This window comes from Cibotium barometz, chromosome 2, assembly GCF_041138505.1.
Source record: "Cibotium barometz isolate CiBa-2024 chromosome 2, ASM4113850v1, whole genome shotgun sequence".
NCBI classification, from domain to species: domain Eukaryota; kingdom Viridiplantae; phylum Streptophyta; class Polypodiopsida; order Cyatheales; family Cibotiaceae; genus Cibotium; species Cibotium barometz.
Genome location: NC_141047.1, coordinates 36,272,525 through 36,416,703, shown reverse-complemented (window position 1 = coordinate 36,416,703; position 144,179 = coordinate 36,272,525). Strand labels below are relative to the sequence as shown.

Below are 144,179 nucleotides of genomic sequence, written 5' to 3'. Positions count from 1 at the left end.
AATCCAGATTGGTATTCCACTTTTCCACTTGAAGGTCTAGAATTCAACATGATGATTGGAAATGGTGCTAGATGTAATATCTAAGGTAGAATAACATCATGAGACTTCTTCCAAACTTGAGTAGGAATATCTTGTAATAGCCAATCATTGACCACACAACATGCATGTTCATCTTGATGGAAGAGGGTTTTCTTTCTTTAATAGGGATGGAAAGGTGATTAAGCGATCTTGGTGCAATAAGCTCTATGATTGATTTTGTTTGTTTTTTTAAGCACATATTGATGTAGGGAGTAGTAGACTATGGCATGAAATATTTGGTCACTTGAGTTTAACAATTCTTAGAAAGATGCATTAAAATGATTTTTTGGTCACTTGAGTTTAACTTGATGATTACAATAGGAAAATATGGCTATAACTCCTCAAGGATAAGTCTCGTGCTTTTGGGAAGCTCAAAACATGGTTGGAAGGATCAAAAAGCCAAATATAATATCAATGGCTTCAATAATAAATGGCAAGGATGAGTTCACCTCCCAAGGATTTTGATATGTACTTCTAAGGACATGGAATTAAGTATATTGTAATCCCAAGAAAAACAAAGTTATGGAGTTAAAGAGCATACTAATTTGCAAGATGGTTTATAAGTCAGTCATCATAACTTAGAGGTGTTCTAGTTACAAAAGCCTCTAGGATGACTAAGTGCAAATCACTCATCATAACTCTAATGAAAGTAGATCATAAGTTATTAAAAGGAGGAGAGTATATCTCTTGTAGATGAGATTGTGTACAAGTAGTAAGTGGAAAATCTCTTATATATCTTGAACACTTGACCAAATATTAGTTTCTTAATGAATCTATTGAGGATATCACTTGTAGATGAGACCGTGTGTACAGGCAGTAAGTGGGTAGTCTCATGAACACTTGGCCAAATATTAGTTTCTCAATGAGTCTATTGAGTATGTTCTTCAATAAGCCTTAAGAGAACCATTGGAAGGTAGGGACTATGAGCAGAAATAGCCAGAGCTTAGATTAATGTTCATCATCTATTGAGATTTCGGATGCTTATCAAATAAAGGGGAATACCCATAAAATAAGGGATGATTATAAAATAAAGGGGAATACCCATAAAATAAGGGATGATCATAAATTGACGGATGACAATAGGAGTCTTGCACATTATAGGTGGTGGTGAACCATTAAAAACATGTAATGAATTGGGATCAAGAGCTATTTTACACTTTAGCAACACACACCCCACATCACAAAATCAAGTAATTGGTAATCCATTGTTCGAATGCTTTTAACGATTCTAACATTGACATAGAGACTTGTGAGAATTCAATATGGTGTGAATTTGATGCTACATGAAGCTTTTAATGAGCCTCAAGGTTTTCATTCCTTTCCCTACTACTAATAATTAGGGGCATCCAAGCCAGTGCTTTGGACATGGGAGCACAAAAGCATACGTGCTTAAATACATTAAAGGAACATTGGGGTAAATCATTACTTATACTTTGGATAAGACCCTTGGGAACAGGTAATAAGATTTGGATTAGACTAGTAAATCATTACTTATACTTTGGACAAGACCCTTGGGATGGGTAATAAAACTTGGATAGGTCAGTAATTTATACGCCAAAAGCACTCAATGAGAAGTTATTGCTTTACACTTGGTTTCAGAGTTATGTGTAGCGCTAGTGGTTGCCTAAAAAGTGATCAATATAGGAGGGTGTGAAGTAAATGTTCATCGAAGATATGGATTTTTAAAGAGAACATATATAGATTATTTATAGGAATGTAGAAAGATCCTTAGAGAAGAGGACAGAGGAATCGGCAAAGGGATCCAAAAAGGGTGGAGGGTTGCAACCTTTGGCTACTTATTCTTTCCTAAAGAAGCCCTTCCCAAAAGAAAAACAGTGGTTGTGTCTTGGATTAGTATGAAGTGGCCCAATGGTGGTACTCTCAGCAGTGGAAGCTAGGTGTAAAGTTACATGTTTTTCATCTTGCAAGGCAATATGTCAGATGGATTTTAGAGGGTATGGAATCACCACATAAAAACCAAAACAATGTGGCATTGTGATGGGCTATTTAAGTAGTAGTGGCTATTCTAAATGACACACTCACTCACACTCATTGGACATATGTATATTATTTTTCAATTTTGACATCTTGTTTTCCATCAATTACAATAATTAGTACACGTATACTATAATCCTTGCATTTCTTAGAAATTTAGTTTAAACTAGCTTATACTTGTTATTTTAAGAGGTAGGCTAATTCATTAAAATCTTGGACTAAAAAATTAATGTTTAAAGATTAATTAAATAATGAAGTAAATAATAGTGGTTCCAAACATCATTGCATATATTTATATATATGCACTCTTATATGTATACACTTTGTGTGTGTGTGTGTGTGTGTGTGTGTGTGTGTGTGTGTGTGTGAGAGAGAGAGAGAGAGAGAGAGAGAGAGAGAGAGAGAGAGAGAGAGAGAGAAGGAGGGAGGGATCAAATTTAACATCCACATGAGGCCAAAATATCACCTACAAGATTGGTACAATGTAGAGACTGTGAAAGGCCTCATCATACATCGCAAAAGAAAATAAAATGACAAGCGTACATGGCCTACAAACTCATCTAGGGTGAGTACACAATGAAGAATTTGGGGGATAAATGTCAATTGCCTTAGCTTCTTTAACTATTTTATAAGGGTATGTCCTTATCAAAGAACTACCCATTTGCCTAACTTGTGTGCTACTTTTACCTTCTTTAATTCAACCTCTCTTTATCAAAATTGCATTGGAGAGATTGATTTTAATGCCCACATAAGGTCAAAATACGATATACATGATTTGTACAAAGTAGAGACCATGGAAGGCCTCATCGTACTTCACCAAAGAAAATAAAAGATAAGCCTATGGAGCATATGGGCTCATCGAGGAGGCTAAGTACATACAAATAAATTAGGGAATGTAACAATTCGGCTTCTTAACCTCTCTAATGTCATTGAACTTCTTAAAGTACCACTCATTTCCTTACCTTATTTAGTTAAGCTCCTCTTTGTTTCAATTGTGTTGAAGTTGCTCTGATCTTCGGGTGGTACCCTTTTTGTTTCTAGATCACCTCAGGATTGTTATCCTTCATTATTGTTTTGTGTGTGTGTGTGTGTGTGTGTGTGTGTTTGTGTGTGTGTGTGTGTGTGTGTGTGTGAGAGAGAGAGAGAGAGAGAGAGAGAGAGTCTCTTTGGCTTCCTAGATCACCTCAGGATTATTGTCCTTTGTTATTGTTTTCGTGTGTGTGTGTGTGTGTGTGTGTGTGTGTATGTGTGTGTGTGTGTGTGTGTGTGTGTGTGTGTGTGTGTGTGAGAGAGAGAGAGAGAGAGAGAGAGAGAGAGAGAGAGTCTCTTTGGCCTTCTAGGTCACCTAAGGATTATTGTCCTTTGTTATTGTTATTGTGTGTGCATTTGTGTGTGTGTGTGTGTGTGTGAGAGAGAGAGAGAGAGAGAGAGAGAGAGAGAGTCTGTCCTTTGGCCTTCTAGGTCACCTAAGGATTATTGTCCTTTGTTGTTGTTATTGTGTGTGCATTTGTGTGTGTGTGTGTGTGTGTGTGTGTGTGTGTGTGTGTGTGAGAGAGAGAGAGAGAGAGAGAGAGAGAGAGAGAGAGTCTCTTTGGCTTTCTAGATCACCTTAGGATTATTGTCCTTTGTTATTGTTTTTGTGTGTGCGTGTGTGTGTGAGAGAGTCTCTTTGGCTTTCTAGATCACCTTAGGATTATTGTCCTTTGTTATTGTTTTTGTGTGTGCGTGTTTGTGTGAGAGAGTCTCTTTGGCTTTCTGGGGGTGTCATGCTATCATGGGATTTTGGGCCAGAATAGGGGAATGGGTGGCCAGATGCTTGGGAGTTCAGGGGTTATGAGGGGACGGGGTCTTGGGAAGGGGGGTGGAATCAGAAGAGGTTACTAACTGTTTGTTTAGTATTATTATATATGGTTGTTTATGAGAGATTTGGATATCTAGGAATAGCTTGGTATTTCAAAGAGGTGGGGAGACTGGTTTGAATGTCATTGAAACAATGTATAAATGTGTTCGTTTGTGCAGATCTGTTAACAAGCTGAATGATGCTAACATACTTCAAGTAATACAATCTCTCCACAATGGAATCAGATGATCTGCAATACAACAGACCATGGTACATACTAGGAACTCCTAACATAAGATTGCTTGCAAGTTGGCCTAACTGAAGATGTGAAGATCAAGCTACCCAAGTTTGGACCTAAGACCAAAAGGTCGTATCTCAAGGAAAAACATACAGTTTATACATTTGTGGCATTTGTGGAAAATCCCTTAGGCTCTAGACCTATGGTCAAGGTTTGGACACGCAAACATGTCTTGGAAAGGCTCCCACCTAAAGGTTTCACCACTGAGCGCATGATGATAGCTTATCTACCATGTATCCTGGAATCAATCTTCCTTTGTTTGGGAGGATGAAAGATGGGATATGCTTTGCAAATTACTGAATTGCAGTAAATATGACTTGGAGTAGGCTTGAGATACAAGTACTTTTGGTGGAAGCATTGTAAGATAACTCTGTGCTGTAAATGTGTTTGATATTATAAATATTTTTCCAAAAAAAAGGAGTCTTCCTTGGCTTTGGTTAAGGCTACTAAGGATTTTGGCTTTGGTAAGGCTACTAAGGATATTTTTGTCCTTTGTTGTTATTATTATTATTATTTAAAAGTTTGGCATTAGAGAGAAACTCACACACACAAGGAGCAGAGCAGGCTTGGACCCCCCTTATCCCACATATCAAGGGCAAGGCATCAATCGGGGTAGCTAGCAGGGTTCGAACCCACAACTTGGGTTTTGACAACGAAACACTTTAGCAACTGAGCTACACCCTGATGATGTTGCCCTTTGTTAGTGTGTGTGTGTGTGTGTGTGTGTGTGTGAGAGAGAGAGAGAGAGAGAGAGAGAGAGAGAGAGAGAGAGAGAGAATCGTTGGCTTTGGTTAAGGCTACTAACTTCTAAGGATATTTTAAGAGAAGACAAAGGGAGCATGACAAATCCTCTTAAAATACATGGACCGTTATGATGATGCGAAGTTGAGAGAATCATGGGGAAAGGACCCGACGTTACTGGATAGAATCTAAAAGTTACTTTTGCTCAAATAATACATATCATGGAATAGATGTGCCTTGATTTCGATAATGAAGGGAGGGAGGGAGGGAGTCGTTGAAGCAAGATTGGTGCCAGGGAACGACATGGTTGTCAAACCGGTTTCTACTGCGACGTTACGTTCGGATTCGAAACAAGCTGGTTGCTTTCGCGTGACGGACGGACGGGACGGGACGGACCACGGTCGTCGGCAGGCGGGGGGGAACGTGAACTTCAAAGTAGAAACCCGTGAGTCTGCGTTTTGCAGGTGCCGTGCCTCGCCGGTCGCCGCAGGAGGACCACCTCATGTGTACATCCAGGATGCGAGCTGTCTTTGATGGCCGCCCGTCCGTCACTGTCCCTCTTGCGCCTTTGCCAGCCTTGTTCAAACGAAGGGCACTCGTCCGGACAAGCATCGTGTACCCTACCACATGACGCTCCCATTGAAAATTTGACAATGTTTCTCACTCGGCACTCAGGCTTTTTGAAATGCTTGGGCTTGTTCCCACGCTACACCACGTAGTTTACAATTGTCCTTGGCTCTTGTAAGAAAATATCTATTGAGAGATAATAAATAATAATGGCGTCATCACACTAAAACATCATCATTGGAATTGTTTTGCCCCCATCCCGTGCTTGAGAAAAACATATTTTCCAACCAATCTGAATAAGGACAACTCTTAAATCTACCGGGTTTTTGTTTCGAAATCTCTACAATATGTCGGTTTTATAACTAAAATATATGAAAAAATATTCCTTAAAATAAGGACTACTTAAGATCTCAGCTGGTTTTTCTTAATTCTCGCCAGTACAAATACACTAGAATACCGTTTTTTCCGAGTCTCACCTCTCTCTCTCCCTCTCTCTCTCCCTCTCTCTCTCTTTCATTATGTTGATTTGTAGGAAAGCCTTAATTACATTTTCAATCTTGTCACCCTGCTTTCCCATTTGTGTTGTTCAATTAGGAAAAAATTATAGTTCATTAGAGTCACTCAATGTTGTAATTGAGCCATGATTTAGTTAAAACTAGTTCATCTTTCCCATTTTGGGATCTTGGACATTTTTTTAAAGAAAGCTCGAATTTTAATTAACCGTTTGTTAAGGTTTAATTCACACCTTAGACATTTTGGGAGAATTTTCATCTTGGATTTTTTCAAGAAAGCTCAATTTTTAATTCACACCTTAGTTTGTTAAGGTTTAATTCCAAAGTCCTCTTCACATCTAGCCTTATTAAAGTAGGTGGGTCATGTGTAGAACATGTTTGGGGGTTTTCCACATTGGTTAGCATTAAGAGTGATTCATATGCAAATATACTATTTTTACTCTTTTATACATCATTTTTAAAATGAAAATTTTACACCCTTAGGGTCAACTATGGATAGTAAGGCGAATCTAATTGACAAGTTCAATGGCCAAGGTTTCTATACTTGTAAGATAAACGCGAGGATGTGTGTCACTCTAATTAACATGACCTTGCCTCATCCTAAGTTTTGTAAGGTGATGTGTCATTACTTTTGTAATACGATGCTAGATCATGTAAAGTGACCTTACTATGTGCCTAAGGTGAAATGGGAATATATAAGCAATGACAGTAACCTTTTGTATACAAGCAATTTTGACATTAAGAAATAAAACAACTCATTTCCCTTGCAATACACAATTCATGTGTGAGCGACCAAATGTGAACACTAGCCTCTTGTATATAAGCCATGGACTATTTTTAGTTATGGCTGACCAAATGTGAACACTACCTCTTGTATATAAGCAATGGCACTAGCCTCTTGTATACAAATAATTTTGACATTAAGGAATAAAACAAGTCATTTCCCTTGCAATACAATTCATGTGTGAGCTTTCTTACTCCCTTACATGCATTATGTTGATCCATGCTCTTACTTGATAGATGTTTACATGGTTGGGTGTAATTTGGTCTTTTGTATTACTTGACTTTCCTCTCTTTCGGGCATCTTGCTTCTCTTTGGTATCCCAAATATCTCAAAGTTGTTGCTGTATATACATAGTGCTTTCATGTTTTGGATTGTGCCATTCTTTTAAGAATGGAGGCACATCTGCCAATAGATCTCTCCGCATGGCACTTACAAATTCATTTACACATTATTACATCCATTCAGTTTACAAATATAAGAGTACAACCAAGTAGTAAGCACGCTTTATGGAATGTTATGCACCTGAACACAGCACGCTTTGGTAGCCTTCACGAGATGACAGCAGGGTTTGAAGATACCACACCTTGTTTCTTTAGGGATTCCACCATTTCCTCGAACAGCTTCTCAAAATACATTCTCTTAAGATCGGTGAGGCCATCAAGGAATGTATCTAGAAAAATTACCTTGTACTTTTTTGATATTTCTACAAGGACCGTTACACCCTGCGCTCCAATCTCATGCCATATGACTTCTCTTCAAAGCCAATCCCTGAATAAACTTGCATTTGCCTGCCATTGAAATTGTTATTTAAAAAAAATAAAGTACTTTGTAAATATCAAGAAGATAGGAAAAGTAATTATTACATACTTTTAAGGATTTGTGAATCCTTCAGCCTGCGGCAAATTGCCATTAATCAAAATACCCAAAATCTGTGCTTTGTGGGGTCATTTGACAATGAGCTAGCTACCAAGCTGTATAGCCTATCCTCTATCACAAACAATCTGGTTTCTCGTCTCCCAATTAACTTACACTAGTCATTTGCAACACAACACCATAATTAAACTGCAACATTAAAACCATAAAATGTTGTTGCCTACAAAATAGACAAAGGAAATAGTGTGGGATTTCTTACTCAAAGAAATCTTCCCCTTGTCCAGGGTTTGCAATCACGGTCAACCACCTTGTACCATGCCTCTATTTTTTTCCATCTTTATAAAATGATGTTCTCCATCTCTCTTCAAACTCTTGTGCAGACAAACTATCTACTAGGGGGTCAATATCTCGGGTGGCTGCTGCGAGGTACTCATCCTATTATTCACAAAAAATTGCAACATTAGTGGATGATATAGAGAGTCATCCTATTGTTAGAATTGTACAGGGTTGTTATTATATTACTAAAGTTGATGATTTTGATGGACTACTATATCCTCACTCTGGAGGATTGAAAGTTTTTGCAATCAAACGACAAGATGATGGTGTAGAACATCTTATACCTATCTAGTTAGCTAGACCCACGGAGAGGAACCATGTTATAGCTTTGATAAAGATATAACAATAGAATACCTTGTTATTCCAATAATAGGAGAGTCAAGCAACACTACAAAACAAGCACCCCAAAAGAAGTTATTATTGAACTTACAATAGGAGATTCTCCCACAAGTACACACTTTAGAAGAGTGTGGTCAAATACTTATTGTCTGAGGAATTTCATACTGGTGTACTTCGATTATTAGCAACCACACATATTGAGAAAGTAGAAGAGATTCCTCAAATCTATAATGGTAATGTGGCTTTTGAGTTGCCAAATGTACGTGATCCTTCAGCCTCTCCAATGCAAGGAATGGAGCAAGCACATGATGGCCATTGTTGGGTGAAACCTGCAGAGAGTCATGTGAAGTTTCCTAGGGTTGTACGAAAGAGTTCTTGTGGAGGCTTATTTGAGTGCACTTATGCCTTGTGTGGAAGTAAAACTATGAACGGCACACCGAATACAGCATCATGGATTGGTAAGCTTATTGTCTTGGCTTAATTTTAGTAAACTTTGATTTATAAGAGTATTTATTAGAACTTTGTAAATTTTTACATAATAGGAAAGCTCACACAGAAACTTCCCTCTTTGGGCTTAACAACGGATGGATATGGATCACTAGCTTGTTTCTACTGCAAGAACAAACCTGTATATAAAAGAATGTGTAGTGCTACAGTGTATTATCGTATGCATGTTGATCCACATATGTCGATATTGATGATACATCAAGGGGAACATTTGCATGAGGTACAAAGGGGCACATCAAGGCAGGCATTGCAAATGATAAGAGAACTTGTACAAGAGGCAGTTTCAGAGGTTTCTACAAGTGTTCCAAGGAAGGTACAAATGGATATCACCAAACAAATCGTATTGGATGCTGTTGTCCAAAAGCATATGAAGAATGAATCAAATATTAGCAACATGGAGTTGTCATTATTATTGGAACACATGCATCCCCTGATTCAATGTCAAAGGTAATGTTCTTTCCATATTGATTTTAATTGTTTAATAATTTTTATCAATGAACGTTTACATAGTTTGTTAATTGGTCCAATTCTCTTGTAGATTCAGGAGGATGGTGTGTGCTTCTAGGATCAACAGTTCAGTGTAAGGAGCAGAGTCAAGTATCCTAGAATTAAAGAGACAATGTGCTTTTGAGTTCTTCCATCATAGTCATTTTTCTGCACAATCTTTGGATGAGTCAGACTGGTGTTATGTGTTTAGAATATTTACCACACAAGGCCTACATCGGGTTTCGATTAGATCTGGTGAACCGTATGCACCAAACAGGAGACAGAGATTTGAGGAAGGCTTGGGTTTGTGTTGATCATGTCAGGCATGTGCAAGGATGGACAATAATGGTTGCACATGTATATGATCCAAGGTAGAGTTTGGTCTTATTAGGTTCTTAAAAAAATTTGATCTTGTTTTTAGTACTTTTCCAATTGTCGTATGATGGCATGGAGCCTATAAGAGCTCATTGACAATTGTAACTTGTGAAATGGAAGAGGAGGACATAGTGGCACAAGTGCTGTTCTGGGAGATTCTTAACAATGTTGTGGTCCAAAAAATCTTCTCCAAGCCAGATTTTTTTGGCTTCATGGGCTGATGAGGCTGGAGCCAATTGGAGGGCAGTTAGGACTGTCTATAATAATGGACTAGAGAATATATTGGAAGGTCATAAGCCTCGTGTCCTTTTCATTATGGGAACAAAGCTTGAACATTCATATAGTACAGTATGTAGTTAGGAATTCTATAATAATGGACTAGAGAATATATTGGAAGGTCATAAGCCTCGTGTCCTTTTCATTATGGGAACAAAGCTTGAACATTCATATAGTACAGTATGTAGTTAGGAATTCTCAGGAAGAGCACAAGCGACTATGTCGTTAGTGGCGTTGTGCATTGAGTGAGGAAGAGACACTTTTAAAATACAGACACATTAGATCATGGTGGATGAACGGTAAAGTCGCTGATGCAAACTTACCAGCCATGGATTGTTGGCTTAGTTGGTGGCATACTAGATATCCCCATTGGAGGAAACATCTTGTAGAGGTAAGTATTGTTTTCTTGGTTCTCGAAAAGAATAGCTTGTATTTTAATCTAAATTGTCAACTTAACTATTTGGTTATAGAATGCGATTGGATGATGCATATGCCAACCACTAATCTAGCAGAAACGAAGCATGCAAGTTGGTTAGCAGGAGAGGGTTTCAAGGGAACCATATTTTTATATGATGCAGCTATTTCAGACCTCGCTAATGCCCTCTTGCAATCCACAAGGAAGCATGCATTCATGCAAGGCAAATATCATGGAGCAGGCCCTACAGTAACAAAGTTGATGGAGAAGGCCAAAACATCAAAAGCTCCAAGTCCGTCAAGCACTAGCAGATTGGTGGGGGAAGCAGTGAGTGGCACACCAATGTAGGTGCAACCAAATTTTTTTGGTGATTACTATTAGCCGGTATTATCGAAAACCCATAGTTATAAATCTTGAGTAAGATAACTCATCACATCGTCCAGAGTATGTCACAAAAAACCAACCATGTAAGAAACAAGGTAGGAGATTAAGCTTTCCACCCACTACTTCTTTAACTATAGGTGGTCAAAAAAATGCAAAGAGGGAGAGACAACTGAAGCAGAGCTACAAGAAATTATGGAGAGTGACATACACAATTCAATGTGGACTATACGTCGAACATCTCTACACAGCAAGGTAACTTGCCAAGGATGGTTAGGTCGCCAAGATGGCAAGTGCAAAAAGAGCATCAAGAATTGCGGGCAAGATGTTCCAGCTCCTTCTTTCTATGGTATGAGAGAATGGTCTGGGGGGAAAAGGCATCAATTCATGTGGTTTTGTAAACAATAGCGTGGATCATACTTGGAGAGTATGTAGCACCATCTCTTAATCACCTGCTAGACCCCCGGCGGTTGTTTGGCCAGTGGAACAAGGTACAAACCTACTTGTGGATGAGATTCAATAATTGGAGGGTGGTGGGTTTGTGTTGCAAAAGGAACAATGTCAGGAAGAAAATGATGTAGGCCAATGGTCAACAAGGTATAGGAGTGGCATATCAGATATGGCAGCCAAGCGAATAGATTCGAAAATTTCAAGTACAGCTAGCGGTCTTTGAGCATTTGGTCATTAAAGTTGGGCAAATGGAAGTTTTTGTAATTGAGATTGAGGAATCACTAGTGCGCAATGAAAAATACCAGGTGACTATGGGAAAGAATCCATCATGCACTTGTCCCGATTTTTAAATCAGGGTAGGTGCTGGACGACCATATTGTGCATGCAAGCACTTTTACTTTGTATATTTGCGTATCTTTGGGTTAGATGCAAACCATAACATGTTTGTACATTAACCCACTTTTAAAAAGGAGGACCTAGTGAGAATCTTCAAAAGCAGGAGAACAATGTGAAAAGGACCTAGTACTGTTGATGACATTGTACTATAGTTTTGAAAAGATTCTTCATATTGCAATAATAAAATGTCCGACTATTTACTTTTCGTTTTTTTAAATGTTTTAGTAGGACAATTAATATGGTTATATATCAATGCCTTGAATATGTTCATTCCATTCATCTACTTTTTTTAAAAAAAACAAGTGGATAGATATGCATCTACTTTTCTAAATTTAGGAAAAATCCATGCATGTACTTTTCTAAATTTAGGGAAAAGCAAAGCATCTACTTTTCTAAATTTAATGGGTAACCATGCAAAGTAGCTTTTTGCTTTTTACTTTGTTTATCTATAAATTTGACCCCTGCCTCTTACTCTAATCCTCACTTCCAAATCTTATTGCCTCCCTCGCCCTCTCACTGTATTTCTCTCCCTCTCTATTGTTCTCTTCCTTACAACCCTCACGACCATTAAAACTACCTTTGTTCATCTCTAATGCCTTTTTCTAATAGCCCTAGCTATACTCTGAAAGGAAACCCTTGAAGGATTGTTAATCCAATTCTAGGATTAACAAGAGCTACCGCCATTATCTTACATCAAGGAGTCATGGTAGATACACCAAAGGGTTATACATTCAATATATAAAGCAATAGTGTCCAAAGTTACAACTTGGACGGGCGCCCGTAATGGTATGACGGAGTATTTATGGCAATTCTTCCACTTCAAGAGCATGTGGTAGCAAGTAAGGATGAAGTCCTAAATGATGTACTTCATGAATATATTATGAGAGTAGTCATTGTAATAACATTAGGCCCCTTATGAGCCTAAAGTGCTCGATCGGCCATAGTTTAAGTGAGTGTGAACACTTATGGCCATGTATATAAGTGAATTTCTCTCATAATACAACATACTCTCCCATTGTGCAATTGAGTCTTGCTCTTGCTAATCCTCTTGCTAATCTCTCTCCCTAATGCATGCTAGTGAGTGTGTGTGAGTGAAGTGAGGTGAGAGGAGGGACAAGTACCCCTAGTGCAACGCGACGGTGTGACGATGCTCGCGGGAGACACGGTGGAATTGCTTCTCAAGGAGTTGTAGAGCTTGGAGACCTCAAGGGTTACGAGCTCGGCCATTGGAAAGATCCTCACGCGACAGTTGCGGTTCACCAGGTAATCTCTTTTTGGATGTGTTTCAAGGAGGGTAAGGGTGAGCTACAACATTTTTGGCACCACTGTCGGGGAGCCATCCCTTGGCTTTTTCCATCGTTTTGCCTCTAATCTACACATAACCCATTGCCCATTATCTTGATTAATGGTTTCCCATGAAAAAGATGTGGATTTGATGGTGATTTGTGTGAGATTTGGTATAGAATAGCTCTCTTTTTTGTTTTTGAAAAGAATACTTTTTGCTTAATTTTTAGATTAATTTATTATTTTTGTTGTTGTTTTGGTGGTTTTTCATGTTCTTAGGGCTTGCACATAGTTTGTATTAGGCTTAGTTTGCATCCATTGCATCAAATAATGCAATAGAATGCAGTTTTTAGTGAATGTTAGCTATCTTTAGTTTAAACATAGATCTAAGATCATTAATTCTAGTTTAATTGTGTTTTTTGTTGAAATTGTTTGGATTAGAGTGTTAGCAAGCATTAGGAGTACCTTAATCTTTCAAAAAAATTCTTAAAACCATTAAAAAACCCTTGAATTTGACTAAATTCTCTTAATGGACTGATTTTTGTCATTAAGGGTGATTAATCTTGTTCAAGAGGCTAAAAATTTAGAAAATGTGTTAATTGGGGTCTAAATTGATAATATGAGTAGTTGAAATTGGGATTTTTGAGTGTTTTGAGAGCATCTAGATGTATCAAAACACCTAATCACATCAATTTTTTGATTAATTGGAGAAATTTGACTCTCTGCTTAATTTTGCCTTAAAGAAGAGACTATAATTAAGAGTCTAATTAATCTCCTAATTTAGATTAATTTACACAATTGTTGATGCAAAAGATTAGTTTTTCCTTGCTCTATCCAATGATGTGCTCAATTGCATGAATTAATTAAGGATTAATGGTTAATTAGAGTTCTTGATTAGTGTAAAAGAGGAAAAGATTAATCTTGGAGTAATCTTTAATCACTTTTTTTTACATAACTCTAAGACTAATGAGTAGATGCTCATGAGTTGTCAATTTGTCTATTTTGGGAGTCATTTATGAAGGGTGTAAGGTGTGTCATAAAAGGTTGACTTTTTTGATTCCCACTTACCTTTTTGGAAAAATGCCCATACTCTTTTCATTTTAAATTGAAAAATATTTCTCCCCAAAAAGGAAAATTCGTATTTCCCACTAGACTCCAAGAAAAAAAAAAGACGTGAAAAGGTCCGGCGTGAAAGTGCAGGACATGAACGGCTGGCACACGTGAACGGCTTGGACATGAACGGCTTGGACGTGAACGGTGTTCTCATAGCTGGGATCCCAAGCTCCTCATCAAGGCTCATATCTGAGCCACTAGACTCTCCATCAACATGAGAATGCCCTGCAGAAATGTCAGGCATACCAAGGGGCTCAACCACTTTCTCTTTTCCTTTACGTGATGTACTAATCACATTTGCAGCGCTGGTATTATGACGCAGCCTGCCACTCCATGGTCTATCAATAGACCCACTAGATGAGGACTCTCCTGGTCCACTCAAAGATTGTGATTGCTGACTTGCATTCTGTGCAACCACACTTCCACTCACATCAGCCCCAACAGCTTCTTTTTCAGCAGCATACCAGCTGCTCATCTCATCAAAGACAACATCCCTGCTTACCCTCAACTCACGTGTAGCAGGATTATAACACCTGTATCCCTTTTGCTCAAGGGAATATCCAATAAACACACATTTTTCAGCTTTCGGATCTAGCTTAGTTCTCAGCTCATCTGGCACATGCACATATGCAATGCATCCAAAAACTTTCAGATGAGACAAATCTGGTTTTCTGCCAGTAAACCTCTCCTCTGGAGTTACATCATGTATGGCTGCAGTTGGAGTCCTGTTCATGATGTATACTGCTGTAGAAACAGCCTCAGCCCAATAGCAATGCGGCATATTCTTCTCTTCCATTAATGCTCGCGCAATCTCAGCAATGTGCCTGTTTTTCCGCTCAGCAACTCCATTTTGCTGCGGAGTGTATCTGCATGTGAACTGTCTCCGAATACCATTCTTCTTCAAAAATTCAGAGAACTCATTGGAGAAGTACTCTCCCCCTCCATCTGACCTTAGGCACTTTACATATTTCCCTATTTGCTTTTCAACCAAAACTCTGAAATTCTGAAAGTGAGTGAACACCTCACTCTTCTCTTTCATGAAATATACCCACACTTTCCTTGTGTGGTCATCAATGAAAGTCACATAATACCTGCAGCCTCCCATAGATATGGTCTTCGTAGGACCCCATACATCTGAATGCACAAGATCTAGTGCATTTCTGCTAACATATCTGTTACGTGGAAACACATGCTTTGTTTGCTTCCCAAATTGGCATGCTTCACATATTTTCTGCATACCTTCCACTTTAAATTTTGGCAGCCCTGTCACAAATACTTTTGTCTGCATAGACTTCAATCTCTGCACATTTACATGTCCAATTCTTTTATGCCATATGTCTGTGTCTACAACAACTCCTGAACCATTTGCAAACATCGCAGCACTCATCTCAGGCATGTCTACATCCAACGTAAACATTCTGCCCACTCTGTTGCCTTTTGCAACCAACCTGTACTTGTCTTTAAAATCTTCAACATAACATCCATCAGGGTTAAACCGAACCTGCAAACCCTACTCAATCATCTGGCCAACTGAAACCAGATTCTTTGTTATGTTCGGTACATGAAGTACATACTGCAAGGTACTTCACTTTGCCATCCTGCATAGACAATGGCACATCTCCAACGTGGGCAATTGGATGAGCAGTGTCATCCCCTGTTTCCACAAAACCTGGTCTTTCCGGGTTTTTCATCTCCTTGAACCACTCCCCATGACTCGTCATGTGGTTCGAAGCGCCTGAATCCACATACCATACATTATCTTTTTGTGTTGCATCAACATTTTCAGACATGGCATTCACGACATGCTGCATAACAAACAACCTCTCATTATCCTCATTATTTCTGCTTGAGGATGCATAGTTGTTTTGCTGCACTTTCCCATTTTGCATGTCAGCCTGCTTTTTATAACATTCTGCCTGCACATGTCCAGGCTTACCACAATAATAGCATTCACGTGCATCATTATATTGCCTTTGCCAATTTCCACGGCCTCTTTGATTCCCCCTGCCTCTGAATTTGCCTCTTCCACCTGCGTGTTGCTGTTGTTGTTGATTCTGGGACTGTTGTTGTTGCTGCTGCTGCTGGCCATAATTCTGATTACCTGTTCGGCCACCTCCTTGACCGCGTCCACGGCCTCCTCTACCTCGTCCTCTTCCTGAACTCGTGTAGAAGGCCTGTTGCTCCGAACTGTTTTTGCTTTGTGAAGACTGTTGGTCTTCACCCAAGTTCTTCTCTTCGATAATCAGCATAGACACCAAATCTGTAAAGTTGGGAATGTTTTCCCGAGTCTGAATAGACGTCTTAAATGCCTTGTATTGTGGCCCGAGACCACGTAGACAGACTTCCATCTTGTCATCATCATCTACTGACACACCAATAGATGCAAGGGATTCCACAATGCCCTTTATCTTCAGCGCATAGTCATTCACAGACATGCTCTTTTTCTCCACAGTATGAAGTTCATTCTTCAACTGTATCTTACGTGCCTTGGTATTTGTTTCATAAAGCTTTACCAAGGTGTCCCATGCCTCCTTGGGGGACTTGGCATCCTGAATGTGCCCAATCATGGTGTCCTGTATACTAATGGAAAGCCAATACATTACTTTCCTGGCTCCTTGGTTCCAGTCTTTAAACTCTTTCACATCTGCAGCAGTCGGATTTATATCCGGTATCTCCGGTGCCTCTTCATGCTCACCTTCTATGTAGTCCCAATAGCCTTTTCCCATCAGGAAATTCGTTAACCTGAACCTCCAAGCATGGAAGTTATTCTTATCCAGCTTCTCAGCCACAATCTGTGTTATGCCATCATTAGACATCTTGCCAAACACACAATTTTACCAGAAACTGCACTCTGGTTTTTCCTGCACAAATGCTGTATTTTCTGCACAGCGGTACTGTAGTACTCTCAAATGTCACAACCAGTGACTTCAATGTGCATACATACACCCAATGGCAAATGTAGACCTCTTTGCAGCACCCACAGTGTCTGCACAGTCAATCTGTCTTCCTGCAGTTCTTAAAACAGAGTTCTGCAGAGAATCGATGACTTACCCGCAGTGCTCGAAATCGCCTGCTTTCTGAAAAACGGAGGTCCAGACGCGCCCGAAACGCGTTTTCGGCCCGAAAATATCAGTCCGTAGTCCGTAGGACTGTATAGTTGCCCTATAGCTTCACTCTCGCGAAGAAAGCTCCTCAATCGGAGATCGTTTGCCGGTGCCTCCCGTAGAGCTCCCGACAAGGGTGTAGTCACCAACACAATAGGGAAGAGTAGTTGAAGCTCTTACCCTCGTACCGCTTCCTGTGGTTCTCTTGCTTGCAGCTCAGCCCTTAGCATGAACCAGGCTCTGATACCATGAAAAGATGCAAGGGGGGGGAGAGCTTGAGCTCTTGCAAGCACACACACACACACTCACAAAACCCTAATAGAGAACACACAAGGTGAGAGGCTGAAAATCTTCTTCTTCTCTACTCAACACTCAACACCATATACAAGAATAAGAGTACACACAATATGAAAGGTACTCAACCAAATACATACACGGGTTCTCTATAGTGTGAACCTGACTAAATGAGCTGGCGCTATAACTATGCCAGTCTCTAGAGTGGCTGTCACACAGCGTGTCATCCCACTGGCCGCATATCTCCCATGATCTCACCAACCATGCCAGTGGTGTAAGTGTGGGGCCTATCCCCCAGGCGGGTCATCAGTGGCCACCGCCTCACTAGACGAGCTCGATATCTCAACAAACGGTTGGGCACGTGAACGGTTGGGGCGTGAACAGCTTGGGGCGTGAACGGCTTGGGACGTGAATGGCTTGGGCGTGAAAGTGCAAGACGACGTGAACGGCTGGGGCATGAATGGCTTGGACGTGAACGGCTGGGACGTAAACGGCTTGGCACGTGAACGGTTGGGGCATGAATGGCTTAGCACGTGAACGGCTGGGACGTGAATGGCTGGGACGTGAACGGCTTGAGACGTGAACAGCTTGGGTATGAAAGTGCAGGACGACGTGAACGGCTTGGACATGAGCGGCTGGGGCATGAAAGTGAACAGCTTGGGCATGAAAGTGCAGGACGTGAACGGCTTGGACATGAGCGGCTGGGGCATGAATGACTTGGCACGTGAACGGCTGGGATGTAAATGGCTTGGACGTGAAAGTGCAGGACGACGTAAACGGCTTGGACATGAACGGCTGGGACGTGAACAGCTGGAATGTGAACGGCTTGGTACATGAACGGCTTGGCACGTGAATGGTTGGGACGTGAACGGCTTGGGACGTTGAACGGCTTGAACGTGGAACGGCTTGGCACGTGAACGACTTGGGACGTTGAACGGCTTGGACGTGAATGGCTAGGACGTGAACGGCTTGGCACGTGAAAAGGTTTAAAAAACGAATTTAATATTTCGTTTACAAAAAAAAAAACTTTGGACAGCACTCTTGTTTGGAGGCTCGTATCTCCTAAACCTTATATCCGATGATCGAAAAGTAGACATCGAGCTCTTCAACTTTGGACAGGTCACCCAAAGTCAATCGACAATTTTAGTCTCCGACCAACAGCCTCAGAAATCGACCTAAACATCGAGGCAAAAAACAACCCAAAAACCACGAAAAATCACAAAAACAATGCGAAAACGACAACGAGTCATATTCATGCTACTTTTTGAGGGCCTAAATGATAAAATCACGGATGACTCAGGGAAACAAAGTTGTAGTACTCCAAAATTACTACAACTCCCTCATACAGAGTTTTTCAAAATTCCTTTTGGAACATCCTAAAAAACATGCTCTGCGAAAGGGAAAAATTTCTTGGGAAGATTTTTCATCTTGAGACAGTGATGGAAAATAGGTTTTAGGACCTCCTCTTCCATTTGGGAAGTTCCTAGCATACGCTTTTTCTAGAAAAATATCTCAGGTCATTCACGTGCGTATAGCGCTTAAGCTAATTAGGGCAAATGGACACCCGTTTGATCCAACGAAGAGTGCGCCAAGCCTCTTGAGGCTGTAATAGGTTGTGGGAAAGTATAAAAAGCCAAAAAAAAAACTGTGTTTGCTCATTAAGGAGCATTTAGACACTCTGACATGGCCACAATACAGGGATTTCCAGGGGTCACACAAGGACTAAACCCAATGGCTGACATCTTCGAGCCATTGAGATCCATGCCACAAATTCACCTCCCAATGCCATTGGCCATGGCTATAACAAGCGTATCATTGGGTTTTACACCCCTTGTGACTTCGATCCCACCGCGCTTTGGTCCCTTGCCTAACATCCCACAAGTCCTATAAGTACCAACCCTTTCCTGGATGCCCACACCTTGGACATACTAATTAGTCTAGGAAGGGGGGTGGTCCAAGGACTCACTGAGTCTCTTCCAACAAGAGCACTCACATACGGCCTCAATGATTCATAAAAAAATACGGCCGTAAAAATTTTTAAAATTATGGACAAATATGACGGAACAACAAAACATGTTCAATTCATTCAAATGTTTGAACAGAGATGTGAAGCCTTTGGAAATCCCAACTGCCCCACTAAGGTACATGCGTTGAACTTATGCTTAGAGAGAAAAGCTAGTCGATGGTTCATCACATTGATGTGGCGATCAAGACCAACTTCAAAACCTTGAAATCCGCCTTTATACATGGCTTTTCCAGTCAAGGTGATCGATGGAGTGCAGTAACAGAACTCTATTTAATTGAGTGGTAACCCAATGAATCCATTAGAGATTTTATCCTTTGGACTCCCGTTGTGAGTCATGGGAAAAATTAAATGATGTTCAATTGAGGAGATGTTTCATGATGGGCTTGAAGAATATTAGCTTACGCAACTTGATCATTGTATCCAATTCGGAAACATTCGATCAATGTTGCAAAGAAGCAATACGTTTAGATGACAACAGAAGATGATCATACTATGAGATGTTTCTTATCTAAACCAAGTGAAGCAATTGCAAAAGAAAGATCGATCTCGGAATTGACATTCCCAGAATTTTATGCAGCTTTGCTTAAAACCTTACAGCAGCCAACATCTCTAGGAGAGGATGAAAACCTTCAAAACTAGACATCCTTAATGCCTATAAAAGTGACAAGTGAAATGCCTTGAGTTGAATGTAATCACACAACCATCCCAATCCTCATTGTGCATACAAGGTACTTGTTTTTCTATACTACATATATTGTAAAATCTTTGACCATGATTATTAAAAGTGTCCTGCTTCATCCACAATGGACTCAAAACCTCCATCTCCCGTGCACCAAATAGAAACAATCCAAAGGGTAGAAACTGCTCAGGAGAGGTAGTTAATCGAACAAGGTGGCAAACTGCACAGTTTGGAATACTTCCATGCCCATAGTCACTGAACCTTGTGGACCAATGTGTGAACGATGTGGCATTGATTACATGTTCCAAGATTGCCCAAAACGAGTTGCTTCAATGCAGCTTGTCTCACAAAATACAACTCTTAATATCTTAAGTGTACAAAACGGGCAATTGTCCACCATGCCATTGAATGTGCTTACATGTTTACAAGCCAAGGCACGACAAACAGTCAAAAGGAAAGCAAAATACAATACCTCAACATGGGTAGAAGACCATGTTTTAAAACATAACCTAAAAGAGAAAACAAAACCTTCTAAACCAAAGAAAGACAAGGGACAACAAACTGTCGAAACCAAGGTCGAATTAGAAGACAGGAAAACGGAGTCTGTAAAGGACATAAACCCAAAAAGGGACATAAACATGAAAGAGCCAAAACCTATACATGATGCAGAAGCATCTACATCAAAAGACACAACACAAACCACAACACCCATATGTGCGACACAGAATACAAAAACCCAAAAGAAAATTTGATCTCGTTCGCATGGGTAAACATAATGAAAAAATGATAAACCAAAGCAAGTCAGAGAATGAAACATGTTCTAGTATATCACTAAGTGAGGATGACACAAGTTCTAGTACATTACTAAGTGAGGATGACACAAGTTCTAGTACATCACTAAGTGAGGATGACACAAGTTCTTCGTTCACTACTCCACATAGAGCAATTAAGAAACTAGAACCCACCCAACCACTAAGTGAGGATGACACAAGTTCTTCATTCACTACACCACATAGAGCAATTAAGAAACTAGAAGTTTAGAATCCACCCAATCACCCCAAATGGATAATAATGATCACATGACGTATGCAAAACGTAAAAAGCAAGCTCAGCAAAGCATGCTTAGCTTGGTTGAATATCTTACAGGGTCACTGGTTGTGATTGAGCCTCATAATGCCAAACCTAAAACAATAACCAAATACAAAGCCTAGAGGAGTACCGCTTTCCCTTTCAAGAGGAAGACATACTCTCTACTGATGTCATTTGAAATAGATTGTATGAACTATAAGCTTGAGAAAGCATGTGAGGAATTTGATAATTCCCTTACAAGATTAAAACAGTCTCTCAAAACCTCATTCAGAAGGAATGCTCTTTGTAAAGCCAGCATCACATTAGCACTTGCACCTTTCATGGCTCATCTCCTGAGTTATACTAGGACATAATGAACTCCATAAAACAGGACTGTGAGGATTCACAAGGTACTCTTGAAAAAGCTGAGACCCAAATAGAGGATGAAAGTGAATGGGAATATGAAATAGAAACAGGATCTGAAACCGAGTCAATAACTAAAACATCCATGGTTCCTTTGGAAGATTCTATCATGGTATGGTTGGATTGCCCTACAGGCAATGATGCTTAGCGCAAACGCGCATTGATTAACCCTCGAGCAAGTCATAACATCATGACAATAGACACTTGGGTGTCATTGGGACAACCTAAACTTTCCCCCTACAAGCAATAGTCTTGCAAAGGAACCAATGAGAACAAAACATTGACGTTCCAGGTTACTGTAGATATCATCTTTGGTGAACCTTGGATAAATGAATCGTTGTATTCACTAGATGAATCCATGCAAACAATCACCTTGCACACTCCTGCACGCACAGGCAATGTACAATTGCTTTACGAGAGGAAGAAACCTTCAGGAGCTGGAACTTCCAATATATCTTACTAAAAAGATCCCTAGGATTTTGGTGGGATTGGAAATTTCAACTAAAATCACCACAGCTCAAGCACAGCTTTATCCAACACGAGAACACAATCTCATGACCCTCGAGCTATGGGATTTGCTAGGTCAACCAACACTCACGGCACATCTTGAAAGGATTAACTTTACACAAGACTTGAACATGCCATGTATGGGGTACTTTGAACATACAATGTATATTGAAACTAACCCCCTTACTTGCAAGTTTTTTGTGGTTGAGTATTTATTGTTGGAAGCAGATTTAATCTTGGGCATAAATGGATTGTTGCTGCCCAAGCACCACTGTGCTTTGCTAACGATAGAGTCATCATGATGATCAGCGATAAAAAGTTGACAATACCATACTGCCAAGAAGAGAATCCAACTTTAATGGATATCTACGATGCTGAACGCAAAAGGATACAAGTCTCTTCCACAAAAGCCCCTCTACACAATGACTTACTACCATCTGTGCCAACACGACTGACTTGGATAAAGAATCTAATCCTTCAATCCCATCCTCACCTACGAAGTTTGATGCCAATACCTCACAATCGACATCTATTCCTGAAGAAATTCCCACAGCCACAAACCATCTATCTCTAATAGGAAACTCAAAGAAAAGGCCCCGGATCCTATGCATCTTCATCAACAAACCCCATCAAAGGAGACAACCACATGCTCAAAGGCCTCGTCATCTCGACAACCACTCAACAAGAGACTCTAACCTCATCATCATCAACAATGCCCATGAGTCTCAAACCTGTAGCCTCAGTGCCAACCAAAGTCAAGGAGGCCCCAAACCTTCCACATCACCCCAAACCTTCCCATCACCCCAAAAGAAAACTCCACCACCACAACCACAATCAAGATATCTTAATAGTATCAAAATGTGGGTGGAGAAGCAACTACTTGTAGCTCAAGGTTACTACGGAAGGTGCCAATCAAATTTGGGAGCCTCGAGAGTCAAAACCTCTTCCTCAACGAAGCACTCAAAAGCCAAGGAAGAAGAAGAGTACTCCACAACTCCGTCCACAAAAGCCTATGCGAGTTCCTCAAAGAACTCCACCAATGCAACAAGTGTGGGTACCAAAAACACTGCTGCTGCACAAGCACAAGGGTACTACCAAAGAAATACCAAATCTTGGGTCCCCAAGTGCATCACAAAGTCCCCTAAGCTTGCATAAAGAAGAAAGCCTCAACACCAAGCACATCGACAACCAAATTACAGTGTTCATCAAAGATGGGTGCCTGTGCATGTACTTCAACAACAAGGATACTATGATGGTAATTCCATCATATGGTTGCTAAAATCGAACAATGTGAAGAAAACCTCACCATCGACTTCAACCCCAACAACTTCACCTATAGTTTGATAAGAATGGAGGCCCAAGAAACAGCAAGAAAATCACTCAATCACTCTCGTGCATTCAGCACCAATGCTTGTCTATTTAAGCAAACAATCAGCAGTCTTCCCTACTGCCTCGACATCATTTCAGCAAAACAAATTCAAGAAGAAATACAAAGACTTAGCAGCACATCAATAACAGAATAACAATGATCTTGTCACCCCTCTGGAAGTGAGAAATGAGCTCACAAGAAGCTATTGCTTGCAAATCATGACCTAGATGACCCATACAATAAAATAAAATAACCCTCAAGGTCAAAACCTACAAATTCATGGAATTATAATTTACGGAATTCCATCTCACGGCTTAAGAACCTTCACTTTCACGATTTAAGCCCATCACGGATAAAGCCATATCACGCAATAGCCACTATATATTTGTTAAGCTTATTGCTTACTATTATTTGGGCTAACTTAATGTAGCAGGCTACTCCATGAGTACATATCCATACTCATGCACTTGAGAACATTTGCACCAAATCCTCACCATCGACTACATCTCTGGATGGGGGGGGCATGGTGGGCGAAAGCCTAGTCAATGGTACAACCCATCGCCTGGAATTTTCCTTCAAATTACAAACCTCTCCAAATGACACCACAATATTCACAACTCAATGATTTTCAATCCCTACTAGTGAAGATCTCTATATTAGCCTCGCAAGCCAAAGTAATTCTTTCAATCCTCACCTCAACAAGTGGCTACTTTAACACAGAGCAATTCAATAAGAGTCTATATGACTCAATTCTTGTACTTCATGAAAATCTACTTCTAAGAGCACTTAAATATACATAAAAGCATCAAAAGTACATGGGCAGAAGAAGACAGGATCAGGTCCTAATCGTGCCACACAAAGGTACATCATCACAAGCCAATTACTTCAAAGGATGAATGTCGTTCAATGAATCAAATGAGGAACTGAGAATCACCATCTCGTTCTGATGATTAAGTCTATGTTCCTCCGGATCCTTCTCTCTTCTCTCCCATTATTAACATCTCTTAGTGTCTCCACTAACAAAAATCACATGTAACCTTGTTGATGATTGCCAAAAACAAATTGAGCCCCAAAAAAAAGACAAAGGGGGACTCACACAAACGTAAAAATGCAATCATTCGCAAAAAACCCCATCTCCCACCCCGTTAAAAATTCCCAATAAACCACTAATCTCTTCATTCATTAACTAGCTTTTCTTATTTCCTCCGGAGAAACAAAGACCATTGAACGTCATTCAACATCAAAGCCATCGACAAAGCTTGTTCATTCTCCCCACATAAAGGTCTTCAATGCAATCATGCGGATGCGATCATCATCAGGAAGGGGAGAATGTTAATCCAATTCTAGGATTAACAAGAGCTACCACCATTATCTTACATCAAGGAGTCATGGTAGATACACCAAAGGGTCATACATTCAAGATATAAAGCAATAGTGTCCAAAGATACAACTTGGATGGGTGCTCATAATGGTATGACGGATGGCGATTCCTGCTTCAAGAGCATGTGGTAGCAAGTTAGGATGAAGTCCTAAATGATGTGCTTCATGGATATATTATGAGAGTAGTCATTGTAATACCATTAGGCCTCTTATGAGCCTAAAGTGCCCGGCCGGCATAGTTTAAGTGAGTGTGAACACTTATGGCCATGTATATAAGTGAATTTCTCTCATAATACAACATACACTCCCATTATGCAATTGAGTGTGCAATTGAGTCTTGCTCTTACTAATCCTCTTGCTAATCTCTCTCCCTAATGCATGCTAGTGAGTGTGTGTGAGTGAAGTGAGGTGAGAGGAGGGACAAGTACCCGTAGTGCAACGCGGCGGTGTGACAACGCTCTCGCGAACACGGTGGAATTGCTTCTCAAGGAGTTATAGAGCTTGGAGACCTCAAGGGTTATGTGCTCGGCCATTGGAAAGATCTTCCACGACAATTGCGGTTCACCAGGTAATCTCTTTTTGGATGTATTTCAAGGAGGGTTAGGGTGAGCTGCAAAGATTTATTCAACAAAACGGGCGGAGACGCAACGGAAGATCTCAAAATCACAGAGCAAAGGCCTTGCAATCTTTGGACAAAGATGCTAGCACAGATGAGCCTATTGATTCTGTTTGTGTGGAACATGAAGATTGGAAACGCCATTAGTACTTGGCAAAGTTTTGGATATATTGCTGAAGAGACACAAGAGCCCTTACGAGAGGAGTTAAAGAATAAAGTAGCTAAAAAAAGTGTATAGGTGTAGGATCCATAGTAGGTAGTTATAGTATGTTTTCAATTTTAAACAATGTTAGATTGTAGTAGCCCATGTAATAACCTTTTTTTTGGAATAAAGTGGTTTCAACTATAGATCACCATGTCTTTTGTATTAATTGTGGGTTTGTTATTGTTATGATTAATTATATCAAATTCTTGGTTTATTGTTTTGAATAGTAACGTCAAATTCTTGGTTTATTGTTTTGAATAGTAACGTCATTTTCTTATCTCTCTCACTCCCTCTTCCTCTCAGATAATTAGGCCATGATCTTAATCATAATTGAAAAATTATTGACCTTAATAAATTCACATTCTTCATTGCTTCTTACACAAGGCACAGCAGATAGCCTATATGTATAAATCTTGAAATTATTCACCTTGTTAATTGTACTCACATGTAAAGATATGTCGTCACATGTAAAGGCTTTAAATGCTATGAAATTACCTACAAAGAGCATGGAGTACCATGCAATCACATGCACATATAATAACATCCAGATGTAATAACACCCACATGTAATAACATCTGGATGAAGAGATTATGTATAGGGAGGGTGGGACAAGAAGCGAGAGGGAGGGAGGGTGAGAGAAGGAGAGAGAGGGAGGATGGGAGAGTGAAAGGGTGGGAAGAGGGTGGGAAGAGAAGAGAAGAGAGGGGGTAGTGTGGGCTGGGCGGTGGTGGGACAAGGAGAGAGAGGGAAGAGAAGAGAGGGGGTAGTGTGGGCTGGGCAGTGGGAAGAGAAGAGAGGGGGTAGTGTGGGCTGGGCGATGGTGGGACAAGGAGAGAGAGGGAAGAGGGTGGGAGAAGGAGAGAAGGAAGGCTGGGAAAGCGAAAGGGAGGGAGAGAGAGGAGAGAGAGGGAGGGTGGGAGAAGGAGAGAGAGAGAGGGGGTGGGAGAGAGAAAGGAAGGGAGAGAGGAGAGAGAGGGAGGGTGGGAGAGATGAGAGAGGGGGAGGGTGGGAGAGAGAAAGGGAGAGAGAGAGAGGAGAGGGAGGGTGGGTGGGAGAGTGAAAGGGAGGGAAGAGAGAGGGGGAGGGAAGAGGGTGGGAGAAGGAGAGGTAGTGTGGGCTGGGCGGTGGTGGGACAAGGAGAGAGAGAGGGAAGAGGGTGGGAGAAGGAGACAAGGGAGGGTAGGAGAGCGAAAGGGAGGGAGAGACAGGAGAGAGAGGGAGGGTGGGAGAAGGAGAGAGAGGGAGGGTGGGAGAGAGAAAGGAAGGGAGAGAAGAGAGATAGGGAGGGTGGGAGAGATGAGAGGGAGGGAGCGTGGGAGAAGGAGAGAGAGGGAGGGTGGGAGAGAGAGAAAGGGAGAGAGGGAAAGGAGAGGGAGGGTGCGTGGGAGAGTGAAAGGGAGGGAAGAGAGAGGGGGAGGAAAGAGGGTGGGAGAAGGAGAGGCAGTGTAGGCTAGGCCGTGGTGGGACAAGGAGAGAGAGAGAGAGAGGGAAGAGGGTGGGAGAAGGAGACAAGGGAGGGAGAGACAGGAGAGGGAGGAAGGGAGAGACAGGAGAGGGAGGGAGGTTAGGAGAAGGAGAGAGAGGGAGGGTGGGAGAGAGAAAGGAAGGGAGAGAGGAGAGAGAGGGAGGGTGGGAGAGATGAGAGAGAGAGAGGGAGGGTGGGAGAAGGAGAGAGAGGAAGGGTGGGAGAAGGAGAGAGAGGAAGGGTGGGAGAGAGAAAGGGAGAGAGGGAGAGGAGAGAGAGGGAGTGAGAGAAGGAGAGAGAGAGAGAGGGTGGAAGAGTGAAAGGGAGGAAAGAGAGAGGGGGAGAGAAGAGGGGGGAGAAGCACATACAGGGTAGTATGGGTTGGGCGGTGGTGGCACAAGGAGAGAGAGACCCTATATGTATGGGTTGGGCAGTGGTGGGACAAGGAGAGAGAGAGAGAGAGAGAGGGAAGAGGGTGGAGAGGAGAGAGATGGAGGCTAGGCTGGTGGGCTGGGCTAGGCTAGGTGGTGGTGGGCGGAGATGGTGGTGGCAATAGTTAGAGGAGAGAGATAGTTCAAGTAGAGAGAGAAGATAGCCAAGAAAAGCTCCCTCCACCAAGCTCTCTCAAAAATCACACTCACCAAAACCTCCCCTCAACCCAAAGGTGCCTCTATATGTCGAGTTGATGAAGATGAAGCTCTATCTGCCTAATCCCTAAGAGCCTTTGTGAAGATGTATGTATAATTCTCTATCATCGAGCAATAGAACATCTCAGCCTCCCTAAACATGATGATCTCGCATATAAAGTGACAATGAATCTCAATGTGTTTCATGCATCGAGCAGTAGAACATCTCGGCCTCCCTAAACATGATGAGCTCGCATATAAAGTGACAATGAATCTCAATGTGTTTCATGCGAGCATGAAACACAAGATTCCAAGTAATGGCCATGTAACTTTGGTTATCGCATTGCAACGTTGCACCACTCCCATATCCTATAGAGTCGTCCTCAAGCACCACTCCCATATCCTATAGAGTCGTCCTCAAGCACAATGCCTTACATGATGCGAAGCATGTAGCATTGTACTTAGTTTCTATCGATAAGAGTGCAATAGTTCGTTATTTCTTACTGGTCCAAGAAATTTATCCTGAACCAAGAGAAAAATAATATGCTAATTTTACTAAGTGCCTAGTGTCCGAATCACCTGCCCCAATATGAGTCCAAAAGCTATTGAGGGTCTTGCCTATAACACAGTAGGTGATACCGTACTCTTAAGTATCTTGGATGTATTATAGCACTTGCATACCTTATTTCTAATGATCATCCTCCTAAGGCTTGTTGGAGTCAAAACACCTACACTAGTTTCATGTATAAGGTCTTATCCACAATCTCTAAGGTGTCTTTGATAGATAGCTTCAAATCAACCTCCATTGGAGTACCAACTCCCTTGCATTTTTGGTGATGCCAAATGCCTTGAGTATCTCACACTTGCAATTTTTGTTGAGAGAAGAAAATATTATTTGGCTTCTTCCAGACCTCAATGTTAGTATACACTCAATGCCTGCCTCTTAGCATGTACCTCACATGTATGTTTGGTGCACATTTGTAAAAGGCCCCCATTATGAGGAGAAGCCATTAGTGCACGTGTCTTTGGTGGGAACCCTAGCTTATACACCGATGGGGTTGTTTGGTAGTTACGATATGGTCAGGGATTCAAGTAGGGGTTCGCGGAGGACGAGAGCCCTTGGCCCAACAGTCTGGGCAATGGGGCAGGTTTTGGCCACATTGAGGGCAGTGACCATGTCTATACCACGTAACCTTCCCATGTTGTATACATATCTACCACACCATTTATAGCATTATATATGGACATAGTTATCACAAGCTAAGGTATCCAATGCTTATGAGTATATCCACACCCTCTACACTTAGTATATCCTCTATCCAGAGTCTGTCTAGATTGTCATCTACAGGTGGACAACATCATCACAAGCTAAGGTATCTAATACATATGAGTATCCACACTCTCTACACTTAGTACATCCTCCATCTAGAGTCTATCTAGATGGCCATTTACGCTATACTTAAAAGCGCACGAGTGGACCTATTCTATAATTTTAAATTCTCTCCATTATCTATCTATTGCATTGTTTATTGCACTTTGTTTTGTTATCTATTTTTTTGTTGTACTATATTCTTATACTCAATCCCCGAATAATAATGCATGAGCTAAAGTTTTATCATCTCAAACTCTACACTAAGCATCTACTGTGTTTGTTGTGAGATCTGTTTTTGGTGATCCCCTATTAAGATAAGGTGATCCTCTATCAAAATGATGTCATCTACATAGAGAACAATGACCATATTCTTTTCCTACTCACAAAAGCCATATAAATTTCCATTTGAATGGTTGCGTAAGAGACCAATACTCATAAAGTAAGCATCAATCATCTGGTACCATGTTCGTGGGGCGTGTTTCACATATAAACTTTGTTTTCAAAATTGGGAACCACGAACCCAGGTGGCTATTCCACATATTCCTCCTCCTTGAGGTTTGCATTGAGGAAAGTAGATTTATATCCATTTAGAGAACATGTCATCCCCCTCGCACTGTCAATGTAAGAATGGTGAAGATTGTGGTTAACCTGGCTATTACAGAAGCAAAAGTTTCTTGTAACTTATGCAAAACAATTGGAGACCATTCATGCCTTGTACTTTTCCAAAGTACCACAGTGCAGATTTGTTTTTTGCTTTGTAAACCCACTTAATGCCAATTACCTTGCATCTTGGGGGACAATCTACAAGTTCTCAAGTGTGGCTTTTCAAGAGGGAGTCATATTTTGCTTGCATGGTTGTCGCTATCCACTTCGAATCCTCTTATGCTTCAACAAAGGTGATAGGTGATTTAATCTTAAGTACCCCCACGAGAGAAAAATTGATAAGATTATTTGAAGCCCTATTGTGTTCCTCTGACCTTTTGGATCTATGAACATCTTGAGGCACATCCTTGATAGCTAGAGGTTATATTCCATCAAAAGAAATTACATGTACCACGTAGATAATGGTTTATCTTTTTTAGCACATCATGCCCTTGTTCTTCATCTTTGAAATCCATGTCCATAGGAAATGGTATAGGTTGCCCTCCATTAGAATTCTAGAAAGCCTATTTTACATGTGATTTCCTTGTTTTATGTGATGAAGAAAAAGGAAGCTCCTCTTCCATCAGGCATGGTTATTCCTAGAACACCACATCACGACTCACTATGATCTTATTGTTTCGATATTCTTGTTTCATCATGAAGAAAAAAGAAGCTCCTCCTCCATGTGACATAGTTGTTCTTGGAATACCACATCACATCTCACTATGATCTTCTTTGTTTGGGGGTCATAGAGCTGATATCCCTTTAACTCCATGCTACACCCCAATTGCACCCTAAGAAGATGCATTTTTGGCTTGTGGAATCCAATTTGGTCCTCTGAGCATCTAGAACATGTACATAACATTCACACCCAAAATTTACAAAAGTTTATAGTTGATGGTTTCTTACCTGAGGAGGCCTATAATAGAGTCATCCCTTTGATGACCTTTGTTGTAGTCCTACTAAGAATGCACAAATTATGTTAACTGTATCAATTTAAAATAATTTAGCTAGATTCTTAAGATTAAGTATACTCCTTGCTGCCTTAATAATAGCATAATGCTTGCACTTTACAACACCATTTTACTATGGAGTGTGAGTGATGGTAGTGAGCTACTGCTCTATGCCTCTTCCCTTATAGAAACCCAAGAATTCATTAGACATGAATTCTCCTCCTTGGTCTATCCTAAACTGCTTCAAATTTGTATCCAGTTTCAACCAATGCAACACATTCTTTAAAGCTTTCTTAAAGCCAAAGACTTTTCCTTAAGAAATACACCAAAATCCTCCTACTATAATCATCTATCAACGAGGAAAAATAGAAAGAACCTATAACAAGTGTAATTGTACTCATCTTTCCACAAAGATTAGCATGTAAGAAGTGAAGAGGAGCCTTAGCCCATAAACTAGCCTCTTATTGAAAGAGTTTCTAGTGATGCTTATTACCCATCATGCAAGCTTTACATACATCCGTACTATTACAAATTGGTGGCAAATACTCAACTAGCTTATCTTTTGGCATCTTTGAAAGAGTCTTCATAATACGAAGATGCCCATATCTCTCATGCCAAAGTTTGATGCTACCTAAATCAGCCCGAATTGCAAATTTTGAAAGTTCATACAAGTTGTTCCTTTGAATTCCCTTGTAATGACCTTATCATCTCCACCAAGAATAACTGAACCTTTTATTGTGCACTTTGCATTGTTGCCCACTGTCGTCATGATGTCATCTCCCACAGGATTTTGGGATGAATACCAATCCTTATGACTCGTTATGTGCCTAGAATCCCCACTATCGATGATCCAAGAATCATCATGTGCTACAAACATTAGCTATCTCATTGCACACTTATTCAATAGCAACAAACAGCTATATATCGTCAACATGACTAGATTTTTACTTTATCTTTAGAGTGCCATTCTTAACATATGTTTGCTTTTTCTTGCAGGGGAATGTTGGGAATTGGGCTACTCAACCATGGCTACTCCTCATAATGGGGGCCATAAAAACATGAGCTAGTTGATGCCTAGATAATATAATATGAGAGTAGAGCATTGATATCCCACATGGCCATGGAAGTATTTGACCATGCCATAAAGATCTAACTAATGGTGGAAGTTGGGACCTTCATTTAGGACAAAGACCGAATGCTCGTTTTGGTTCTTGGGAAGCTCCTCAAAGATTGGGATGATGAACTAGACGAATTAACATTTAGCCACTATAGTAGGGTCCCATCGGTGACCTTGGTGTAGTAGAGGTTATTAAAATTCTTTATTTGAAGCCGCATGTCTCTCTCTAATTGAGATGGAGTTGGGACCTTCATTTAGAACAAAGACCGAATGCTCGTTTTGGTTCTTGGGAAGCTCCTCAAAGATGAGGATGATGAGCTAGACGAATTAACATTTAGCCACTATAGTAGGGTCCCATCGGTGACCTTGGTGTAGTAGAGGTCATTAAAATTCTTTATTTTAAGCCGCATGTCTCTCTCCAATTGAGATGGAGTTTCATTCTCCTTAGTCGCCATCATCACATGTGGTGTACTCTGATAGCAAATATGGTATCTGAGCAGCAAGGATAACCACGACATAGGGTTGGGTCCTAGTCATCGTGTTGTTGTTGGCAAACATAGAGTTAAGAAAAATCTATAGGTCAACATCCCTCGTTCAACTATACCTATAGAAAAGTAAACCACTTGAGCTTCGCCTCCCACCACCAAAACTACCATCTTCGCCGCGTCAAAACTGTTTTCCCCGTAGGATCACTATTGCATGGAATCATTAAGGCTTAAAGCCTGACGTACTACATGTGTGAAATAATTAAATCGTAAAGCCTTTCTTTTTAAGCCTATCATCAGATCAACTCAAATTCTTTATGTCTTGTTACACATGATGCAACCCACCTACATTTTCACCATCAGCAGCCTTATTTTCATGGCTCTCGTACCCCCATTGGCCTGTTTCCATCTTGACGTCAGTTCTAACTTGCTTTCACTACCCTTGCCTATTCTTCCACATTGGCTACCTCATTATCAACTCAAATTCTTCATGTCTCGTTACACATGATGCACCCCACCCACATTTTCACCAGCCTTATATTAGTGTTGTACTACTTACAGATTCAAAAAAATAAGGATTTTCAGATTTGGGGCTTTTTCAAATTAAGGTGATAATCCTATAAATTAAACACTCCAACATTAAATTAATTTGGGGCTTTTAATAAAATTGAACCATTAACATCAAATTGAAGCCTCTATGAACCCTAAAAATTGGGGGCTTTTATGTTCTACAAAAATAGAATCTACATTGAGTTATGTAATATGATCTCTCTAGAGCATTATTACATTGTGTGTGTGTGTGTGTGTGTGTGTGTGTGTGTGTCGCTTCTCTCTCTATCTCTAGTTGAGATAGAGTTCCATTCTCCTTAGTCATCATCATCACCTGTGGTGCACTCTGATAGAGTGAATAGAGTCCTCTAGCAGTGGATCCAATGTTAGGCAGGATGAGGACAGATGCAAGGAATGTAGATGCACTATCTCGTGGTACTTAAGGTGTTAGTAAAAATGCATCATGTAAAGGGAAAGAAATTTTAGATCAATCTTTTATGCCTGATATATCTAGCAGGTCACTCTTATATGGATGGTGACTCTAGTGACTTTGAGCAGAGCCTTGATGAGAAACTTGGTATTCCTTAGTTGGTTACTCCTGGTGCATAGAGAACTAAGGCTATTTTAAGGACACCTGTCAATGATCTAAGTGCATGCAGGTCTATTTGGGTTAGATACCCTATTGATAGGTTGAGATATGATGGATATATAGCCCAACACTATGCTTACATGGTTAAAGTAATAGAAGAGATATAGCCCACTTGTTTTGAGTGGGCACTTGGAAATAAAAAATGGGAAGATGTCATAGATAAGGAGATGGCAGCATTGGATACAAATGTGACATGGGAATCCGTACCTTTGTCTAAGGATAAGAAGGCAATTGAATGTAAGTGGGTGTATAAAATCAAGCGTAACTCAAATGGAATTTATGAATAGGTATAAGGCAAGACTGGTTGCCAAGGCTCATGCAACGCAAACATATGACATTGAATATGAGGAGACATTTAGTCCAATTTTGTGATAACTGAAAGTTTTCTAGAAATTAGTGAACTAAGCTACTAACAACCTAAGCCCCAACCAAGCCCCAAACCCAACACCTCCCTAGGCATCAATCTCTTAGGCACCCAAGACTCTCAAACCATGAGCAAAGAAAGACATCTTCAACTCATGGTGATAGCTCTCCCCAGCAAGAGACCCTAGTAGGTGATCACTAGGTGGCTTAGATCAAAATAAGCTAAAAACCTTTTTCTGAAAAGAAAACTAAGTCCTATCCAAGGAAGCTCCTCTCTCTTCACCACTTACAAAGCCCATATAATATCACATGAAAAAACTGGTCAAGTCAAAAACTAATTCAGACACTTGCAAAGAGAAATTCAAAAATTCAAGAAAGATATGATATTCATATATGATCCAATTCACAATCTTGAGACTACAGACTCATGAAAAAAAAACTCAAAAGGAAGCTCTGAAATCTCCTTAATTGTTACACAGTCACATGTATCATTTGTTCTGAGCATACCAAAAGCTTAGTAGCTTTCTCCAGGGCCATTGATAGATATTCCATATTAACCACTTCATGGATTAGCTTCAAATCAGAGATAAAAAATCTTTTAAAAAAAGAAACAAAGAGAAGACATCTTGCGCCAGGTGTACAAGTTTCTTTCCTCTACCTATAAGTACATGCTTCCTTATCTCCTAGAATTTGCTATCCACACATGGGTTGTACTTACACATGTCAGGTGTGACTCTCATGTTGCCAAAATGATCTCAACTTGTGTTCCTCCTCTTCTATGACTTATTTTGAGTTGTTCCTCCTCAAAAGACTCTCAAAAGGGTAAGAAAGTGGCACTTCCTAATATCTCTCCCTCTTGCTAAATCTACCTCCATGATTCTAGAAACCTGTCTACATGGTATCTAGTTTGGCCTCTGATGTGGATTCTTGCTTGGATAACTCATATCCTATGTGTACAACATATGCAACTCAGCCCTATATTTCACGCTCACTTGCAAATCAGTAAAACATCTGATTTTTTTTAAATACATGGCTGGCCATCTTTTCCCCACCTAAACTGATCAAAATCTTGTGTGTAGTTCAGTTTGATAATGTTGATGAAGATCCACACTCTACATTTAGCTGAAATCTGAACATGTCACTAAGAAAACTTAATTTGAGCTGTTGATGACCAAAATGGAATCCAAACCTTATGAAACTTTGTAGGGTGTTTTCATTGATGTCTAATGTCCATCTGATAGATTAGATTCATGTTTAGATGCAAACGTGAAAACTATCATGTTTTTTAAATGTGAATTATGCACAGTCCTTTGACATTAGCAAACCTAATTCATTTTTTGTTCTGACCTTATAAGGTGTTAGTACTGATGTTTTCAAACTCCATTTGAAACCCTCAAATCAGATCAAATTTGCCGTTGTTTATTGTATGGCCTAAGTTGAAAACTAATCATCTGTATGTCCAAATGAAGACCAAATGGAATGATCTTTCGTACAAGTGTTTCCAAACCTTTAGAGAAGAGCCCTATAAGATCAGATTTGAATTTTGTTTAAGATATTGGTATAAAATCCTTGATTTCTGAATTGTACGTGAACTATACTTGTATTGTTCCTATTTTGATCTTCTAAACTCTTCCTAACCTCCTTTTTACTCTGCTTTGTTTACATACTCAGTATGGCTTGGATATGTTGTCCAACTATGTGTTATGAGAATGACTGGAAACACTAAAAGGTAAGACTAGGAAAGATTATTTATATGTAAAAGGTTGCATATAAATAAGGTTCAGGGGATTTCAAATAGGAAATACGTAAGGCATTAAAGTTAAAGTAAGGGAAGTAGATGGTGCACAATGGCAGCCTAAGGGTGGAAGGTCATGCACCACTTAGGCCTATATAACCATGAGTTTAGGGACTATTTGGGATATCGTTAGGTAGAGAATCATAGTACTAGTCTTATAAGTTCTCAAGCTTATAATGCAAGGAGCATTACATTGGTATTAGAGTAGATAGTTTTTCTTAAAATAAAGAAAGCATTGATTTTTTTTTTCCTTGGGTAGAGCCAGCAAAAGCATTCAGGGGTGCTTAAATCTAGAAGAGAAAATATTTGGAGCAAAAGCATTCAACGGTGGAAGAGAAAATATTTGGTGTTTTTTGGCTTTTTTTTTTTTTTAAAAAGGAGCAAAAGCACGTGTGTTATGGTTAAGCGCTCGATTAGTGCTTGCATGCCATAGATTTTACTGCGGGCGTTTCCAAAAAACCTCTCGAGGTTGGAACCAGATTGATTTAAGTGGTCCTTGCACGAATAACCAGGTGTCGGTGACTTCTACGTACATATGTACCGACATGAGTGGTGGGTGTATTACACGGGCCATTGTGTTTTCTTGATGAAGATCGCATCAATGTGATGGGGTAAAGCAACAGAGCCATGCACCATCATAATACACCACTGTGCAGCACAAAGCCTTGCCACTATATTAGCATGAACTAGCAGCACATCGCCACCCATGACATACGCGGCATAGACGAGCACACAACCACCACGAGGAGAGGCAAAACTAAGATCTCTCTCTCTCTCTCTCGTTCACTTGCTTTTGTTGGAATGAGGAAATCGGTGCTATTATGATTGCTTGCTTTCAGAAGATGCTTGGCATCAGTTAAAGCACAATGACTAGCTATGCTTATTAGTAACCTATGATCTCCCTATGATGGTCTCGTACATTTAAGTGTACAGTAGATAGTTAAATCCATATCAATGGTTAATACAGGTTTAAGCTGATGTTGTTATCTCGCTTAGCCTCTTCATCAACGCTCTTCACTTTACCCACTCTCACGCTCTCTAGCTTACTATAGCTGCGATTTACCCACTCTCACGCTCTCCTTCTTAATGATTTCTTCTTGAATTCTTTTTCCTCACCCTTCATGCTATATGCTTGATGGGCACGAGGAGAATCTTTTTACATCATCATCGAGAGCATGGAGTAAAGGTTTGTGCTCAATTTTGTTTGCAATTGTGTATGGGGATATAAAATGAATTTGTTCATATGACTTGTGCCATCTGAATATTTATAAGTTTTGTACATCACCAAGAACCATTACGTGTAGAAGGTCTTGTACGTATTTTACATGCATGACGTATGTGTTTGAGTATGTTGGGCTTGGGATGTATAGGTCTAGTGTGTTTCACACTCGATTATTTGAGCTTCTTGCTCTAGTTACTCTGGTATTGGCCTCGTGTGGACATTTGAGTTTTTGCAACAAGTGAGCATCTACATAAGCATGCACGTATGGGTCATGCATGAGATTGAAGTTTAATATTATGTGCTTTTAGCATGTGATTAGAAGTATAGATATGTTAGCATACAAGAGAAAAAATACAAGTAAGCAAGATTTAATGGCATACAAGCAAGCAAGAGTAGAGAAGCTCATAAGTATTCTATTACAAGGGAATGATTGTGTATTGCTTATTGTAAAAAATGACTAATATATGAGTGCCTAGTTTTTACACTAGGCTATACAAACTTAAAAATGGTCTAACCTTTACTAGTCTTAAGCAAGTATGTACTTGAAGTCTTTGTTTACCATTAACCATAGTCCAGTTTATATGTTCCAATGCTATATTATAAAAGGTAAGTGCATGTTCAAGCAAGTAAGATGGAAAAACGCCTTACGACAGTAGGTTAGGCGAGTTAAATCATATTAACCTATGGAGTGGTTTTAACACTTTGCTCAACAAATTATAGGCGTAAGTTTGGGTATCCACGTAAGGTCTCATCCATGATCTCCTAGTACATGAGTTATTCTCAACTTTGAAAGTTCTTGTTTTCTATTTCTCTCTTATTGATGTGCTTTGTTCTCATACATGCATAGCACTTTCATGAAAACAAAAGGGGTTTTTTTAATTTGAGGGACTGACATGCCACATATACATGCAAAAGGGGATTAATCCAAATTTCTAATGCTCATGTAAGAAATAAATAACTTTAGCCTAAAATTGATCATCATGATGATGAATTATCATCGTCATGATAAATCATCATAGCCATCACAATGATAATATCTAACACCCTCACCCTTTGGCGTCTCCTCCTCAATCATCTCACCATTATCACCTTTAGTGGGTTGTCAAACCTCACCCTTTGAAAGATCCTATTTAAATCACCCTTGACCTCCTACATATGCACACAATGATTATAGTGAGTATTTCTTATCTCCTTAAAGGTATGCTTGATAAGAAGTAGAAGCAAGAGTCCATAGCCCATTAAACCATAATCACAAATCAACCATGGGTCCAAATGCATAGTTACAAAGGTTCCACACTTTGCTCAACAAATCACAGTTGTAAGTTTGGGTTCTATGTAAGGTTTCATCCATGCACGAAGAAAGTGTGGGTATAATTCATGAAGGAGAAGAGTGAAGTTTTTACTCATTTTCATAATTTTAGAATGATGGCTGTAAAATAAACAGGAAAGCATGTGAAGTGCCTAAGGTCAAATGGAGGGGGAGAATACTTCTCCAATGAGTTCTCTGAATTCTTGCGAAAGAATGGCATTCAGAGACACTTTACATATACAAATACACTCCATAGAAAAATAGAGTTGCTCAGCGAAAAAATAGGCACATTACAGAGATAGCACGAGCATTGATGGAAGAGAAGAATATGCTGCATAGCTATTGGGCTAAGGCTGTGTCTACAACAATTTATATCACATGAACAGGACTCCTACTGCAGCCATACATGATATAACGCCAAAGGAGAAGTTTACTGGCAAAAAACCTTATTTGTCTCACTTGAAAGTTTTTGGTTGTATTGCATGTGCATGTGCCAGATGAGTTTCATACTAAGTTGGATCCAAAGGTAGAAAAATGTGTGTTTATTGGTTATTCCCTTAAGCAAAAGGGATATAAATTTTATAATCCTGCTACACGTGAATTGAGGGTAAGCAGAGATGTTATATTTGATGAGATGAGTAGCTGGTATGCTACTGAAAAAGATGTTGGGACTGATGTAAGTGGAAACATGGTTGCATAGAATGCAAGTCAATAATCACAGTCATTGAGTGGACCAAGAGAGTCCTCATCCAGTGGTTTTGTTGATAGAACATGGAGTGGCAAGCTGCGTCATAATACCAGTCCTAGAAATGTAGTTGGTACATCACATAAAGGCAAAGAGAAAGTGGTTGAGCCCCTTGGTATGCCTGATATTTCTGCAGGGCATTCTCTTGTTGATGGAGAGTCTAGTGGCTCAAAGATGAGCCTTGATGAGGAGCTTGGGATTCCAGCAATGAGGACACATGGTGTGAAGAAGGCTATGGAAGCCATGAATGCAAAGTTACGAAGATGTGGAAGAGTCAAAAACCCTGTGCAGAGGTTGACTTATGATGGTTATGTGTCACATCACTATGCTTATATGGCAAAAGTTGTGCAGGTTGTAGAACCCACATGTTTTGATGAGGCTATTAGAAATGTGTGTTGGAAGAAAGCTATGGATGAGGAGATGGATGCATTGTATAAAAATGAGACTTAGGATTTGGTGCCATTGCCTGAAGGCAGGAAAGCTATTGGTTGTAAGTGGGTGTTAAGGTGAAACATAACAGTGATGGTAGCATAAGCAAGTATAAGGCTAGATTGGTAGCCAAAGGATATGGGCAGACACATGGGATTGATTATGGAGGACATTTGCCCCGGTTGCAAAGATGACAACTGTGAGAGCTGTGATCGCGGTGGCTGTAGCTAAAGGCTGGTTTTTACATCAGATGGATGTAAAAAATGCATTCTTGCATGGTGACTTGCAAGAAGAAGTGTAGCCACCTAGTTTTGAGGATACAGGTCACCTAGAGTATGTATGTAAGCTTCGTAAGGCTTTGTATGGGGGGTTGAAGCAAGCTCCACAAGCATGGCATGACAAGATTGCTGAATATCTTGTCACTATTGGTTTTTATATAGCAGATACAGATCACTCTTTATATGTGTGCAAGAGTGTGATAAGGGTATTGTGATCACCATTTATGTAGATGATCTTATTGTTGGGGGTGACAACTTGGATGAGATTGAGCATGTGAAGAGTCTTCTCAAAAGGAAGTTTGAGATGAAGGATTTGGGAGATCTGCGCTACTTTTTGGGAATTGAGGTCATTCACACACCTCATGGTATTTGGCTATCACAGAGACAGTATGTATTGGACATGTTGTCCAAGTATGGGATGGCTGATTGTAAGTTAATCTCGGTGCCATTAGATCAAAATGATAAGCTTAGTGAGTGGATGCAGGTTGTGTTGGAGGATCCCACTATGTACATGAAGATTGTGGGGAGTTTGATCTATGTCACGATCAGCAGGCCAGATTTGAGTTACACTGTTGGCTTGGAGATCCAGTTTATGCAAGTTCCGTGCAAACCACATCTTGATAGTGTGTGATGCACACTTCGGTATTTGAGGGCCACTGTCGATTATGTATGGTTTTATGCAGCAAGTGTACCATTGGAGCTATATGGCTACATAGATGCAGATTGGGCAGGTAGCATCTTAGACAGAAGATCTACCAGTGGATTTATGTTTTCATTAGGGAGTGGTGATGTGACATTAGGGAGTGCTGCTGTGACATAGAGCAGTAAAAAGCAGCCCACAGTTGCCTTGTTGAGTACAGAGGCAAGATACAGAGGAGCTGAGGTGGCAGCCTGTGGGGTAGCTTGGTTACACTTGCTGATTTGGAGTTGCATATGGAGAGAAAGGTTGTCATATATTGTGACAATCTTAGCAATATACAGTTGGCCAGAAATCCAGCTTTTCATGCGCGGACTAAACACATTGAGGTACATTACCACTTCATCATGGAGAGAGTCTTGGCAGGTGACATTGATTTAGCCTACGTCAGCACACAGGATCAGGTTGTTGACATCTTCATGAAGGCCTTTGGAGCTCAGAAGCTCCGTAAATTTTGAGATATACTTGGAGTTCATGAGCTGGAGTTGAGCTTAAGGGGAAGTGTTGAGATGTCAAGCTCAACATAAGTTGACACTCACGAGGCGCCTGCATGACCGTTCGACATTTACATCACTGGTGGGTTTGGTAGCTGGCACCGACATATCTTCACCAGAGCTCCACCAGAGATTCTACAGCTGGACTACACTGACTAGCCCACTTAGTGTGTTCACATTATGGACTGCTTGTATATACTCTATTATGTGTGTTAGTCACTTTATCTTCTTTGTAGACCGCTTTTGTTGTGTGAATAAGAAAAGAAGAATTTTCAGCCTCTCACCTTGTATGTTCCCTTCTAGGGTTTATGTGAGTGTGTGTGTGCTTGCAAGATCTCAAACTCTCTTCTCCCCTGCATCTTTTCACTTTCTACCCACTACTCTTCTTGCCTCATCAACATACCTCTATCTTGAGGTTTTCTAATCATTGTCATAGCCTCCTTGAGCTCCAAATTGAGCTTACAAACCTGCATGCTTCTCCTTTGCATGACCTTTCCTTCAAGGGTGCTTCTCAAAGGTTTCTCACAAGAAATGCTAGGTCCTAAATATGGTGAAACCTTCCGAATAATCCACCCAAACTTGCTCACCTTCAACGAGCAAAATCCACAAGCTACGTCCTTGGAGGATCTCAAACATGGGCTGCAGATCAGCCCACAAGCACTTGCCTCTATTTGGATAAGTATACACCTTCACCTTCACTCTCTTTGTCCATACACAAAGAGCCAATAAGGAATGAATCCACATCCCTTCATAGCAACAACCCTTCTAATTTGAGCATTCCCTCATGCTCAATCCAAAACATTTAATTGAAAATACTTCACAAAGCACCTTTTTAGGATTCCTTTTCTTCAAGGGTGCTTCTCAAAGGTTTCTCACAAGAAATGCTAGGTCCTAAATATGATGAAACCTTCAAATATTCCACCCAAACTTGCTCACCTTCAACGAGCAAAATCCACAAGCTACGTCCTTGAGGATCTCCAACATGGGCTGCAGATCAGCCCACAAGCACTTGCCTCTATTTGGATAAGTGTGCACCTTCACTCTCTTTGTCCATACACAAAGAGCCAATAAGGAATGAATCCACATCCCTTCATAGCAACAACCCTTCTAATTTGAGCATTCCCTCATGCTCAATCCAAAACATTTAATTGAAAATACTTCACAAAGCACCTTTTTAGGATTCCATGATTGTAGCAGCTTCAATTGTGTAGACGGTGACTTCATTTACATCTCTAATGATGCAAAAACTCCACTTGAACTTGATAATGGCAGTTTCTCAGTTGTTGATGAAGACTCCATAGGTCTTCATACTGCTGAAATCTCCATTTTTAGCTTTGTAGGCAACTTTATGGTCTCTCCAATCACCAAAAGCATAATCTCTCTCCAAGTGCAATAGTAATGATAATGAGTGTGCTTAAATTTTCTCATAAGAAAATGTTGAAAATATAACATATGCTTAATCTAATGAACTCTCATAAAAACTACTATACATCGATATCCACCATAATCAAGAGCCCATCCTAGTTCTGATACCATGTTAAAATTCCTAATATGGGACTGATCATGGTGTTGTTGTGCAACATAGATTAAGCATAAACTATGGTGGGTTGAACCATACCAAGAAAGCCATTGCGAGAGAGAGAGAGAGAGAGAGAGAGAGAGAGAGAGAGAGTAACACACTCAACAGTACTATATTGCATATGTTGTGTCCATACAAAGAAAGGTTTCGTCTCCTTTACACATCATCATGCCATGTGGCAATCTCTATCCCACATCTTCTTGTGTGGCTCTCATAAATCACATCCCACATAATATCTCATCTCACCCATAAGGTGTGTTTCCACATAAACATAAACTCACATATCAAAACCCATTTTGCAATTTTTCATTGCACATTTCAACAAAAAATACCAATGCCAAAATATGAAACCATAATAGGTGTTCACATGTCTTCCAAAATATCCTATAGTGGTCCACCACATGTTCCACCCATGATTAACACATAATCTTCCACTCAATCATCACCTATATCCAAAATAATATCAGTTAATACCACATAGCTGACTAAACACATTAATCTTGACCATGCATACTAGCGCACATAGCTAATTAAACACATCAATCTTGGTAGTATCATATGAGAGCACACAGCTGATTGGAGAGTCGTGGTTTCCATAGAAGTAAAACTCACCTAACTCTTGTCATATACTCCCCAAGGAGCTAGCAATGAGTCCGGCTCAATGAGTCCGGCTAGGCCATGAAAGCATCCTATGAGGGAGAGTTTATGAATGATTAAGAGGTGGAAAGGGGTGTGGGACTCCAATATCCCTCTCAAACCTCTCACTCAAGTGGTCAATGGAAGAAGCAAAGCTATGGAGTAAACACATTAATCCTGGTAGATATCATACCATTACACAGCACATATGATTAAATGCATTAATCCTAGTAGATGATATAAATAAAAGGCGCATCCAAAATAAAAAATCCCAAAATGAAATAATGGGCATCCTCATAGAGGTTATAACTAACTAGTGCCTTGGCTACAACAACATGTGAAGCAACATGTGAAGAATCATTTGAGGCTAAGACTCTAGTGTAAGTTGTGTTTTTTTGTACTTCCATAATATCATTTTCCATAACTTATTCATGGAGCACAAGGAGGCAAGGGCAAACGGAAGCTGCTCAATTTTGAAGCTTTGCACTTAGGCTGGGCTTCACCCCCACATACTAGCCAAAGAGAGGCCACATGGCTTGCAAAGAGGCACCTATAGTGCTATAGAGCCTATAAGAATCAAGCTAGGATGGCTCACGATTCTGATAAGAACGTTGATTTCGAATCCAACTCAAATTTAGACTCCAAAGCAAAGTCCCGAAAGAAGGGCAAGAAAACGGTCCATAATGTGTCATTTTTCATAATTTATTAATGGAGTACAAGAAGGAGGCAAGGGAAACTGTCAAATAAAAGAGTAAGCTGTGCACTTGGGCTTTCCCTTCACTAGGGCTTCACCTCCACATACTTGCCAAAGAGAGGCCACGTGGCTTGAGAGGCACCTATAGCACAAGAGAGAGACTACAATAGAAGAATCACATGCCCAGATGGCTCACAATTTTGATAAGCACGTTGATTCAGATTTAGACTCCAAACCAAAGTCTCGGAAGAAGAAGGGCAGGAAAACGGTCATTTTCCATAACTTATTTAACGAAGTACAAAAGCAGGCAAGAAAAACTCTCAATAGAAGAGGAAGCTGCCCAATTTTGAAGTTGTGCACCTCCACATACTAGCCAAAGAGAGGCCACGCAGCTTGCAAAGAGGCACCTATAGTGCTAGAGAGCCAAAGACAGTAGAAAATCAGGCCGAGATGGCTCACAAATTCTCTAACCACCACAACACCTTAGCCAAGGAGGCAGCTCAGGCCACCACGTGCAAGAGCTCTACCCACACACCGTAGCCAAGAACATCCATGTAAGAAGGGCCTACAGCTAACCCCTTGGGTGCAGTGCACTGGCGCTTGCACCCATCGTAGCCAAGCACGGCATGGCATTGCAAGAAGGTGTGCCTCTCTCTCTCTCTCATATCATGGGGAGGACTGCAACAAAGAAAAGAAAGCGGTGAGAATTTGGAGTTGAGGGGGAATGGATGACCAGGGTTTTCCAAATATTCCTTCTCCTCTTCCTACTGTGACCCTGCAATACTTCTCTGAGGGGAGTAGTCCCCTCAGAGAAGTTAGGGCTTCCCTCAGAGAAGTAACCAAATATTCCTTCTCCTCTTCCTATTGTAGCCCTGCATTTTTCCTTTGGTGCTCAAGTAATACTTCTCTCAGGGGAGTAGTCCCCCCCCCAGGCTCTCCCCTCATGGGCGGACAGCTTCTTTGAGGGGCAGCCTAGAGCCGTTAACAATGACCCCCCGCCCCCGCCTCTGCCCCCGCCTCTCATTAATCACCATGGTTTCTCGACTACTGCTCCCTGACCATACACCACCTGCAGAGACGCCCACCCCCTAACTGAACCAGGCTAGCAAGTGGTAGGCATGCCGCCTCGCTTCAACATGCAGCTCTAGGTGGAACCTCCTCTTTGCCCCTGCCCTCACTCAAGGCCATTTCTCAGCCCCATTTCCCGTGCATGACCGTGTAAGTGGGCCACTCCTCGCTCAACCCTCTTTTCCACCTGTAGCAAAGACCAGAACCCTACTTCCTCAATGCCATGCAAGAGGCCTTCGATAGCCAAACCAGAGGCTTTTTCCCTAGTCTCCTCATATACAATAGGCCACGATTGAAGCCCATTGACAAGGAAGCAAGTACCCCTATTGGAGGAGGCAAAAGTAGTCATGAAATCATTGTTATGGCTCAGTCCCCTAATCCTCCTTGAAACACATCCAACAAGAGATTACCTGGTGAACCACAACTATTCCTGAGGATCTTTCCAATAGCCGAGCTCGTAATAACCCTTGAGGTCTCTAAGCTCTACAACTCCTTGAGAAGCAATTTTGCCGCGTCTCTCCCGCGAGTGTTGTCACACCACCGCGTTGCACTACGTGTACTCGTCCCTCCTCTCACCTCACTTCACTCACACACACTCAATAGCATGCATTCAAAAGAGAGATTAGCAAGAGCAAGACTCTATTGCACAATGGGAGAGTATCCTTGTATTATGAGAGATATTCACTTATATACATAGCCATAAGTGTTCACACTCACTTAAACTGTGACCGACCGGGAACTTTAGGCTCATAAGAAGCCTAATGCTATTTACAATGACTACTCTCATAATATATCCAACTTGGAACTTCATCCTAGCTTGTTACCACACGCTCTTGAAGCGGGAATCGCCTTAAATATTCCATAGCGGACCATTACGGGCGCCTGTCCAAGTTGTAGATTTGGACACCATCGCTTCATATCTTGAATGTATGACCTTTTAGTGTATCTACCTTGACTCCTTGATGTAAGATAATAGCAGTAGCTCTTATTAACCCTAGGAATGGGTTAATATTTTTCCCTTTCTGATATTGATCACGTCCTCATAATCACGTTGAAGACCTTTGTATGGGGAGAATTAACAAGCTTGTAGAAAGCTTTGATGTTGAGTGACGTTCAATGGTCGTTGTTCCTCGAGAAGGAATAAGAAAGGCGAGCTAGTATAAATGAAAAGGTTAGTAATTTATTGGGAATTTCTAACGGGATGGGGAGGTGGGGTTTTTTGCGAATGATTGCATTTTTATATTTTAGTGAGCATGTTTTTTTTTCTTTTCTTTTTTTTGGCTCACTTTGTTTTTGGCAATCATAAGCAAGGTTACATGTGATTTGTGTTACTGGGGAAGGTAAGATATGCTAATAATGGGGGAGAAGAGAAGGAAGGATCCGGAGGAACGTAGACATAATCATCAGAGCGAGAGTATGTTTCTCAGTTCCTCATTTGATTCATTGAAGCGACATTCATCATTTGAATATGCCTTCGATGAAGTCCCTTTTTGAGGTAGGATTCTTATCAAATGTTGTTGAATAGGATTTGCTTCCATGTACTATTTTTTCTTTTATGTATATGTAAGTGATCTAATAAAGCAGATATACATGAAGTACAAGAATTGAGTCACATAGACTCTTATGGAGCTGCTACTTGTTGTTGATGTGGCCACTTGTTGGTGAGGCATGAAATAATTACGTCAACTTGCGCGAGACTAAGATTTCTTCACTAAGGATTTGAGATCCATGCCTTGTGAAAACTTGTGTTTTGAGAGGTTTGCAATTTGAAGAAAAGTTAAAGGAGGCGACGGGTTGTACCATTGACCACGCTTTCGTCCACCATGGCCTTCCCATCCTCCCAGAGATGTACTTGGAAAGTTGTCAATGATGATGAGGCCTTTGTGCAAATGTCCTCCAGTGCATGAGCATGGATATGTACTCATGGATCAGCTGCTACATTAACATAGCCAAAAGAATAGTAAGCCATAAGCTTAACAAAGATGTAATGGCTATTGAAGATCGTTGGGAGTTGCTTGGGATATTCTACCATTTTTAGATAGGCCAAATGTGTGACTCCCTTCTGTGCTTTTTTTTAAAATATCTTTTCTTTTCGTCTTTTTTTTTTTTGGGCTACCACCTTGCGAGCAACAAGTTCTTTTGGCTACTCTTCTTTCTGAGAGAATAGGTCCTTAAGGCTACCGTGCAGCTTCTACACTTATGCTTCACATCCAGAGGAGTGAAAAGATCATTGTAAGTTTGTCTTTAATGAGCTCATAAGTCTCCGTTTACAGATGTAGGAATTGATTCTTGAATTTCTTGTTCGAGGCGGTAGGTACAGCTTCTGGTTGGTTACCATTGGGGTTGATTGAACACACAAGTTGTTGTGTATTTATTGAGTGGATTGTTTGGTGTTGCTTGGATTTCCATTCTTATCGAACTTTAGGTGAATTTGTTGGAGTTGAAGTCGGTGGTGAGGCTTTCTTCACTTTGTTTGATTTTGGCAACCATATGAAGTATTATCATCATAATACCCTTGTTCCTCAAGCACGTGCACAGGCACCTTTCTGTGTTGAACATTATAAATTGGTAGCTGATGCTTTTGGTACTAAGGTTTCTTTCTTTTTGGAGGGTTAGGGGGCTTTCTGATACGCTTGAAAATCCAAGATTTGGTATTTCCTTAGTTGTACCCTTGTGCTTGCAGTAATTGTTTTGGTACACACACTTGTTTAGTTGTTGGAGTTCGTTTTGAGGAACTCGCATAGGCTTTTGTTTACGATGTTGTGGAGTACTTTTATTTTTCTTTGGCCTCTGAGTGTTACATTGAGGAAGAGGCTTTGACTGTCGAGGCACCCAAATTTGATTAGCACCTTCGTAGTAGCCTTGAGCTATAAGTAGCTACTTCTCCACCCATATTTTGATACCATTAAGATACCTTGATTTGTATTGTCTTGGTGGATTTTTCTTTTTGGTGAAAGTGGAAGGTTTTGGGCCCTCCTTTTGATTGGTTAGCATTGAGGCTACAGGTTTGAGACTCATGGGTGTTGTTGATGATGAGGTTCAAGTCTCTTGCAGAGTGGTGGTTGCTGATGTGAAGACTTTTGAGTATGCAGCCCCCTCTTATGGGTGGCGAGGTTGGTTGATGAAGAGATGTTTGCTTTGGGGATTTTCCCTTGAGTTTCTTATTTGAGATGGATGGTTTTGGTTGGGAATCTTCTTTAGAAATAGCGGTTGATTGTGTGGTTTTAGCATTAGACTTTGTTAGTGAGGATGGAGTGAAAGAGGTAGATGCTTTGTCTGAGTTGGTCATTAATGCAAATAGTAGGTCATTGTGTAGAGGGGCTTATATGGAAGAGGCTTGTAACTTTTTACGTTCAGCATCTTAGAAATCCATTAGGGTTGGATCCTCTTCCATGCAGTATGGTATTGTCAACTTTATGTCATTGACTGTCATGATGACCCTATCGCTAGCAAAGCACAGTGGTGCTTGGGCAAGAATAGTCCATTTATGTCCCAAGATCAAATCTACTTCCAACACATGCTCAACCACAAAAAAGTTACAAGTAAGGGGGTTAGTTTCAATATACATTGTATATTCAAAGTACCCCAAACATGGCATGTTCAAGTCTTGTGTAAATGGAATTCTTTCAAAATGAGCCGTGAGTGTTAGTTGACCTAACAAATCCCATAACTCGAGGGTCATGAGATTTTGCTCTCGTGTTGGATAAATTTGTTCTTGAATTGTGGATATTTTATTAGAAAGTTCCAATCCAACCATAATTCTTGGGATATTCTCGTAAGATATGTCAGTTCCTCCAAGGTCTCTTCCTCTCGTAAGAGCAATTGCACAATACCTGCAGGAGTGTTCAAGGTGACTATTTTCATGGATTCATCAAGTGAATACAATGAGTCACGTATCCAAGTTCCACTACTAAGGACGACATCATACTAAAGGGGCATTAGGGAAAATTTGGACTCACTTTTGGGCCTTTTAAGCTCTTTGAAATTCTAAGGAATATTCCATAAGGACCAATGAGGGTAATGCTTCCGTTACGGAACTTTTGAGGTTACTTTTTGGTGGGCAGGCCATAACTTGAGCATAAAAACTCCAAATTTAAGAGGTTGGTGCGTTAGAATCCTCTCATCAAGATCTTTCCAATGATATGTTACACATGATATAGTTTTGAGGTACTATGGATAGAGTTATCCCATGATCCCCCTCCTTGTAATAGAATGATGACTTAGCATTTCTTAGAGGGCCCAAAAATGAGTCCACATTTTCCCTAATGGGGATCTGGGGTAACATGGAATCTAAATTCCACATCTCCACCGATTGTTTGAGTAGCATAGCTAAAGTAACCTGCAACTTCAATGTTTTGTCCATTGGCTCCTCTTGCAAGACCATTATCTTTAGGGATGAGTTTGGGTTTCCCCAATGACTCCCAAGTATCTATTGTCAGGATGTTATAACTGGCTCAATGGCTAATCAACGCGCATTTGCACTTAACATCATTGCCCTGTAGGGAAATCTAACCATACCATGATATAATCTTCAAGAGGAACCATGGATGTTTCAGTTTTTGTTTCAGCTTCAGATCTCATTTTGGTTTCATATTCCCATTCACTCTCATCCTCTTTCTGTCTCACAGATTTTTTAATAGTACCCAATGTGTACAATGGTACACTCAGTCCTCTGTGACAATTCTAACTGAGGTCTATTTGGAAACTTGCGAATCCATACAGTCCCATTCTATGTAGCTCTTGATGTCTTTGTATAACTCATGTTTAACCGTAAAGGTGTAAGTGTTGATGCTATACTAGCTTCATCATGAGAGAAGAGCACTCCTCCAAATGAGGATTTGGGATACTTCTTTAATTTTGTAAGGGATTCATCGAATTTCTCACGTGTTTTTTGAACCACAATTCGTGAAATCTTCCTCTATTGACTCTTCTATAGAGAGTACGTCTTCCTCTTGAAAGGGGAAGTGATACTCCTCAAGTTCTTGTATTTTGGTTGCTTCTTTAGGATTGGCATTATAAGGTTCCGGTGATCCTATATGACACTCAACCATGCTAAGCATGCTCTCTTGAGCTTGCTTTTTACGTTCTACGTATGTCATGTGATGATCATTTTCAATTTGGGATGGTTGGGCGAGTTTTGGTTTATTGATTGGTCTGTGAGGTACACCTAGTGCCGAATCAGAACTTGTTTCATCCTAACTTAGCGACATACTAGAACTTCTTTCATCTTCTGACTTTCTTTGGATCGTCAAGATTTCATTATGTTTGCCCATGCGATGAGAACAAATTTTCTTTCGGGCTTTTGTATTCTATGTCGCACATATGGGTGTTGTGGTTTGTGTGGTAGGCTTTGAGGTGGATGCTTCTGCATCATGTGTAGCTTTTGGTTCATTTGGGTTTATGTCCTCAACATGCTCCTTTTCCCTTTCCTTTAATTCAACTTGGTGTCGACAGTTTATTGCTTCTTGTTTTTCTTGGATTTAGAAGGTTTTGGTTTCTACTTTAAAGCATGTTCCTCTACCCATTTTCAAGTATTTCCTTTTACATTATTTTTTACTGTATCTTGTGTCTTGGCTTGTAAGCTTGTAAGCACATTCAAGGGTACCATAGACAACTACCCGTTGTGTATACTTAACATATTAAGAGTTGTATTTTGTGAGACAGGTTGCAGTGAAGCAACTCGCCTTAGGCAATCTTGGAATATGTGATCGATGCCACAGCGTTCACATATGGGTTGCAAAGTGTCAGTGACTATGGGCATGGAAGTGTTCCAAACTGTGCAGTCTACTACTTTTTGAGGTCCATGACAACAGAAACACTGAAGTGTTTGCTTAACTGCTTCTTGAATGGTTTCTACCCTTTGGACTATATTTCTGTTTGCACGGGAGATGGAGCTTTTGACTTAATTGTTGATGAATTGGGACATAGGGTTGTGCCATCACCAAAGGTTTTGCAATATATGCAGTACAGAAGTGCCATCACCAAAGGTTTTGCAATATATGCAGTACAAAAAAAACAAGTACCTTGTATGCACAATGGGGATTGGGATGGTCATAGTGATTGCACTAAACACAAAGAATTTTGCTCATCATTTGAAGAGACATTAAGGAGGTTTCGTTTTGAAGGATCTCATCGATGTCTTGTGAGCTTTTAAGTAAGGCTGCATAGAATTCAGGGAATGACAACTCCGAGATCAATTCTACGTTAGCCATTGCTTAACTTGGTTTAGATGAGGAACCTCTCATATCATGATCATCTTTCATCATGTTGTCATCTAATTGTATTGCTTCTTGATAACATTGATCAAATGTTTCTAGGTTGGATACAATGATCAAGTTGTGTAAGCTGTTATTCTTTAAGCCCATCATGAAACATCTCTTCAATTGAGCATCATTTAGTTTCTCCCATGGCTCACATCGTGAGTCCAAGAGTTTTATCCAAAGGATAAAATCTCGAATGGTTTCGTTTTTTTTCCACTCAATTGAATAGAGTTTTGTCATTGCACTTCATCGATCACCTTGTCTTGAAAAGCCGTGGGGATAAAGGCTATTTTCAAAGTCTTGAAGTTTGTCTTGATTGCAGGCATCAATGTGATGAACCATCGGCTAGCCTATCCCACTAAGCAAAGGTTCAACGCATTTACCTTGGTGGGGCAGTTTAGATTTCCAAAGGCTTCACATCGTTGTTCAAATAGTTGTATGAATTGAACAGGATCCGTTGTTCTATCATATTTGCCCATGATTTTTAAAATCTGTACGGCCGTGTTTTTGTATGATTCACTGAGACCATGTGAGTGCTCTTGTGGGTAGGGACTCACTTAGTCCTTGGGCAACCCCCCTTCCTAGATTAGTCAATATATCCAAGATGTGGGCATCTAGGGGTTGCAAAGGGTAATAACTATAGGATTTGTGGGAATGTTAGATAAAGGACCAAAGTACGGTGGAATTGAAGTGACAAGGGGTGTAAAACCCGATGACACACTTGTTATCGGCATGGCCAATGGTATTGGGAGGTGTATTTGGAACATTGATCTCAATGGCTCGAAGATGTCAACCATTGGGTTCAGTGAGGGTGTCGGCCCACGTAGTCCCTCTATCGTTGCCATGTCTAACGCTGCCAATTGCTTCTTAATGAGTAATCACTCTTTCTTTCTTTTTTTGCTTTTTAGGATTTATGATAGCCTATTACAACCCGTTAGCCTCAGGAGGCCTGGTGTACCCTTCGTTGGTCAAACGAGTGTCCATTTGCCCAAATTAGCTTAGACACTACACGTGAACGACCTTAGAGATATGTTTCCAGAAAAAGTGCATGATGGTAGCATCCTAGATGAAAGAAGAGGTCTCAAAACCTATTTTCTATCACTGTCTGAAGATGAAATTTTTTTCTGGGAAGATTTTTCATGTTTTATAACCCGTTTTCAAAGGTATTTCAAAAGGAATTTGGAAAAACTCTGTATGCGAGAGTTGTAGTATTTTTGGAGTACTACAATTTTGTCTCTCTGAGTTTTTCATGATTTTATCGTTTAGACCCTCAAAAAGTAGCCCGAATATGGTTTGCAATTGCTTTCGTACTGTTTGGGCGATTCTTAGTGCTTTAAGGACCATTTTTGCCTCAATTTTTGGTTCAAATTTTGAGGCTACTGGTCGGAGACCAAAACGATGGAGTTTTCCCTCTCAGACCCTCAAGACCAATTTCAAAGAGGTTGATGCCAGCTTTTCGATGAGCACCAGAGTGCCTTCAAACGGATTCATGGTTTAGGAGATACGAGCCTCCAAACATGGCTTCTTCTTTTTTGCCGACAGGCCCCTCTTTTTTTTTCCGATGGACCCCCTTTCACGTCATGAAACAACAGGGCGCAATTCACGTCGTGAAAATGAAAAGAATTAAATTTAAAAAAAAATTTTGGCGCGAGGACTATTTCACACCGTGAGACGCTTAAGGGTATTACACCATGAACCCTTAAGACGTGAAACGGACTTCACAGGTTTTATCAAATTTGATTTTTTATTTTTATTTTTTTTGCGCGGGAACTGTTTCACGCCGTGGGACGCTTAAGGGCTTCACGCCGTGAACCCTTATGGTGTGAAACGGACTTTACGGATTTTATCAAATTTTATTTTACTTTTTGTGAGGCCTTAGGCGTGAAATGGTGAATTTATTTATTTATTCTCACGTGAGGCCTTAAGGCGTGAACAACTTAAGGCGTGAAATGTAGAATTTATTTATTTATTTATTTTTTGCATGAGGCCTTAAGGCGTGAAATGTTGAAAAAAAAAATCGCTTGAGGCCTTAAGGCATGAAACGTCTTTTTTTTTTTAGTCTAAAGGGAAATTTGAATTTCCGTGTTTGGGAGGGGGGTTATTTTTTTGAATTTTAAGTTAGGGAGATATTGGCATTTTTCCAAAAAGGCAAGTGGGAATAAAAAAAGTCAACCCTTTTATGACACCCCCTTACACCTTTCGACCCCCAAAATAGACAATTTGAGAATTGGATTAATCACCCTTAATGATAAAAACCAATCATTTAAGGAAGATTAGTCAATTTCAAGGGTTTTTTTATGGTTTTGATAAATTTTTTGAAGGATTAAGCTACTCCTAATGCTTGCTAACACTTTAATGCATACAATTCAAACAAAAAACACACAATTTAAGCAAAAATTAATCATTCTAGTTCTATGTTTAACTGTAAAGAGAGCTAAAAATCACTAAAAATTGCATTCTATTGCATTGTTTGATGCAATGGATGCAAACTAAGCCTAACACACTCTGTGTGTTAGGCTTAGTTTTAACTGTAAAGAGAGCTAAAAATCACTAAAAATTGCATTCTATTGCATTGTTTGATGCAATGGATGCAAACTAAGCCTAACACACTCTATGTGTAAGCCCTAGGAACACTAAAAACCACATTAACAACAACAAAACAACAATTTAAGCTAAAAATTAAGTAAAAGGCATTCTTTATAAAACTAAAAAGAGAGAGCTATTTCTTACAAAATCACACACAAATCTCCATCAAATCCATATCTTTTTTATGGAAAACCATTAATAAAGACAATGGGCAATGGGTAATGCGTAGATTAGAGAAAACAATGGAAAAGGCCAAGGGATGGCTCCCCGGTAACGGCGCTAAAAATGTTATGGCTCACCCTAACCCTCCTTAAAACACATCCAACAAGAGTTTACCTTGTGAACCGCAACTATCGCGAGAGGATCTTTCCAATGGCCGAGCTGGTAACCCTCAAGATCTTTAAGCTCTACAACTCCTTGAGAAGCAATTCCACTGCGTCTCCCATGAGCGTTGTCACACCACCGCGTTGCACTACGTGTACTCGTCCCTCCTCTCACCTCACTTCACTCACACACACTCACTAGCATGCATTAGAGAGAGAGAGAGAGAGAGAGAGAGAGAGAGAGAGAGAGAGAGAGAGAGAGAGAGAGAGAGAAAGAGATTAGCAAGAGCAAGACTCTATTGCACAATGGGAGAGTATCCTTGTATTATGACAGATATTCACTTATATACATGGCCATAAGTGTTCACACTCACTTAAATTGTGGCTGGCTGGGAACTTTAAGCTCATAAGAGGCCTAATACTATTACAATGACTACTCTCATAATATATCCATGAAGTACATCACTTTAGGACTTCATCCTAACTTGCTACCACATGCTCTTGAAGCAGGAATTACCTTAAGTATTCCATCAGACCATTACGGGCGCCTGTCCAAGTTGTAGATTTGGACACCATTGCTTCATATCTTGAATGTATGACCTTTGGTGTATCTACCTTGACTCATTGATGTAAGATAATGGCGATAGTTGTTAACCCTAGGAATGGGTTAACAACTATGGAGGCCCTGCACAGTTGCCCAAATATCTACAAGGACGAGTTGAAAATATATCTCAAGAGAAAGCAGGCCCTGAAGCTACACAGCTTCCCAAAGATTTACATGGACAAGTTGTGAATACATCTCAAGAAGCCCCTGAAGCTACTAAACAAGAAGATGGACAAAGCCCTACAAGCAAGCTATCGATCTCTCTCCCACACCTGAGTTGGTGAAGGAGTGGTCACATGCTTGCCAGACTCGAGCTCTAGTTGGTCTTTACTATGGCCTCTACCCTGAGCTGAAAAGCTAAAGTCTTAGATTAGGGATAGCTGGCAGACTAGAGACATCTTTGTAGAGCACACCTAGTACCTTCTAAATAACTTCTTCTGCTTTTTCTTTCATGGAAGTAATGGCCCTCAACGCTCTAGGATCTAGAGAGTGGATGATCAGGAACTCCCCCCTTTCGCTCTTTAGATGCTCTTCAGATTTCCCCCCATGGACCCAAGCCCTCCAAGATCCTTGTATGGGTTAAACTCTCTAGCCTTCCCCTCCATCTCTATTCCTTGATCAAACTCATAGTGGAACCCCTAGGGAAGCTCCTTGGCCAAAGACCCAAAACTAACTTAAATCACAGATGACATCCCCTGGTTCTTCTTGAACTTGACATTAAGGAAATTTTCGATTCTGGAGATTGACTTTGCGATTCAACATGTCTATCTAACAACCCATTATTTCTAAGAATATGTCCAACATTAGGAGGTGTTTGGACTCAAAAAGGACCCTCTTAGGATTCCTAATTTTAAGGGATTAAAGCTAAAAATGTAGAGGCTTAAGGAAATAAGGCCATGATGACCCCTATTCCTAGGCTCTTTTTTATAGACTTTTCATCCCCCTCACTTGCTTAAAATTTACCATATTTGTAGGGCCTAAAATAAAAGATCCCCAATCATTACCCTCCCTCTCTCTACTTTTTAAATATACAAACAACTCTCTCTCTTTACTTTTCTAGTTTTTAAATATTCCCTCCCATTATTTTATCCCCAACCTCTATCCTCTCTCTTGTCACATCACTAACTCGATGGGTGTTTTTTAATGGGGCTCAAAATTTGAAAAATATATTTTTTACAATTTTGACATTTTCTTCTTTAAAAACTCTCCCCCCCGCCCCCCCAATAGATATGTATATGAAAAAATCATTTTATTTTCTCATTCTCTCTCTACAAGTACTCTACAGCTTCAAAGCAAGTGGATGTACTTTTTTAACTTTTGTAATCTTATCTTGTCACATCCAAAAATTTCCAAATTTAATGAAGCCCAAAAAATATATATTTTTTACTTTTCCAAATTTTGTGAATATTATGCTAAAATTTTATCTTTAAACAATATACATATAAAAAAGGTTTTTTTCTTATTTTCTCACACTAACTATTCAAAAAGAGCCCTTAAGTCTTTTCAACAAATAAGCATTCCGCCCTCTTTACTTCTTCAAATTTCAAACATTCCCTCTCATTTGTTTTTGAATATTTTATATCCAACCTCTTTCCTTTCTCTTATCACATCAAGACAAGCTTTTTCGGTCATCATAACTGAACCTTTCCACCTTTATGGCCCCCTTAAATCCTTGAATTTAGAAAAAGACAAGTGGGCCCCTAACTCCCCTCCTTCCACATAAAATTCACAAGCCTAAAAATAGTGAATTTTTTATTTTTCACTTTGGCCATTATTTTAGCAAAAAATCTACCCCCAACCAATGTGTACATGAAAAAATGACTTTCTAAGACCATTCTCTCAATAAATCTCACTCAAAAAACTCTCCCAACTTCGTTTCCACATTTAGACTAATCATTAGCCACAACTTCCCTTACCTCCAAAATCTCAAAGAATTCCCAAAACAGTAATTCTTTTCTTTCAAAGCTTATCCTTAATCATTCTATGATTGAAAAAGAATTTTCCAAGCCATACTATTCTCTCACAAGCTCTCCATGACTGCAACAAATTAATCCTCTTCTAATCTTAGGTCTTAATCCTTTGCAAACCCCTAATGATCTCTCCAACCTCTTGTTCTCTGTTTTATCCTAATCTTCTTTTGTAGCATGCAAATCTCTCTCCCATCCCTTACTCTTCTCCCCAACCTTACTCTCTTAACTTGTTCCTTAACCTGCATGTCTATGTCCCATCCCTTAACCCATATCCAACCTCACCCTCTCATTCTACTTTCTTCATCTTGTAAGAGGACAACAATGGAGAGCATGTTGGAGATACAGATTCTTGGGTCATCATAAAACTTAGTGAAGGTAGGCTAATATATCTTAGTTAAGTTTTACTTGTTGTCCTTTAACCTTAAGTAGCCTCCACTGAACAAGGTTTTCATCAAATTTTTTCTTAAGCTAGTCAATTGTTTTGGAAGGAAAGCATGACATAGTTTGAATGATTGGGGGTATTGTATGGTAATTAGCTTGAAATGGTTAGGGCTACCTTCTATTAATTCAAACCATAGTTACAATTTCAATGATAATTTTGTTGTTTATGTGCAGCATAATGAAATGGAGGCTTGGATACACAAAGGTGCATGCCACACATATTGTAAAGGAGTATCTATGCCAAAGACTACAAGCATGCTTTATATGTACTAGCTTAGGACTAGTTAGAGGCAATAAAACTGATTTCCCCAATATGTAAACTCACTATAGTGCAGAGTATTTTCCCTAGGGAGGACAAAAAGATCCAAGTTCCTAATTTGGAAAAACGCTTTGATTGTGAGGTTCTTTAAGTTTAGTGCATTGTACATTTAATTTCAAAGAGGCTTAATCCCATTATTTTATAAAACTTTTTCTATTAAAGTAAGGATGAATTTCTCTCTCTTTGTGTGTATCGTTAAATGGTTGTCAAGTGTAAACATGCATCATAGATGATAAGTTTATATTGTGGAATTCTTTTAAATTCTATCCCTCCATCAACATCAATGTAAGGAAAAGTCCTCCACATGTCATTTTGTGTCCCCATTTTTTGCCAAATCTTAGGGTGCAATAAGGGCACTACTTTTGGCATGACAGTAGGCCTTGTTTGGGTGAAACTTGTGTTCTTATGGAAACCTTGATATTTCCTGATTTTTTTAGATTTTTTGAAATTGTTTTGATTTTTAATACAAAAACACTTTTAAAAATCTTCCAAAATAATAAATGGTAGCAAAGAAAATCTAAAAAGTAGTTAAATTATAAAATTTAACTTGAGTAAGTTATTTTTTATCATCTACACATATATACCATGTTTATGGACCATGGACATCAAATTAGAGGCATGGTGGCTTTGTCTAGTTTTGGATACAATCTCCTTTGCTACATTAACACTTAGTGAGAAATTATTTGAAAGTCATTTCCTATGTATGACTCTCTCTCTCTCTCTCTCTCTCTCTCTCTCTCTCTCTCTCTCTCTCTCTCTCTCTCTCTCTCTCTCTCTCTCTCTCACACACACACACACTACAAACTAAGGTTAACGAAACTATAATCAAATGCTATCTTGTGTTGTACACTTTGTGTATACATAAGGGGTGCATGAGATCCCTTTCAAATATCTTGATATAGCTAGTAAACCTTGTAAGTAGCATGGAGGGCTCATGGAGGCCAGCCCGAAGGCTTCAAATGGCCAAAGGTGTAAATAAAAAGCCCTACCATAATTCTAGTGTTATATTTATAGAGAAGATTCATAAAATCTAATTGGTTAGGCTTATTTAGGTGCTAAGTTGCCCTACCATGCTCTGATAATTGTATATGTGAAGATTCAAACACCCACAATCTAGAAAAGATACTTTCCTCTATCATTTTCACCAATGTTAGGGGATTAAAAAGTTCAACTATCCATGAAACTATCACGAAGCACTAAGGGGAGGCTTCCATAGGGCCCCCACAACATTTGTTTGCAATCAAAAAATTTTAAAAAAGGGCTGCCAGAAGAGCGCAAGTTTTGGCAAAGTAACATCACTGGTGTTAGAGGACTAAAAAATTATATAACTATCCATGATATGATTACAAAACACCAAGGGGAGGCTTCCATAGGCCCCCCACAACATTTTTTTGCAACAAAAATGTAAAAAAAATGGGCTATTAGAAGGGCACGAGTTTTGGCAAAACAATGACTGTTGACAAATGTTGTGTGTGTGTGTGTGGGGGGGGGGGGGGGGGTTATAGCCTCCCCTTAGTGCTTTGTGATGGTTTCATGGAAAATCATAGAAGTTTTGAATCCTCTAACACCGATGAAAAGGATAGAGGAAATTATCTTGTCCAAATTGTGGGTGGTTGGTAGGGCACCTTAGCAGCTAAATAAGCTCAACCAGCTAGGTTTTATGATGGTTTCATGGATAGGAATTCACCTTTTTTTCCCTCTATAACACCAGTGAAAGGGACATGGTGGGCAAGAAAAGCTGATAGGAATTCAAAAAAATCTTCAATATTATCAAGAAAAAGAACAAAAAGGAGAGATTCCCTATGCTTCTCAACAAGGATGGCATCAGAGCTGAAACCCCTTGAAGATAATCTTCAAACTACGTTGATATATTCAACTTCCCTCCTATTAGATCTCCAAAGACGACTGAGGCATGTGCCCGCATAGTCAGACGTAGAAAAAAATTCATCCCCAAGTCGATAAGTGCCATGTTGGAGGGAGACTTCACCATATAAGAGCTCAGCACCACCATAGATACTCTCAAGAATGGAAAGATCCTGGGCCTAGATGAGCTCCCAACACATCTCAACTTTACAAAACCTTAAGGAGTGGTTTCTCCACCCCTTATTAGAAGTCTGGAATGAAGCAGTTTAGTTTAGAGGCCTTCCTCTATCCAGCCTAGATGAGCTCCCAACACATCTCAATTTTACAAAACCTTAAGGAGTGGTTTCTCCACCCCTTATTAGAAGTCTGGAAGGAAGCAGTTTAGTTTAGAGGCCTTCCTCTATCCAGTTGAGAAATCAATCATGGTTGAGCTCATGGAGGATCAAAAACTATGATAATCATGATTATGCATAGTAATTAAGATAATAAGCAAGATAAGATTGGGCTACACTAATGACGATGATTTAGCATAAACCTAGATAATCTCATCGCATTAGAGTTGATCCAAGTAGATCCTTTGTTTTATAGCTCTCATCTCACAAGATGTGTGCACCCTTGTGCCAACCATGTGTCCATAAATCATAACACTACATGTGCTCCCTTGCACTTCCCATGTGCTACCTTTTTAACCTTTGACTTCACCTTTTACAAATGACCATACAAATCAACCTTCGCCAATGTACCCTTAGTCTATCCTTTTCTAATGTGCATGCTTCTCCCCTTACTCTATTCATGTTGCACCCTCACACATTACTTTTCTCAACACCTCCCCTCAATGTGATGAGGGTCTAACACCTAGCATACATTGACCTAACCTACACTCCATACTTATATGGTTGGAGTGATCCGTCTAGGTTTCTCTATGAGCTACAATTTTAGCTTTGTCTTGACACTTAACTCATATCATCTAGAAGAGATGATCTGTATTACCTCCATCCTGACAGGCCTCATCATTGTCTTCCTTCTTTGAAATTACATCGGCTCTTTTGTTATGCCATCAATCCTTTGCTATATGACCAATTTTGCCACAATGATGGCAGATTATCTTTGTCCTTGGTCCTTCTCTTGTCCTCAGTCTTGGTTCTCTTGAGAAGAGTTCTTTCTCCTCACTCGATGTAGATAGATTTGTCTTCCCTCGAATCCTCTTCTTTTCTTCTATGAGTTATGCTTCCACTCCTATAATGGTTGGATCTGGGAGGTTTTTCAAGGTAGCCACAAAGGGTCCATACTCCTAAAGTGTGGTGCTTTTTAACAATATGGCTATGGAATCCTCTTCTTTTACTAGTGCCCCAATGCTAGCCAATTTTTGTGATATGCTCTTCATTTTGTTAAGGTGTGCTGAAAGTCATTCACTATCTTTAATTTCCAAGCCAAAATTATATTTTTAATTTTATTTTTGAATTGTTTTGCTTTGCCCCAAACAATTTCTCTAGCTCATCCCAAGCACCCTTCGATGTATCTTGTGATGCAATGTGATGAATAAATCCATCTCCCAATCCTAGTGTAATGATAGCTAATCCTTTTTCATTCTGGCTTAACCTTCTCTTTCATTCACAATGCCCCTTCATCCTCCGGACACCTTTCTCTTCCATTCACAATGCCCCATAGCTCATCCTTCATTAACATAAATTTGATTTTAACTTGCCATGTGTGAAATGACTCCCCTTTAAACTTCTCAAGTACAAATGAAGTAGTCATCGAGGGTTTTGAGAATGTCTTAATACTTGAGTACTACTCAAGGTCAATTTCTAATCTCATTACAAGTGATTTGGATGAAAAAATTAGTGCTAATACAGAGATTAATCACCAAACTCCAAGAGGAGCTCACTGTTTTGGTGCAAAAACTGGGGCCTTTTGGAGGATGAAATTCAATGATCAAACAAGGGACAAAATAAATATAAGTTCATATAGATGTTTAGAAGCTCCTCAAGGTGAACTTTGATGCCTCAACTAGTGAGAAACCCAAGTTATTCAACTCTAATTGTAACTTAATTAAAAATTTGCAGAAATAAGTAAATGCTCACTTCTCACTCATTCTTCAGTCATTTGAGCTCAAATTCAAACCACATGTAGCCCTAAGCACGCTATTTCACCTCCTCAAGGGATTTGTCACGATTCGTAGCCGCGTCAGGAAGGAGGAGGCAATTTTCTACAGGCTTTTGTTTTGCTTCATGTGCCTCCTCTAAGCAATAATTTCATAGCAAAAGCTTGATGTAACCCTAAGAGAATTTTAACCGATTTGAAGTGTGCTCGTCTAATTTATCAGATTAGCAAAAGTACTTGGCGGACTAGAAACAGGCGGACTGTACATGATAGAAAGCGAATTGGCCCAATTTCTCTGGTGATTAAAAGTGCCTTGATGTGAGGAAGCTTGCCCTAAAAGGAATTTGAATAGTTTTTCTTGTAGCATTCGAATGTGACAAATTTACAAAATCTGTTGAGAGATGAGAGTAGCTTAAGGGTAGAGCAAGATGCCTAGATGGTTTGTTTCACTGAGAAACCAGCAGATTTTGAGAATTGAGCAAATTTTGAGAGCAGCTATTTTTGCTTAAAAGAGGATTAAGGGCTAATTAAGTGTATGCTTAAGAATTGATAGAGAGGGGTTATAACTCTGATACTACCAAGTTGAGAAATCAATCATGGTTGAGCTCGTGGAGGATCAAAAACGATGATAATCATGATTATGCATAGTAATTAAATAATAAGCAAGATAAGATTAGGCTACACTAATGATGATGATTTAGCATAAACCAAGATAATCTCATTGCATTAGAGTTGATCCAAGTACATCCTTTTATAGCTCTCTCATCTCACAAGATGTGTGCGCCCTTGTGCCAACCACGTGTCCATAAATGCTCACACTACATGTGCTCCTCCCTTGCACTTTCCATGTGCTACCTTTTTTACCTTTGACTTCATCGTTTACAAATGACCATACAAATCAACCTTTGCCAATTTACCCTTAGTCTATCCTTTTCTAATATGCATGCTCCTTCCCTTACTCTATTCATGTTGCACTCTCACACGTTGCTTTTCTCAACATATCCATCAATGAGAGAGTCATAAAACTAATTCATAAAAGAGAGGAGAAGGATATCCTAGCTAATTGGAGGCCCCTCACCATGTTATCCATAGCCTATAAAATTTATGACTAGGAGACTATTTACTCACGTGGACTCATGGATCCTTGATCATTAGGATATTTGGAATGCCTTTGTTAAAACTTGTGAGGAAAGAATGTTTAGTGTGTTGAGTGGGCAAACAAGTAAGGGCTAGATTCAATCATAGTCAATCTATATCAAGAGGTCCATTGGACCTCATTCATTGGGATATTTAGAGAACATCTCACATCCCATTCATAGTCAGTCTGAACTACTTTATCACCTTTTTAGATTATTTTAGTAGGTATACTTGGATTTATTTTCTTTCTAAAAATTCAAATGCCCTTGTTGTGCCTTTATGTATTTTAAAAGTTTAAAATCATAGATTGAGAAGCAAATTGGGAGATACATAAAGGACAAACAAGTAAGGGCTAGATTCAATCATAGTGAATCTATATCAAGAGGTCCATTATTGGACCTCATTCATTTGGATATTTAGAGACCATCTCACATCCCATCCATAGTCGGTTTTAACTACTTTATCACCCTTTTGGATTATTTCAGTAGGTATACTTGGAATTATTTTCTTTCTAAAAAGTCAGATGCCTTTGTTGTGCCTTGATTTATTTTAAAAGTTTAAAATCATAGATTGAGAAGCAAATTGGGAGATACATAAAGGACCTCCCATGCATTTTATAGGTTTTGCACGAATCATATCTTTTATAGGCAAGTGGCATATGCACACATACCCCTCAGCAAAAAGGGGACTTTGCATAGAATAAAACTTCTTATTTCACATTTGAGGATATTTGGATGCCTAGCTTATGCACATATACCAAATGATGATAGAAGAAATCTTGATGTAAAGTCAAGGAAGATTCTTATGGTTGGATACTCACAATATAACTACTCTTCTAGGTCCTATCCATAATCATTTCATGGCTACTCACCACCCCAACTTCTTCAAGTCCTAATCAACTCTCTACTCTTACTACAAAAAAATCCTTTTGTTGATTAAATCCAACTATCACTTCAGCCTGGAAGATCAAGAAACAAGTACGTTACAAGTGGTTTTATAAAGTCAAAGATGATGATGATGGATCAATTGATAGATCTAAGGCTAGATTAGTAGCATGTGATTTTATCTAACAATATGAATTAATCTCATGTGGTCAAGATGGATAGCATTGGAATGTTGTTGTCTTTGGCTCAAATATACAAATGGAATGTACATCATATGGATGTGTTAGAAATGGTTTTTTAAATGATGATCTTGATGAAGATATTCACTTGGAACAGCCACAAGGTTAGTCATGCATGGAAAATAGCAATGGTTTGCAAGCTCAAGAAGAGTGTCTATGAAGTAAAGCAAGCACCTAGAAACTGGTACCTTCTAGAACCAGCTTCTAGGTAATAGCTACAAGGTTATGTCATGCATGGAAAAGAGCAATGGTTTTCAAGCTCAAGAAGAGTCTCTATGAAGTAGAGTAAGCACCTAGAAGCTGGTACTGGAAGGTACCAACTTCTTGAGCTTGCAATGGTTTCCAAGCTCAAGAAGATTCTCTATGAAGTAAAGCAAGCACCTAGACGCTGGTACTGGAAGGTACTTCTCACATTTTCATTTTGCGAGATCACAGGATGATCATTCTTTATTTTACAAACATGATGGGAATGAAATTATCATTGTTCTCTTCTGTGTTGATGATCTACTCATGGCAGCCAAGTAATGATGTTTTAATAGCAAAGCTTGAAACTAATTTGCATGCTAAATTTGATATCAAGGATCTTATCTCATTATTGTTTGGGCACTCGAATTTGTAGGTCTCAAGGTGCTACTTTCAGTTCCCAAGAAAAAATGTCTACATAGCATTTTGCAAAAGTTCAACATAATTGATCATAAGCTAGTTAAATAAGGAAGCAAAACTCCAAGCTTCTCAAGATCTACCTCACTATTACTAGGCTAGATATACATTAGAATATGGGAGTGTAGGTTCAATTTATTGCTAATCGATGGGAATTTAATGAATGTAAATGGATTTCCATATTTTGATTATGCAATTTTAATTTTAATTATGCATTTTATAAGGGAAATAGTACTCCTTTGATTTTGCATCAGGGTAATAAAAAGGACAACTTAGTAGATATATTTACAAAGCCTTTGAGATCAGATTTATCTACAGCATCACTATTCATTCAAGGAAGGATGATGCTCTCAAGACGGGGATGATTTGGCACAGTACATGCAAAAACTTCTCTCATTTTTCAGCATCATGTAATTGAGATTATTCTCAGACGGTATTGAACTTGAGGAGGGATGTCAGCTCCATCACATGGCGTCCTTAGCAAATGCATAGAATGTGGATGTTCCATGATTTTGATGTTTTGATATATATCACTCATGATCATTATATTAAATGTGCAATCATATGATTAGACTAGAGATACACATTGCTATTATTCTTTTACAATAAATTGTTTACTATTGCAACCATATTCTCAGCACTACTACAAAAGATTGAGCCATTGGATTGAGATGATATGAAAAGATAAAAATGTAGATTACAATGTGTTCTACATTCTCATTATTGGGATCTAACAACACAAGATTTGTTCTACATTCTCATTTTTGGGATTTATAACATAAAATGTAGAATAAAATGTGTTCTACATTCTCAATATTGGGATTTAATGTAGATGACAATGTGTTCTACGTTCTCATTATTGGGATTTAAAAGACCAAGTCTAGAACATGAGATTTGTTCTACATTCTCATTATTAGAGATCAGGTTCAAACTCAAAATTCATGCCCTCTAGAAAGGGGAGCCAAAGTGAGTGATGAGAAAAAATGATGTTCCTTCAGGATTGTTTCTAGAAGGCATGCTAGTTTGCGAATTCTTGTGTGTGCGAGAGACATCTGATTGAGATTTTAACTACTAGTGATGTCTTGGTTGAAAGAAAGAGATTAATTCTTGCATAGTGTAAGATGCAATTTCTTGAAATTAGTAGACTTAAGATTAAATAGCAATTTGCAGAGAGGATGAAGATCAAAAACGTCTTACAGACATCCACAAGGATTAAAACGCCTCACAGAGGACATTCATTAAATTAAAACGCATTACAGAGGACGGTGCTAAGTGCATGAAAGAAATGGGCATGAAAGCGGTCTATTGTGCAGGAATCAACCCAAAAACAGACAAAAACAACCCAAAACGATTTAAGAGAAAACCATTTCACATGCGCTTTCTACGTTTTTATTTGACAGCACAGCGCGGGCGACAGGCAGTTGCTGAAGAAGTGTAGGGACGTTGGTGAATGTTCGACTAAAGCCTTGAACCTGCAAAATCAAAAAGGCCAAGCAAGAGAGAGAGAGAGAGAGAGAGAGAGAGAGAGAGAGGAGGAAGATAAGAGCCTGATGAAAGCAAAGACTAGGCTTCTGCAAGAACCATGGCGTGATTCTTCTCCTCGACGAGAGCAGAAGTTTGTTTCTCACTTGTCATGAGTAGTGCCACCTTTCCCATCTCACTTCTTCACAAGAGGCATGCCAGATAAGAACATAAACTGATTTGCCCACACACGTTGTAGCTATGTTACCACATTTCGTTGGGTAGAATTTTCTTCTCTTCCACTATATAAGGGGCTGAGCATCATCAGAAACCCCTTAAACTCCAATTTCCATCTTTATGGACCATGACCTCTATAGATTAAACCTCTACACAAACGAGAAAATGGCTTAATTAGGCTAGCACTGAACAAGTCTCACTTACGTAACTGCAAAACAATCATAGTTAGATGTGCCAGGCTCTTTCGAGCAAGCAAGTTTTTTGATGTGCACATAGCACTATTGACCATCTGGTAACTTTGAGAGTGCTGGTGACAGGAAGTAGAGACCTTGGAGTGGGCTGCTAACTGTTGCTTTGGCCTTGGTGGATTCGAACCCAATACCTCCATTTCAAGAGGTATACTGTCAAAAGAGAACCCACTAGCTTGTAAAAGGAAGTAGACACCTAGGAATGGGCTGCTACTTGTTGCTTTCACCTTGGGTGGATTCAAACCCAATACCTCCATTTTAAGAGGCATGAGTGCTACTGTCAAGATAGAACCCACTAGGCTAAGGACAACACTGTATCTCTACGCTTCAAAAAAACTTCATTGACATGGTTCCATTTAGCGTGGAATGCAACTTGTGCTTGACTACAGTAGGTCAGAGAATATGCATTATGTAGGCATCCTTCTCTTTGCTAGTAACGTGGTTCCCCTGATTTGCTTTGTAGAGGATGTGATGAGGAGGCTATCTTGAAACATTGGGCAAGCAAACGAAAAATCAAGCCAAAAAATACCGTCAAGGGCCTCTTCCAATAATACACTTCCAAAATCACCCATCAGAATGGCAAGCACCTTCTAACACCTACATGTAGAAGTACCTTCAAATTGTAGTTGACTAATATATTTGATGCCTAGGCTAAAAGCAAGGAACATGCATATCATGCACTTGAGAACATATGTGATCAAGACGAGATCAAAAGTTGGCCTCACAAGAAATACCTTCTTGATGCTCCAATGCTCCAGATATGCATATCGACCTTCATGGAGTGTGGAGGAACATCTCAAGATCTACTTGGATGGATGTTTGAACGTTTCAGTAAAAGCTTTCTCATTTTTTTTTACGTCCAGCGTACCAATTTCTTTACTCGTTGCTCCTCGGGTAGGTACGAACATCTCACCTCATAGCAAGGACAACTTCCCAAAAATTTAGGGACCAACATTGCGCTTCATACACACAAACTCTCCTTGGCATACAGGAATATAAGATGAGCCAATATTTGGCACCACCAGTGCCACAAAATGCAATACAATCCATGCAATTTGAGTCAAGTCCCATGACTGAAGATGTGAAGCAAGGCCATGCGTGGTAAAACTATGCTCAAAGAGGAAATGCAAGTTGCGCTTCATAAGGTGCAGAAGACTAATAAGCAATATACCTTCACAAAAATGCCCAGATTTTGAAACACGCTGGTATTTGACACAGCCAATGCCACAATATGCAATTCACATAACCCTTGGGCCTTGAGTAGACTCTCATCATTTCAGATGTGAGGCAAGGCAATGGAATGATGGCATGGAGAGGGTATGCAAGGTACACTTCATAGGATAATAAGACTAGGCACTATACCTTTTTAAAATGCCCAGATTTTAATAATATTTGTATACCCTTGTTGGAATGTGTCAACATCCTTACTCTATTCTCACAAAAAGAAAAGGTTACTGTTTCAACGACGACGACCAGACATTTACAAATAGCTACACACTTACTTTCCGTTACATTGCATGACTCTCTCTCTCTCTCTCTCTCTCTCTCTCTCTCTCAACCACACATGCACATGTGCGCACAACCCATGCACAAGCATGCAAACATGCAGAAAGGCAAACATGAGCATGAAGTAGGAGCCCTATACTATGTCAGACTGTAACCTACAATAGCTTCTATAACTTGAAATATCAATTCTTGAATTGATGTAAATTGGATATGGAACTAAGTGTGTACAAGAACTTTCTTGCATCCCCTTTGAGTACCATGTGTAAAGCCATGAAGAAATATATGTATAAACACATTGCTAACAGTGCTTGCTACACTAGACAAGACAATTCAGAAGTAAAAGATAATTCTTAAAACTATGTAAAAAAACAACTTACAAAATTAGTTTGATGAAACATTTACAGAGATTGAATTGTAAAACTGCCTCCACAATAAAATTAGAAACAGTTGGCAACCTATGCTGATTGTGTAAAAACTGTAACAGAGGCTGATGGGAAGTCCCACGTTAATTCCCAATATCAACTGTAGTAGGAAGCTTCATGTGAGTCATTCAAACGCTTTGAACCATCAAAGTCATCACGCATGGCATAAAGAAGTGCCATGACATCCACACTCATGCCATCCACGCTCAGAAGTAGCTCTATGTACCATGCTGAGGTACTTGACTAAGCTGCATACATAAAGATAGAATCATGAGGAAAATCCCCTCATTCAAGCACTTAAATATTGAACCAAATATGGTTTCACGTCATGTAATTCAACAATAGCAAGCCTATCAACGTTTACTGGACAACCCAAGTCAATCCCAGAACCTGTCTGAAAGATGAACCCTGGCTGAAATCAAGGGAAAGTTCCTAGGTCTCTGCTGCCGTGTGATTCACTACCAGGTTACTTAAAAATAAAGAAGGGCTGCAGATGTGAGGGCTATGGCTGGGAATGCGGATCAGAGGGCCATTCGAGATTGATCATAAGCATCTCACCTAGCGAGTATCACTGCTGAGAGCTTGAGCCACCCTGCATCCCCCCCCCACCTTCTCGTGCATCTCATCTGCAGCTCCCCTCCTGCCATCACACCCCCTTCTCCTCGCCTCTTGTGTCTCCTCCTCGCCCTTCCTTGCTCCTGTGCGCTCTTCCACCCCCTACTCCACACCCCGCCCTGGCCTGTGTGCCCTGTCATCTGCCTCTGCCCTAGGGTCATTCCAGTTCCCCCTGCCTTCCCCCTCCCCCTCACCAGCAACCTTTCACAGCCCTTCCTGCCCTGCCTCAGTGTATATTCCACCTTTCATCCCCAGCCACCTCCCTCCTTCCCCATCTCTTTTCCATTTTTTCCTTCCCCCCATTACTTGTTCACATGCCCAGTTTACTACGACATACACAAGAGGTTTCATTTTCTTTTCACAGGTAATGCATTTCATTTTCTTGTTCACGGATAGCTTTGCTCCTTTCTCACAGGTAATGCATTTCAAAGATCACATATATTTGGGCCTGTACTTGCTCAAGCTGCATTGTCACCAAGTGGCCTTGATGAGGCTACACCCAGAGAAGTAACAGCACCATCCAAGCCTCCACCCAGAGAAGTAACTTCTTTGGCCCTCACCAAATCATGACCACTCCTCAGCTCCAGCAGGATCGGTGAACGACACACTCAACCTCACAATCCCTTGACCCCAGATGTCACCATTTGGCCACCCGAATGGTTCTCTCCAATTTCTTGTGCTCATGTGTGGCTAGTTTGTGGATCCAAGTGTCCAGGATCCCAGTTTCTTGCGCTTGTTATCGCCAGTTTGTGGATTCGAGTGTCTAGGATCCCAGTTTCTCACGCCTGTTTATGGCCAGTGTGTGGATTCCAGTTCTGCGCTTTCCGATGTGTTAAGGTTTGTGCCTCAAAATCCCATATCCGGGAGATTTTCTAAAAACAAAGAATTGGGATAAGTGGGATCTTATATGTGTGAACAGCCCCTTAAAGGGTTGTGGTGTGTATGTGGGTGTCTGTGTGTGTACCACCTCTTAGGAGGGTGGATAAGCTTGCATTAACTAAAGGTCAAATGGTTTGGTACTGGGAAAGGCCTAAATAATCGAAGTCTTGTACTTCATTTTCAATCACATCAATCAATTATATCCATAATCATTTTATCTTGTGCAATCATTGTCCCTTACTTTCACGTACTTGCATCTCTCTACCTCTCTACACGTACACAGTCCTAATGGACTACTTCCATCCGCCATAGCTTGCTGACTAAATCTCTCAATTGATATCAGAGCCCCAAAGCAAGCTCCGTGTTTACTCTACATACTTCAAAAGAGTGACATCACCTAGTGTCACAAGCGGGCACGTGTAATACAAAAAACTAGTGGCCCAAATCACAGCATACATTCAACATCCATCACAACATGAGCATGAATCAACACACCTATCACATACATCAGGTACATATACATCCTGAAACCACATAAGATAATCTTGCAAATGCCACAACAATAGGGGCTGAAGTTGGGCCAGCCCCCACCCCCCACCCCCAGGTATCTTTATTACCAACAGAGTGTTCTCTTGTACAAGATGCGGGTGCCCAGGAGTTCCACTCCTCTGCCAGCACCAGATTTATCCAAATCTATGGAAAACAAAACAATACAAGCTCTCGGTCACCAACCAAAGCAAGGCAGTCACCAACTGCCCAATAGAGAAAACAAATCCTCGATCACCAACCAAGGCCAAAGTAGTCACCAACTGCTGTCCAAATAAAGCCAACCCTCGGTCACCGACCAAGGCCAAATTGCTATCCAATGAAACCAAGCCCTTGGTCACCAACCTGGGCTTAACAGTCACCAATTGTTCCTTAGTTTCACGGCTGTCCACACGATTGTGCAACTCAGCAGCTCCAAACAGGCCAAAACAACACTTAGACCAATCGTTTTGCATCCCATGAAGCTGTGTTGAAGCCTGGCACAACCTGTGTCTGTTCCATCTCAAGGAAACCAATTAAGTATGGCTGAGATTTTCGTTATTCTGTACAGCCAGCCAAAAGAGAATCAATACAGAAAGTCGACCAGCCCTATGGAGTTTATGTGCGACTTGTCTGGACCCTGTAGCCTGTGTACAACCCGGCCAGCACTAGAGAGGAGAGTAGTAGTCCTCAACCAGCTCTGCTGCAGGTACATGAACAGTCGACCAGCCACCTGTACTCTGTTCCACCACTAAAGAGAAGAAGAGAAGTAGTCGGCCAGCTTCATATCTCCCTTCTTTGCTGTCCACAGCCCATGTGCTCTCTAGAGAAGCAGTTGACTAGCTCTCTTGGCTGCCCTTAGCTTGCTCCACACTCCAAGCACGTAGAAAAGCAACTCATGGATGTCAAAAATAACTTCTTGGTCTCTTTTAGCAATTCGTGGGCTTTTGGTCCAGTGCTCGAGTGCCCAAACCTCATAATTGGTCCTGGTTCATTAAAATAGTCCAGCTCGAAGTGAACACTCTTATAAAATATAAGTTTGTCCGCCCAAACTTTAATGAATGTGAACCTAGTACCTACAACCATGGACTTTAGTAAACAAAGAAATAATAATTAAATAAGGTTGAGTGTGTACACTTACCACCTACGAAACACATAAAATTCATCACCTTAGTCCCAAACAGGTGTGCACACGCGCGTCCACAGGGTGTCCAGGCGTTCCTGATGCCCGTGGACATTCACAGGTAAAATACCATGCAATGTCCAAGCAAACAAAACAAGTTACACACGCAAGTGCACTTCACAGGCAAATGCTTGTGCGCGACGATTTAGATTAAATCTCCCAACTTGCCACCTTGTACACAAAAACTATCGCGACCATGGGCACCACCCATGCTGGATCCAAATGCTGTACTCACTAGAGCCATTGCCCTTGCATGAGCCCAGCTAACTCACCACGATCACCAACCCTTCCATGAGTTAACATACTCACTGAACAGAGTCACCAACTCTTTCATGAGTTTATGCAGACACTAGGGTCACCAACCCTTGCATGAATGCATTAACTACAATAGTCAGAGTCACCAACTCTTCTTGCAGACTTAGAGTCACCAACTCTAATCACTCATTAAAGTCATCGACTTTTACATGAGTGAATCCATCATGCTCCAAGAAATCCTTCCGCATGGCATAGATCTCTGGAGGATTGTAACATCCCCCTCGTCTTCTAATCAGTTGTCCTCAACTGAAAAGCGTCCATATATACTATAAGGAGATCCGGGTAGTCCTTAAAGTATTCCTCATCAACCCACTTCGCATCAAGTGCGGCGTAGTTTTTGAATTTAACCAGATATCTACGAATAGGCTTGCCACGAGGCGCTTTTCATTCCTTGTGAAAGATAGTTTGCTCAGGCTACAAGATTTCTTCCAATTCGTCAATCTCCGGTTGGTCCTCCACTACCGGTTCCAAAGGACCCAACATACGGATTCAAGAGACTGACATGAAAGGCATTATGTATCCGCCAATGATCTAGTAACATGAATCGAAAAGCTATCTCATTGATCTTCTCCAAGATCTAAAATGGTCCATAATACCTACAAGATAGCTTGGAATACATTCTCTCTTTGCCTGTCTTCTGACGGAGGCAAGCTTTTTGGAATTTCAATAAAACCCAATCACCCTCCTCCATAGTTGTCACAATACGAAAATACGATACCATACGGGAATTTTTGGTACGATATGAAATTTTGGAATACCGTGCGATAAAATACGGTTTTTTTTTTAACACTGACAAACTATGGAGCTTCAAGCTTGAATGTGAGGGAAGGTTGGGAGGGGAGGAGTCCACAGTGCTTGAGGAACCAGAACATGGAGATGTGTCTCTCTCAGTTGGATCTCCCAATTGTCTCCAAAAAGGAGCTTGCATGGGTAATGCGATACCAAAGGTCTATCGGTGTAGTGTTTATGACTAAGAGACCGTCCTTGCACAGATATGGGCAGTGCATCTAGGGTGATAGGTTTAGGGACTCCTCTGTAGATCAAAATGACCTTGTTCAAATCTTCTCCCTCGTACATAACTTGAGGATCTGATTGTCTAGCCTACCTACACCAAGGATCTCCAAGTGATGTAGCAAGATTCTCTCCTCATCCTACCAATCAAGTGTACACTACCAATCTACCTTGCCAAATTTTTTGGGTCTCTCAGTAACCCCATTGGAATGCTGAGTGGACACGAAAGTTATGAAGTATTGCGGGCATTTGGGATCTTCATTGAGTAGAATTTCTATTTTTGTTAAGCACTTGGATTATTTTTTTAAAGGTGGGGAGGAGGGGAGAAAAAAAAATTCATAGCGTACGATATCGTACGAAACCGTACGGTATGAACAGGTTCGTACCGGTACGAGAAACAACCATGCCCTCCTTGAACTGCAAGTCTTTTCGATGTTTATCTCCAGCTTTCTTATGCTTTTCCTGGGATCTTTGTATGGCTGTCATGACCTGTGAGAAGGTAGTATCCAGACCCCCAACATACTCATCTGTTGTTGCAAATATTTCATCCTTGGTGCATAGGATAGGAGGCAAAATCAGTTTGCCATACACAATTTCAAAGGGTGCCTTACTCGTCCTTGGTGCATAGGATAGGAGGCGAAACCACTTAGCCATACACAATTTCAAAGGGTGCCTTACTCGTAGAAGTATGCACTCTATTGTTACAGGCAAACTCAACAAGTGGTAAATACTTCTCCCAGTCTGATTTGCGGTCAGAAACATAAGATTTCAACACATGCACTACTAAATTTGCAATTTCACTCTGCCCATCTGTCTGTGGATGATATGCCGAGGAAAATTGGTTCCCATATTATCAAATAGTGCACGCCAAAAGAGACTAGTGGTGCGAGGATCACACCCCCCCCCCCTCCCCAAATTGTCTTTGGCATGCCATGATGCTTGAAGATTTGGGCCAAAAATATCTTCGCCATATGCTCTGGCTTTATGCCATATGGTTTTCCGCACTGGAATGAAATGTGCTTATTTACTGAACCTGTCCACAATAGTCCAAATAGCATCATTCCTTTTCTGCGTTTCCAGAAGATCCATGATAAAATCCATGGCATTACTTTCCCAAGGCTGATTCGAAATCGGCAACGGTTGAAGCAACCCGACCTTCTGGCAAACCAAACATTTGCGAACATAATCATCAATGTCGTTACGCATCTGAGGCCAAAAGAAATACTTCTCCAAAGCCTGCGTAGTGGCAAGAATGCCTCTATGTCCTACATAAGGTGGTACATGACATTCTTCCAACACTTTTTGCCTTTAGTTTTTATGCACATAAAGGCGGTTGTGCATCATCAAACACCCATCATGTATGGAATAATTCGGGACTGAATTACCCTACTGTAAATCAGCCCATATGTGAAAATCATCATCTGTGTGATAGGTATCTTGCATATCTGAGAGGTCTTGATGATAGGCCACAATAATGGCATAAACTTGAGACCTTCGGGAAAGCGCATCAACCACTACATTCTTCTTTCCAAGAGAGTGTAAAATCTGAAAATGAAACATAGAGAGGAAATTTACCCATCTCATATGCTTTTAGACAACTTTGTTTGAGTAAGAAAGTACCGAAGACTTTGATGATCCGTTCTTAACGGTAAATTCAGTGAGGACATGAATGACTGCTAGAAGCTCTTTCTCATAAACCTGCAAGTGAAGTTCCGCATGTTGCAATCAATAGCTTTCGTATGCAACAGCATGTCCTCCTTGGTTTAATATGGCACCAATACAATCTCCAGAAGCATCACATTCAACGGAGAATGGTTTGTTCAAATCTGGCACAATCAAAACCGGCCCAAACATAATGGCTTGTTTTAAACCATGAAAAGCCTTCTTTTGTACATCACCCCACTGAAAAACTGCCTTTTTCTTGGTGAGATCATGTAATGGCAAAGCAATTTCAGCAAAGTGCTTAATGAAGCGTCAGTAATACGAGCATAATCCCAGAAAACTTCGAATTTCATGCACTATACGCAACTCTGGCCCTTGATTGCTTGTAATTTGACCAGGCCCATGCGTACGCCTTCCTTTGATACAATGTGACCAAGATAGTGAATTTCCGATAAGAAGAATTCGCTCTTCTTACCATTTATGTAGAGCTTGTGACTACAAAGCTCTTCGAACACAATAGCCAAGTGACCACGATGTTGTTCCTTATCTTTGGAAAACACAATGATATCATCAAATAAGGTTCCAGTAAACTGTCTACGCTTTCTGAAAATTTTTTCCATCATCCGATTGAATGTGGCCGGTGCATTGGTAAGTCCAAACGGCACTACCAAGAACTCATAAAGCCCAAACTGCGCTCGGATAGCAATTTTATGTACATCCTGCAGTGCCACTCGTATTTAATGGTAGCCGCTCTTGAGATCAATTCGGCTAAAACAAGTTGCACCTTCCAACTTGTCAAGAATGTCATTGATGCACGGAATAGGAAATCTGTTCTTTATCGTAACCTTGTTAAGGACACGATAATTGATGCACATACTATATGTTCCATCTTTCTTTTGTACCTATAACACAGGTGAACAATAAGGAGATGAGCTGGGTTGTATCAACCCTTTCTCAAGCAAGTCATTTATTTGCGTCATAATCTCTTCTCACCAATATCCATAGGAGAAGATACTGGTTTGCACCCAATCATCGGAAATTTGTCGAGAATCTCCCGAGTGTACTTCTGCTGAGAGAAGAAAATGCCCTTCGAGGTCTACCAAATCTCAAAGCCAAGAAAATAATGCAAGAGGCCAAGATCCGTCATCTCAAACTCTGTCTCTAAAGCATCCATAACAGAACGGATCCGCACAGAATAAGAACCTGTAAAGATGAGGTCATCAACATAGACTACAATGATAACAATCAACCCCCTCTCAAGGAGGATATAAAGGTTCGAATCTGCGTGAGAACGGCGCAAGCCGAGCTTCTGAAAGAACTCATCAATCCGCTGGTACCAAGCCCGCGGAGCCTGCTTTAGACCATATAAAGCCTTCTTTAGCCGGTACACATGATCTTGTTTGCCTGGAACAACAAATCTTGGCAGCTGATCAATATAAACCTCCTGTGTAAGCTCTCCATTCAAGAAAGCCGACTTTACGTCTATCTGGAAAACGGGCCATCTATGATGTCCTGCAAGTGCAAGAACGGTGTGAATGGTAGTCATCCGGGCCGTCAGAGCGAAGGTCTCATCGAAGTCGACTCCAGGGCGCTGAGCATAACCCTTGGCAACCAACCTCGCCTTGTGCTTGTCCAAGCTACCATCAGCTCGGAACTTTGATTTGAAGATCCAATGCACACCAATCACCTTACGCTGCAGTGGCCGAGGCACCAAAATCCAAGTGCCATTCAGTTCGATAGCATCCAGCTCTGCCTACATAGCACGACGCCAAGGCTCATGTGAAAGAGCCTCGTCTACAGAAGTGGGATCAGAAGGACCATTAATGATAGTAGACATAAGAGCATAATTAACAAACATGTTGCCCTCATGAATTTGTTTCCCTGTAACTCTGGAAGAACGCCGAAGAGAATCAGGCGGAGGAGCAGAAGGAAGCTCACGTAACCCAGAATCAAGAACTATCTGATGATACCAACCAGGTACAAATCTGCTCGAACTCGCCAAAGAAGGAGCAAGGTCATCATCATCATCATCTGACTGAGTATCCTCAGCTGGAGGTGTAACAGAAGCCGCGGGAAGAAGCAGCTCACCAACCCCCTCTGAAGATGTAGGAGTCTCGTCGAACACCACATCATGGCTCACAACAACTTTGCTGGCCTGAGGATCATAAAGACGATATGCCTTGGACACAGTGCTATATCCGAGAAAAGTCATGCCCTGAGACTTCGAGTCCAACTTGGAGCGATGCTCCTTAGGCACATGAACATACGAAGTACACCCAAATATCCGGAAATGAACAACGGAGGGCTTCTCGCCATGGAAAGCCTCATATGGAGTTTTATCTAGAAGAGCAGCAGTAGGAGACCTGTTCTGAATGTAGACAACAATGGAAGCCGCCTCAGCCCAGAAACGTCAAGGTAGGGAGGAATGCTCAAGCATAGCACGGGCCATCTCCATAATGGTCCTATTCTTCCTCTCTACAACTCCATTCTGTGATGGAGTATATGATGTAGTAAGCTGTCCCCGAATGCCCTGTTGTGAACTCACCCCCTCCGTCGGTCCTGAGAGCCTTGACCGAGTGACCGGTCTCTTTTTCCACCTCAGCTCTCCAATCACACAAGTGCTGAAAAGTTTCATCCTTGGTCTTCAGAAAGAAAACCCAAGTATATATGGTAAAATCATCCACCATCATGTGCATGTACAACGCCTTACTCAAAGACGCGGTACTCATAGGACCACATAAGTCTACATGAATGAGAGCAAGTGATGTCGAAGATCTGTGTGTCGCCTCCTTCGAAAAGGCGGCTCGGTGTTGCTTCCCCTGTAAACAAGAGGAACAAGCAGTAGACGGAGCCTTGATGGTCGGTAATCCCTCAACCAACCCACATCCTTCGAAGCTTGCTGCAGAAGCTGATAGCTCAAATGACCAAACCGAGCATGCCAAAGAGCAGAAGAAGCACCGGAAGAAAGGAGAGCGGTCAACTTGTAGAGACCACTATCTTGGACTCCCTTAGCCAAGATGCTACCAGTTGCCTTATCACGAATGGTAATCTCATAACGAGAAAAGATCACCTCCGCACCCTGAGCTGTAAGAGCATTCACTGATAAAAGGTTAAAAGCCAAATCTGGAATATACAGAACATCAGAGAAGTACCTCTTGTCCTCGTCAGAACGGAAGATGGGGCAATGACCATGCACTGGCACAGAAGAAGAATCACCCAGAGTGATCTCGCCTGATCTGGCAGTGAAGTCCTCGAACCAATCTCGATGGGGTGTCATATGAGCAGTAGCACCGCTATCTCAACAATCCAAGACCATGATTGAGAAGTCACAAGACCGAGTACCTGCTAAGAGAAGAATGCCATCATCCTTCTTGGGTTGAGACACCGCCGTTGAGGAAGAGTTCTTTGTTGCTTCATCACACTTCTTCTTGTGACATTGGGATGACTTGTGACCCTTCTTGCCACAATCATGACATTCAATGTCCTTATTCTTTGAAGATTTGTTGTCTTTATCCTTATCGGAATCCTTGGAGTTCTTGTCAGAACCCCCTTTTCCTTTCTTTTGTTGATTCTTCCCTTTATCTCGCGCTGCCAAAGCTCCATCAGGGCCACCAGAGGTGCCAGTCTGCTCCTCAAAGCAAGACTCAATCTGCATAACAGAGGGGAGAACTTCCTCCCAAGTAACTGGAACTGGACGAGGAGAAGAAACAAGAGATTGAAAGTATGCATCAAACCTCTCTGGAAGTTTGGAGAGCAGTCGAATAGCCATGTCCTCTGTGGAGATGTCCTTGCCACAAACAACAAGCTCGTCTCAAAGATCTTTCATCTTTGAGATGAAAGCAGATAAAGATGGAAAGGCAAAAACTGATAAGTTCATAAGTTGCTTTTCCAATGCCAAAATCTAACCCGGAGACTTAATCTCATAGAGATCTAAGCCTTCCAAACTTCATGTGCAGCATCTACTGTACGCACATGAGAGAGAACAGAATCCTGACAGTTCAACATCAGAAAGGAGAAAACGCGTCAATCATTCAATTGCCAAATATCAAACTATGCCTGAGTCGCACCACCAAAAGCAAGGGTGTGAGAGGTGGCATTGGCCAGTGTAACAAGCCAATCACAAAGATCCACGCCACGCAAGGCCGATTTCACCTTCACCGTCCATACGGTGTAGTTGGAACCATCCAACTTGGCAGACTCAGCAAACATATGAAGAGAAGTCGGTGCAGTCATCACAAAAGCTTGGGCTCAATCTCAAGAAAAAAATTGCACAAACTCTGAAGTAGAGTGTCCTCCACAAGTACCAAGAGTGCCACCAAAGCCTGGAACACCAAAGACCCCCTCTGCCAAGGAGAAAACCCACGGGAGAGAAAAAACGCAGTAAAGGAAGCTGCTGTCCTCAAGAAAACAGGCCGCCTATGTCCCAAACTCCACATGGAATAGAAGAAAACTAGTCAAACAGTACCTAAAGGCTGTGTTGATGAAGCCAAACTAAAGGGCACAGCAACCAGCAGGTTCAGTCCAGAAAACGCAGTAAAGGAAGCTGCAGATCTGAGAGAAAAAACACAGAGGCAAAGTGACCAAGTTCAGTCCAGAAAACGCAGCATGAAAGAGCTACAGATCTAAAGGAAAACGCAGAGGAGGAGGTGCTGAAAACAGTGCTGAATCTGGGGCAGCAAAGAGGTTGCTAAACCGGGAGCGATGATACCAGTGGCACTAGAATGTGCTGAACAGAGAGTGCAAGAGAGAGAGAGATATGGAGAAAACTATGCTGAATATACTGAAGCAAAACAGTCCCAAGCAAGAGACACTACAAGTCTCATAAGTGAGGGAGCAAAATATGTACAAGACTGAATGAACAATGAGAGGCCAGCACCCACTATTTATAGTAGAGGTAAGCTGGCCGACTGGAGCTGCAAAACAGGCCGACTGGAGCTACTGGACATGCCGATTGGAAAATGCCAAAAAAGCTGGGAAAAATCCAGAAAAATACTAGAAAAAGGGATGGCCAGCCCACAAGCAAGGGCCATGCAAAAGGGACCAAATGGGCACCATAAAAGAGTAGAATCTGGGGATGAATGTGCTAACATTAACTGTTGAAGGGTTTGGTTTGGGTACACTTCAAGGCTCTCTTGAATGATCAGATGCAACCAGACTCAAACTTTCTTTTCTTCTCTTTATCAGAGAGTGTCATGAAAGGGATAACTTTCAGCAGCACCTTCCAATATTTGGCGATGTAAGTCTGCACCGACTCCCCTTCTTCCTGTTTCAACCAATCCCATTCTTTACGCACATTTTTAGCAAAGTTTGGTGGTAAGAATTGATCATTAAACTGAGTTTTGAATTCAACCCTGTGTGGGCAGCATTATGGTCCAAGAGTTTGACCATCCACCAATCACATCCCAAAGAAGTTCTCAAATTTGATGTCCTTATCCCCTAACTTAAACTCTTTGGCTTTCTTCTTTGAATGAGATCTGCATCGGGAGAAATTTTCCTTTTTGTACTCTGGACTTTTTGCACATCTGGATCCTTTCTCAAAGATCTCCACTGCATAATCTCATCATGGTATCGTCTAACTTGGCGCCTCAAGGCCTCCAACTTAGACCTTACATCAACAAGATCTGTATGTGCAGTACCAGCAGTCTCTCCTGCATTTGCCATCTCTTGCTGCTCAAGACGAGAATAAGCAATTCCAATAGATCCCTCGGCAGGTGCCCTCTCTTGCCCAGAGACTCAACTTGAGTGCTCATGTTATCTCTTCTGTATGCTTAGCCAAGAAAAATTCTGTATGCCCAAAAATCGTCCTTTCTCAAGCAGAGAAAGAAGCCTTTGCTCTAATACCAATGTCACAAGTGGGCACGTGTAATACAAAAAACTAGTGGCCCAAATCACAACATACATTCAACATCCATCACAACAGGGCATGAATCAATACATCTGTCACATACATCATGTATATATACATCCTGAAACCACATAAGATAATCTTGCACATGACACAGCACTCCCTGAGGTATCTTTATTACCAACAGAGTGTTCTCTGGTACAAGATGCGCGTGCTCGAGAGTTCCACTCCTCAGTCAGCACCAGATTTATCCAAATCTGTGGAAAACAAAACAATACAAGCTCTCAGTAACTAACCAAAGCAAGGCAGTCACCAACTGCCCAATAGAGAAAACAAATCCTCAATCACCAACCAGTCACCAACTGCTGTCTAAATAAAGCCAACCCTCGGTCACCAACCAAGGCCAAACCAATCACCAACTGCTGTCCAATGAAACCAAGCTCTTGGTCACCAACCTCGGCTGAACAATCACCAACTATTCCTTAGTTTCACAGCTGTCCACACGATTATGCAATTCAGCAGCTCCAACCAGGCCAAAACAGCACTTAGACCAATCGTTTTGCATCCCATAAAGCTGTGTTGAAGCCTGGCACAACCTATGTCTATTCCATCTCAAGGAAACCCATGAAGTATGGCTGAGATTTGCTGTAATTCAGTACAGCCAGCCAAAAGAGAATCAATACAAAAAGTCGACCAGCCCTATGGAGTTTATGTGCAACTTGTCTGGTCCCTCTAGCCTGTGTACAACACGGCCAGCACTAAAGAGGAGAGGAGGAGTAGTCGGCCAGCTCTGCTGCAGGTACGTCAACAATCGACCAGCCACCTGTACTCTGTTCCAACACCAAAGAGAAGAAGAGAAGTAGTCGGCCAGCTTCATATCTCCCTTCTTTGATGTCCACAGGCCATGTGCTCTCTAGAGAAGCAGTCGACCAGCTCTCTTGGCTGCCCTTAGCTTGCTCCACACCCCAAGCACCCAGAAAAGCAACTCGTGGATTTCAAAAATAACTCCTTGGTCTCTTTTAGCAATTTGTGGGCTTTTGGTCCAATGCCCGAGTGCCCAAACCTCATAATTGGTCCCAGTTCATTAAATTGTCCAGCCCAATGTGAACACTCTTATAAAAAATAAGTTTGCCCACCCAAACTTTAATGAATGTGAACCTGCAACCATAGACTTTAAACAAAGAAATAATAATTAAATAAGGTTGAGTGTGCACACTTACCACCTACAAAACACATGAAATTCATCGCCTCAGTCCCAAAACAGGTTTGCACACGCGTGTCCATGGGGTGTCCAGGCGTTCCGGATGGCTGTACCATGCAATGTCCAGACAAACAAAACAAGTCACACATGCAAGTGCACTTCACTGGCAAATGCTTGTGCGCAATGATTTGGATTAAATCTCCCAACTTGCTATCTTGTACACAAAAACTGTAGCGACCATGGACATCACCCATGCTGGATCCAAATGCTATACTCACAAGAGCCATTGCCCTTGCATGAGCCCAACTAACTCTCACCAGGATCACGAACCCTACCATGAGTTAACATACTCACTAAACAGAGTCACCAACTCTTTATGAGTTTATACAGACACTAGGGTCACCAACCCTTGCATGAATGCATACCTACAGTAGTCAGAGTCATCAACTCTTCTTACTGACTTAGTGTCACCAACTCTAATCACTCATTAAAGTCACCAACTTTTACACGAGTGAATCCATCATGCTCCAAGAAATCCTTCTGCATGGCACATATCTGTGGAGGATTGTAACACCTAGAGAGGACTATCGAGAGAGAGCGAAGGCGGCATTGTCCTGCTAAAAGGGCAAGCTCTGCAGGCAGGTCTTTGCAGCTCCGGCAACACCAGTTTATGTAGGTCGTATTCGTTGTTCTATGAACTCCGCCTTTGCCGCCTTGTTTGTTGTGCACTCCCCTCTGACACGTTGCCGCGGCATTTTTCCCTTGCCCGCGCATCTTTCCGCCTGGAACCTGTTTTTCGCCCTACCGCATCTCTTCGCCCAATTCTTCAGCGCCACATAGTCTCCTCACCATTATTCCTCTGCCCGGCCCCTCGAGATTTCCTCTTGCCGCTAACCTCTCCTCTGCTCGGCCTGCTTTCACCGCCCTGTCCCATGCTCAGCTCTTGCCTCTTCAGCATCCTCCATCAGCCAGGTGCACAAGCAACTGTCGTGACTTCTCTCACAGCAGCCCCTTCCAAACATTAACCATGACACCTGAATGATCTTATATGTTTCCCTGCTTTGCTGCCCCTCAACTTCTGTGAACTACCATACAACCTTGGACAGCCCTTGGTGTACTCGTTAACAACCTGCCTCTACTACAACATCATGGCCCTATCAATACAACAATAGACAAGTTCTCTTGCACCATGTTCCCTACCTAGCAGACCAAAATGCAGCTTTTACTAAAGAGTCTAGGAGATAGTCTCACGCGACGACAAAGACCTAGGATACATTGTGCCAGAAAAGCATAAGATATGGCGACCGCAATGAGCAAGCCATCGCCTTACTCGGCCACCTTCACTCCAAAGGGCGGATGATTGAGATAAGTCGGAGCTTATATGTGTGTAACAATGTGTGAAGAGCCCCTTACAAGTTGGTAGTGTGTGCGTGTGTGTGTGTGTGTGTGTGTGTGTGTGTGTGAACAGCCCCTTAAATGCTAGTAGTGTGTTTGCTTCTCAACCACCTCTTAGGAGGGTGGATAAGCTTGCATTAAATAAAGGTCAAATGGTTTGGTATTGGGAAAGGCCTATATAACTTGAGGCTTGTACTTCATTTTCAATCACATCAATCGATCATATCCATAATCATTTTATCTTGTGCAATCATTGGCTCTTACTTTCACTTACTTGCATCTCTCTAACTCTCTGCACGTACACAGTCCTAACGGAGTGCTTCCATCCGCCATAGCTTGTTGACCTAAATCTCTCACAAACTGAACATGCACACATGTTTGCATGCTTGAAACTGTTTTCACGTGAACTGTATTTGTGTGTTTGCCTACTATGAATGTCCAATTCACAGGGTAGCGCCCTCGAATCTCATAATATGCTATGCAGCGACAGATGTAGTGCTCCTCCGTCTCTGGCTCTATCCAACAAATCTGACATATCCTGTCCCCTGGAGGTATGCCTCTAAATCTGCTTGTCTCTATCTCTAACTGATGTGAAGAGGTGCGGATCTGCCCAATGGCGCCCCTCAATCCATGAGACAAATGGGTATCCATGTAGCTCAGTCTAAGTATAAAGCCATCCTCAGTGGTGCGGAGAAGATGGTCTCTATAGAAAGCCATCTTCGTCCCTAACTCCTGTGAGGGCTCTAGCCATGTCCTCCTAGTGTCCAACTGAATGAGGTCCTGTCTGACGACTCTACTAATCTCAGAATGTGTCAAGGTGAGAGAGGGTGCCTCTAGAGAGTACTGGAAGGGTGGAAGTCTGTCTAAGCTGAACCCGTGGAGCTCAAACCAGGATGCTATCTGCGCATACCAACATGAAGTGTCTCCCTCCATGGCTAGCTGATGAGAGGACTCTATAGCAAGTCGTGCATACCGGTGTCGGGGAAGCTCCCAAGTGCTATGAATGAAGGACACTGATCTAGCAAGAGCCTCGACTACGATCGGTGGTGCTCCCATCTCGGCTCGGATAATCTCATGGGGTACCGAGGCCTTAGCCCGAATCATCCTGGAGATCATGGACACAAGTGGTCTCTCCATCGATCTCCATCCATCGTATGTGCATCCTGATCGACTGTGACGATCTAGGCTAGGCCCCCAGATCTGTACTCCATATAGCATAGCCGATGTGACCAGCGTGTCAAACAGCCACAGCTTAGTGCATGGCTCCTGAAACTGTACCTGTGAGCACATCCTCTCTAGACCTCCTAGTGCTGCATATCCTCTACTCAATCTGGCCTCTGCTGCCCCCCTCATGGAAAACGTGGGCCGAGTGAAAGGAATACATGTCCCGAGCAAGAGGGGAGAACCTCGTAAGTGAGGGACTGCAGCTCGACAAGCTAGGCAAGCAATCATCATCAAAAGGAATACATGTCCCGAGCAAGAGGGGAGAACCTCGTAAGTGAGGGACTGCAGCTCGACAAGCTAGGCAAGCAATCATCATCAAAAGGAATACATGTCCCGAGCAAGAGGGGAGAACCTCGTAAGTGAGGGACTGCAGCTAGACAAGCTAGGCAAGCAATGAAATATGAGGGAGGCATGCCAGCTATATATACACCTACATGAAGGCAGCTGACTAGAGATAAAGTGCCTCCACGACTGGGAAGATACCCAGGACCATAAATGGGGAATAAATATGGGTAAAATATGAGTGAGGGGTGACCAGCCCCTCTGACTAACATGGTCAGCCCTAGAGGCTAAAATAGGACACCAAATAGGAAGCCAACAAGTAGGGGATGATATCTAACAGTGAAGATCCCCACACTCCCCACGTTCCCGGTGGACCGTCAGTTGGACAGGAACAACTACGGCATATGGAAGGTAATGATGGAATCTGTTTTGAAGTCTTACGACCTTGCTGATTTCATTGTTGTTGGGGTTCCACGGCCAGAGTTAGAGGAAGGAGAGTTGCCCTCTATTCGGAAGGAACGGGAGGCATAGGCACAGTTGTGTGGGAGAATTAGGGTTAGGTCATGTGGGAGACATACACAGAGAAGCACAAGGGGGAGAGAGAGAGAGAGAGTTGTGGGGATAAGTCAACTCATGAGGCATGAGTGTGTGACTCCCCTATCACACATGTATATTGCACTAGTACACATAGTGCACTTAGTACATTAAAAGTACTAAGTGTACTATGTACTATAACTTATGGGCTTGTACACACTATAAGGGTGGGCATAGTGCCTTTACCCCAACAACCTCCCACTTAAAGGCAAAGTGCCCTTAAGTAAAGGAAAAGAAAAATCAGCATGTACATGATAATATACAAGGCCATATCAAGGCTGAAATTGGCCTCATCCAATGCCCATCAAGTATCTGCAATGAGCAAACCGCTCCGGAGGCAAACTCTTTGTCAACAGATCAGCCGGGTTGTCATCCGTATGAATCTTAACAAGCTGAATTTGCTTGTTCTCTATCACCTCTCTGATGAAGTGATACTTCACATCCACATGCTTCGTCTTTGCATGAAAGACAGGGTTCTTTGCCAACTGGATGGCACTCTGACTGTCACAATGCAACAATGGAATATCCCCTGTATAACCCAAATCAACCACTAACCGAGATAGCCATAATGCCTCCTTGCAAGCCTCTGTGGCTGCAATATACTCGGCCTCTGTAGTAGATAAGGCTGTGCACTTCTGCATCCTGGATATCCATGACACAGCACCTCCTGTGAATGTAAACACATAACCGGTAGTAGACTTCCGGTTATCTGGATGACCGGCATAATCCGAATCCGTGTAACCATGCACTAATGCATCCTGTTTGCCAAAGCAAATGCACAAATCCTGTGTGCCCTTCAGGTATCTCATGACACCTTTCACTGCTTCCCAATGCTTCTTACCAGGGTTGGCCATGTATCTAGAAACCACTCCCACTGCAAATGCAATGTCCGGCCTAGTAGCAACCATGGCATACATGAGACTGCCACAAGCTGAAGCATACGGAATCTTGGCCATATCAGCCCTGTCTCTATCTGACTGTGGGCTGTCCATAGCACTGAGTTTCACATATGGAGGCAAAGGAGTACTAGTCTTCTTCCCCCCGTCCATATTGAACCTCTGCAAGACTTTGCCAATGTATTCCTTCTGAGACAAATACAACACATGCTGATTTCTGTCCCGAAGTATCCGCATACCCAAGATGTGATTTGCATCACCCAAATCCTTCATATCAAAGGTTTCATGCAGCCTCTTCTTCAAGGTTTCCATCTCCTTACGAGATTTCCCGGCAATCAACATATCATCAATATACAAGAAATTTATGATACCATTCTCTTGGTGCCTGTTTGAGCCCATAAAGACTCTTTTTCAGCTTGCATACAAGCTTCTCCTTTCCACTTACTGCATAACCCTCTGGCTGTTGCACATATATCTCCTCATGGAGATCACCATGAAGAAAAGCAGTCTTCACATCCATCTGAATCAAGTCCAGATCATCATGCGCAACCAAAGCCAACACAGCTCTAAGTGTGGTCATTTTGACCACTGGAGAGAAGATCTCATCAAAGTCCACACCATATTCTTGCTTAAAGCCCTTAGCCACTAACCTGGCTTTGTATCTTGGCTTTGCATCTGGTGCAACTTTGAGCCTGTAAACCCACTTGCATGGCAAAACCTTCTTGCCTGCAGGCAAATGCACCAACTTCCATGTTCCATTTTTATGCAGAGAATCCATCTCTGACTTCATGGCACGCTCCCATAGAGCTTTGTCTGCCCTCTGTAAAGCCTCCTTGTAACATGAGGGCTCCCCACAGTCAGTGAGCATCAAGTAGTCAACCCCTGGAACAAACCTGTCAGGGGCTCTGGAGGGTCTTGTGGACCTCCGTACCCAATGACCATCATTTGCAGGTTGCTGTCCAGCCTGCATATCACCCATTGGTGGCTCCTGTTCCATGCCATAAGGCTGAAATATCATGCCCGGTATCTCCTCTAACTGTGGTATATCCATAGGGATATCTTCTGCCATATCTGGCTGTCCATTTGGACCATTTTCAGCACCATTTCAGGGCTGGTTTTCCTGCTGTAATGGCTGATTTACAGCCCTTTGTTGTTGTCCATGATGTCCATCATCATCAAAGATGACTCTGCCAGGCTCCTGTTGCCTTGCAGGCTCCTTATACATGCATGTTTCATCAAAAATGACATCATTGCTGCGTATGATCTTTCTATTCATGGGATCCCAAAGTCTATACCCCATTTCACCTCTGTCACCATATCCTAGGAATATGCATTTGTGAGACTTAGGATCAAGTTTGGTGCGCATTTCCCTGCGTATGTGCACGTACGCAACGCAACCAAACACTCTCAAGTGCTTGTATGACGGAGGCTTCCCTGTCCATACTTCTTCTGGCACTTTCCCACCAAGCCTCGTGTTAGGTGACCTGTTTATAAGGTGAACGGCTGTCATAACAGCTTCAGCCCAAAAACCATGAGGTAATGCAGCATGTGACAACATAGAACGGACCTTTTCCTGAATGGTCCTGTTCATCCTCTCTGCTGTCCCGTTTTGTGGAGGATCATAAGGAGTAGAGAGCTCCCTCTTGATGCCTTTAGCATCACAAAAGTCCTGAAACTGTTTGGACATATACTCTCCACCATTGTCGGAACGCAAAGCCTTCAGTGTTTTGCCAGTTTGATTCTCAACAAGAGCAACAAACTTCTCAAACACTGAGAATGTATCACTCTTCAAACGAAGAGGATAAACCCACACCTTGCGTGTGGCATCATCAATAAAAGACACAAAGTATTTTGCCCCTCTCAAAGAAAGCTGAGGCATCTCACATACATCTGTATGCACAAGCTCTAACTGAGCATCTTTCTGTCCAAGAGCTTTCTTGTGGGGGCACTGTAGTTGCCTACCATATATACAATGCTCACAAAACTGAAAACTTGAAAACTTTAGAGAAGGCAAGTAACCCAAACGAGACAATTGCTCCATTCCCTTGACACTCATGTGTCCCAACCGGCTATGCCACATAGAAATTTCCGGCAGCTCGGTTGCATTTACATTAGCATGGTGACAAACACCTGCATGCATAAAGTAAAGAGTATCTACCTTAGAGCCTCTGGCAACAACCAATGAGCCCTTACTAATTTTCCACTTTCCACTACCAAATGTGGTAACATAATCAGCATCATCAAGCTGTCCAGTAGAAAGCAGATTCTTCTTGATCTCAGGCACATGCCTGACATCATGGAGCATAAGCTGTGAGCCATCTGAAAATACAAGCCTCACATCACCTCTGCCAAGAATCTTGCATGCATGGTTATCACCCAAATAAACCACTCCTTCATTGCCAGCAGTGTACCTGACAAACAAGTCTCTGCAACCTGTGACATGAAAGGAGGCACCTGAATCAATGATCCATGAGTGCATACCATGACCACCTGTAAGAAGTGAATGGGCATCAAGTGAAGAAGTAAATAGGACCTCATCCTCACTGCCACCTGCATGTGACACATTGATTTCTTCAATCTTGACTCCACTTTTGTCCTTTGGCTTTACATCTTTGGCTTCATCTTTCTCTTTGTCTTTGCCTTTTCCCTTTTCTTTTTGATCATTTTTCCATTTGTAGCATTGCTTTTTAATGTGTCCCTTCTTGCCACAATAATGGCATTCCAAATCCTTTTTGGAGCGAGACTTGCTCCTTCCCCTTTCTTGGCTTTTTCCCCTTTGCTGGGATCTCCCACGTGCATTCATTGCATTGGACTTTCCAACAGAGTTGTTTTTCCTGTTCATCTCTTCTTGAAGAAGAGCACCCTCAACATCTACATATGACAGCATAGCATGCGAATTGCTAGTGGCTGTCCTGAATGTGTCCCAACTCTCTGGCAAAGTGCATAACAAAAAAGTGGCTTTGAACTCATCGTCCATTGCCAATTTTTGATTAATGACCTGGCTGACAATACCATTAAACTCATTTAGATGGGCTGTCATAGACGCCCCTTCCTTCATCTGAAGACCTATGAGTTTCTTCAACCAATACACTTTGCTTGAGGCACTTTGTTGGGCATACAAGTCCTGCAATCTCTGCCACATTCCCCAAGCTGTCTTCTCTTCACGAATGCTGAAAAGTAATGAGTCTGACACAGACAACATGATAGTAGATCTTGCCAGCTCATCCATATCTTCCCACTCTTCAGCAGTAAGAGAAGCGGGCATTACACCCCTTTCTTTGATAGGCTTGTGCTGCTTTTTCTGGAGCAACACATTGTAGCACTGGGTTTGCCAAATATCATAATTATGCGAGCCTTCAAGCTTCTTGATGTGAAGCAATGAAGAGCTCTCACCTGTGGTTGCCATAGCAATATGCAACCTGTCAATGCCTGACTCCCTGTAAAATGTGCAAACACTGCACCAAAAGCACACAAAGTGCTCACAATTGTTCTCCCAAGCTTTATCTCCCACTGCGGAAGCACAAATGCAACTTTTCTCCCACTTTATGTGATGAAAACACCAAAATCTGGTTGCTGCAGATTTTGGACAGCACCTTAAATGTGCTCTTTTGCCCTTCCAAAGTACTGTACAGCAGTACCAAGTGCTCACCAATGATGTACCAAACCTGTACCGGCAAGTACAGCAACTGAAATTGAACCTTTTGGTCACTCAAAACAGTGTACAGCCATGCCAAAACTTGCACAAAGCTGTGCCAAATCTGTACCAGCAGGTACAATAGCAATAAATGCTCTCCTGGCTGTCCAAATGAGTGAAAATCAGACTTTTACAGTCTCGTACACTGCATACAACAGTCCCGAACAGAAATTGGGCAAAAGCCCCTTGACTGCAAGCTGATTTTTTGAGGATTCAAGGCATAAATGTCTTGCCTGCTGCTTTGCCAAGCTCAACAAGCATTCAAACTTGAAAAGCCCCTTGATTTAAGATCAATTTCTGATCATACATGGTACATTGACGCACATGAAGGCATCCAGAGTGTTCACGATGCTTCCCCCTGGCCACATATACATCAAATACATGAAAGCCCCTTGATTTACAGGCACATTGAGTGCTTGTAAGGCATCAACACATTATCCACAGCATCAAATGCGATTGCTTGCATGCAAATCAACCAAATCGGCACAAAAGCCCCTTGATTTGCACTGCAATTTGCTGCAATTTTGCTCAAATGTGCAATTTTTTACATCATACAGCATGTATGAGTGCTTAATTGCACAATTACATCAAAAGCCCCAAATTTCGACATCCAATTTCCTGCAAATTGATCCTGATTGTGACCAATTTCCTGCAAATTGATCCTGATTGTGACCAATGTCACCCAATTTTGCCAATTTCGCTCAAAATTGAGCAATTCGGCACCTGTACCTGCTCAATTGCAAATAATGGACATAAAAATTCCCGAAATTGAAGCAAAATACCTCTAATTTGGGCTGAATTTGAGGGAAAATTCTGATTTGAGGGACAATTCTGATGTTGACTGCTGATTCGTGTGGATAATTAGCTGCTGCTGCTGTAGAGGACACGTGGAGTCAATCGCAGCTATGGCAACAACGCCAGAAGCAAGCAAGTAAGCGTAGAAGGGTATTTCGAAGCCCGGTTCAGAGACAGCCTGCTTGCGCTCCCAAGGAGGGGGTTCACTGGAGCCCGGCTGAGCCCACGAGGGGACATTTGTCGTCTGCTCCTGCGGTTGCTGCTGTTGCCTGTGTATTCGCTCGCTGCTCACGCTGAAGGGCCACCCGCTTCGCCTGGTTCGCTCGCTGCTGAGCGCCAACGCCTGCCTTCGCCTAGTGGTGCTGAACTTCAGATGACGTGATAGCCTTCGCTTCACGCCCGCCTGACGTATTCGCCTAGCGCCTACACGCCTTGCCTCACGCTAATGATTCAACGGCTGCTGCCTTCGCCAGCATGTCCTGCCTGCCTTCGCCTCCTCCGCTTGCTATGCGCTTATATTCGATGGACGCCCGCCACCGACTTCGCCTTAGTAGCCTTCGCCTAGCGCATCTACGCCCGGCGCTACACGCTTGTTTGTTGACGTCTTCGCTTAGCGCCAGTCTGGCCTATACCAGGTATGCGCCTTGTGTAATGCTACACGTAGCTATGTCTCTCTCTGCAATTTACGCAGGCTGCAGCTGAATCAAGTCGACAGAGCTACAGAGAGGATACAGGCAGCTCCAAGAGGGATTCAGCAGGCGACCAGCATGACAGGGCTGAATACGACCAGAACAGAAGGACAGAAATCAGCAGGAGCCATCAAGGAGAAGAGGGAGGGACCAAAGCTCTGATACCAGTTGTGTGGGAGAATTAGGGTTAGGTCATGTGGGAGACATACACAGAGAAGCACAAGGGAGAGAGAGAGAGAGAGAGAGTTGTGGGGATAAGTCAACTCATGAGGCATGAGTGTGTGACTCCCCTATCACACATGTATATTGCACTAGTACACATAGTGCACTTAGTACATTAAAAGTACTAAGTGTACTATGTACTATAACTTATGGGCTTGTACACACTATAAGGGTGGGCATAGTGCCTTTACCCCAACAACAGTTATGGGATCGTGTCAATGCCAGAGGCCGTTCTTTCATCTTACTCAATTGCACACCACAGGTGATCAACCACATAAAGCATATGACGCTGGCCAGAGGTATTTGGCAGCATTTGGCTTCTCTCTACAACAGGGTGTCACCCATGAAGAGAATCTCCTTGGAAGTTCAAATGCGGGTGATGAATCCTGCAAAGTCATCGATGATGCGGAAGCACATCAACAAGCTGCAGGCTCTTCAGTAGGAAGTTCTCCAGGCAGGGAAAGAGATATCATCAGAGGATATGGCCATAACGTTGCTGTCACATTTAGCACCATCACATGGAGGAGCTTGTGCCCATGGTCTTGGACCAAGAAGAGCGATTCACGAACCCTCCACAAGGCAGAGGTTCTGAGGCCTTAACTGGCCAACGGTCAAAAGGCCGTAATAACAACAACAAGGGCAAAGGGAAGGCTTCATCGGAGAAGTCTTCTAAGAAGAAGCCTGACTCAGACCGAGAGAAACTGAAGGCCGAGAGAAATAGAAGGCCGAGAGGACCTGTAATGATTGTGGCGAGAAAGGCCACTATTGGAGGAAGTGTCCCGGAGTGCTGATTCTTTAGCTTCAGCTGCAAAGACTCCAGCCTTTGTGCACTTAGAGATGATGGACACGGATGCTTCATCTTCTTCGAGCGAGGAGGCAGTTGGCTTCACCGCAAAGGATACTCGGGAATGGATTCTCGATAGTGGTGCTTCCAAGCACATGACTCCTTCCCGTGACTTCTTTCTGAATTTGAAACGACAGTCAAGTCACATTTTCATTGGCGACAATTTCACAATTCCAATACACAGTGAGGGCCGGATGGAGATCATTCCCGATGGCAGAGGGGGAATCATTCCTCTCGTGTTCTTTCCGTCCCAGCACTTGGTTTTCATCTATTGTCAATGCATGAGGTATACAAGACTGGCTTCCGGGTGGAGTTTGAGGAGCATTCTGTTGCTCTACAGGACTGCGAGACTGGCCAAGTTGTTTGGGAAGGCGGCGTGGAGAATGGTATATACAAACTCTCCGCACTCTCCTCTTTGACTGGTTCTCAGGTTGGTGACTTGTGGCACTTTCGGTTTGGCCACTTAAATGTGGATGCGCTGCGACGAGCTTTCCGGGACCAGATGATGGTTGGCTTGCCAGATGTTGGTAGCAAGCAAGGACGTTGCAGTTCTTGCATTCGTGGTAAGCAACACAAGGAATCTTTTCCAAAGAAGGCTTCCAGGCGAGCTTCGAAACCATTGGAGTTGATACACACTGACTTGTGTGGACCTATGCAGACAGCATCCTTGGGAGGTTCTTTGTACTTCATGCTGCTTGTTGATGATTGTTCCAGATTCACATGGGTTCATTTCCTTTCACAGAAGGACCGAGCTTTTGCTCGGTTCAAGGAGTGGCACGTAATGGTGGAGAAAGAGTCTAGCTTGCAGGTGAAGACTCTTCGGGCTGACAAAGTAGGTGAATTTTCTTCTAATGCTTTCGTGAGATTTTGTGCAAAACAAGGCATCAAGAGGGAGCTGGCCAATACCGGTTCGCCATCAGAGAATGGAGTAGTTGAACGTTAAGAACAAGATTGTGGTGGAGACGGCGAGGACGATGCCAGAGCATCGTGATCTTCCTCATCCACTTTGGAGAGTTGTGGCTACGGCTGTCCATATCCTCAATCAGTCTCCGACGACTTCAGTACCAAACATGACTCCCTTTGAGGCATATTTTGGCAAGAAACCTGATGTCTCCTATTTTCGTGTGTTTGGGAGCGATGCGTATGTTCACATTCCGAAGAAGCTGAGGGGGAAGCTCGACTCAAAGTCCCAAAAGCTTATCTTTGTGGGATATAACTCTCTTTCCAAGGGATACAGGTTATATGATCCAGAGAGGAACGAGGTTGTTGTCAGCAAGGATGTGGTCTTTGATGAGCATGTTCCGGTTTCCACTGTTGATGAGCCGCCACTTCTTGGAGACCCAGAGGATTCTGATGATGATTCCCAGTCGATTGTTCCAACTGGATGACCTCAGTCAGTTCAGGAGGTTGAGCCCGCAGCTGGAGATGAGCCCCCGCAGCAAAGGCAGGAGGCTCCGCGTTCTGTTCGAGTACCCAAGTGGTTAGTGGACACCCTTCAGGAGTCGGGTGTCACAGAGCTTCCCTCCGAATGGACCACAGAGGGGATTTGACAGATCCGTCCAAGTAAATCACCTTGGGGTGCACCCGTGTTGCTTAGGAGAAAGAAGGACAACACCTGGAGAATGTGTATAGATTACAAGAGATTGAACAAGCTGACAATTAAGAACCGTTATCCTCTCCCTAGATCAGATGACCTAATTGACCGGTTAGCAGGAGCGAAATATTTTACGAAGATAGATTTACGTACTGGCTATCACCAGATACGTATTCATGAAAGGCATGTCGAAAGAACCGCCTTTCGGACTAAGTATGGCCATTACGAGTTTCTCGTTTTACCTTTTGGGTTAACCGATGCTCCAGCCACTTTCCAGCAAATGATGAACGATCTTTTTCATGAACATTTGGAAAAATTTGTGGTGGTGTTCCTAAGCCAGGCGCTAGTACGGACACACCAGCGTCCGTAGACATTTATGTCAGAAGCAGTGATATGTGTGAACACACTTAATTGGCCACAGCACTTTTTCCCTCACTGGGAGTTTTTTATCCCCGTGCATGTGTACACCCTCTTATCCACTTATGAGGTGTACTTTATCTTTTGTACTTAAGCACATTTCCCATCATTCAATCTATATTGAGTTGTGTGCCTCTCTCTCTCTCTCTCTCTCTCTCTCTCTCTCTCTCTCTCTCCCGAGTCTATCATTGTGTGTGCTTTGTTGTTGAAAACCCTAACCCTAAATCTACAGCTCATCCAACATTTGGTATCAAAGCAGAGTTCTCCTCCATTGGGACTTGCCTCTTGATTGCTTGCCTACATTAGGGTTTCAGTTTTAGGGTTTCCTAAATTTTTAGGGTTTTTGATTTTTCCTCAGTTTGCCCTCATTGCATCTTCAGCTGGCTGCTCTCTCCATTTTCAGCTCATTTGCTACACGCAGGTGCGCTACAAGCTGCAGCCTGTTTTTGCATTTTTAGCCTATTTTATCGCTTTCCCTAGGCTTGTTATAGGCCCCAACAAGGGTTTCCATTGGATAACCCTACTTTTGGTGCAGCCCAAGGCTGATTTTCAGCCCACACAGCAATATTGGCAACACCCAGTTTTCGGAAGAGGTTTTTTACTTGTTTTTGGGATTGATCTGCAAAGCCACATACACATAGCACCTCGCCTAGCATCTAACTTAAGAACCCCCAAATCAATTTTTTGATTTGGTGATTCCTGCCAATTGCCACCCAAATTTGGGCAGCTCAGCCAAATTCAACCACCACCGCCGCCCCCACCTATGCAGAGCCAAATTTCAAGAATAAAAATTTTTTGAAATTTTTTATATCACAGTGTTCCTCATCGCATCCCGGGGCACCCAAGCCAAAGAACTCCCGAATCAGACTTTGTTTGGGCCACCAAAAACCTCCTCGTTCGCTGCCTCCTCCAAAAACAGAGCTGAACCAAGCTCAAGGGCACATTCAGGAGTCTTCGGGGTACCTTCTCATGGTGACGACATTGACATTTGACACCCTAATCACTCTCAAATTCAACATTCTTCTGTCAACAAGTCTCATTTCGAATACTTTATGTATCCCTTTCTCTTGTCATTTCAATATATTTGCAGGTCCTTGCATCAATGGTACACTTGGCACCTTTCTCAACTGCCATTTAGTGTACATTGGGTGTATCTACAGTACATTGGTGCTGTGACATTTGTGTGGGGTAGACAAGTGTGTGGTCGGAGATAGGTCATAATCTTAGAGTACTTGGAGACATTATCTATGCTTAATAGAAGAACTCCTTTCTTATCATCTTCATCCACATTTACTCCCACAACAGAGAGGAGTTGTAGAATAGAACAAAGATTACTTAAGGTTCTCCCAAAGCATCAGACTCATTCATTTTTTGACCAAAAAAATGCTGCTTGAGAAAGACTTTGGAATTGATAATTTTGTTGCGGAAGAGATTTCCATACCTCTTTGGAGCTTTTGTCGAAGTCTATATGATGGATAAGATTGTCAGATAATCCAAGCCCAATGAGTGCCATTGCCTTGTCAATCCTCCCAAGTACGGATCTTCTCAACACTTTGATCGTCTTTGGGCTTCGTGTCTTTCATCCCAAGTGTTGACCACATTCCAGACACCATCTCTCATTACGATGAGATGCATCTTCGTCTGCCGTGTCGAGAAATTCCTTCCATTGAATTTCCCCATTGTGAATCTGCTCCTATTTGGCTCCATGGAAGTTACTCATATGGGCGGTGCCATGTTTGCACCAAGCGTTTTGATGTAAGGCCAAAGGCCTTCACGCATCAAGCTGAATTTTAGAGTTGTCCCCGTCAAACTTTTCAATGAACAAATGTGAACCCATAATGATGGAGACACGGAGTCTTAGCTCTTATTGATGAGCCAGTGTACACCCTAAATAAAGCCCAAAAATTAGATTTTCTAATCAAGGGGGTTTTCAAAATTGATGATATAGCATGCTGTAGCAACCCTCTAATGCTAGGAATGCACCCTAAATTTTGAAATTTATCGAAGTAATTAAGAGTAATTACTCTAATTCGGTATATTTGCACAGAATAGAGAAAAAGACCCAAAACAATTTTAATAGTATCTCTTCGTTTTTTACTTATTTTTGCAAGTACATTCGATGCTTTTTTGCCTATAGCTCACGTGACAAATGATGTTAGACGTTTGTAGATGGCAGGCTGCAGGTCGTCGTGGGCAGTCAGCAGCTATTGGGCGACGAACATAGAGGCAAGCCACTAAGTGGGCCAGTAGTGGTCGGTGCAAGGGGCCCCGCGGTGGTAGCTATAGCACAGTAGGCGGAGCTATGGGCTGGGTTGGGTGGCGAAGAAGAATGCACAGCAAATTGGTCCAACTCAACAATGTAGCGCAAGGGCGGCTAGCAGAGTGGAACACAACAGGTCATGGGCAACCGTTGGCAACAACAAGACGTGGACAGCGTAGGGGCTCACAGCAACGCAGAAGCGCTAAGCTCTGATACCATATGTTGATAAACCCTAATCTATGGAGGTTCAGAGGGGAACGTGGCTATGGCTATGGCATTGCACAGAGAGAGAGAGAGAGAGAGTCAATACACAATAGAAGAGAGAGTGAAAGAACACGACTCGTTGATGTGACTGTTGCTTGATTCATTCTGTCACCAATTGGCCGACCATTTGGTCCATTCCTACTTTTTGCGTCTCGTTCACTTGAGGCCAGGCCGGTGTCTCATGTGAAGAGGCCAGTATTTTGCTGACATGGACGGGAGCCAGACTGGTGCCACCCGTGTGTTAGCAGGATGGTGTCGTATGGACGGGAGCCAGATCAGTGCCACCCGTGTATGACCTGGACTGTGTTCGATCCATGGGACTGTCACGCCATGGAAGAGCCAGTATTCGTGCCGTGTTTTACCTATGGGACTGTCACACCATAGGGAAACTCGTGCCTGGAACTGTGTCTTACCTATGGGACTGTCACTCCATAGGAAGACCAGGTTTTTATGTTTTATGTCGAGCCAGTTTTGTGCCGACAGATATTTTGTACATGTTCCATGAACGGGAGATATGTCCATGTTACTATTTGCACATGCACACATATTTTGCATGTTTGAAACTGTTTTCGCATGACATGTATTCGTGTGTTTGCCTGCTTGACGTGTTACTTACTGAGCGGGGACGCCTGCCAGTGAGTCGTGAAGTCTGCCCTGTATTCTGACGAGTTTCAGTGCATGTGAACAGGTGGTAAGTATATGGTACATGTTGTTTTAATGTTTTAAATTCTAACCCTTTGATTTATAAGGTTAGGGGTTCACACTTATTTAAAAGTGGGCACCCCCTTTGGGCACCCACTTTGGGGCCAAGGTGGGGAGCCCCACTTTTAAGTGAGTGTGGGGGTGGGCATGGTCACCAACCCCCACTAATCCCCCACATGCATGCGTGGGTAGCTCTAAGGTTATCTTCACTTCAATTTTTATTTAATATGGCTCTCCATCAAGCGTAAACAACATCGCAGCTTCTTGGCGTTGATTTTTCTTCACCCGGCGATCAACCTTTTTTGGCGTGGGGGAACTGTCGACCATCTCCTCGCATGCTGCCTCTTCCATACAGGCTGCGCATGCTTCTATACGGCTGCTTTCACTTCCTCTACAGGCTGGCTGCGAACTGCACAGCAGGGGACTGTTGACTCTACTGCTGGCTGCGCCTGACCCTCTACAGGCGACTGAACCTGCTGCTGCAGGCGGCTGTCTTCCATCAGCAGGCGGCTGTCTTCCATCTGCAAGCAGTTGTTTCCCACCTCCTCCTTACTGCTGCGCCTGCTCCTCTCCCAGGCGGCTGGCTGCCCCATTGATTGCATCACCAGGCGGCTGCAGCCAGGCCAACCACTGTTTCTCAGGTGGCTGCGCAGGCTGCTGGGTACCCTCTACCAACAGGCTTTGATCTCTGTTCCTTCAGGTGGCAGCAAACCCGCAAGAACCTCAGCGCACTGCTCCTACAGGTGGAAGCATTCCTTCATGCGGCTGTTTACCCACTGGCTGCGTTGTCTTGTTCTTTTGCAAGCAAACGTGGGCCATCTTCTCTCTACACTGCAGCCAGGCCTCTCCTCCAAGTGGGTTCTCCTTCTTTCACAACAGGTGGCTGTTATTTCTTGCGGTGGTACTTGCCTTGGTGGTTCACCACGAGGCGACTAAGTCTTCATCAAAGGGACTTCGCATCACCTGGAAGACTTCATCATACTACAAGTAATGGTTTCATATCAACCATCTACAAGTAAGTGATTTTCAGATTTGAGTAAAGTATTACATGTTTAAATCTGGTAAAAGATTCGTCCCGCTCGGCCTACACCCGTTCGGTGCCGGGTTGTCCAAGCTATATGGGCGAACCTCGGTCCAAAGGTGCTGAGATCGGGAGAGCCAGGCGTTAGTACGAGAGCGCCTGTCTGTGCGTGGTCTCGGAACACCAGTGTGGTGCTCTCCGCGGAGTCCAGTGAAAGCACAGGACCGTAGTGATTGGACCACACTAGTGGTCGTTCTGCTCCGAGTTTTCTTCATCGAAATCCGAGCCTATTTGTTTGGTACTGTTTTCATATGTACATGGACATTGTCTGGTTCTCAGAACCCATGGAGCATTGTATTCATTAAATACTCCCAATAAATATATCATATATTGGGGGGGGGTCGGCCCGTTCCGGCCCCAGTGCTGGTGTCCATCTTTCCATTTCTGTTCATTTAAATTTCAAGTTGTTTTAAGTTGTCCATTTCATATTTGTGGTTTTAAAGTTGTGCTATTAAGCGTGTGGGTGTCCAACGGAGTCTTTCCCACTTGACGGGATCGGTTTCATTGGTATCAGAGCACGGTTGTTTCCCTCTTCCTAGTGGGGAAACGAACCTGTGTACTGGACATCCCGCTTTTAGCAAACTTTGAACACAATGGACAGCCAAGGCAACCCTTTGGAAGTACCAAATTCGAGGGGTCCATCTAGTGCTTCCCGTGGGTCTGATGCCCTGCGAGGTAGACACAAGCCCCTTGAAAGGGTTATGGATAGTGAATCCAAGGGTCAACTGTCTCCAGGAAAGACAGTTATGCTTGAACAAGACCCTGATGCTATGAAAGCTGAAATGGAACATATGAGAAAACTTTTGCAGGCTCAAGAGCAAGAATTGAAGTTTTTGCATGAAGATCCTCATCTGCAAAGTGCTATTGAAGCCAGGAAGGCTGATGCTATGGTTGATGTAACCTTTGAATCAATGGCTCGTGAAGTGGGCAAGAAACCAAGGGAGTTGGCACTTGCCTATCTCCTTCGCAAAGGTGATATCAAAGAGGGGGATGACGGAGAGCTGATTTTCAGAAATCCACCTCGTTTGAAGCATGGAGATCCCGCATCCCAGAGGCTGAAATCTTTTATGCAAAAGGAAGAGGTGACTGTCACCTCTCGTCATGCATCTTCTCCGCAAGGCACTAAGCCTGACAGATATATGTATGCCAGTGCTCATGGAGGGCACGAAAGTCACATGCATGCAAGACATGTACTTCATGGTGACAGGTCTACTTCCAGAAAATTTTTGCCTTCTGAGTTGTCTCATGGAGAGACTATGCCATATGCAGGTAAGTCACATGCATCTGAGCTTCGAGTTCGTGGAGCACATGCCACCGTGCCCCATGAAGCTTCTATGACGGCCCATGGAGCCCATGCAGACAGGGCTACCCCGTTGGATAAGGGGAAAAGAAAAAGAGAGGACCATGAGCCTCATGCCAGGAAGCTCAAGGAGTTCAAAGCAGGTGATAAATCTGTCAAATTTGATGTCTTTCATGGTGAACATGATGCCTCTAAGGTGTTAGCGTTTGTGGCACAGTTCGACATTGCTTTTAGCGATGAGGATTTCACAGAAAAGTCGAAGGTGCGCCATGCTAGCATGTTTCTGAAAGGCACTGCTGCCCATTGGTGGATCACCGAAAAGATCACCAAGGATCCCATCTCTACTTGGAAGGAATTCAAAGATAGATTTTATGCTCAGTTCTTGCCACCCAATGCGGAGCAAACTCTCACTCAAAAGTGGGACAGGTTGGAACAAAAAGATAATGAGAGTGTGCAACAGTATGTTAACAAATTTTGGAAAGTGTTGCTGGAAGTGACTCCCTTCATGCTAATCTCAGAGGATGAAAGAAAGAGGAAGTTTCGTTCTGGATTGCAACCTGCATATAGATCGGGTATTGAATTGCACCCAAAACATACGTTGCAACAACTCACTGCTTTTGCCCTTGCTACAGAGCAATTGGTGCTCAAGATCAAGCAAGATCAAGGAGGTTCCAAGGGGAAGGACAAGGCTGTCCCAAATCAGCAAAAGGGTGGACAGCCACCTAAAAAGAACTTCCGGGAGCCTTACAAGGGTGGTAAATCTGAAAATTTCACATCCAAAGAACAGGGCCCAAGAAAGAACAAATTTGGATTAACCCCGGAGCAAAGAGAGCAATATGCTAAGGATGGAAAATGCTTTTCTTGTGGTAGCAAAGACCACATGTTTCGGCAATGCCCAGATCGTAAACCAAAGCACGAGGACAAGCACACCAAAGCAAATGTTCATGCAGTTCCTGATGTGCAAGGTAATACAGGTCATGATGCTAAAGAGAGAATGGTTTGCAAGGCTTGGGGGCAAATCAAGGATCAGCCCGCACTATTCATGTTTGATGACTGTGCAACTGACAATTTCATCTCTATGCAAATGGCAGCTACATTGGGAATTGAGGTTGAAAACATGGGACCTCAGATTGAAGCTGAAGCTGCATTTATTGGCAAAGAGGTGCAGGTTACCCCTTTGATTGGGAAGTTGCGTATCCATATACAGGGCTACCTTGACAATGAGCATTTCCTAGTTGCTCCTCTGAATGGATGTGATGTATTGTTGGGCAAGCCATGGCACCATAGGCTCGAGCCCCGCAAAGACTACAAGTCCAATATGATTTCTTTTATGCATAAAGGCCGCATGCACTTTATTGATGCTGGCAAAGAAGGGGATTCCATCCCAGTTGTATCACACATCCAAATTAATAAAGCAATGAAAAAGAGTCTTTCAGCGTACTTGGTTTTTGTGCGTGATAGTCTTGTGCCAAATCATCAAAATGTGGATGCTATGTCTAATGATAGGCTGAATTTTCTTAATGCATTCAAAGACTGTTTTGCTGACTCGTTGCCAGGTGAATTACCTCCCCAAAGGCCCGAAGATCACCGCATAGATCTTGTGCCAGGTAGTTCTCCTCCTAACAAACCCGCATACCGAGTGAGTGCTGCACAACAAGAAGAAATTATGAAGCAGGTAAACGAGCTTTTAGAGAAAGGTTTGGTTCAGCCCAGTTCCTCACCTTACTGCTCTCCTGTGCTTCTTGTTCAAAAGAAGGACGGATCATTCCGTATGTGTGTAGACTATAGAGCTTTGAACAAGCTTACCATCAAGAACAGATTTCCTATTCCACGTATTGATGATATCTTGGATAAGCTTGATGGTTCAGCTTGCTTCAGCAGACTTGATTTGAAGAGTGGTTATCACCAGATACGCGTGGTGCCACAAGATGTCCATAAGACTGCATTCAGGACAGCCTTCGGATTATATGAATTCTTGGTAATGCCTTGTGGTCTCACCAATGCTCCTGCTACTTTTAATCGAATGATGGATAGGATATTCCGATCCCATCGTAAGTTTACAGGAGTCTTCTTTGATGATATCTTGGTTTTCTCCAAGAATGAGCAGGAACACAGAACTCATTTGGTAACAATGTTCCAAGAGTTGCGGAAGCATAAACTTTTCGTCAATGCCAAGAAAAGTGAGTTTTTCCTTTCAGAGATTCATTATCTAGGTCATATTGTATCCAAAGATGGAGTTACAATGGATCCTGCAAAGATAGAGACTATTCGGAATTGGCCCGAATTGCAAAACGTACATCAAGTACGTAGTTTTCTGGGATTATGTTCATATTACAGGCGTTTCATAAGGCATTTTGCTATGATTGCTACTCCTCTACATGATCTCACGAAGAAGAAAATTGCTTTCAAATGGACTTCAAAGGAACAGGATGCTTTCTTGCAGCTCAAGAATGCGATCATATGTGGTCCAGTATTGATTGTTCCTGACTTGCACAAGTCATTCGTGGTGGAATGTGATGCTTGTGGTGATTGCATAGGAGCTGTCCTAAATCAAGAAGGGCATGCAGTTGCATACGAGAGCCGTCGTTTGCATGATGCTGAGCTTCATATGGATATCTATGAGAAAGAGCTCTTGGCTGTAATTCACGCCTTAAAGATTTGGAAACATTACCTTCTTGGGGCTGAATTTGTAGTCAAGACAGATCATCAAAGCTTGAGATACTTTCTATCTCAAACCAAGCTTTCAGAGAAGCAAATGAGAATGGCGAATTTTCTTTCCATGTTTCATTTTCAGATTGTGCATACTCCAGGAAAGAAAAATGTGGTGGCCGATGCACTTTCTAGGAGGCCTTATATTGCTGCAGTCTCAGTGGCCTCTCATGGAGATCTATCTGCTATGAGAGATTTGTATCATTTGGATGCTGATTTTTGCCATGTATGGACTGATTTGATGGCTGGTCATTCACATGCCTCTTATGTTATCAATGAGGGTTATCTAATGAAGGATAATTGCCTATGTGTGGTGAAGGATTTGCGTCCAAAGGTTATGGACGAATGTCACGCTCCACCATATGCTGGTCATCGAGGTATTATGCCTACTACTCGCATGATTCAGAGGTATTTCTTTTGGCCAAGCATGCGTAAAGACATTGAGGCTTATGTGCGTGCATGTATCACTTGCCAAAAGGTGAAATTTGACAGGCAAAAGCCTCCAGGTTTGCTTCAGCCATTGCCTATTCCCTCGCAACCTTGGGAAAGTATCACGATGGATTTTATTATGGATTTGCCAAGATCCCAGCATGGGAATGATGCTATTTGGACTATTGTGGACAGGTTTAGCAAGCAAGCTCACTTCTTGCCCGTCAAGAAAACCATCAAAGCTGATCATATGGTAAAGCTTTTTCTTGCTAATATTTTCAAGCATCATGGTATGCCTAAATCCATTGTTGGGGATAGAGATCCCAGGACTACAAGCCTATTTTGGAGGGCTTTGTTTGATAATATGGGCACTAAGCTTGAGTTTTCATCAGCTTATCATCCCCAAACGGATGGCCAAAGTGAAGCTGCGAATTCAGCTGTGTTGGATTTATTGAAGTGTTATGTGGCAGATCAGAAGAGTGCATGGGAGAAGTATCTTCCACTTGTTGAGTTTGCCTACAACAATACAATCCATGCTTCCACAGGAAAGGCTCCGTTTGAGATTATTTATGGCAGAGTGGTCCTGCCACCCATCCTTCGTACTAAGGATGAGATTTTTGCAGCTGATGAATATGTTCGTCACTTGGATGTTGCCTTTAGTCAGGTGCGGACAGCCATTGCAAGATCTCAGGATAAGCATAAAATGGCTGCTGACAAGCATAGAAGGGACATGGAAGTTAAAGAGGGTGATTGGGTATTGCTGAAATTTGAGAAGGCTAGGCTTCGGAAGAGGCCAGGACGCGAAGGATCATATCCTAAGCTTTCTCCTCGCTATTATGGACCCTTCAAGGTGATTCACAAAATCAATGAAGTGTCCTACAGACTTGCTTTACCTAGTCATTGGAAGATTCACAATGCTTTTCATGTGAGTCTATTTCGGAAATATGTGGGGCCAGATCCTGATGAGCCTGTCACAGAAGATCCGCCAGAAATTGAAGAGCTTGAGGAGATCCTCCAGCCAGAACAGATTGTTTTTCACAAGGAGAGAAAGCTACCTGCAGGAAAGCTTTCCAGGAGATACCTTGTGAAGTTTAAGAATTATTTGCCTATTGATGCCAAATGGGTAAATGAAGATTACTTTGCAGATTATCCGCAATTGTTGCAGGCATATCTTGAGGCTTTTAAGTTGAGGTCAACTCTTTAGAAGCCCGGGGGGATGTCACCAATTGGCCGACCATTTGGTCCATTCCTACTTTTTGCGTCTCGTTCACTTGAGGCCAGGCCGGTGTCTCATGTGAAGAGGCCAGTATTTTGCTGACATGGACGGGAGCCAGACTGGTGCCATCGTGTGTTAGCAGGATGGTGTCGTATGGACGGGAGCCAGATCAGTGCCACCCGTGTATGACCTGGACTGTGTTCGATCCATGGGACTGTCACGCCATGGAAGAGCCAGTATTCGTGCCGTGTTTTACCTATGGGACTGTCACACCATAGGGAAACTCGTGCCTGGAACTGTGTCTTACCTATGGGACTGTCACTCCATAGGAAGACCAGGTTTTTATGTTTTATGTCGAGCCAGTTTTGTGCCGACAGATATTTTGTACATGTTCCATGAACGGGAGATATGTCCATGTTACTATTTGCACATGCACACATATTTTGCATGTTTGAAACTGTTTTCGCATGACATGTATTCGTGTGTTTGCCTGCTTGACGTGTTACTTACTGAGCGGGGACGCCTGCCAGTGAGTCGTGAAGTCTGCCCTGTATTCTGACGAGTTTCAGTGCATGTGAACAGGTGGTAAGTATATGGTACATGTTGTTTTAATGTTTTAAATTCTAACCCTTTGATTTATAAGGTTAGGGGTTCACACTTATTTAAAAGTGGGCACCCCCTTTGGGCACCCACTTTGGGGCCAAGGTGGGGAGCCCCACTTTTAAGTGAGTGTGGGGGTGGGCATGGTCACCAACCCCCACTAATCCCCCACATGCATGCGTGGGTAGCTCTAAGGTTATCTTCACTTCAATTTTTATTTAATATGGCTCTCCATCAAGCGTAAACAACATCGCAGCTTCTTGGCGTTGATTTTTCTTCACCCGGCGATCAACCTTTTTTGGCGTGGGGGAACTGTCGACCATCTCCTCGCATGCTGCCTCTTCCATACAGGCTGCGCATGCTTCTATACGGCTGCTTTCACTTCCTCTACAGGCTGGCTGCGAACTGCACAGCAGGGGACTGTTGACTCTACTGCTGGCTGCGCCTGACCCTCTACAGGCGACTGAACCTGCTGCTGCAGGCGGCTGTCTTCCATCAGCAGGCGGCTGTCTTCCATCTGCAAGCAGTTGTTTCCCACCTCCTCCTTACTGCTGCGCCTGCTCCTCTCCCAGGCGGCTGGCTGCCCCATTGATTGCATCACCAGGCGGCTGCAGCCAGGCCAACCACTGTTTCTCAGGTGGCTGCGCAGGCTGCTGGATACCCTCTACCAACAGGCTTTGATCTCTGTTCCTTCAGGTGGCAGCAAACCCGCAAGAACCTCAGCGCACTGCTCCTACAGGTGGAAGCATTCCTTCATGCGGCTGTTTACCCACTGGCTGCGTTGTCTTGTTCTTTTGCAAGCAAACGTGGGCCATCTTCTCTCTACACTGCAGCCAGGCCTCTCCTCCAAGTGGGTTCTCCTTCTTTCACAACAGGTGGCTGTTATTTCTTGCGGTGGTACTTGCCTTGGTGGTTCACCACGAGGCGACTAAGTCTTCATCAAAGGGACTTCGCATCACCTGGAAGACTTCATCATACTACAAGTAATGGTTTCATATCAACCATCTACAAGTAAGTGATTTTCAGATTTGAGTAAAGTATTACATGTTTAAATCTGGTAAAAGATTCGTCCCGCTCGGCCTACACCCGTTCGGTGCCGGGTTGTCCAAGCTATATGGGCGAACCTCGGTCCAAAGGTGCTGAGATCGGGAGAGCCAGGCGTTAGTACGAGAGCGCCTGTCTGTGCGTGGTCTCGGAACACCAGTGTGGTGCTCTCCGCGGAGTCCAGTGAAAGCACAGGACCGTAGTGATTGGACCACACTAGTGGTCGTTCTGCTCCGAGTTTTCTTCATCGAAATCCGAGCCTATTTGTTTGGTACTGTTTTCATATGTACATGGACATTGTCTGGTTCTCAGAACCCATGGAGCATTGTATTCATTAAATACTCCCAATAAATATATCATATATTGGGGGGGGGGTCGGCCCGTTCCGGCCCCAGTGCTGGTGTCCATCTTTCCATTTCTGTTCATTTAAATTTCAAGTTGTTTTAAGTTGTCCATTTCATATTTGTGGTTTTAAAGTTGTGCTATTAAGCGTGTGGGTGTCCAACGGAGTCTTTCCCACTTGACGGGATCGGTTTCACATTCCATGAAAGCACATGTACCTTTATAGGTTACAAAGGTTCTTCTGTAACATCATTGCTTATGTCAGACACAAATATCTAGATTTTATTTGATACCCCTCTAAGAGGTGGTTCAAACTCACGCAGTTTCTCGTGAATTCATATACAAACTCACAAGTAAGACCTTGATTCCCAACACACAATCTACGTTAATGATTTTATAAACATGTAGCCTCATCCTTTGACTCATAGAAATCACACATACCAACTAGATTAATGACACATGGCACACTTATCCTATCCACACCTAAAGGTGGGTTCACACACAAGGCTCCGAATCCCAACAATAATTATTTTTCCCAAACCTTGTCACATGCGGAAGCTCTGGGAGTCTTCTTTCAACCCTAAACACTATCCTAGAACAACCTAATGCAAAACGCAAGCAAGAGAGATGGAGAGAAGAGAGAGGGATAGCTAAGTTTCAATATATTCTTTAGTACAAAAAAGGTACATTCTTGGCTAGCCCTTGGCTGCCCCTCAAAAGGCGGTAAATCACCTAGTCTAAACCCTATTCTATGACGCAAGTGTGTCCTTTTATAAGCCATGAATGATAGAATGTGCAACGGAAGAAGGGAAAGTGAGAGAGAGATGGAGAGGAAACACAGGTGAGAACCTGCTCTCAATATCATCATCCAAAGGAATACATGTCCCGAGCAAGAGGGACTGCAGCAAACAATGCTAAGCAAGCAGTGAAGAATGAGGGAGGCAAGCCAGCTATATATATGCCCAAAAGTAGGCAGCCGACTAGCATCCACACGACTGGGATAAATGTCCAAGACTAGGATAAATATCCAAGACACCATAAAAATGGGGATAAAATAGGGGGAAAATATGTGGAGTGACCAGCCCCTCTAGCTAACATGGTCAGCCCTAAAGGCTAAAATAGGACACCAAACAAGAAGCCAGCAACAAGGAGATGATGTCTAACACCCCCTCTCAACACCGGATGCTGAGTGAACTCCAAGCTACCAAAGCAACAGAACAAGCTGCCAGGTACACTGCTCCTCTGAAAGAAAACAACCATATAGGCTGCGACGTGCTACTCCAAATAATTCCAAACCCGAGTGTAAGAACACTCCCCGAAGTCGAATGTTGTGCATCCAGCTTTGAGAAGGTATGAAAAACCTCAAAACCAACCAAGATCAGATCCTGTAGATAATCAATCCTGGGAGAAGCAAACTGCTCCTCACTGGAACCCTCAAAAGAAAGAGTCAATCTACTCCAACTCTGTACCAAGAGTAGCCAAACGCTGTACAAAAGCATCCTCTGAAAAGGTCTGCATCGCAAGATGTAAAGACTCTGTAGAAAAGATGGGGTCCATCTACTCAAACTCCATACCATGAATTGCCCAATGTTGTACATAAGTACACGCCACTAAGGTGGGCATCCCAAATGAAAAGACTCCACATCCCCCTCTAAAAAATGATGTCGTCGGACTAGTACAAGCCCAACCTGATTCTGATCCAAATCCAAAAAACTCTGGAAAAACCACTATGCCCCAGGCACGATTAGCAACCACAGATCCAAAGCATCCCACTGGGTCCAAAAGTCCATCCTCCAAAACAACAAACCTACAGAACTGGCAGGGAGAGGGGCATCCTTAGAAGCATCACAAAGAGAGGCAGAGATAGACTTCTCACAATGAGGAAGGGAAGCAGGAATATAAACTGCTGTAAACGGAAGGACAATTGTACACCGAAAATCTAATCACTCATGAAATCTGAAAATACACATTAGCATGCCAGATAAAACAAGATAACAAATCTGCACAGTACACCACACTAGGGACCAGAAGATGGGCTGACCCCCCCCCCCCCTTTTATGGTTAGATTACCAAAAGGAGTTTGCTTCCAATACAACTTTGCGTGTGCCCAGGGTTCACCACTGGCTGCACCTGTTTCTTCCAATACAATATGAAAACAAGAAAACATAACATAAACTGAATTTGCTGATAATTCTCAGCACAAGTGAGCATTCCCGGCACCAAGCACATGCAGGACAACTATGGACAGCCCATAGCACTCCCACATCAGCCCGGGACAACTCGACATCATCGTCTTCTTCCTGTCTCGCTCATAGAGCAAGTCGACCAGCGCTCAAAGGCTGTTTTCAGCAGTCAGCCAGCCCTCAGTAGCCTCAAAAGAAATCGACCAGCAATTGTACACAAGCCTACAAGCCCTCGGTCAGAAGGAAAACTATCAAGATACCCACGACCGGCTCTTCCTCCCTCCTCTGTCCAACCTCTGTTCAAGCTAGAAATCAACCGGCTAGTAGTGGAGAACATGCACCTGTTAGGTTTTTGTCGTGGTAGAAGGCGAGGCAGTCGATGTTGGAAATCATGGATCTAGGGCTAGTCTAGCCTAAGGAGGCTCAAACATAATGCTAAACATGATTATAAACAAATGACAAAAGCAATACAAAGCAACACAAGATGCACTTACTTGACCAAGAGATTGTGTACTTGAGAATGAATTGTTGTTTTTCATTACATTGAAATGACCCTTTATATAGGTCCAAGTACCATATGGGCTTTGCCTTTGCATGTGGGATAACTCCTAGCCTTCACCACATTCATCCACATCCCTTTGACCTTGTCTATGATATGACATAGATCACTTTTTCTAACACCCTTCCTTGATCATGGCATATCATAATGCCCTTCCTTGCTTCTAACATTACATGAAAGAAAAAGCTTAACTCATAAGGAGTATAGCTCTACAGTACATAAAAGAAATTAGCATCGCTCATAGGGAGCATAGCTTCTACATTGCGAAAAGAAAATGACATGACATGAAAAACATTCCTCTCCCATACCCCATCATCATCATAGCATCATCATCATCATATCCATGGGCATCATCATCATCATTTGTTGGTCATGGAGACCCAACTCCCCATCAATCCCCCCTTGAGGGCTACATGGCCTATTGAGAGATATTGTGAGCATCATAAAAACACATAACCTACATCATCGGTGGTTAGAGGTGACCATACATTTGGGTAAGAGAGGGCATAATTCATTCGTCATTATGACATGTGAGTCATGACATAATAATCAACATAGACAGCATCTTGTTCATCTTCATTGACATCTTCGTCTTTGTCTTCATCCATTTTTGCATCTCTGTCTGCATCTTCATCTGCATCGTCATTTTGTATAGCATCTTCTTCGTCCTAACATTGCTCATAGACTGTGCGTGCATTCCCATCCTTGAGGCAACTTCATAATGCATAGAATTTTCCAAAAAAGAGGTAAAAGAACATCATCCTTAAGTGCCATAGGAACAACCTCTTAAAGGTTTTTTTAAACCTTAGTCTCATTAAATAGAGAATAAATCCTTTATTTTCAAATGAAAACGGCCAGATTTGATTCCACCGGCGGTCCCGTTTATTGCTGCGCTGATTCCGGATCTGTCCACGCTGCGCTCTCTGATCTGGTCAACTGCATCGCCTGCTTCTCTTCAAGCACTTCCTCTGTTTGTCCTCACTAGGAGCTGTGCAACTCAGTCGCCGTCGTCAGCAGCCACAGCAAGTCCTCAGCTCCCTCACGAACAGCAGCAGTTCTCCTCTCACACCTGCGGCTGCTGCCACCTTCTCTGCGCCTGCTGCAGATCACCCCCGAGGCGTCCTCCTGGTACAAGGCAGCTGCTACACTCCCCGACGTCTCCCTGCAGAACCTCAGCAAGCCGGTCCCTTCTTCCAAGCGACCCTTTAACTCTTTTCACCTCCTCGCTGCCGTCAGCTTCTCCCGTTGTTGTCTACGCTGCTATCTGCTGAAGCTTCTCCTTCTCTTTTGTGTTTTCCACTCTATTTGCTCGTGCACACTCGTTGACTACTTCTACTCGTAGGCGCTGATGCGCCCTCTCTCTCTCTTCGAGATCTAGTGCAAACCTAATGAGAAAGCTATAGTGTAACCCTAATAACACATGGTGGAGAGACCTAATCTTGAATAGAGAAAAATGCTCTCTACTAATGCAAGAGGAAAACAATGGAAACCCTAAATGAAGACTAATGCAATCTTGTTAAGTAATGCTTCACTTATGGGCATCACTTCACAAGAGAAATAACCCTAATGCAAAGCTCTAAAACTAAGTAAGGTCTTAATCACCTCGTAATCCTAGACCCACCATTAATCTAAACACTAACCTAAGCTCTGATACCATGTTGGAAATCATGGATCTAGGGCTAGTCTAGCCTAAGGAGGCTCAAACATAATGCTAAACATGATTATAAACAAATGACAAAAGCAATACAAAGCAACACAAGATGCACTTACTTGACCAAGAGATTGTGTACTTGAGAATGAATTGTTGTTTTTCATTACATTGAAATGACCCTTTATATAGGTCCAAGTACCATATGGGCTTTGCCTTTGCATGTGGGATAACTCCTAGCCTTCACCACATTCATCCACATCCCTTTAACCTTGTCTATGATATGACATAGATCACTTTTTCTAACAGTCGACCAGCTCCCATGCACCCGAAAAAGCAAGCACCTCACATAAAACTGGAGTCTTACTCAAGATTAGAGCTCCTCCGCCAATTTTAGCTCCCACGTGTGCTTTTTAGGTCCAATAGGGGGCGCCTACTTGAAGGAGGCCTAAATAATGTCCAATGCCCAGCTTTTGGCCGCCACGTGTATTAAATAAGTCGCTCAATGTATACTCACTTATAAGTTGTCCGATCACTGAGTGTGAACCTGCACCAATAATTATTAGCATGTGAACTCATAAAGCTGTAAATTGAGTTTTTGGGAATACTTACCACCTGCAAAACACATGTAGACCACCTGTCAGTCCCAAACAGGTGTGCACATACACGTCCACAAGGTGCCCAGGCATCCTCGGTCCCAAGACAAGTCATCCAAAGATAAAATCAAAGTCGTGCACACACGAGTGCAACTAGATTGGAAGAAACACCCATCTGCTCAGCTGTATCCGATAAAATGTCCAGGGCTCCTTCTGGAACACAAAAGATCTCCAAGATAGCTAGTCCCAGAGAATTTCATCATGTCAGGCTCCATGGGCCATACATGTACACCATGTCAGGCCCCACAAGCCACACATATACTATCATGTCAGGCTACACAGCCAAACATGTACTGTCATGTCAGGCTCCATATGCCACACAGACACACCATGTCAGGCTACACCAGCCATACATGTATGTCATGTCAGGCTCCATATGCCACACATGAACACTAGAAAAAATAGACACTGTAAGGAATTTTGTGACAACTGCAGTGGTAACAAAGCCCTCAAACGCATCGATAGCAGAATACTATTCCATAAGTAGAATCAGATCCCAAGAATCAGCAACAAATAAATGATCCATGTGAGAGGATCACACCTCAAGGGCAAAACACCCTCCTTTCTCTGCAAACACTGCAAAGAACACAAGCTCGGACAAAATAAACTCTGCTTAGGATCTCTGAAAAGATCACTGCTCTTCTCCAAAATCTGTAAACTCCTGTCACAGAAGAAAGTCTCCACAGAAACAAAACAGCTCCCGAAACTGATCCTCAAGTGAAGTAGTTGGAGATGGGCCCCCTTTGAGTATAGAAAACTCCTTTGGGAAGCAAAACGCAGCCAAATCACTGCTGTCCAGAAAAAACAGCACTCCACCACCAACAGAAGGCAAGGAACATGAAGAAATCGGGTACCTGCGAAGGCCAGGAACAAAACACAGGTATAGATGCTCCAAAATCAGCAAAACGCTGACTAAAATCAGAAATTCAGTATCCTCCTCAAGTACCAAACTGCCTCCAAAGCCACAATCCAAACAAGAAACCCCCTCTGCAAGTGATCTGTGTCCACTGGAGAAGAAAACGCAGCCAAACAAGGGCTACAAACCTGAAAATTCAGGCCAACCAGTGTCCACACCTCCTATGAGGAAAAACGCTGAACAAAAGGTACCTTCAAGTCCAACAACTGAAGCCCAAGTGAAGGTAGAGTTACCAGCAAGATCAGTTCAAAAAAACACCACCAACATGGCTGCAAATCTGAAAACGCAAAGGTATTCGGGGCAGTAGAAAGGGCTGAATCTGGAAACACAGAAGAAATAGGTACACCCAAGCCTCAGATCAACAAATCGGCATCAGAAAACCTGTAGGAAAAAAATGCAGCATGTAGGCTGCTGCTATCCTGCACAGAATAGGCAGCCAGCACTACAGGGGGGTAGATGCTGAAGAAAACGCTGAAAATTGTTTGTAGAAACCACCTGTAGAAAAATGCAGCACACTAGGTGCTACTGCCCTGAAAACGGTGCAGAAAGCAGGTGTGAAAGGGGTTCTCACAGGTCAAACTGATGAAGAAAGCCCACAAGCTGCTGAGAAGAAATGCTTGGAAGAGGCAAGCGACTAGCAGCAATGCTGAGAAAAAAACGCAAGATCTGTCCACCTTGCTGAAAACGCAAAAACGTAGGAGGGAGAGGAGGGAGCATCCAACACTGAAGATCACCAGCGCTCTAATACCATGATAGACTGTGCAGCGGAAGAAGGGAAAGTGAAAACACAGGGAAAGTGAAAACACAGGAGAGAGAGTGAGAGAGAGAGAGATGGAGAGGAAACACAGGTGAGAACTTGCTCTCAATATCATCATCCAAAGGAATACATGTCCCGAGCAAGAGGGGAGAAAACCTCGTATGTGAGGGACTGTAGCAAACAATGCTAAGCAAGCAGTGAAGAGGGAGGCAGGCCAACTACATATATGCCCAAAAGTAGGCAGCCGACTAGCATCCACACGACTGGGATAAATATCCAAGACACCATAAAAATGGGGATAAAATAGGGGAAAAATATGTGAGGGGTGACCAGCCCCAGCCCTAGAGGCTAAAATAGGACACCAAACAGGAAGCCAGCAACAAGGAGATGATGTCTAGTAATGAAATCCCCTATGGACTGGTCGACCTGCTGTTAGCCAAGTCCTGGACAAATATGCTGCAATCGACAGAAGCATATTCTTCCTATGAGCTGGCCGACAACCTCCTGTGTCCTCCACAAGGTCTTCTTGCCCATACTAGCAGCACAAGCTCCAAAATCTAGTCCTAATCTTGTTCTTTATTTGTTGCCCTTCACGGATCAGCCTTGGGATTAGCATATACATGTGCATGCACATGACATCCCCCTCTGCTAAACTTGATGATGGGATTCCAACTTCTGTTGTTGGATGACTATCATCATCCCTTTGTCTTTCCCTAGAGTCCCAAACCTATCATCCTTCCCTTCCTGGCAACCTTTTCACTGAAAACCCTACCCAGACTCCAAATCCACTCTAAGTCTGATGAAGATCTATGCATCTATTCCATCCCGTCCCCTTTCCCTTCATGCCCTGTCCCTGAACACTTTCTTTGGTCTTCTTTTCTTGAGTATTGAGTTTTTTGGCACTCTCACTCCACCCCTTGGAGCATCATCCTCCCTTGGAACCGTTGCCTGAAAGCCTTTCCTAGTGTGCCCCAAGTGGCACCCGACTCATAGGACTACCATTCCCCTTGGGTCTTGTGGAACACTACCAACCAACCTCCTCGGAACTTCTTCCATGTCTTGTGTTCCTCTCCTTGGACTGTGCACCTTCATCTAGGACTAAATCAATGTTTAGCCTTGCTCAGCCTAATACTCTAATACCAATGTCACATGCGGAAGCTCTGGGGGTCTTCTTTCAGCCCTAAACACTATCTTGGAAAAACCTGATGCAAAATGCAAGCTAGAGACATGGAGAGAGAGAGAGAGAGAGAGAGAGAGAGAGAGAGAGAGAGAGAGATGAGTTTCAGTATATTCTATAGTACAAAAAGGGTACGTTCTTGGCTAGTCCTTGGTTGCCCTTCAAAAGGTGGTAAATCACGTAGTCTAAACACTATTCTATGACTCAACCCCTTGGAGGACTGAATGACTCTTAACAATGAGCAAGCGTGTCCTTTTATAAGCCATGAAATCCCCTATGGATTGGCTGACCTGCTGCTGTCGGCCAGGTCCTGGACAAATATTCCATTATTTGTTACAATCGACTATGACCTGGCCGACGGCCTCTTGTGTCCTCCACACGGTCTTCCTCCCATACTAGCAGCACAAGCTCCAAAATCTGGTCCTAATCTTGTTCTTTATCTGTTGCCCTTCAAGGATCAGCCCTAGGATTAGCATGTACATATGCGTGCACATGACAAACCTGGACTTCTGCCACTCCTGGAGCTCATGGACTCTACCCTATCCACGCAGTCAATGCACATGAGTGCCACAAAAGAAAAGAAAAATTGCAGGTGCACTAGGCTTTGATACCAACTGTAGAACACTTATGCCTATGTGCTAGGGTTTTCAGAGATAGAAAGAAGAGTGCAACAAGATCACACAGCACACACGAGTCCTACCTGAACTATGTTCAAGAAAGAAGTAATACAACTAAATCTATAGTACAATGGATATGGCTTAGTGAAGACGTCAATTGCAGCCCTATGACCTAATGTACACTCCTGGCTAGCACCTTGAACACAAAGAAACGCTCTGTGAAGTCCAACACTGAGGAAAGCAAATGATTATGATGCTTTGGCTACCCACATATATACATTCACCAACGCTATTGGTCAGTTTGTTTTGCTGTTGTCAGCCAGGTCCACGACCTACCACAAGTCATTCGCTGCCACATCATCATCGCCACGTGGCACCTACACCTACACAAGGGTCTATACATACTAGCTCTCTGTGTACCACAGGTGAGGTGTGTCACATTGAGAATGCATCCATGGCCATTAAATGCTATATCATGATGGTGCACAAATGTTGGGGAGAGAGAGAGAGAGAGAGAGAGAGAGAGAGAGAGAGAGGGGATCACAAAGTTTAGTGGAGAACCCTTCTAACTGAAAGAAGTTCCCTTCATTACACTTTTTTGAACCATTTGTAAAGTTCTCAATTACAAATATGAACAAAACAAAAGCCATATCAGTGTGCATGCATCACAAACTTTGACAGAGGGTTTTCTATTTAAAAAATATTAGCACTTACATGGGAAATAATAGAAACCCAATCCCAGCCACGTGGCTTCTCAGCTGCAGCACCAAATCTGTCAAAATATCGACGCTTCTGTGCTTTGGTCATTTTCTCTTTCGCATCTTTTTTCCCAGGATTTGAATCTTTGGGATCACTTTGACCATGTGTAGAGGTCAAGCCTTCGACATCCTAGGGTTTATGAGTATGAATGAGAAACTTAATTCATAACAGCCAATGAAACTTGGCAAATATACGAAAAAAGGGATTGAATGAAAGTCCCAAAAAGAGGGCTAGAACTAACTTCGGCGAGAGAGGTCGGCTTTAAAGAGTGAAATTCTGGAAGCTTGTCTTTTAACCACTCCAAAATGCTGTAGCACATGCTTTCACCTATCAAATTCAATGCCTGCAAATCCCAGCCTGCTTTAAGGTAAGAAGATGTCATTGGTGCACCTTACTAAACGCCTCACGAAATATACTCATTATGGCCACAACATATTTTTTCTTCTAGAAAGAGAGCTTTCTGTTTGCTGCAGCGCGCAGACAATTTTTACTTTTCTAAAAGAGAGATTTACGTTTGCTGCACCGATGGACAGTGCAATGAATAATGGGCTCTTGTCCAAAACAATTTCTGAAATAATATAGACCCTGTTTTTTTTACAATTAAGCGACATTGCTCTGCTAAGGTAGGCTGTTATATATGTGATGGGTAACCTGTAAGAAATAGTCAAATAAGTGTCATTGCAAGTCAAAAACAACTGGGAGATTGAGTGTTGCTGACAGGTCAAACATAGCCACCACCTTGAACGAAACTGGCTTTCCATTGTATGCAGCACAGGATGGGGCTTTCCATGGTACGCAGACATCAGCAAGTGTCCAGTTCGCCCGGCTACGCCAGTCCAGCTATGTAGGTAGATGTGAGCATTCCGGCATCCATTCCCTTCCTCATCTAAGCTCAAGTCATGGGGGGGGGGGGGGGTGATCTTCACGGCTAGAACAAATTTCTATGGCATTATTGCAACAAAAAGTTAATTACTAATGTGATTACTACAGTATTAGGGATGTGGAGGAGGGTGAAAAACCTGCTCCTCGAGACCAAGCATGATGGCCTTCTTAGCGAAGTCGGTGTAAGGGTTGTTGTTGATGTTGGAGATGTCGAAGTGTGGGATTTCGTCAGGGTAAGATGCAGGCAGAAGGATTTCAACGAAGAGGGGGGACGCAGAGCCAGAGCGATGTTGATCTGCTTCTCCTTCTTCAAGTGCTTCTGCTTCTGTAGAAGGATCTATCCTGATCCTGAAGCGGTTGTGGTCAATCTTGGTGAAACTGTCGTAGAAGATGGATTCCAGAGCCATCATCTCCTCCTCTACCACCGCTCCCTCCATCCCTCTGAACAGCTTGCAACTTTGAGTCGCTTGCGCTCGGACAAGAAGTTGTATAAGGCGCCCGTCGCGACATCTGACGTCCGGCGGACACTACAAGAGATCGCCACCATAATGGGAAACCTTGGTACCGGAGGGCAACTGCTCTAAGGGGGTTTTTTAGACACTTGTGGCTCCTAGGCAAATCGGCCATGTTTAACCATGTGTGAATAGTAGACCCTTTGAAAACCGTATAAAACTAAGACGATTTAAGAGAAAGAAAGGCATGTGGCATAGGTTGTCCCTCAACAATGCCATGAGTCTGCTCTCTCTCTCTCTCTCTCTCTCTCTCTCTCTCTCTCTCTCTCTCTCTCTCTTTACCATCTTTTTGGCATTGTCTTCCTAGATCCTCCTCGCATCACTTGCTCGGTGGTGAAAGATATGGATGGTTGAAAATGTAGCCAATGGTAGGAAGCTTCAATTCCAAACAGGTGTGGACGATTGAAAATGTGTCCAATGGTGAGAGACCAATCCACAAGCGTCAGGCCCCGTTGAAGTAGATGTTGGTTAGCCCTTGAGGTTGGAAGCTTGTTGGGGTTGTATGCGGTGTAATGTGAGCATAAAAATGCTTGATTCAAGGCATGTGAATTGTTTAAGCCCATACAAACAAGGAGGGCACATGGCTTACTTTTGCGGATTCATGTGCCAAGACCACCTTCATTGGCTAGGTCTATCCTACTTGTTGTAGAGGTACTTGGCTCGATTAATGTATTCTCAAATTGTCCCTCCTCCTTTTTGCTTAAGAGAGTATTGAGACGATTCACTAAGCTCTACTTGGCATAAGTAATAAAAAATGATTATTTCAACTCGTCTGAAGCTACTTTGTCCTCTAGTTCTAGTGTTTGAAACCATTTGTAGTTTCTTACTCAAGGGTGAAAGGCCTTGCAGATCCTCGTGGGATCATCATTTACTCCCTAGGAGTCACAAACTTGCCCTAAGTTACTTTGCCCTCTAGTTCTAGTGTAGTTTCTTACTCAAGGGTGAAAGGCCTTGCAGATCCTCATGGGATCATCATTTACTCCCTAGGAGTCACAAACTTGCCCTAGGAGTCACAAACTTGCCCTAAGGTTTCAAGATATGATCGTTGGTGTCTCGGCCTTAGAGATACTCCACATCCCATAATTCCTAGGAGTCACAAACTTGCCCTAAGGTTTCAAGATATGATCGTTGGTGTCTCGGCCTTAGAGATACTCCACATCCCATAATTTATCCTATCATGGTCTCTTTCTCTAAGAATTGGAGGAGGCTACTATCATGGTCTCTTTCTCCTATCATGGTCTCTTTCTCTAGGAATTGGAGGAGGCTACTATCATGGTCTCTTTCTCTAGGAACTAGAGGAGGCTACTCTCAAAAAAACTTCTCTCTAGTTGCATGAAATTATCATCGTGGTCAATGGAATTCAATGCACATGAAATTATCATCGTAATCAGAGGCATTTAATGCACATTCATTGAGGTCCTGTGCCTTTGAGCATACAGTGTATCATGCAATCTTTTCCTCTAGAAACCTTCCAAGGAAAGAGAGATTATGTGGGTTTGGCTAGGTCTACCCTCATGCTCGCACCTACTGTAGAGATACTTGGCTTGGTTAATGTATTCTCAAATTGCATCTCCCTCTTTTTACTTAAGCAAGTATTGAGTTAGTTCACTAAGCTCTACTTGGCACAAGTCTTGGCATAAGCAATGAAAAATGATTGTTTCAAATAGTCGTAAGTTGCTTTGCTCTTTGGTTCTAGTGCTTTAAACCATTTTGTAGCTTTGTGCTCAAGAGTAAAAGGCCTTGCCTATTAGGCAACCATGGCTGCACGTTCTTCTACCCCAACGAAGGGTGCTGAGAGCTCTAGGTTCTCCTCCCAACCACATCCAAAATAAAACATAACCCCCTAAGATTGGACCCAACTCTTTTATTGTTTCAAATAGTCGTAAGTTGCTTTGCTCTTTGGTTCTAGTGCTTTAAACCATTTTGTAGCTTTGTGCTCAAGAGTAAAAGGCCTTGCCTATTAGGCAACCATGGCTGCACGTTCTTCTACCCCAACGAAGGGTGCTGAGAGCTCTAGGTTCTCCTCCCAACCACCAAAATAAAACATAACCCCCTAAGATTGGACCCAACTCTTTTATTAGCTAGTTGCTCTTCACATGTGCCCAGCCACTCGGACCCAACTCTTTTATTAGCTAGTTGCTCTTCACATGTGCCCAGCCACTCTTATTAGTGCCCAGTCACCCTAGAGTCCGTATCCGATCATTTTTGGCTCCCCTAAACCTCGACTGTGCCTTGCCCGAATGGTCGAACTCTCTAGGCTCTCGATAATTCCGTTGTCCTGACATTACTCCCCCCTTAAGAGGAGTTTTCGTCCTCGAAAACGAAATTTGGAAACCTCTTTCTGAGTGTGCTTACCTTTTCCCAGGTAGAACCTTCTTCCGGTCTATCCTTCCACTTGACTAAACACTCCTGTCGTACAAAGTGTCGAGTTCTTTTCTCTTGGAAATCCAAGACTTTTTCTAGGTCATATGGTAAGGATGGGGGTTCGATAAGTTCTACTAGGAGCTAACGAGATTATCATCACCCAACTTCTTTTTCAATCTACTGACGTGAAAAACTGGATGAACTTTAGAGCTTTCTGGTAAAGCTAACTTATAAGCAACACTACTTACTTTTTTAAGTATTGTAAATGGACCACAATACCTTGGACATAGCTTTGGACTTCTCCCCATTTTCAAAGATTCACGGGAACCTTTAAAAACACTTTATCACCTTCCTCTAAGATGATTTGACTATGATCTTTGTCTGCATAATGTTTAGCACGGTCCTGTGCTCTCTTAACATTGTCTTTCGCGATTTTTGTCATCTCCTGGAGATCTTGAAGAAAATCTTTAACCTTTTGTATCTTTTCTTTCTCGAGTCCAATAGCCACTGGAGCTCGTGGTTGAAAACCATACATCAACATAAATGGACTAAATCCCGTTGATAAATGTTTGGCACTATTATAAGCAATTTCCAATATGGGTAAATATTCTTCCCAATTGGTTTGTTTTTTGCATATATATTCTTGTAGAATATCTTCCAAGACTTGGTTAAACTCTCTCGGTTTGACCATCACTTTGAGGATGATCAATCAAGCCAAGGATGTTGCATAAAAAAGAGATTAAGATGGTAAATTTTATGGTTTAGCACTTAGGGTTTGTGCATAACCCCACTAATTCTGATGGGAAGAGCTTCATTAGTGTCAATGAACACTTTGTTTAGTGATTAAGATCACCATTAGTGTTTAAAAATACGATTAGTGCTTAAGAGCACATTTCTAGTGTCTAATGACACTTGTATGGTGATTAGATTTACCATTAGTGTTTAAGAACACTCTTAGTATTTAAAAACACTTTGGAATGACTCCCTTTTGCTAAATTAGAAGCCTCATTAGTGTTAATCAACACTATTAGTACTTATAAGCACACTTTGAAAAGCTTTGTGCACTTGAAGGTGTTGAGGAAGCTTGATGACGTTTTGATGAATGAGACTTATGAGCACCTCATAGTGTATGCCAACAACTTCAGAGGGTCTGGAGCAAAGCCCTTTCAAGAGACACTTGAAGAGATGTAGAGCTAAAAGGAGGAGATTAGTGAAAAAAACACTATTATGAAGCTTTTATGCAAGCTTCCATGGCTTCCTCACAGGGGTAGCCTGGTTTTTTTGTTGTAGCGCACGCGAGGAGCAGCCATTGGGGCTAAAAATCAAGCTGTAGCATCTTGAGACCTTGGGCTTCAAAAGCCCTAAGCTCCCTAGGGCTGCCAACGCCTACATGGCGAATTTGTGTACGACATCAGCCGCGCAGGGAAAAGTGCGTCGGTTTGCTCAGGCGGCAATGCCGCGGCCAGGAGAAGAAGGATCCCTCGATCGGTTGTACGAGCTCAAGCATCTGGAGGTCTTCTTCACTTTCTTAGTTAAAAGCTCCACGAGTTGTTGCCTCCACGAGCTGCTAGAGCTCCTCCACTGGCAGGAGGTTCAGCTCCACAAAAGAAAAAGGGATAAAATTGACCTATTCTACACCACCTAGTCTTGCCAAGCTCTAGATACCATGTTACAATTCGTGGTACTCATGTTAGATCAACTATGTGGAGGAGAGAGACACAAAATACAAGAAAATATCTTGCTTATTAAGTTGCTCAAATACAACTAGGCTTCTTGCTCCATACAAAATGCCTTCTAGCTACACCTTTAAATAGATGAGCTAGTGGACCCAGCCCATTACTCTCTAGTAATCTCCTTCAATACCCAATGTCAAAGGACAACACCCAAATTAAGAAGTTCTCAGGAGAGGGCTTCCACACTTGGCAAGTCCTTGTTGTCAAGTACAAGATGATGTCCAAAGGTTTTTGGTCATTCATCTCCGGCACTAAGGTTATTGATCGAACTAAGGCTGAAGATATTGAAGATGATGAGAGGGCACAAGCCATCATCATGCTTCATCTTGATGAGGCTCTCATTCACCATGTGGACCAGCTTCCGACTGCAAAGGAGAAATGGGATGAGCTTGATAAGCTCTATGGAGCTTGTGGTAAGAATTCCAAGATCTCACTTGAAATTGAATTTTTATTTGATTCAACTTTAGTTGTCATTCACATTCTTTTGCTTCCTTAAAACTAAGCCTATAAGGAGGCTTATTTACTAGAATTAAGTTAGGTATTACTTCAATTGGATGCTCAACATCGCGGACAGGAGGTAATCCTTCCAATAATTTATTTGAAAACACATCTTTAAATTGTTGTAACATTTTCTTTAGGGATTCATTAACTTTTTTATTGTTAACATGCTTTGATTGAAAAGAAGTCATGTAAACACTATGCTCACTCAAACCACTTATGTTTTCACATGTGGAAAAAGAAATGACGTCATCAAGAAGCATGTAGCACAAAAAGATGTTTTCTACTTCATTAGCTTGTACAAGGCGATTGAGTTCCATAGAGCATATAAGAGGCGATTGAGTTCCATAGGGCATATAAGAGGTGAGGAGGGTACATCATGTTCACCTTGCAAGCGCACTTTCTTACTATCTACTTCAAACTCAAAAAAATTATGCAGATAACTTCTAGACAAAGATGGACCAATGTTATATAACCACTCACGACCTAGAATAACATCCGCTTGAGTGATCTGCATAACTTGAAAAGCCAAATGCATCTCATGACCTTGAATGACTAATGGAACATCACGAACTACTGTATCCCATACATCTTTATCATAGCCGTTAATCAAAGAAACCACATACTTATGATCACTTGGACTTTGCAGCAACTTTAATTTCTTGACTAAAGTATAGTTTAAGAATTGAATGTGGCACTATCATCAATCATAACTCGCACCTTGTGACCTTTAACGTAACCATGCATTCTAACCAACTCGTGTGGTCCAAATGTTGGCACCCACATTGATGATGAGTAGAATCAGCATGATGATGAGTAGAATCAGCATGATAAACTTGAATCAGCATGATAAACACGATGAACACATATGAGTAGAATCAGCATGATAAACATGATGAACACATATGAGTAGAATCAGCATGATAAACTTGAATCAGCATGATAAACATGATGAACACATATGAGTAGAATCAGCATGATAAACATGATGAACACATATGAGTAGAATTAGCATGATAAACTTGAACTTCTTTGAACTTACGAGAAGTCTCTAGAGGGAGCACTTGAATAGTATGCACTTGATATTCTTTACTTTGATCACGTGGGCTCTTCTCATTTTCTTTTAGTTTAGAACACTGTAGTTTACTATGACCCTTTTCCATGCAGTGAAAATAAAATTTTCTCTTTTAGCTCTTTCAATATCTTCATGCTTCATAAAATTTTGTGGTCCTTTGGTCATTCTTTTGGTTGGGTCCCTTTCTTTTATTTTTCCTTTAATGCTTGGAACCTTCGGACACACTAGATGTCCATTGTGCATTATGCACATGCTTTTTCTTTCCGACAGTGCCGTTGAAAACATGAGCAAACTTAATTGCTTCTTCTAAAGTTTCCGGCTCATTTTGTTTAACTTGAATCTTATAGTCCAAGTCTAATCCGTGAATAAATCCACGAATTTTTTGAAAGTCATCCAGTCCTTTTAACTTGAGAATGATTTCTCGATAATTGGAGATATACTGAGTCAATGTGAGATTTATCATCTCACAATTGTCCCATGCTTCCCAATTACGATCCATCTTATTCTCTAGAAGAAATTCTTTCATGAATGCACTTTCAAATTCAGCCCATGTAGTAGGTTGATTTTCAGCTCCAAGCTCATCCACCACTTAAATGCTTTACCTCCTAGAGTTAAGCTCGCTTCAAGCATACGTATCTCCTCTGGAGGAGTGTGATGCAATTGATGCAAATCCTACCACTTTTGTAAAAAGTGTTGATCGCATCCTTATTGCATTCCTTCTCCTCCCCAAATGAGGTTTTGAGAAATTGTTTTAATTTTGTAAGGGATTTATCGAATTTCTCACATGCTTTTTCAATCACATAATTCATGCAATCTGCCTCTAATGACTCTTCTATAGAGAGTATGCCTTCCTCTTGAAAGGGGAAGAGACTCCTCTGGTTCTTGTATTTTGGTTGCTTTTTTAGGATTGGCATTATGAGGTTCAATCACAATGGGTGATCCTATATAACACTCAACAATGCTAAGAATGCTCCCATGAGCTTGCTTTTTGCGTTCCACATACGTCATATGATCAAGATTTTTAATTTGGGGTGGTTGGGCGGGTTCTAGTTTCTTGATTGGTCTATTAAGTGCATTGAGTGACGAATTATAACTTATTTCATTCTCACTAAGTGACGTACTAGAACTTGTTTTATCTTTTGACTATCTTTGGATCGTTAGGTTTTCATTATGTTTGCCCATGCGACAAGATCAATTTTTTGTATCCTGTGTCGCACATGTGGGTGTTGTGGTTTGAGTGGTGGCCTTTGAGGTGGATGCAGGTTTATGTTTTCCACATGTTTCTTTTCCCTATCCTCTCAACAAAACCAAGGATGTTTGGTTTTGAAGGATCTCATCCTCTCTTAGAGATGTTGATTGAAAGTTTTTAAGCAAGACTACATAGAATTCGGGGAATGACAATTCCGAGATCGATCATTCTTTAGCCATTGCTTCACTTAGTTTAGATGAGGAACATCTCATATCATGATCATCTTCCATCATTATGCCATCTAAACGTATTGCTTCTTTACAACATTGATCGAATGTTTCCGGATTGAATACAATGATTAAGTTGTGTAAATGGTTATTCTTTAATCCCATCATAAAACATGTCTTCAATCGAGAATTGTTTAATTTTTCCCATGACTCACATCGTGAGTCCAAGAGTTTTATTTGAATAAAGTCTCTAATGGTTACATTTGGTTTACGCTTAATTGAATATAGTTTGCTCTCTGTAGGAAAATCAGCCCACACCAAGCGGACGCCTCCAAAGCTATCGAAGGCATCCATGCTTCTCCACCTCGTCAGAGATCCCATGAATCATTGCAATACTACAAGATTCATGGAACAACAAAGCATGTAAGGGGAGTGCAAATGCTATAATGACGATGAATAGAGAGAGTCACTCACACTACTGAGAGATCGTACATGTGTTCTCACTTTCCCATAAGCGTGAGACAGAGGTGATCAATATTCGAGCTCAAAACTAAGTGCAGAGGGTTCACCACGATGGGACGATAGTCTACATTTACACAACACCAAATACATGTTATGAGCGTTGATGAATAAATGATCTAATGAATGCTTTAACACGTTAAGTTTACTTACTAGATCCCAAGAGGTCCGCCTCGTCATCTTTTGAACCCTCTGACCCCTGCTCTTGGGTCTCGCCATGCAAAGGGGTCACCTGCTCTTTGCCATGTGCATGGGACTGCCACTCATCTTCAGGCTCATCATCCTTGGAATGTATGTCCTCAGATTCCTCATCTGAGTCATCCCCTTCCCAGTCTAGCCGTGACTTTTTTTGGGACGATGGAGGTGTGGATTTCTTACCCTTTTTCTTCACGAGGGTCAATTCTTGCTTGATGGTAGGCTTCTTGCCCTTTTGGCCAACACTACATTTAACCAACATTAGAACTGTAAACTCCCAAAAAACAAGCTTCATACCCTGTACAAATTAAATAATGTGCACAAGGAAATGTACTATGAAACTACTCTACCTCCTCTTTGGAGGAAACTCCCCCTCTGGGTAGTCTAACCACCATGGACAAAGTATCCATGTGTCCTTGCCCCGAAGGTCGTTGATCCACTCCTTGGGGTACAATCCTGTCTGCTCCACCTCAGATAGCACCCATGTGTCTGAAGGGTGCTCAGGAATGTAGACCCAATCACGTACACTACTTCTCCACCACCTAATACACAGCCATTAAAAAGGTCTAAGAAACCAATACAAGAAGTAGGAGAGCTTCTCCACCATGCAAGGCCAAAAAAAAAGAGTTAAGGTACTTTATACCTATACAAGAGGCATCGTGATGTGTATGGTAGGTGTGGTTGCTGGGCAGGATCCAAGGTAGCACACATTTGTCCTTTCCACCTAACAAATGCCTTCTCAAAATAAGACTTCCTATAAGATTTCAAGGCATCCGCGATACCTACTCTAGAGTCTTCTGTGGCTCTTTCATGCATGCCAGTTATGGTAGGTGAGTCCACCTCTAGCTTTGCATACAATTTGAGTATGTACTCGGTCAATTGGAACTAGTACACATGATGATGGGTCCATATGAAGAAGGCTCTATCGGATGGCGAAATCTACGCATCCTTCATAGCAAACTTGCACCAGCTAATATGTCAAGTAGCCTACATTTCCTACATTGTAAACAAGCATTATGTTTCTAATAACTTTTTAATAAAAAAATGTAATGCATCAAGAGAGCTGAAGATCTTACTCTTCATTTGAAACATGTGCTCGAAGAAATCTCGACTAGCTTTGGTGTAGTGAATTTGCTAGCCTTTTCACCCCACCCTTGGTACGAGATCACTTTTTTAAAGAACTCTTTCCCACAGTTGCGATTGGCAATTTGTGCCAGCTCATGTCCCTTTTTAGTGAAGAGTGCCTCCGTCTCCTGTAGGGCATCCCTATAGTTCTTGTCAAACAATTCTACATCCATCATATATTCTCTACTCCCTTGCTCAGGCAAGCCCCACTGATCTTGTCCTGGAACGTGGCATCGAATTCCGACTACAATGCATTTATATTTATTTAAGAAACATACTTCGAATTGAAAACATTAAGAAATATATTTCGAAATCAAAACATACTACAATGCGCACACACCTTGAAAACTAATTGTGACAAGAGTGCCATGGGAAGCTTCAAGGCAATGCCATGTGTACTTAATAGTCCACGTGGACCATTTAGTCCATGTGGCATTGTCACATGGCACTGCCATGTGTAATGCCCACGCTTGGGCATTACACGTGTAACCACATGTCCATGTGGCAAGCTAAAGGCTCACCACATGGACTATGCAAACCACATGGCACACTACAGTGTGCCAGGTGGCCAGCACAGCATACGCGGCGCCATCTAATTGGCACCACGTGGCCTAGGCCATTGCGCAGTCCACGTGGCAGCCACGTGGTGGGAAGTCCACGATCGTGGGCCTCCCACATGTGAGGCCCAAGATCATGGGCCTCACACGTGGCAGCCCAAGTGTTAGGCCCATGATCATGGGCCAAACATGTTCCAGCATAATGCAACTTCATAGTGCGAGCTTCTTTAATGTATTTGTCAAGTTTTTTAGATGGTTATGTTTTTTGATGTTTATCTCTTGTAAACCATGATGAAGGAGAGTACAGAGAGAAATAGGAGAGAGATGACTGGATGCTAATTTCAGAAAATATTTAAAAAATTAACATATATTTATTTTTAGATTTTTAAAAATAATAAAAAAATATAATTAAATTATAACGATCCGATTTAAAACGATCAACTTGCTTAAGGGTCTTAATCACCATTCAATACTTGTGTACTCCTTACCTATTATACCATTCTTTTTTGTTCTTGTGTACTTCATTTTTGCTCCTCTTTACAATGAGTTGCACAATCACATTCCCATCTTCTAAGAAAGAACTGAGTTTCATCAATGGACGGGTTGTGGTGAGTGCAAAGTTTTTACATGAGCAAGTAGCTCCCCGCTCATTTTGTGGATTGCAAGCCTTAGTAAGTATTGGGACCCAAGAGTTACACATCCCTCTCAAGGCAACCTCTAATCATAAGGGAGAGGAGTTCTACATACTTGAGGACTCTCTATCAGCTAACTACTCGGCAATAGTTGATTCTTCATTGACGTCAAACCCAGAACCAATAGCCATCTTAGACAGCCCGCCCAAAGGTTTTCCAACTCTGAAGAATGTGATAGATTTATGTAGCCCAGAGGATACCGATGCATCAGGCTCATCCAGTGCTGCAAGAGGGATAAGGTAAGAGCATTTTAGAATACCTTTTCAACATGAAGAAGGGAAACACATTAACAAAGATTTTGCTAAATGTCAAAGATGTTATCAAGGCCGTGGAGATTCCTAAACAATAAAATGGTGATATTGCATTTGAGTTCCTAGTAGCGACCATGGGAACACACCTAGGAATGGACTCCATGGAGCATAAGTATGATCCCCACTGGTTGTCAAAGCTACAAACCTCTAACATTGCCTTCCCTGTAGTATCTCATCAAAGCCATTGTCTAGGTAGTTTGAAGTGTGTTAATGAAATTTTCCCCCATTTAAAGAACCACAGGGTATCAAATACATCACATTTTACTGGAAGCATGCTAAAGGCACCAACAACTAGAGAGGAGTGCAACAATGCGTCTGGAAATCTCATATGCCATTATTGCTTAGTTCTAGATGTGCATTGCTACATGCAATCGCTACATCTATTATGTGATGCCCTCCAACGATGCAAATTAATGATACACGTCGGCACCCATCAAGATAATGAACGTGCAGGCACATCAAAGGCACTAACTGATAAGACCAGGAAAATGGTGTTTAGGGTGCTAGGGGTGGATCACAATGTTGGGGCAAAAGAAATCATCATGGCAGCACTATTGCAAAAAGGTGGTTCCTCTCATTTCATTAGGGAACAAGAGTTCATCAACATTGCAGATGAGATGGGACCACTAGTGGAAGACAACTAGTAGGCTAATCTGGTTGGTAAATTTGGTAGGTGTTAAATAGTTATTAAAATCCTGATAAGATGTGTTGTAATATTTGAGTAACTAATTTTTTAGGTTTCGGTGGTTAGTCGCTAGGCAGCCCAGCAAGGCTCTTCAAAGGAGAGTTTTGGCTTGGATGCACTTCTGAAGCTGAAGTGAAAGTGCACTTACGACTTCTTCCATAAGCAGGTTCCCATGTCAAGGAGGGTCCTCAAGTGAGAAGTGCTATGTTTTCAAGATTTCCACTATTGGACCCACTTCAAGGTTGGAAACACCGTACCCTTCCGTACTTCCTCTAGCAAGACACGCTCAGACGATTCATCAATAAAACCATGGACTCGCCAAATTACAATTAAGCCCACCACTTTATCCTTAACTTGAGAAATTTTTTCATCATTTTCGGGAAGTGGAAAGGATGTGAGACCTTTCCATGCTTGTGCACCATCTATGGTCTTCTTCTTGATCTCCACATCGATGGCCTCCCTCTTGATACGCGCATCAACAACTTCAATGCTAACATTTGATGAGGCTATCACAAACAAAAAGAAGGAGGGTTTGGGTTGTTTTACTCTTCTAACAAGGCTTGGTGGGGCAATGCTATATAACAAATTGCTTTGGAGCTTGCCTCTATATTTATAGTAGTGGGAGAGGTTTAACAATCAAAATAAAAAACTATATTTATTTTTTTAATATGTTATGTATAAAGGTTTCTTTCCTCAAATTTTGGCACCACAATAAAAATTGCATATTTTGAACTTATTTGGAAAGAGCAAGCATGTATTTGAAGGAGATAGACATTGCACAATAGAACCCTCTACAATGAGGTGACATCGACAAAGGTTAAGCTCAACTGATTATCCTTGCATTCAAATTTCTAAATTAGGGTATATTCTCCTACGAGACAAGGCATTGTAAAGGTCAAGGTCAAATAGGATAGGTTGGTGGTTGAACATATTCTCGCTTTGGCTTAAGCCTAGCACACGTAAATAAATGAAGTACAAGTGCTTGCATGCAAGGTACGGCTTCTTCTTGGCATCTCTATCTGCAAAATCTGGACATGTACAAGACAGTTCGTCTTTCACATGCACATCATATTTTACCACGTGTTCATCATACCCATGTGATTCAATCTTGAAAACTTCATACTTGTACTCCACTCTCTACACTTCTTCTACCACCATAGCTTTCATTTTCAAAGCAGCCTTTATTTTCTTAGCTGCTTCCTTTGATATTGACGTGTGGTACTTGACTCCTATGCCATTTCGCATGCTTGACCCACTAGCCTCTATGTTAGTAGTGGACCCATATGGCGGATCTTTTGAAGTTGTAGTTGTAAAGAACTTTGAAGCCCCACTACTACACGATGGGGTGGGCACAACACCTTCTGCATTCTTGCACTCCACCTGGTATCGACCTTCCCACAATGAATATACCTCCTCGTTTTGTGAGGTTTGTTCCTATAGCAACTGGCCATATCTTGGGTGGTGGACTGGGCTTTGGGTCTATGTTGTTGTCCACTATATAGCAATGAACCACGTGGTCAGGGCAGAACCACATCCATTGTCTAATGAGACCATTAGCGTGCTTACGATAGCCTTTAAAGGAAGGTGCAGGCACACCCTTAGCAGATCTGACTATGTGTTGCCCACACCTCTTACCCCCACAAGGCATTCTGCTACATGTGACCTTGCTGCCAATGCATCCTTTGGATTGCCCACATTGCTTCATTCACCTTGCAGTCAATGACATTGCCCTCTGACTTTTGCAGTACTTTCAAGAGTTTTGCTTTTATTATGTTCTTTGAAATTGATCTTCCGTGGCCTCCCAGAATACTCGTGATCTCTTACATGTATGTTGTACTCTGGTCGCGTGGCCTCATCATCTATATCAATTACCACCCTTGGTCTCTTGTGATGTGCACTCTCTTTGCCACCAGTGAGAGGGGTAGGTGCCCTGTATATGGGTGTTCCTTCAGTTGCCTGATTAGCTGTTCGAACCACTTGGGCAGGGCTTTTAAAGCACCGTTCTTTTAGTTTCTCCAAGCTTGGGCCTCTCCCTATGTGCTTGCCTTGACTGTAAGAGATTGCCTTGTGCTTTGTAAAATTGTATTCACCATGTCGATAGTACATGCATCGTAAAGAGAAATCTTGCATCTATATCCTTCCCCTACCAGCCAACTTCCATGCTTGCTTTCTACTAGGTTTGTTCTTGGGGTTTTGGACCATCATTACTTCTCTCTATCATTGTCATAATCATGACTGAACCCCAATGTGCTATGCATAATTCCCACTAGCTCAACCAAGAGTCCATTGAGATGACAAATTCATGTCCATCACATGACCACTGTGCCACCATTGACATATCAATCGATCCTCCACTGATGCAACTTCATTGGTAGGAGCCATGCACCACTTCTCACACATTGCTTTGTGCTCTCCTTGAGACGTAACACACACATACTTTGTTGTGTGTGGGAAACCATGCTTTGCTCCCAATGAAATAGGAAAGACCTCTCCCTATTTGTCAAGATGTTTTTTCCACCATTGAACACATGTCAAACTACATTCCAATTTGCTTGAGCCTCGTCTGCCATGAAACTATAGAAATCTTCCCTCACAACCATGGTTGTCCATCACTTCATTAATGCATTCTGAGAATAGACATTGGGCATCCATCCCTCCTCTTTTATTTCACATGTCACAATGGTGAGAAGATCCTGCATGCTGTGTGAAAACGATAGTCATTTAAGAGGTTGTACAATTAGCTAGCTCTAACCACCTAAATACTCTACAGTGGTAATTTTATACCTTGGATCATATACATGACAAGACATGGTCACCCAATCTGATGTTCGTTCATGTGTGGTCGAACTGTATCCACGCATGTTGAATGAACTTGGTTTTATTTTCAGTTTGAAGAATAACCCCAATGTAGAGGATGTGATAATGTTTTTTGCATTTTTGTATTTGGAAGGTGTACATGAATGAACTTGGTTTTATTTTCAGTTTGAACCAATAACCCCAATGTAGAGGATGTGATGTTGACATATGTTTATGTGTTCACTCTTGCTGAAGTAATTATATCACGTTTCTCTCTCTAACTTGCTTCACCCCTCTCTCTTCATGGAGGGGGTCTTGGAATTTCTATAATTGGAAGATGTATATTAAAAAACTAGGTTTTATTCTCAGTTCAAACCAATAACCTCAATTATACGCCCTCTCTATCTTGGGGAGGGGGAGGGGGAAATCTTTTTGGAATCCATTCACCCGATTCCCAAAAAGCGCTCGCTCAAAAATGCTCGCTAAAATTTTTTTCCCGTTTGAACATAGATGTGAAGCCTTTGGAAATCCAAACTTCCCCACCAAGGTACATGTGTGTGGAGTGGGCTTTTATGCTTGCTGCAGAGTTCCTACATGTCGATGGCACTATGGTGTGCACTCTACGTGCGGAGTACTTGGGGATTGCTGTGCGGGAGGCATTCTTGTGCGTCTCGAGATATCTTTATGTCATGTCAGAAGATGGCCAAGAAGAGGTGAGTGCAGGATTCTTTGGTTTTTGTGAAAGTCAAGCTCAATGATTTCCCTCCCTACTAAAGTACTTACTAGTGTGTGCAAGTAGGTCTCTATTCTAGTCATCGCTATCTTCATGCACCCTAGTGAGAGTACGTCCACTTGTCCAAAGTATGATAGGCGGGGAGGCGAGGTAGCTGCAGATTGCGAAGGTTTTGAGGTTGGCGATGATATCTTCTTGGAGCTACTATTGAGCGCGTAGAGCGAGCCTTTCACAAGGTAATCATGTGCATGATTCAAGTAGTGAAATCGTTATATAATCAATGTCTTAGACATTGTCATCCATTTGTACATATGGTAATTGTGGGCTTCTACTATGGCACGTGGTTACTCGGGACGTTCACTGATCACGGGGACATTGTCCTAGATTGCTTTGCTGGTATTGGGTCCATGGCTAGAGTTAGGATACTGCAACGACATTGCATCAGTGTGGAGAGCGACGAGGTTGCCTTAGTTCATGTCTACAACCACTTGTCACTATACACGATGATTTGGGTAACCAATTTTTCAAGGGTGAGGTCAGTGAGATAGTTCGACGAGAAAAGCAGGTGGACGTGGGGGCACCATATCATCAAGTCCTCCCAGTACCCATGAGCCCAACACAGTATAGTGCTTCATCATGGCCACCTGGTGTTCCAATGGAGTCCCAATATTGACATATCTTGCCGCATACATCCCCCGTAGCTTCATTTGCAGTTCCCTCATGGGCACCACGTCCTGATTTTGCAAGGCCACTTTTTCCACGCACACTTGCACCATTTGGTAGAGGTCCCTACCCCATACCACCTCCCTTCTTCCACCTCGGAGTTCGATGTCTGTACACTGATGTATTTCAGTAACTTGTAATGTTTGAAATATATTGGTTTTAGACATAATTGTTATTCACTCATATTATGACAATGGCCATGTTTTTGGCTTCTTTCATGGCTTAGATTTTTGAGAGAGATGATGCAATTGGAGTGAGATCTCAACAACACGAGAGAGAGAGAGAGAGAGAGAGAGAGAGAGAGAGAGAGAGAGAGAGAGAGAGAGTATGATGGAGACATTAAAACAATAACAATTTGATTAAAGTATTTTTTGTTATGCTTAAAATAACAATTCTAGTGCACAAAAAAATAAAATTTATTCCTTTTGAAGTTATAAAAATAGTAGAGATTGCCTACTTCTAGACACATCCCATACCACTCTCCCTTATATCTTCATATTGCAATAGAGTCCTTGTGAACTCTATGGTTATGGCTAGTAATCCCTCTAATACTATAACGTTTACAACCACCTTAAGTAAAGCTCTTCAATATTTCATGCAACTCAAAGAAAAGGAACCCAGAAAAGGTATGGACAACAATGTCTGAAGTAAATGAGCTATGCAAGAAGCTAAAAACATGCCAAGCGGTAGACCTTGCAGACAAGAAGATTGGGTTGAATCTCCCCTAGGATGAGTGTAGCCCTTGTACCACTCACCCAATTTTATATGTATTAGAAAAGTTTTCTTTTCAAAAAGATAACTCCAAAAACAAAGCACAAGTGCTTTTAAGTTTTTGAACGCTCTATAAAAAATATAGCAGCAGGCAATAAATATAAAGTCTTGGGCCCACCAAATGTATAAAATGCTAATTGATATATACAAAGGTTTGAGGCCTTAGGCTTGTTAAAAATGTATAAAATCCTAATATGGGATTGATCATGGTGTTGTGAAACATAGATTAAGCATAAACTATGGTGGGTTGAACCACACCAAGAAAGCCATTGCTAGAGAGAGAGAGAGTTCACTCAATAATACTCTATTGCATATGTTGTATCCATACAAAGAAAGGCTTCTAATATAGATAGCCATTGACCCAATCTCCTTTACACATCATCATGCCATGTGGTAATCTGTATCCCACATCTTCTTGTGTGCCTCTCATAAATCACATCCCACATAATATCTCATCTCACCCATAAGGTGTGTTCCCACCACACAAACATAAACTCACACATCAAAACCCGTTGTAATTTTACAATGCACATTTCAACACCCCTCCTTAATGTAAAATTAGGTGTTCACAATCTCTCTAACCATTTTTGACCGACTCGCCTCTCAACCCCAACAATTTGACATTGCCGATTTCAACACTCCCCCTCAACAATGCTAAAATGAGAAGTGCTATCTCAAGTGCACCTAGACTCCCCTAGGTTGTTCATGCATGTGTCAATCCATGTCTAGAATCCACTAGACATCACTTTGAGCGTCACAATGCTCGGGCAATACACCCATGTTACAACCCAACTGCTTGCACATCTCAAATGCTAATGTTGAGATCAACACACATGTCAAACATTTCCTTTTGAACTCATACGTTCAGGTAGGAGAACCCTGATAATTTTGTGTGAGGAAAAAACACAATCATTTTAGCCGAAGCTGAGCAGTGAACCCCAGCGAGAAATAAACCATAGCTTTTTCCCGGGGTGAAGCCAATATTTGTCTAGTATTTCAAGGTAATACAAATTTTTGTGTATGATTTTAAGCATGTGAACCAACACTTATCAGGGCTCATTTCCTCCACACAAACCTTATTGTTTATCTTCTCTTTTTGTGGTCTTGGAGTGGCAATCTCTCTCACTGCAACGTGTTGTATCTGGGCCTGAGTAATCTTCCTTCTCTCTTTGCTCTACTAGCTCTAGAGAGGATGCCGATCATGCCTGACTTCCCTTTTTGTAGTGCTTTTCATTGAGAGCTTTGCAGCCGGTTGCTCATTTTTTTCTCGCTGTGTTGTTGCATGTTAGTAACTCTGTAGGCCGTTTCGTGCTTACTACCCACTACTCTTCTTGCCTCATCAACATACCTTTGCCTTGAGGTTTTCTAATCATTGTCATGGCCTCCTTGAGCTCCAAATTGAGCTTACAGACCTGTATGCTTCTCCTTTGCATGACCTTTTCTTCAAGGGAGCACTTGCCCCTATTTGGACAAGTGTGCACCTTCACTCTCTTTGTCCATAAATAAAGAGCCAATAAGGAATGAATCCACATCCCTTCATAGCAGCAACCCTTCTAATTTGAGCATTCCCTCATGCTCAATCCAAAACATTTGATTCAAAATACTTCACAAAGCACCTTTTTACAATTACATGAGGTTGCTTTGTCACCAAGATAGAATTATAACCTCTTTGAGTCCTTACCATGATAAAATCCATGAAAATTCTTTGTTATTTCCATGTCAAAACAAACAATACATTTAACAATCTTGCCATTTTGATACACTTTAATTTTGAAACTTGGCACTAAAAACAATGTGTCAGATAGAATGTACATGTTTCTTTAGATATGTTTCTATAGATGTGGCCACTAGTAGTAGAAACCTTTAATGTATGTTTCTTTCGATGTGGACACTAATAGGAACCTTTAATGTGGCCACCACTAATAAAAACATTTAATGAACTCAATGTTCTTTTTGACCTAGGGGGTGTCTAACAACATGGAATATTGTGATAACAACATATCACATTCACTTTCAAATAATTTAAGTAATTTAGAACACAAAGCTTATCATTTTTCTCAAGGCATTGTAAGTTTACAATCACGATGATCAGGGCTAACCCCTCATCATCACTTGATTAGAAATATTTCACAAAGATTGAATATATGCATCTATCTTCAAAGCCTCACGTATTCATAAAATATATTATCAATTATAGTAAAGCTTATTTGATACATTATCTATGATTATTCATCCACACAATAACAATCTCTTTTCTATGCTTGTATAAGCTTTCCATGTGAAACTCTTGCATTAATTTAGTCCTAGTAGCTTCTCAAATCTGGTTGGTTATAAAAATAATTTACTATATCATATACACACAATAACAATCTCTTTTCTATGCTTGTATAAGCTTTCCATGTGAAACTCTTGCATTAATTTAGTCCTAGTAGCCTCTCAAATCTGGTTGGTTAGTCCTAGTAGCCTCTCAAATCTGGTTGGTTATAAAAATAATTTACTATATCATATACACCTTAAATACTCTAATATATCACGATCCATATACACCATAGATCCATATATAAGTAATGCATCCCAATTTTGAGTGCATGAACTATCGCATACAACTCAAGCTCATGAGTAGGTCGGCTCGGTCAGAATGAAAAAGGGTAAATTAAGGCTCTTGACTACGTTAGAATAAAATTTTCTTGGAGGAATCGCCTATGCCTTCTGGATGAGAGGGGAGTTTTTCCGGGTTTAATTTTGGGAGAACCGAGGGATTAGTCTCTTGTCTGGACATCCGTGGGCGAGGCCCTGATGAGTGGGAGTCTCTGCCCTGTGCATGAAGTTGTTACTTCCACTGCTAGCACCCTTGAATTTCGATGTGCGGAGGGGGCAAGGATCTTTCAGCTGGTATAAGAGCAAATTGTCTAAAGTTGATAAACCAAGAAGCAAGAAATGTCAAAAATTTATGAGTTATAAGTAAAAGATTGAAACCGTGTGTTGAAATTCATACGAATTGATTTTCACAATGAAGATTCATAAAGTGGGAATTGGGTCTTTAGATAGAAGTACGACAATTGTGTGGAATCGCTGACTTGCTTGAGGCCTAGATATGATGGTATTTACCATATAGCTCCAACGACCATGACTACCCGTATATACCGTGGGTATAACTGCAGCTCTTTACTGACAATATATACGAGTGAATCTAAGACCTTGAAGTTATAAGCAAAAATGCTATCCTAGATGATGATTTCGGATGCTGGTTGATATGATTTTAGAATTCTGGTTGAGAATTGATGAATTGATTTAGATTTTGATTGAAAGATGATAATTTCTGAATTATGGTTGAAAGTAGATAAGTTGAATAAAGTCATGATGAGGATGATTGGAGAGAATCCCAGTGATGATGTTAGTAACCTGGATGACGATTAAGACTTTCAGCAGATCACTATGAGATTAGTGGATCGTGCTGACAGATTGTTTTGCTGTTTGACTTTGACCCACTGGACTTTGACCCACTAGACTTTGACCCACTGGACCTAATTAAAGAATGACAAATTGAGATTAGTGGATCATGTTGACAAATTGTTTGCTGTTTGACTTTGACCCACTGGACCTAATTAAGGAATGACAAATTGAGAACGTGTATAATTGAAATTTCCATGGGAAATGTTCAGATGGAATTTGTGGTCTGATGGACCATTATTGTGTTAAGGATATGAATGAACTATTTTCTGATAATTAGTTCTGCATGTTCTTCTTGTAGAAGGGATCTTTATCCCAGAATTCTGTGAGGGTTGACTAGACCTTAAGGAACCCCAAAATCAGTTGGATCTAAAGTTGGATTCGAATCATAAATAAAGTGGTCTTTTCACCTGAGCGTCTTGGTTAAATTGGAAAAAGGGACTTAACAAGAATTTTGGTATTGATAGGATCATGGATCGAGGTCATCGTGGTAGGAATGTTAACCCCCAAGTCGATGAAGAAGAGATCGACCCACATGTTCATAAAACTATTCACATAGATCTCAGCCTGGACCTTTTAAGGGTGAAGGGGAAAACTTGGGCGAGGCTGTGGAGAAGTGGATTGAAGCAATGGAAGAATACCTCGATGTCACCAAATACAATGAGAAGAGTAAAATGGCTCTTGCAAGGCTGAAGATAGTAGAAATAGCCAGAGTGGCATGGAGAAACCACTGCGAGACAAACCATCTGGATCGGAACACCCAGACATGGAATGATCTCAAGATTTACCTAAGGAAAAGATAATGTCCACCCGAATTCCTGGAGACTAAGATGAATGAATTCCTGGAGTTAACCCAAGGGAATAGAACTATTGAAGAGTATCACAAAGCATTCGCTCTCCTCCTCAAATACGCCACTGCTGGATGAAGAACAGCTGATAGTAGCCAGGTTCATTCGGGGAATGAACGAGCCCTTAGATACTCTAGTAAAGAATGCCAAGCCAGTTTCCATGGCTAAAGAAGCAGTGCGGATGGCGAAGGATTTCACCAAGGCCTTTGTTGTCAAGGTTCCGTCGAAGCTAGCACATGGAGAAATTAGAGAGGCACAATTGGAATATAGATTCTCAATTATAAAAAGCAAGGCTTGGATGTATAAAGAGCCAATGCTGAATAGAGAATTAATGAGAGACTACAAACTCTAGATTCTGCTAGACTACAAATGCTAGACTCAACTGTTACCATATTATAGTAGTGATGTGTGTGAACACACTTAGGACCGCCGGGGCACTTTTTCCCTCACTAGGAGGTTTTTTCCCCCGTGCATTGTATATACGCCCATTATCTTCTAGGGCTTGTTATCTTTCATTTTTGGCACTCATAATACACTACTGTGTTGTGCTCAAGCTTCCTCATCTTCTTGAAGTTGTGTGTGCATTCTTGCAACCCTAATTCCAACAATTGGTATCAGAGCAGGCTTCCTCCTCCCGGGCAGCATCACCGGCACCTGCCGCTTCATCTCCTCCGATTGCGACGAGGTTTCACGAGCGTCTGCAGGTTAGTATATGCCGTGGGAAAGCCCGTAGGGCTTGTTCATTTCTGAATTTTGATCTGAAGTCATTTCGCCCTCCGTTTTTGCATTCCAAGTACTGCGCAGGCAAAATCGTCCTACTGTGCAGATTTTCTGTCAAGATTAAAATCTGCAGGACAGGTGCCCATTCGTCTGTTTTGGGCTGTGCTACATAGCACAGGTCGATTTTATACAGGTTTACCTCTTACAGACAGCATTTACATCTAGTAGTACAGTCATTGGCCATGGCTGACAACAATGATGTATTCCGCATGTTGGCTGCTGAGGATAAGTTGGATGGCACCAACTATCCATTGTGGGCATATATGATGCGACATGTATTGGTAGCAAAGGGGTTATGGAACATTGTGCAGGGTATTGATGCACGTCCTATTGTGGCTGGGAATGCTGCAAACACATCAGAAACAGGTACTGTTGATGATGGTGCAGGCACAAGTGCTGTAGCAGCTGTTCGAGAACCACCACTTTCAGCAGAGCAGATTCGTTGGGATGGTAGAGATGCGCAGGCTCATGCCTTGATTGCGCTGTCTGTCAAACGTACCATTATCCCACATATTCGCTCCTGCAGGACTTCTAAGGATGCTTGGGATGTACTTGCCACATTGTATCAGGCAAGAAATGAGGCTCGTGTTGCTTACCTCCGAAAACAGTTGGAGAGTGAGCATATGAACGAAGGTGATTCTATGGATAGTTTTTTGACAAAGATCAAGGATTTCAAAGAGCAGCTCATTTCTGCAGATGAAATCCTGTCAGACAGTTCACTTGTGCAGACTGTTTTGAATGGTCTACCAGATTCTTATCAGGGTTTTGCTTCCACTCTTCGCTTGATGATGAAAGGCAATCCCAATGCCTTATCATTTGAGGAGTTAGTTTCTGTTTTGCTGCAAGAAGACCAGTCAAGGCAAAACAGGAATATTATGCGTGTCGCAGATCAAGCTTTCGTTGCTAGTCAGAGAAGCGGGAAAGGTAAAGCTGGCTTTTCTTCTAGTAAGCAGAAATCTGCAAATGCTGCGCAACCAAAGAAGGAAGACAAAGATGAGAAGAAGGGTGACAAACAGAAGACATTTTGCAAGTACTGTAAGGGAAATGATCATGTCATCAAAGCTTGTCCTAAGCTGGCTGCGAAAGAGGCTAAGAAGAAAGAGGCTGGTATGGCTGTTGTTGCAGATGCCTCTCCTTCTAACAATGAATCTGCTAATGTTGTGCAAGATACAGAATGGGCATTCAATGCGCAGTGCAGTTATGACCCATCTTTGCATGACACATGTATGTCTGCAGTAGATTCAGATGTATGGTACTTTGACAGTGGTGCCACTAAGCATATCACCTCGCAGCGCAGTTTATTCACTTTCCTTGAGTCTGCTCCCACAGGGAATACTGTCACTTGTGCCAATAACTCCTCTTATCCCGTTAAAGGAGTTGGACAGATTGTGCTGAATGTTGCAAATTGCAACACCTTTACACTTTTTGATGCATTGTATGTACCAGGGATCAAAAAGAATCTGCTGTCAGTCTCCGCATTTGCCAAAACAGGTTTGGTTGTAAAATTTGTGGATGACAGATGTACTGTTCATGATCTCTCTTGTGGTGACATCATTGTAGCATCTGGTTCACTATGTCGAGGGCTGTATAAGCTCAATATGGATGGCAAATGTGTAGAGGATTCAGCATGTGCTATTATGGATACGCAGGCTATTTCAAATGCAAAACTGTGGCATGCACGTTTTGGTCATCTGAATTTTGCAAGTTTGCTGCGCCTGCAGAAATCTGAAATGGTGTCTTCTTTGCCTAAGCTTGAGGCACCTGTCAAGCATGTTTGTGAGGGCTGCATATTGGGTAAAATGCAGCGTGCTTCCTTTCCCAAAGATGGATCAGTGAGAGCTGAACGCAGATTGCAGCTTGTTCACAGTGATGTTTGTGGTCCCATGCAAACTCCATCATTTGGAAACTACCTTTACTTCGTGACTTTCATTGATGATTTTACCAGGCATGCATGGGTATATCCTTTGAAGGCAAAGTCCGAAGTGTTTTTGTGCTTCAAACAGTTTTTGGTTATGGCTGAAAATGTGTCAGAAAGTAAGATGGGCACCCTCCGTTCAGATCGAGGGGGGGAGTATATGTCTTCAGAATTTAATGCATTTCTGGCTGAGCGTGGGATAAAACACCAATGTACAGTGCCGTATACACCACAGCAAAATGGTGTGGCTGAGAGAAAAAACAGGTCTCTCATGGAAATGGCAAGATGTATGGTTACGAGTCAAAGTCTACCACATGGTTTTTGGCTTGAGGCTGTCATGTGTGCCACTTATGTACTAAACAGGTGTCCCACCAAAGCATTACAGGTTGTCACTCCATATGAGGCTTGGCATAGCCGCAAGCCATCTGTTGGCCATTTACGTGTTTTTGGTTGCCTGGCATATGCATTAGTGCCTGTGCAACATCGCAGAAAATTGGATGACAAAGCTGTCAAATGTATTTTTGTTGGATATAGTGCTGAGAGCAAAGGCTATCGTTTGTATCATCCACAGACAAAGCGCATTTTGGTTAGCCGTGATGTTGTATTTGTGGAAGATGCAGTTCAGCCCTTGGTTTCATGTACTAAGGAGACAGATATCAGCTCACGTGATGTCTATGATACATTGTTGCCTCTTTTCAGTGGTGCACAGTCAAGTGCAATACCTCATGAGGCAGTTTTTCAGCCTATGCAGGTTTTAAATGATGGCACAGATCAGCCTATATCTGATGCAGATGTGCATGATGCACTTGAGGATGAGATACAAGAGATTGAGGGCTCTAGGAACATGCCTAGATGGCTGGTGCAGACTTTGCGTGACAGCAAGTTGGATGCCCCTTTGTCTAGTCGCACTCGTTCTGGCTCTCATGGTGCCTCTTATGCGTCAGATTGTTATGCATTGGCTGTTTCTAGTATGTGCGATGAAAGTGAGCCTGTTTCATTTGATGAGGCACAAAGTTCAGAAAATTGGATGGCTGCTATGCAAGCAGAATACGATGCTATTATGAAGAATAGTACATGGTCTTTATGTGACTTGCCCCCTGGCAAGAAGGCCATTGGCACTAAGTGGGTATACAAATTGAAGCGTAAGCCTGATGGCACAGTGGATCGCCATAAGGCTAGGCTTGTTGCAAAAGGTTATGCTCAAGAGAAGGGCATTGATTTTGATGAGACTTTTGCTCCCACATGTCGTATGACCACTGTTCGTAGCATCTGTGCATTAGCAGCTCATAATGGTTGGAATGTACATCAGCTGGACATAAAGACTGCGTTCTTAAATGGAGATTTGCATGAGGAGGTGTATGTATCGCAGCCTCGTGGTTTTGTTCAAAGAGGGCAGGAAAACAAAGTGTGCAGGTTAAAAAAGGCTTTATATGGTTTAAAGCAAGCTCCACGAGCTTGGTATGAAAAAATACATGCATATTTGACTGCACATGGGTTTCAGAATAGTCCAACAGAAAGCACTTTGTATGTTAAACGTGTGGATGGTGTACATCTAATCATTGCTCTCTATGTCGATGACATGCTGCTCACAGGACCAAATGAGAGTCATATTGCTGATTTTAAGGCTGATTTGAATGCCTCTTTTGAGATGTCAGATTTGGGGCATTTGCATCATTATTTGGGGATACAATTTAAGCAGTGTGATGGAGGTATTGCTTTGTGTCAGACAAAGTATATTGAAACATTGTTGCGGAGATTTGGCCTTGAAGACTGCAAGCCTATTGCTACTCCAATGGAGACAGGTTTGAAGTTGAGTCTTCATAATGCTGGAGATCACTTTGATGTCACACTCTATCAGACAGCTGTTGGTTGCCTCATTTATGTATGCATTACGAGGCCAGACATTCAGTTTGCAGTCTCACAGGTGAGCAGATTTATGCATAGCCCAGGCATTAAGCATTGGCAGGCAGTGAAGCGTATCTTTCGCTATTTGAGTGGTACTCGGCATCTTGGGTTGTTTTATCCCAAGGGGGGATCATTGCCGCCAGATTTACATGTTTTTTCAGATTCTGACTGGGCTGGTTGTTATGACACACGCGTGTCCACGAGTGGTTTTTGCTTCATGCTTGGAAGCTCATGCATATCATGGTTGAGCAAGAAGCAGCCTACTGTGGCCACTTCTAGTTGTGAAGCTGAGTACAGGGCAGCTTTCACAGCTACGGTTGAGTGTGTGTGGCTCAGACGCCTTATGGCTGATTTGGGTGTTGGGCAGCCATCTGCCACCACCATCTTCACTGACAGTCAGAGCGCATTGGCAGTTGCGCGGAACCCAGTGTTCCATGCTCGTACGAAGCACATTGAGGTGCACTACCATTATGTCAGGGAGAGACTCTCTGCAGGAGAGATCAGTTTGGCTTATGTGCCAACACAGGATAACCTTGCAGACCTTTTCACAAAGGCTCTGCCTCGTGAGAAGTTCGAAGCTTTTCGCAAAGCTTTGGGCTTACTCCCTTTTGTGGATTCGTCCACATAGCTAGACACTTCCCTATACATGAGTGCTAGCTCTTGTTCACCGCATCACTCCAGGGGGGATTTGTTACCATATTATAGTAGTGATGTGTGTGAACACACTTAGGACCGCCGGGGCACTTTTTCCCTCACTAGGAGGTTTTTTCCCCCGTGCATTGTATATACGCCCATTATCTTCTAGGGCTTGTTATCTTTCATTTTTGGCACTCATAATACACTACTGTGTTGTGCTCAAGCTTCCTCATCTTCTTGAAGTTGTGTGTGCATTCTTGCAACCCTAATTCCAACATCAACTAGACTACAAACTCTAGACTAAATTAGACTGCCATGTTTTTGGAAGGGATTAGACCTAAAGATGCATGGCTACACCATCTTAGATCTTGAGTCTTCACATGACTCTTGACTTTGAGAAAAACAAGTAAACAACATGACCACCATCATTAATCTAAGTGTTGGGATTTGGGATGACAAAAATGCGACTTTGAGAAAAACAAGTAAACAACATGACCACCATCATTAATCTAAGTGTTGGGATTTGGGATGACAAAAATGCAAAGAAAGAAAATACCCTAAAAATGAGTAAATGCTCACATAAGATGAAGAGTTGATTGAGTTATATAGGGTTTATTAGTTAAAAATTAAGGTATATTAGTAAAAAAAATGAGATATTTTGGTAAAATGATGCATTTTTGACACCTCAATAAGGAGGGAAAGCCAGTTGAGGTAGGTGCCTTTTTTATCATCATTGCTTGATATTTTTAATTCAAAAAAATCAAGATATTTTATCTCTCCTCTCTCTTGGTGCAAACTGGATCAAAAAGGGGGCCAAACTGATCCAAATCTTGTTTGAATTGGTTCAAACTAAAGCTAGAAGGCTCTAGAACCCAGTTGGACTTGCTTAATGGCTTCCCTCACCCATAAATATAACCTAATTCCTTTGTATTTTCATCTTTGACTAATACCATGCTAGTATTATCTCTAAATTAGCATATTTCTATTATCCCTCTAATTTGCCTCTTCTCTTGAGAGCTTTGGAGCTTCTCTATTCTCCATCCTCTCTTGGAGATTACCCTCCCCCTCTTGGTGGCCAAGGACTTGCTTGGGGGCTTCACTTCTAGAGCCAAAGAATCAAGCCAAATTCAAAGGTAAACCTAATTTAATGGTTTTTTTCAATTCTCTCAATGATTTTCTTCTTCTCAACCCCTCTAAAGCTTGAAAAGCTTTCAAAGCAATGGTTTTTTTTCTTCAAATCAAGCTTTCCAAAGATTCATAATGTCTAATTAGATTAATGTTGATCTTTATGCTTAATTATAATGTTTGCTTTAAGAAAATCTCTCTCTTGAAAAGATTAATCATCTTTATGGCTAGATCCTTGGTAGAAGGATAATTCTTGATGATAATATCTTTAGCTAAGCTTGACAAGCTAGAGAAAGAGATTAGTTATTTTTATGATTTTCAATCTAGAGAAAAGGATGATTAATTCTTTTAAGCTTGTTTATGATATCGAAACATCATATTAACTCATTCTAAATTGAAAGAGGGATGTGCTAACATTTTTAGAAATGAGGAATGGTTATTTTAGATTAATCAAGATAATTAATCATAATTATGCTATGTATACATAATTTAATTTTAGTCTAAAAGAGGAGTTCCTATCATATTTTTCATTACAAGTATTTATTTTAAAATATAAAATTAAATATTCTCAGTAATTGAAGCGAAGCTATGTCAAAATTCTTCAGAAGAAAATATAAATCTTATTTTTATGCATGATTTTAATAAAGCAAAAAGAGGAATTCCTATCAGAATGATTTTTATCTT

General features: G+C 41.9%; 1 protein-coding gene across 2 annotated transcripts; it reads right to left on the bottom strand.

Moving 5' to 3' along the window:
• Positions 1-68,055: 68,055 nt before the first annotated feature.
• On the bottom strand, positions 68,056-116,615 carry LOC147641004 (uncharacterized). Of its 2 annotated transcripts, XM_086817157.1 has the most exons (5): positions 116,269-116,615; positions 115,491-115,592; positions 115,205-115,378; positions 80,365-80,440; positions 68,056-68,396 (listed from the first exon to the last, which is right to left on the bottom strand). In XM_086817157.1, exons 1-5 carry the CDS (start codon positions 116,566-116,568, stop codon positions 68,392-68,394), a joined length of 657 nt encoding a protein of 218 aa, XP_086673283.1. In that variant the 5' UTR covers positions 116,569-116,615; the 3' UTR covers positions 68,056-68,391. The 2 variants fall into 2 exon arrangements, with proteins under 2 accessions (XP_086673283.1, XP_086673292.1); XM_086817166.1 differs by lacking the exon at positions 80,365-80,440 and having other exon boundaries at positions 116,269-116,613.
• Between the last annotated feature and the right edge of the window lie 27,564 nt (positions 116,616-144,179).

Bases quoted from the DNA above. Each gene is read 5' to 3' on its own strand.
- LOC147641004 (XM_086817157.1), bottom strand. From the start codon at position 116,568: ATGGAGGGAGCGGTGGTAGAGGAGGAGATGATGGCTCTGGAATCCATC. The intron at 115,379-115,490 runs GTTAGTTCTAGC...CATAAACCCTAG, and splicing joins AGCCGACCTCTCTCGCCGAA to GATGTCGAAGGCTTGACCTC. The intron at 80,441-115,204 runs GTAAGTGCTAAT...TGTTTTCCACAG, and splicing joins GGGTTTCTATTATTTCCCAT to ATTTGGATAAATCTGGTGCT.